Source organism: Rattus norvegicus, chromosome 7, assembly GCF_021556685.1.
Source record: "Rattus norvegicus strain SHRSP/BbbUtx chromosome 7, alternate assembly SHRSP_T2T, whole genome shotgun sequence".
NCBI lineage: Eukaryota > Metazoa > Chordata > Mammalia > Rodentia > Muridae > Rattus > Rattus norvegicus.
In genome coordinates this window covers 134,227,309-134,371,487 of record NC_141540.1, presented here as the reverse complement: position 1 = coordinate 134,371,487, position 144,179 = coordinate 134,227,309, and the positions used below count along the sequence as shown (strand labels likewise).

The 144,179-nt window shown below is 45.5% G+C and overlaps 1 protein-coding gene and 1 long non-coding RNA gene across 8 annotated transcripts; both read left to right on the top strand.

Annotated features, from left to right (window-relative positions):
- The first annotated feature begins 19,252 nt into the window (after positions 1-19,252).
- Positions 19,253-26,129, top strand: LOC148004942 (uncharacterized). The gene is made up of 3 exons (XR_015626177.1): positions 19,253-19,346; positions 22,863-22,981; positions 24,998-26,129. It is a non-coding gene; the product is annotated as an uncharacterized LOC148004942 (long non-coding RNA).
- A 14,279-nt stretch (positions 26,130-40,408) lies between these two features.
- Prickle1 (prickle planar cell polarity protein 1) lies at positions 40,409-136,595 on the top strand. Of its 7 annotated transcripts, none has more exons than XM_087557542.1 (10): positions 40,409-40,616; positions 52,252-52,379; positions 73,506-73,753; positions 125,037-125,223; positions 126,987-127,100; positions 127,844-127,981; positions 128,481-128,684; positions 130,621-130,807; positions 131,984-132,847; positions 134,377-136,580. In XM_087557542.1, the coding sequence occupies exons 4-10, from the start codon at positions 125,092-125,094 to the stop codon at positions 135,231-135,233; spliced, it is 2,496 nt and encodes an 831-aa protein (XP_087413668.1). In that variant the 5' UTR covers positions 40,409-40,616; positions 52,252-52,379; positions 73,506-73,753; positions 125,037-125,091; the 3' UTR covers positions 135,234-136,580.
- The last annotated feature ends 7,584 nt before the right edge of the window (positions 136,596-144,179 follow it).

Genomic DNA, 144,179 nt, shown 5'->3' with positions numbered 1-144,179 from the left:
ACTCAGCCCCAAGATCAGATGCGTCTGCAGAGCTAGGGGCATGCCACTCTGAAGGCTCCTAGTTCTGCCCACCAGCTACCCAGTGGCCTTGAGAAAGTCACCGTCCTTTCTTTGTCCCTCCCCCTTTCATAAACCCGGCCTCATCTACTTCACAGGGAAACCAGAAGGATTAATTAGTGTTTGTAAAGCTTTGAGATTGCTTAGATGAAAGTGGTTATATGACTATAAGTGATTATTATTATCGGCAACATTATTATTACATGAAGTATGGATGGCAGGTTAAGCATGGGGTTACATGTCACCCTGCTGGGACCGATGGATTTCTGGATAAACAAAGAGAACGGTAGGCTGTTATTACCCACCTGCCTTCTGCCTTTCCCAAGTTACTCAGGAATGTATCATCAAGTTTGCCAGGCCGGTAATGCAAAAGGGAAAGAAAGGCCTCCTTGGTTCACTAGGGATGGATTCAGATGTCATGGTAATGACCTAAGACTCTAAATGTCTTCTGCTGTATGTCACCATGTTCAAGCCCTCCTGCTCTGCACCTGAACTCGGAAGGCACGGTTCTGAACCTAGCCTGCCACTTAACTTAATTACCAAGGCAGTGCAATTAGGAGCTTGCATTTTCTTTCCAGGCACATCGCAAATGAAATTATAAATAAATGCTAATGGAATGTTTTTTTTTTTAAATTTCCCCAGGGTGACCCCACTGCACGACAACATCAAAGACATCAGGAATGGGGAGAATTAAAGCCGCTCAATTCCGTCCACACGGAGTATGCTTGGGAGTGGCCTCACAGCTCACGGTTAGCCCTTCCATTCGCATGATGCCTGGTTCTATAGCGCGCGCGCGCTGGGAGAAGTCCCCAGGAGCCAATAAGGCAGAGTTGCTTTGGTGACAAAACCAGAAATCGTGAAAAGAGCCAATTAAAGGGCACCCTGTGGCTTCCAGGGACTGAACGTCTTGGGAGAGCCCGCAACACTTTACAGGTGCGTGAATTTCTCAAGGTCCGAAGCTCTCAGACTTCCTGTGACCCACAAGGATTAAGGTCCAAATGCGTTCCTGGCCTTGAGTTTCACTCTTTTGGACCTGTGAAGGTCAGTCTCTTCGTGGAACTGCTAACTGCATCTGATCATGCCTTGCCCCATAATTCCTCGCCTCTGACACGCTGTCATCCTTAGGAATGTTCAAGCCAGGACCAGCCACACAAGGCAAGCCTGTTTGTCATTAGGGACACTCCGTTGCTACAAATCTTTTTTTTTTTTTTCCATTTGGAACGTGTGTTTCACTCCAACTTCTTGGCTGCCCTGCTTCTCACACTGCTTGTGGAAGCGTCCTTTCAGCGTGTTAAGAAGACCCGGCTGCGGTTGAAATTTGGTAGAGGGAGCTCAGTCTGAGAAAGTATGAATCTTAATTTTATTTCGGATAAGGTCTTGGAAGACGTCCATGCTCCCCAAAGCCGTCGGTCGGAATTCACTTGGCAACTAAGCACTCCCGAGGGCCCCCCCTACTCCTTTCCTGTGTGATTTATGAGAACCCCTCTTTCCAATAAACTTGCAGGAACCTGGGAAGCAGTTTCTCACCCAACATTTTGCATCCTAAGCTCCCAAGCTGAGCCAAGCTTTTTACGAAAACATACGGTGAGAGGCAGAAAATTGGGGAGAGAAGGGCCACAGGACAAAATCTCCTTTAAACTACCTCCCTCCGATCACTTTCTGAATTAACAACTGGACTTCTCACTAATGCAAATATCGGTCCCAACGTCGGCTTGCAGCCTGTCTTAGAAGTGTCATGGCCGCACGGAGTAACATGGAATCGTCTTGTCATTATAAAACCACCAGAAGAACACCACATTGGGATCCCAGAGGCCCGAGTCCTAAACTACCACTTACATAATCTATAATTTCTTACAGCGACCCTTCTCCACGGTGGTTCCAAGAGCCCCAGCAAATACCTGAAACTGTCTAGTACCCAACCATATATATATATTGCAGCTTGGTATGCACACTTATCTCTGGTAAACATTGATCTGTTCACTAGTCACAGGGGAGGATTAACATAATGAAAGGGGCTTTATAAATTTATAAACTTCCCTGAAGATTCTCTTCTCCCTCTCTCAAAATACCCTTTCATGCTCTGCTCACTCTTCCTCCTGTGAGGATAGGGAAACAAATCATTGAAGAGAGACAGCGAGGGGGGGGGGGTGTGAAGCAGGCACGAGGTGGGATGTTAGACGTCTGCATAAAGGTTACTGGAACACACGCCTGCAAGACTGGAGCAGTCCGGTAACCAATCAGCTACTAAGTGACTATGGATAACAGCAGATGCAACATGGACATGCCGCACAGGGGCGTGGCCCGCAGCCCCGCAGCCCCGCAGCCCCGCAGCCCCGCAGCCCCGCAGCCCCGCAGCCCCGCAGCCCCGCAGCCCAGACGGGGTGGAGTGAGTTAACACAAGATTTTAAATCTGCGTATTGCCCGTTTCCAGAGAGTTCCCTGCTGGTGCGGGGCACATGTATTCAGGCAGTGGTTGAGTACATGGAGTTGAAACTGGAAAACGAAAACAGTGTTACAGGACGATGCTGCGTTTATAAATGAAGAGGGCAGAGGACACAGCCAACCGACAGCTCTGAACCTTTCTGCATCCATTGAGTGCCCCAAAGATTAGGGGACACACTGCTGAGGCGTTCGCAGACAGACATTTCTTGAAAAGGTGTTTTCGACTAGGAGCTGATATTCATTCAAGACAAGTAGACAGTGTCTTCGTCCCCAAGGATCTCCCAACTCACTACATAGTAGTAACGTACTCAAATGCTAACCGAGCAGAATTAGCAAATCTTGGCAAGAGAGGAGAAGGCGCGCAGGGAGGGAGGGGCGTGTCCAAGGAGTCCACATAAGCGAAGCTTCAGGGACGTGGACATCCTGTGGTAGCCCGGAAGGAGCCGGGCATGCCTCCACTGAGCTGACTCAGCCCTGAGATCCGGAAGGAAACGCAGAGGTCACCCTCCCTGCTCCTTCCCACTAATCTGAGCCCACTTCCTTCATCCAGACCATCTTTGCCCCTCCAGGCGCCAGCTCTAGAGCCAAACTAAAGACTGGGAGAGGGAACTGCTGAAGACGCCAAGGTTCAAGGTCCTCACATACAGGTGCCTGACTCCCTCCACATTCCTGACTGTGTCCTGCGTGCCTAATAGAAGGGAGGGTGGGAGGAGATGAAAACAGGGCGGGGCTGCCCTCCACTCTCTCTTCTGCAGTGAAGAAATATTTCACCCCAGCCAAGTTCCTGTACAAATGTGCTGGCTTCCTTTCCTATTCTTCAACGTGAAGAGCTCCCTGCCCGTGTCTCCTGCCCACTGTGAGATGGGGCTGGGGAAGTGAGGAGGCCAACAAGCAAATGCCGTGTCATAGGGAGCAAACTGCCGTGTCATAGGTACCAGACTGCTGTGTCATAGGTATCAGAGTGCTGTGTCATAGGTATCAGACTGCTGTGTCATAGGGAGCAAACTGCCGTGTCATGGGTATCAGACTGCTGTGTCATAGGGAGCAAACTGCCGTGTCATTATCCATACATTGCTCTTCCTGAAGGATGAATGTCTACAATCCTTATTACTTTGGTGACTTTTCTAGCTGTAGTTCCAGCTCTGAGTTGTTCTTAACTCCCTCTTTCCTTTCTCCTTTGAGATTTAAGGGTTCCCATGTGACCACGAGGATCTGAAGGAACATAACCCAGGTCCTCAGCAGATTCTCCTGCCGTCCGTACCATGAAACTGCATCTGACTCACTGCCGTGCAACTAGCAAGCAAACTGCAGTCCCTTCAATGCCGGAAAGCAAACACGGAAAGCAAACACGGTGGGGTTTGAGTCTTTGGAATCCACAGCCAGCAAAACAGGTCACGGGTCAGCAAAGAGCAGTAAGCACAGACTTGAGCAGTGTCAGATTGGAGAATACTGCATTGTCTCCATTGGACCTGTTCTGGGTCTACTCACTAGTTAAAAACAGCACCTCAAGGGGTTGGGGATTTAGTTCAATGGTAGAGCGCTTGCCTAGGAAGCGCAAGGCCCTGGGTTCGGTCCCCAGCTCCGAAAAAAAGAAAAAAAAAAAAAAAAACAGCACCTCAGGGCCCACACGGTAGATTTTGCTGGTAAATGAAATTACTATTTCAAGGGCAAGAGTATGGTATTCTTTCAAGCAAAGCAACTCGGGGAATGGGGGTTGGGGGGAGACTGTGTATATGGAATGGTCCTCGTGTGTGTGTGTGTGTGTGTGTGTGTGTGTGTGTGTGTGTGCGTGTGTGTGCACGCGCGCACGTGCTTTACCTGGGGTGTGGAGGATTTCTGGGGGCGGGGCACACAGGACACGCTGTGTTCCTGCGTGTGTACTGTGTATCCATATGAACCCCAGAGGTTGACATCTGGCATCTCCTTCCGTCGTCGCTCTCCACCTATTTTAAGACAAGGTTTCTCTCTGACTTTGTAGTATTTGCAGTTTCTGAGGTAATGGAGCAAGTTTACGGGTTGGCCAGCCCCCAGGATCTGCCTGTCTTCAAGCCTAGCTGTTGGATTGCAAGTACACCACGAAACCCACCTCCATGTAGCTGCTGGGGATTTGAATTCATGTCCTAATGGGCACAGAGCAATAATCTACTCACAAACAGTCAGCATCGTAACAGGGTGCTGCGCTATGGCTGTTCGCTCTGTGTCCCTGAGCATAATCAAAAGGAGGTCGGTCAGTTGTTTAAAGTGGCTTTTTAAAAGTCTTTTATAAAATCAACTTAAATACAAGGTGAGGTGGGAACAGGACCCAGGATTGGGGGGGGGGGGGTGGGCAGTGAGAGGTGATGGAGTCACGTGACGAATCCTGGGAATCAGACTCCAGAGACCAGCACCGGGGTGCAGAGCTGAGGTTTGTTGCACAGTGAATAAGCTTACATGCAGTGTTTGAGCCAATCCCAAGCCCCCAAATCCTCAGCCAATCGTATCTCACCACACCATCACAGTATCCAATGAAAGCCCTGCCTGATGAGGTTACTCAAAAGGATCGGTGAAGAGGGTGGCACATCCTCACTTGTGAGGACTTCTGTAGACAGAGGAGGCAGCCACCCTGGCCTCCATTCCTTTCCGATATCTTACAGTGTTCCGGGAGCCATCTTAGATCTAATGTCCTGTACCGGACTCTTCCAGGAGTCGAAGGAGACCGTGTCACCTCACTCCCCATCCCACTTTTTCCTTCACAAGGTTACCTCAGGACCCCACTACATGGTGACATTTAAGGAAGAAGAGGAAAGGTCTTATAAGACAGAATTTGAATTATTAACAAGCTTACTTCACCTGTCTTACTGTTCGGTACAATTATAAGGGCTCTAGTGCTTACATTATACATATTAGAGGAGCAACGCAATTAAACGCAGCTCATTCCTGGCACTGGAGGTCTCACCTGGTGACAGACGGTGGGTGGAGCATCGTCTCACCCTGTTGTTTGGTGGCTCCATTTAGATTCCCTTTGTATACATATATGTCTTTAGGAAGCTTCTGCAACAGTTCGTTTCATATGACCCCCCCTCCGTAGCCTTTACTGTTAGCTGTCCCTCCCGTGCTGCCTCCCTCACACTCTCTTGTGTCCTCCTCCGTTTTATCCTCCCTCTCCAGCAGAGCTCTCCTGTATGTCTATAACTATATATTCTATTTCCCCTTCCATATCCTCCATGCTGCCCTAGTCCCTTAATACCTCACCTCTGCAGTTACAGGACTTGTAGAATGCTTATCGAAGGCTTGAAAGTTGACATCCACACACGAGAAAATGCATACAGTATTTGTCTTTTGGAGTCTGGGTTACCTCAGTTAGGACGACGTTTTTTCTAGCTCTATCCATTTACCTGAAATTGTCGTACTTTTGGTTTTTAACAGTTGGATAACATCGTACTGTGTGAATGTACCCTTACCATTTCACCAGGTGATGGACATGTAGGCTGTTTCCAGTTTCTGTTGATTTTGAGTAGAGCAGCAATGAATGCAGATGAACAAACATCTCTGTAGTAGAGCGTAGTCCTTTGGACATATGCTCAAGAGATGTGGCTGGATCTCTGTTTTTATGACAATGCCATGCTTTATTAATATAGCCTTATAGTACAAATTGAAATCTGGGATGATGCCGCCAGAAGTTCTCTTTCATTCGTGATTGGTTTAGCTGTTCTGGATGTGTGTCTGTGTGTGTGTATGTGTCTGTCTGTGTGTGTGTTTGTGTCTCTGTGTATGTTTGTGTCTCTGTGTGTGTATGTGTCTGTCTGTGTGTGCGTTGGTGTCTATGTGTGTGTGTTTGTGTCTCAGTGTGTGTGTGCATGTGTGTGTGCATGTGTGTGTGTCTGTGTGTGTGTATGTGTCTGTCTGTGTGTGTGTTGGTGTCTGTCTGTGTGTGCGTTGGTGTCTATGTGTATGTGTTTGTGTCTCAGTGTGTGTGTGCATGTGTGTGTGCATGTGTGTGTGTCTGTGTGTGTGTATGTGTCTGTCTGTGTGTGTGTTGGTGTCTATGTGTGTGTCTGTATGTGTATCTGTGTGTGTGTGTGTCCTTATAATACTGAAAATGTTTTTTTCAATTTCTGTGAAGAACTATGTTGGATATTTTATGGATATTTTATTGAATCTGTAGATTATTTTGCTAGGATGGCCATTTTCACAATATTAATCCTACTGTTCCATAAGCATGGGAGACCTTTCTGTCTTCTTGTGTCTTTGACAACTTTTTACAATAAATTATATTACATATTTAAAATAATATGTTTATATTGTTAATATATTAATAATCTTTATTATTAATTATTTAATATGTAAGTCTTCCATTTGCTTTGTTTCTTATTCCAAGATAGTTGGTTTCTTTTGTTTTGTTTTGCTGTCAGAGACTAATGTGGAAAGTATTGTTTCCCTGGTTTCTTTCTCGGTCTGCTCTATTATTTGTTTATAAAACGGCAATTGATTTTTGCACATTAATTCTTTATCCTTCCACTTTGCTGAAAGTGTTTATCAGCTGTAGAAATTCCCTGGTAGAGTTCTTCCTTCAGTTCTTTATGTATAAAATCTTATAATTGGCAAATAAAGATACTTTGACTTCTTCCATTCTCATTTGATGTGCCTTGATCCCGTGTCTTATTGCTCTAGCTAAGACTCCAAGTACTATAATGAATGAGTATGGAGAGTGTGGGCATCCCTGACTTCTTGACTTAAGCAGACATACTTTGAGTTCCTTTCCAGGTTGATAGTGGTTGTAGATTTGCTATAAAATTGCCCTTTTTGTATGGAGGTATGTCTCCTGTAATCCTTGTCTGTCCAGGACATTTCTCATGAAGGATGTTGGATTTTTATCAGAGGACATTTCTGCACCTAATGATATGATCATGTGGTTTTTGTCCTTCAGTCTGTTTATGTGTCAGACTGCATTTATCTATTCACATACACTGAATCATCCATGCTTCCCTGGGGTAAAGCCTACGTGATCGTGGTGGGTAGTCCTCTCACTGTGGTGTTGAATTTGGTCTTTGTGTGATTTAGCTATCAGGGTAATCGGGGACTCATTTTTTAAAAGTTGGAAATGTTCCTGTTTTGTGGAATAATTTGGTAAATATTGGCATTAAATTTTTCTGGAGTGTCTGGTAGAATTCTACAGTGAATCCTCCTGGCCCTGAGCTTTTGGAGGTTGGAGACTTAATTTTTGCTTCTATTTCCTTGGGGGTCATAAGTCAATTTCAATTGCTTATCTGATCTTGATTTAACTTTAGTAGGTCTTATCTATCAAGCAATCTATCCATTTCTTATAGGTTTTCTAGTTTGGTGTAGTACAGACTTTACTGAGTCCTCATGAGTTTCTGAATGTCCGTGGTGTCTGCTTTCTCCAATTTTTTTTAAAGATTTATTTATTTTTATTTGATGTGCACTGGTATTTTGCCTGCCTTGTGTCACAAAGGTTTGGGTATGTGTATTTTTCTTTTCATTCAGTTATAAAAAGGTTTTTAATTTCCTTCTTGATTTCTGTCTTGACCCAATTTTTTACTCAGTATTGAGTTGTTCCATTTCCATGAGTTTATATAGTTTCTGTTGTTGATCCAGCCTTAATCTATGCTGGTCAGTAGGACACACAGTATACTTCAATATTCTTTTATCTGTTGAGACTTGCTTGTGTCCAAATATGTGGTCAATTTGGAGAAAGATTCATGAGCTACTGAGAAGAGTGTATGCACTTTTTTTTTAAGAAATATGTTCTACTCTCATATATTACATCCATATCACAGTTCCCCTCCCACCTGTCCTCCCAGCCACTCTTCCTACCTCCCCTCTACCCCAGATTCACTCCCCCTCCATTTCCCTTCAGAAAAAAGCAGACCTCTCAAGGATATCAACTGAATACACCATAACAAGTTACAATAATACTAGGCATGAAACTTCACATCGATACTGGATGAGGCAACTCAGTAGGAGGGAAAGGGTCCCAAGACCAGGTAAAAGTGTCAGAGACAACCCCCCACTCCCACTGTCAGGAGTTCTACAAGAACACCAAGCTACATAACCACAACATACATGCAAAGGACCTAGGTCAGACCATACAGGATCAGTGGTTGTCACTGTAGTCTCTGTGAGCCCTGCTTAGTTGGCTCTGTGGGTCATATTCTTGTGGTGCCCTTGACCCCTCTGCCTTTTACAATCGTTCCTCTCCCTCTTCTGAGGGGCTTCTCAAGCTATGCCTAATGTTTGGCTGTGGTTCTCTGCATCTGATCCCATCAGTTGCTGAATGAAGTTTCTTAAAGCTTGGAAGAAATGTTCTGTAGATGTATGCAGGTCCATTTGACTTCTGACAACAATTAACTCCAACATTTCTGCTGAGTTTTTGCCCCCATAACCTATCTATTGGTGAGAGTAAGGTATCGAAGTCACATCGCTACGTGAGGATACATTCATAGCAGTATTTCACTCATGGACGTGGGTACCCTTATGTTTAATGCATAAACATTTAGAATAATGATTTCCTCTTTGATTTTTCCTTGAATTAATATGTAGTGTTCTTACCTATCTCCCCTGGTTAGTTTTAGTTTGAAGTCTATTTTGTCAAATATCTATACCTACTTTCCTCTTGGGTCCTTTTGCTTAGAATATCTTTTTCCATCCTTTTACCCTCATGCGATATCTATCCTTGGTGGTGAGGTGTGTTTCTTAGATGCAGCAGAAACAGATGGATCCTGGTCTCTAATCCAATCTGTCAAATTGTGCCTTTTGATTGGGAAATTGAGATTATTAATATTGAGAATTATCAATGAAAAGTGTTCCTGTTTATTTTTTTATTATGGTATTGATTTCCCCTTCTTTTGATTAAATGTTGTGAACTTATTTATTCTTTGTGTCTTCTTGTGTTTGGTTAAGTACTCCAGACTGGAATTTTCTTTCTAGCACCTTCTGTAGATCTTGATTGGTAGATGGATGATTTCTTAAATTTAGTTTTATTGTGGAATTTCTTTTCTTTCTTTATCAGTTGTTATTGATAGTTTTGCTGGGTATACTAGCCTGGGTTGGCAACTGTGATATCTCAGAACTTGTAAAACATCTGTCCAGGAGCTTCTGGCTTTCAGAGTCTGCATGAAGATGTCAGGTGATATTTTAATAGGCCCACCTTTATATGTGACTTGGTCTTTTCTCCTTTACAGCTTTTATCCTTTCTCTGTTTTGTATATTTATCATCGTCGTCATTGTCATCACCATCATCATCATCAGTCATGAGAAATTTATTTTCTAGTCCTGCCTATTCGGAATTCTGTATGCACCTTATACCTTTATGAGCACCTCCTTTTTCAGGTTGGGGAAATTTTCTCTTATGGTTTTGTTGAAAATCTTTTCTGTGCCTTTTGACCTGAGTGTCTTCTTTTTCCTCCATCCCTATTCTTCATAGATTTAGTCTTTTCAGCATGTCCCAGATTTCCTGGGTTTTGGGGGTTCTTGGGGGGTTTTTGTTTTTTAGATTTAACATTTTCTTTAACTGAAATATTAATTTCTTCTAACCTTGTCTTCAACCCTGAGATTCTCTCTCCCAGGTCTTGCCATCTGTTGATGAGGCTTACCTGTGAGGGTTTGACATCTTAAGTTCTTCACTTCCAGTTTTAGTTTTCTTTAGTGAGACAATTTCTTTGCTAAATTCTTGCATATCTTGAACTGGTTATTTTTTAATTGTTTGTTTGTGCTTTCATGAGCTTCCTTAAAGGACTTAATTATGTCATTTTTGGGTGCTTGAGCATATTCGTGATTGCCATCTTGAAATCCTTAGCATATGCTTCAGCTAGACTGGCCTGCTGCAGTGGAGTTGCTGGCTTCTGGTGGAGACATGTTACCTCAGCTGTTCATTCTTGTATTTTTGCTCCAGGATCTAGGTCTCTGGAGCTATATATTGGGGTGAGGGGATGTGTTTCTTGGTGTCAGTATCTGAATTGGTTTTGGGAGGTGGATGTTTCATTCTTTGGTTTTGTTGCCTTCTCTGAATCCTAGGCAAGTGTGGTGGGTGTGGGGTCCCTGGTAGACATTGCTTCTAAGTCTTAGAGCAGTGCACCCACTGGGGGTCCTTAGCTGACGAGAAAAAATGGCGATGAGCTAGGAGAAAAGGTTGAGAATGTCACTAGAACCCACTAGCTAAGTGGGTTCCTTATCAAGATGTAGAATCCCCAGGAATCCGCTATAAAATACTTTTAGTTGCTGTCTCTTCAAATATATCACCTATGGGCATTTACATAGTTAGCTGAGGGCTTCCCTTCTTTTATATAGTTTTGTAATCCTGCATTATTAGAGCCATAAGAGGATCTTATGATCCTCTGATCATAGAACTCTTATTATAAAAGCTTTCATGCGCGGCTCATGGAAATCTAATGTGAGTTAAGCCAATGTCTCATCCAGCCAAATACCCAACGCTCACCTGACATTAAGAATCTAATTTCTGAGCTAACAACGTAGAATGCTTTCTCAGTATGTGGGAGGCTCTAAGTTCAATTCCCGGTAGCAAAATAAAATAATATAAGAAGAATCGGTCTTGGTTTTGTCAGTTGGGTCTTGATAAAGCTGTGTAGAGGAGGAGTCCAGAAAAAACAAGTCCCCAAAAGTCTAGACAGGAAAGGAGGCTTGGCTTTTCATGCCCTTGTCTCTGCTGTTTTCCAGTTCTTAGGGCTCTCTCCCCAGATGACCAGATTGGTTCTGCAGCGACTGCAAGATCACTCTGTAGTTACTAGAAGAGAGAAAACAAACCCTCTGTACTAACAAAGAGAACACAGATCCCCCTCTCAACAATTCCAGCTGCCACCGTGACCAAAATGGCTTCCAGGCAAAGAAGAGAGTCTGGAGAGTAGCATTTGCAATTCCCAAGGTCAATTCCAACCTCCCAAGATGAGATCATTAATGTGGCATTGAGAAGAAATACACCCCAGTCCATCTCACAACTTTCCCACCATAGAGGTGTAGGAGCCTGAAGAACAGAGTCATATAAAATACAGCACAATAACTAGGAGTGATGAGTTTTGAATTTTCACCTTCTTTGTCTTTATGTAACTTGATTACGAGTCTGTATGACTAGTAATGGCTGCATGTGACCAATTATTTACAAAGTTAGAAAGTTAATAATGTACATCCATGAGCTTTCCTTTAAGTGAAGGAAATTAATTTCCAGTATTAATTCCAGACCAGTATGAACCAGCACACCCCCAGTTCCAGGAAATGCAAAAGCATGGTTTTACCGGAGGTGGGGACACAGGGCATTTTCAGTTCTGTGTCTGTATCCAAAGGGATTCAATGCTCTGACTGGTCATGTGCTTCTGGAAGGAGTCAGGTAGCCAATGCACAGTCTGACACTGGGAAGCTAATGAGTGGTTCTGAGAGAGAAAATGAGAGAGCAAGGTGGTTGGGCCAGGGACGTTCTAATTCTCAAAACCTATGAAGGAGAGCTAAGTAGCACGGCCGTAGAGTTTATTGTACACTTGGAGAAGATGGTGCTCAATTATTTTCCCAGTATCACAGATACACAGAACTCTATCTATGAGAAATCAAAGGCCCGGGCATGGTAATTGGCTGGCTCAGAGTCCCACACATGCAGCAAGCGTCAGAGGCAGGAAACAGAGCAGATCTTTGCAATGAACTAGTCAGCCATATCTAATTAGGAGAAACACAGAATTCGGAGCATAATTTGAGAAGGCAAACAAACACCTCACTTTGCCGTGCATCTGAAGAATTTAAACCTTTGTGAGGTAGTTTCAGGAAATAATCACACATGTCCACAATAGTCTCCCGTTAGGAGTATTCATTCCAGAGTCGTCAACAGAAGCTTGGAGATAATTTAGATGTACACTGATAGACAAATAATTAAATAATATATTTCATTTATTCTGCCATGATATATAATTTGCCCTAATATACCTCCTGAAGAGAAAAAAAATTAAGTCTGAAATGAAGGGTTTTTTTTTAAATGTTCTTTAAATTATATAAACGGGTGTATTTTCTTTGTACATAGCTACGGGTTTCATGAAGATAATGTCTTTTAAACATACCAAGTACTTCGACTCTTCATCCCTTCTCCCTTAAGCCTCCCCCTAGCCTCCTCCTCCAAGGTCTTCCTTCTGCATTCATATGCATTGTGTATGAATAGACACATAAAATCTAGGATCCTATTTTTTATAGGGAAAAAGAAACGTATCTGCAAAGACAGAGCATAATAAAACATTAATTCGTTCATCTCTACAATGAACAAGAATTGACTTTGTGCCTTTTCACGATTATTATTTTTTGGTTTTTTTTTTAAGATTATTTAAATGTCCAATCTGCTAACTACAAGAACTGAGCTCTCCCTGCCGTTGGTGTTAGCATTCTTCTTGTCACCTGGGCAGTGCTCACCCTGTTTTAATCTGTGGAGAGCATTTATGCGGGGGATTGATCCACCTTGTGGCAATAGAAAAGGGGAGGTACTAGATCGGGAGAGGGGCGTGCCACGGTTATTAACTCCGAGTGGTGTTAACCCTTTCAAACTTGTTCTGTTTTGAAAAAGCTACCTGCTCCAGAAAACTGCTGTAAAACAGCAGAAATGGTTGTCAACTCCGACCTTCTCCAGGAATCCTCCGCTTTCACACAGCTAGAACAAATTCAGAGCCAGTGGCTTTTGAGTCTCACCCCGAACGCGGTGCTGAAAAGCCAGAAGACCCGGGTTTGAAATGTATGGGACTGGAGGAAATTGAGAAAACAAAATGATGTAAGGGGATATGGAACGGGGAGGGGAACTGTATAGGAAATCAATTTCTTTCGCTTAAAGGAAAGCTCACGGTTGTACGTCTTTAAATATACATCTTTTGCAAACCACAGTGGGCTTAGACGGTCCAGATTCGCCAAATTGAAGACAAACGATTACCAAATCAATGCGCATGTGCAAGAGCACCCCCAACCCCCTAACCAGGTAGAAATTGCCAACTCTAAAAAATGCTTTTATTAAGCAAGGAAAAGAGAAATAAGACATAACCATAGCCCTTTATAGATGTTGGATCCAAAGCCCGAGTGTCAATGTTAAAAGTACTGCTTTGGAAAGAAAGCTTAACTTAGAATCGGAAGGTGCAAACTTTGGCCCTGACTCTACCATCTACAGGCACTGGGGTGTGGTGGGGGTATGAGTTAATACCACTATGTCCAGTATTTCATTCTATAGATCCAAATAACATGCCCAACCAGCATAACTCAAATAAATGCAAACTTCCTGAATGAAGAAATGTTGTCTTTTGGCTGGTCATTGCTCTGTCTCCAGAGTCCAGGACAGTGCCTTGTCCGTAGCTGGCCCTTGCTCAATGTTTGTTAAATGAGTCTGTGAAAGCACCTCTCACAGGTTAAGCCCTTAATGACAAGCAATGTGTTACCACCCGCTTGTAAAACAGGGGTGAGTATTAAAGGCGCTGTGCTGTGTTCCCAGGAGTCGCTTCTATCCTACTTGCTTTGGCTTTAACCGTAGACTAACCCTTGCTCATGATCGACATAGATCCCAAGAAACAACATTGCTGGGAACCTCCTGAAGCCAACTTACATGAAGAGATTGTCTCAGAGAGAAGTCGCTTCCATAAGTCACCCTTGTTACTAGACTGTTGTCTCCTCCTTGAGTGGAAAGCAAGGGACTAGGGTAGGAAATGGCAAGCAGTGTCCCTTCTCAAATACTCCTGATCATCAGTCAGACAGCAGCATCTACAGTCCTAGGGGCTCTCAGCCCTCAGCTGCCATTGGCTTAGCATCCATCCTGAGGACCACATTCCTTGGCGAGAATCCTGCCTGTTTCCTGCATCAGTACCTAACTGTGGATATGATGATGAAGAAGACACTTCACATTTTACAGAGAGAACCAGACTCTCTGTCTGAAAAGCAGCTACTCCAGGATGCAGGGGATTGCCCGTGACTGGGTCACACAAAGCCTGTAACATAATCCTTCAGAAGCCGTGTGAAAAGAAATGTTTAGGAAAGACTTTCTTTTCTTTAATTAAATATGTTATTTAATACTCAAGCAGTTATATGGTGTTTTGGAGTCAAGCCCCACCCCCAACTTCTCCTCTACCCACACAACTTCAACTTAATACGATATCTCTCCCTCTCCCTCTCCCTCTTTCTTCCTCCCTCCCCCCCCTCTCCAATTTAATATCCACTGAGTCTACTTACTGCCACTTGTGTGTACTTCAGTGTGGGGCTATCTGCTAGAGTATGGGTAGCCTCTCAGAGCTCAAAACACTGAGAAGAGTCGCTCAACCTCTCCCAGTAGCCACCAACTGTCCTCGGGAGGTGAGATTTCACGAGCCCCTATGCAATCCATGCTAGGATTTTTTTTGTCTGACTTGATCTTATGCAAGTCCTGTGCATGTAGCCTCAGCCATTGTGAACTCGTATGAACAGCTGGCCTGTGGTGTCCTGAAAATGCTCTTTGGCTACAAGTATCCCCTCCCTCTGATTTGTATCCTCTTTCTGCATCCTCTTCCATGGTGACTCCTGGGCCTATTATGGGATGCAACTAGACATAGATGTCCCATATAGAGCTGAAGCAGTTCATGGTATCTAATTTTCTGCACACTGACCAGCTGCTGGCTTCCGTATTAATCACTCTCCACTGCAAAAAGAAGCTTCTCTGATAAGGATCGAAAGCTGCCCTGCTCCGTGGGTATAAATATAAGACCATAAGGGGCAGCTTTTGCTATGTCCATTTAGCAGAGTAATATTACTAGGTACTCTGGTAGGACTTGTGACATAGCCATCCGTGGGGTTTGGGACCCCGTGAATGATACCAGGCATGGGTTCCTTCTCATGAATGAGTTTTAGATCCAATCAGAAAGTGATCGGTTACTCCCGTAATGATTATGCCACTATCATGCCAGTGGCCATATAGGAGGCCAGTTGTTATTACAGCTCACAGGGTCTACAACTGGATAATACTGGTGATAATGTTTCTCCTGAGAACCTTACAGCACTGTGAAAGCTAACCAGTAAGAATGAATTTTCCAGGTCGGTAACCCCTTTACTTCTCCATTTAGGAATGTGGTATCTTCAAGAACAGGGCCTGTGGTGGTTTCAATGAGAGTGTTCCCATGAGCTCATACTTTAATACTTGGTTTCTAATTGGTGAAACAGTTTGAGAAGGATTAGGAGGTGTGGCCTTGTCGGAGGAGTTGTTGCTGAGGACTTTGGGATTTCAACAGGCTCGAGCCATTCCCAGTGTGCCTCTCTCTCTCTCTCTCTCTCTCTCTCTCTCTCTCTCTCTCTCTCTCTCTCTCTCTGATGTGAGCTCTTGGCTACTGCTCCAGCACCATGCCTGCCCCCTTCCATAATGGTCATGAACCCTAACACTCTGAAACCAATAAGCCCCAAATGGAACCGTTCTTCCATAAGGAGTCTTAGTCTTGGTGTCCAATCATAGCAATAGAAAAGTCACTAAGACAGGGTCTTACCATCAAGTCCTGGAGGGTAAGCAACAGCAAAGGCAGCAGCCTGCAGTGTTTGGAGATCTGTAGGGTATCACTGACCAACAACTCAAAAATATATAATTTATACCAACAGTCGGCTTTTCACTTAATAGCTAACGGTGTCTAGGGAAGGTGTTGCCTCCCCCCGCCTTTATAGGGTATCACAATTTAAATCTTGTAATAAGTGTATGGGTGTGTGTATATATGTTAGGAAGCCTCCCCAGTAGCAGAATGTTCAAAGGTGTGTCTTTAGCGTTGGTTACCTTCCAGAGAAATGCTTGCTATCTGGTTAGCATGAGGAACACAAAGCTGCCCTTCGACCGTGGGAAAGCAGATCTGTGCATGGAGGTGACAGCCCCAGAGATGGTCATCACAATACCAAGAAAGGTAGCGATGGGCTGGGTGCAGGAGAATGTCAGTGTGTAAGTACAGAAGAGTAGACAGAGTTGATGGCCGACCCTCCCTCCAAAGAGAGGCAGACCAGGCAGTCCTCTGCTGTATATGTGTCAGGGGAGTGTGTTTCTATTTTCAATCCTTGCCTTTCTACCTGGAGAGCCAACCAGCTCTGTCCAACTCATTGCTTTACTGGACAGAGATAGATGTTGCCTGATTCTAGGGTCGCTAACAAAAAAACATTATATTTTTACGTAAATGAAAGAAGGAGGGTGGGAAGAATGGAGAAGTGGGGAGGACGGTGAAGGAATTCTGAAGGAATTCTGAACCAAAGTGAGCAATCATAATAATGTCAGACAATAGGAGTTTTCGACTTCTGTGTTTTGAAAGGCAGTTACTAAAAATTGTCATGCTCTCTTCAGATAATTGGGTCTTTGTCACCTACAATGATTACGGCGGAGAAAGGGGGAAATGTTAAAATCAAATTCTCCCACTCTGTGTCCTGAAGAAACTTCATTTGTAACTGTTTCAGAGGCATTCAGAAAAAAAGGCATTCTTTTCCCTTCTGACACATACAACTGTCTTGTGCATCTTTCGCGTGTACCCTGACTTTGACGGATAATTAAGCACGAGCAGGGAGGGAACTCACCCAAGTGACAAGCTGCTTTTACAATACCTGGAAAGCTTCTCTCGTCTCAGAAGTTCCCTTCCTCAGTTTCCCTCCTTGTTGACACCTTCAGGTGCTAACTGGAGTTCCTGCCCAGGGCGCAGCTCTTAAGAGTCATGGTCTCAGATTTCCAAGCAGGAGGAGAACAAGTTGCACCCCCTTCTAAGCCCAGTGCAGCAGGCACCCAATAAAACCTCCTATAAAGTGGAGAGCCAGGAATGGCTGGGAGACCCAGCTGCGTGACAACCAGGAAGGAAAAGAAGGTCTGACTGGTCCGCCTTGCTGGCATGCTGTAATCTTTTATCAGCACTATGTTTCATTTATTCTTAACTTTCTGGAGATGACAGCCCAAATTTACTCAATATAGATGGAATGCATTTGGCAAGCCTTCTAGAGAAAAAAAAGAGAGAGAGAAAGAGAGAGAGGCCAGCTTCAGAATGAATTTACTTTATTTAATGGGAGCATTTGAAGGGGAAAATGGAAGCCCATTGGCTAAACTTCAGGCTGCCTTATTCCAATGTAGACCTGGGTTCCACAGGGGATGTCATTTCTAACCACCATTGGCAGGAGGAAACAGCCAAGCAAGATGTGAAAATAACAAGTACTTACACTGATAGCTACAAGAAGAGAGCTGGAGAATGAACTAGGATCTCACCCAAAGCGATCTCCAATGAGGCACTCTGAGGCCGGCCTCACATTCCAAACTGGGATGGTTTTCAAGACTCAGCCAACCTTTTCAAGACATAGGTCTTGGAAGGCTTGGGGGATGGGGGGGATCATACTGTAAAACACAGAGCCTCACCTATCTTAACCAATGTGCTATGGATTAAATTTTCTCCCAGAAATGTCCTGTAACTAAGGAGTCTATGATGACTCATTCTACCTAAATGGACTGTGCACGGCCCAAAAGCACATAATGTCTGAGACACACTCTTGTCTTTGACAAGAGTCAAAGCTGCAGGAGAGACCACAGGTGACAGTGTCTGTTACCACTGCCTCAGGCATGAACTCTAGACAGGTAATGACATATGTATTACAGTGACCAAGGGCAGCCGTCAGTCTGTCCATACGTCCATTTCGGTGAGACTTGTTTTAAGTGGCTATAATTCGAGAAGGAACAACATGCCTGAAATCAGCAATCTTTACCTCCCGTTTTACCTCAGTCTCTCTATTGACCACTCTCTACCAGGTAGAAGGGTGAACTGCTATTTTCCTGCTCTTCAAAAACTGTCAGACGGAAACCCAGACACTGATTTAGTGGTTTTTATTTTCAATTTACATTTAAGTAAAAAATGATGGGAGTATTCTTCCCCACAAGAAGTTAAATAAATGAGCCTTGTTCAATGATGGGTAACAAAACACAAAAACTGTAGACGAATTCCAAATTATACCTCAGCTTTACTTTCACGGATGTGTGGAGACTTTAAGGAATGGCTAAGCAAAGGTATATAATGACAAGGAAAACTATATGCAAAGAAATAAGAATTCGACTAGAGAGAGGATTTCTATATTGGACCTAGCTAGTCCATTCCCAATTCTGAACTTTTGCTCAGAGCCAGTGCGGCCCTCTCCTCAGAAAGTCAAAATCTAGCCGTTGATTGCATGGGATCGAGTCACAGCCCCTGTAAACTCCACAATACTATGATGCGGATTCTATTCAAAGTCCCAAATGGAGTTTGAGAGACCCCTAGGTCATACCGGCCAGCGCCTCACCATCACGGCATAGTCTGAGTGGGCTCAGCTGCTCAGAGAAGCATGGAGCTCTGTGAGAAAAGGCGGAGAGATGGTCAGTGTCCCAGGGTTGTCTTATGAAGCGAAAATCGAATTACTATTTGGTATGCATTTTAAGCAGCATTTTGCATATATTAGCTTATAGGCATGGGTGCTGTCGGGATCATTCTCCTTTCATGTAGTTGAGAAACTTAAAGAGAAAAAAAAACCCAGACCACATAAGGTCAATGGATTAGGTAGACGCAGAAATCAAACACTCGGAAGCTCAAAGCCCCGCTTGCTAACGCCTTTCATTCTCCCATCGCCCGCTGTGGAACAAAGCCTCAAAGGCTCTGTGCCTATGAAAACCTGGGCAGTCCCAGGAGACCTGGCAGGGTTGGGGGATGTGGCATCTGAACACATTGTCCCTGGCTGGAGCTTGGGGGCAGAGCTGGGAAGCAGGGGCGGTGATAAGGACTTTAAATATCAGGGTGATATAGTTGGAACCAACCTTAGTGCAGAAGAGGAAGGCAGAGTCGAGGCACGAAGTTAGCAGATGCTATCTCAAGACGGAGGCTGGTACGAAGGGAAGGACGCGGATGGTAAGACCTTTCACGGGGACCAAGTGCTGACTCTGTTGGGAAAAGGAGGGGGTCAAGGAAGCCTGGAGATTAATCTGTGCAAGGGCTGAAAAACAAATGGGCCACTGGCATTTGCCCACTTGTTGTTCTGCTGCCTCAGTTTTCACAGTGCCTAAGAGACTTCACGCACGGTCACCCAGACTTCCATTCAAGACCCGGGCCTCAGCACGACCACTGCTGTTTCTGTGCTCTTGTCTGCAGTAATAATGCCAATCACTCTGAGGACGCCGATGGCACCCTTTAGTGTTGTGCTGACTACTTTTATGTCAACCTGACACCAGCTAGAGTCATGTGAAAGGAGAGAATCTCACTTGAGGAAATGCCTCTGTGAGATCCAGCTGCAGAGCAGTTTCTCAATCAGTGATCAATGGGGGAGGGCCCCGCCCATTGTGGGTGGTGCCATCCCTGGGCTGGTGGTTCTGGGTTCTATTAAGAGAGCAAGCTGAGGGGCTGGGGATTTAGCTCAGTGGTAGAGCACTTACCTAGGAAGCGCAAGGCCCTGGGTTCGGGGGGAAAAAAAAGAACCAAAAAAAAAAAAGAGAGAGAGCAAGCTGAGCAAGTCAGGGGAAGCAAGCCAGTAAATAACGTCCCTCCATGGCCTCTGCATCAGCTCCTGCCTCCAGGATCCTGCTCTGATTAAGTTCCTGGACTGTTACTTAGAAGTGTGAGTGAAATAAACCCTTTCCTCTCCAAGTTGCTTTTGTTTATGGAGTTTCATGACAGCAATAGAAACCCGAGTTATGACTGGCTTCTATCCCGCAACCAGTCAGATTCTCTGTGAGAAGGGCTTTGTCTCCTACTGCCTGATTCTATACAGGATGACTAGATCCAGGACACAGTGGATGCTCAGTAAACATCTGACTGACTCCACAGTGTGGTTAAGCCCAATGTGCACACGTTGCAGGTAATAGAACCAGAGGGGAGTTTAAGAGTGCAGTGCAGTGGCTGCTGCAAAGCTTCTTCCCCTCTAACTAGCAGAAGGCAACCATGTCTAAAGAGCGGTGTAAGAGGAAGAGTCCGGCCAGCTCTGCTCACACACTGGAGTAAATGGGGACATTTTCTAGGAAGGATTTTTAGAGAGCATTTGGAGACCACATACCCAGCCCGACTGCTTCATTTTTCAATCGAGGAGATCAAGGCCCACAGGGGTTCCATAATTTCTCCAAACTCACTATCCAAAACCGCTTTCCCATGAACGCCGCTCCATATGAATGTCATGTCTGCACATTATCTGTCCGCTACCTGTCAGGGTGAAGCTTCTGCTTCTCGAAGGAAGAGTTTTGTTTGCGTTGCACTGACTCCAGACTCTAGGCGAATGGAGTGTCTTGCATATTACAAATTGTGTCTCTTGGTGAGGAATTCCACTTCTTACCGTTCAGTTCTAATAAATAAACCTTGGCACACTATGAGTTTCCTGCCTTCTCTATGCATGTCCACCCCAAGCTTTCAATGTTAGCCTCCTCATCTCTTCCTGAAGCGCAGTGCTTTCTTCCCCTCCCCCGACTCCCACCCCATCTCCAGTCCTCCCTCCTCTACCCCAGTTGTGCTCCACATGCTCCACGTCTGTTAAAAATGCCCTGCCACCCACCACAGGCTCTAAATACATAACACAGCTCTGAGTGTGTACATGGAGCCACACACACACACACACACACACACACACACACACACTCACCCAGGCCTCATTGCAATAGGATTTTCTATGAAAACTTGGCAATCCAAGCCATTCACTTGGCATTCCTCCTCCTCTTCCTCCTCCTCCCCTTCCTCCTCCTCTTTTTCTTCCTTTTCCTCCTCTTCCTCCTCTTCCTCCTCCTTTTCCTTCTCTTCCTCCTCCCCCTCCTCCTCCTCCTCTCCCTCCTCCTCTTCTTCCTTCTCTTCTTTCATTTCTGAGCTCTGCTGCCAGGTGTGACTAATTTGACACTTCACTCTTTTCCCTGGTTCCTGCGGATGACAGAGTGGGTGGGATCATAGAAAACAGTGGTATGTTATTATGAAAAATTCCCCACTCGAAACCTAGCCATCTGGCAAAATGTGTAACAAGGGGAAACCAATGCAGGAAGGGAAAGCCCATGAGACCTTCAGTAGTTTCAGGTAGAGAAAGAAGATGAAAACCAGGAAGGGATCTGTTTGAGCCAGTGGCCAGTTAACGCAGAACGTACGTGAAATGGAGCAGTTGAGATTGGGAAAAGAAACCTGTATCCAGGCTCTGTGCAGAACTCTGAGAGTCCAGGCCTCCAGGAAAAAAAAAAAAAAAACAGTGCCAAGGAAAACTTGAAGGAGGAAAGCTTTTTAATAGTATCTATTGAGGATACAGTTTGTGCCTCTGTCTGATAAGTATGAATAATATGTAACTACCTTGTTCTTCTTAGGTAGAGTTGCCATGTGAAAGATGTGCAAGGTAGAAATAAGGATACATGGGCAAAACACCATAAGACAAGGGCTGGAGGGATGGCTCAGAGGTTAAGAGCACTGGCTGCTCATCCAGAGGTCCCTGGTTCAATACCCAGTACCCACATGGCTGCTCACAACTGTCTGCAACTCCAGTTTCAGGGGATCCGACGCCTTCACACAGACGCACATGCAGTGAAACACCGACACACATGAAAATAAAATGAAATAAATAAATAAAAGAAATCATTTAAAAAGCACCTTATGGTAATAAGTAAAATACTAGAGTCATCTCCTGTTACACTTGTGTGCCCAAGAGGGATTCTCTCCTCGTGCAGCCTGGCATCCAACACCGAGTCAAGATATGCTTTATGAGAAGCAGACATGGCCGGCTCCCCCCAACCCCCCGCCCCCCGCCAAACTTGGCTCGGACAAACTGCAAGTTGTTTTGTAATAATGAAAATACAAGAATATTTGTGTTTGAAACATAATGGTGTCTGAGCAAGTCGCACCATAAGTGGCATATAAATTATCTGTGTCAGAACAGGGAAGGGAAATGGTGATTTTCGGAGCAACTTTTAAAGTCCCCCCTTCTGTCTTTGGTATGCAAAACAATGGTGATATACACACTTCAAAACACCCCAAGTCCTATATCAGAGATAAATGATCTCTGGCTCCCACCAAGAGTCCATGTCCTGGGAAAGGATCTGATTTCATCTGCCCGAGAGGACCAGGCTCTAAGTGAAACTTCCAGTGCGACTCATGATCTCTTAAAAGCTGATTCTAGGAGACAGTGACAGCATCAGCAAGCAGGAAGGTCAGAAACAGAAGGTTATCTTCAGCTGCATAGCAAGTCCAAGGCTAGCCCAGGACTACAAGAGACACTGTCTCAAAACACTCACATAGCTCATGACTTTCCCGGCTGTGGCCATAACATGTTCACCATCTGTTAGGCTCAGCTCTGAACTCTGTTTGTCTCGTACACCATAAACATCCCAGAAATGAAAAAGAAAAGCTCCAGTTTCCCAACATGATGAACCGTTTGTATACACTGTCTCCTCTTCTGTATGTTTTCCCCACTTGCAGCCACATCTGGAGATACGAAGCTGGAAGTGGTCTTTCCATTAAAAGCCACTGACTTGCTCTGGTAACGAAGACGGGAAGATGGACGACTTTATCACAAAGCCAGGATGGGAACATAGAGGGTGAGGGTCTGTTCATTACAACTCTCCCACCTCCTTAGCACAGTGCTGTTTGGTCCATACATGAGTATAAAAAGGCTACCCCAGGGCTCCTAAGTTCGAATATTATGTTTTTTAAAGAGATACAGAATCCCCTTCCAAACCTAAGGAGAGAATTCTAATGGGCCCAAATGCACCTCCTTAATGTACAGGGAGTATAGGGTCCTCCTATTCCTTCTGAGCTGCTGGGAGCCAACCATGATAAGCAAAGCATTCTGGGTGATGAGTGGCTGGTGACCCACTGGGAAGACAGGTTAATAGTGACTCCTCTGTGACTGAACCAGAAACTCTAAGTGGGAGTAGGTGGGATCACAAGCAAAACGCTAGCATCATGTTAGCCTAGAGAGGGAGAGGGAGAGAGAGAGAGAGAGAGAGAGAGAGAGAGAGAGAGAGAGAGAGCGCAGCGTGACAGCGTGACCTTGGAAACTGCTCTTTCTACCTGTTTTGGAAGCCAACCCTGCCGAATTACATCTCTTAAAGTAAGGGCCCTTAAGCTCTTGTTCTCTGTCCATTTTCTTTGCAAACTTTCTGGGGCTTTGGATTGTGTAGTGGGAAGAGGAGGCTCGGCTGACCAGGCTGCAGGAAAGCCTGTGTCATCGGCGGAATCAGCGTCACCACAATCTGCTTCCTTGGCTGTTGCTCTTTCTGCCTAAAGCAAGGAACGGTTTAAGCCCAGGCTCTCAGGGGAAAGACAGATCCTCTCCTTAACAGCTCCCAGACTTGGAGTCCAGCGCCCTGGGTGTTGTAAAGTTCCCGTGTGTCTGTTACATATCATCACAGCCACCGTGTCTCCTAAATATAAACGGTATGTTTGAGAAAATGAAGCGTCGTTGCAGAAGTGAACCGAGCATGATGAACCGCTCAAAGCAGGAAGCCCGTATTAGCAGGGCTGGGAGAGCATCCCAGCCTTGGGCCCAAGGGCCAGAGCTCAGCTGGAAAGCAGTGAAACCGGAGTAGAACGCTGTTTTGAAGAATGAGAGGCCTCGGGGTGTCTCTAGGCACCAACACAAAGGCTCTGAGCACGCATTTAACATACATGAAACATAGTTCCGTCCTAGAATATTCCTAATCTAAAATTAGAGCCCCAAACACAGAAAAGTCAGCAGCCAGCAAGAAACGTTTGGATTTAGCTCTGAACGAGTTTGCCAGGTCTCCCACATAAACCACAGCCCACTCCCGGGACTCTGGAACACGGATGTGTCACTTTCTCCCCATCTGTCCCAGAACACTCGTCCTCTATGAAAACAGGGCAATAGGAACACAGTCCCTCCCTCTCTTCTCCGCCTCCAGTCTCCACTTACAGGCAACCGGAGAGAAGAGAGGGATTATGGGAATGGGATAAGCATGAGCTCACTGTACGCATGATATGCGTGGTGTTACTGACTTCAACACCAGAGCAGAAGCGTACAAATGACAAGCTAGGTCATCCGGTAATGCAAAACACACATTCAGTGTGTGCACTCCCTGTGGAGGGAGATGAGCTTCATGAGTTGACTGGAATTCTTGCCAAAGAATTTTCCAAAGACCATTTATCTCCAAACCTTTGAGCTCTTAGCGGTTGTCATCCTCATCCTCCTTGGTAGAGTTTATGGCCATGAAATTTAAGACTGCTCTTTAAGAACCACCCTTCCTTCCATCAGTCGCCCATTCATTTATCAATACTTTGGGTAATTCAGGTCCCCAGCACTATAAATGTAGAAGGTAAAGTGACTGCTAACACAATCTCAAGTCTTATACAATGGCATAACTTAAGATTGTATCATATACCTCTCAGTGAATCTGTTATGTGGTTGATTTTAATCTAAGAAAAATATCAAATTGCTTTCTGTAAAGAACAAAAGATCCGCAGTTACCTAGATAATTTCATTCACAACGATAATATTTATGGCACGAGTGTTTTTTTTTTTTAAAAAGGAACTTGGTGATTGTCTGGTAACTTACGCTGCTTACGTAAGCCAATGATCAAATTTCTTTACTCAGGGAAAGTCTTCTGAGGTATCAGCAGGAATCCATGGAGCCAATGTATCCCTGCCCTGTGGACCCTGCAGGGTGGCGGGAAAGACGGACAGTAGTGGTGAGTGTAAATGGTGGTAAAGGTTATGATGCCCCCAGAGTGAAATGTCGGCTGTGATTCTCCTCTTGAAGAGTAGTCCTGAGGCCAAAAGGAGACTGAAACGGTTTACCTCTAAGCTAAACACCTCATTTGAGTTTCCGGGTGGAGGAATTGAAGAATGGTAACGCAGAAGAGAGCTAAGAAGTTGGTCGCTGCCTTGCAACACTGTTGCTATGTGTAAATTACTTCTCATATCTGAGAGACTGATGGGATTAAAGGAAGGAACTATGCTAAGAGGGCAGATACTCCTGCGGCTGTTTGAATATGCTTGGACTAAGGAGTGGCACTATTAGGAGGTATGGTATTGTTGGAGCAGATGTGCTCTTGCTGGAGTAGCTGTGGCCATGTAGGAAGTATGTCACTGCAGGGGTAGACTTTCAGACCCTCCTCTTAACCACAAGGGAGATAGTCTTCTAGGGGCCTTCAGATGAAGATGTAGAACTCTCAGTTCCTCCTGACCATGCCTGCCTAGTCACTGACATGTTCCTGCCTTGATGATAATGAATTGAACCTCTGAACCTATAAGCCAGCCCCAATTAAATGTTGTCCTTATAAGAGTTGCCTTGGTCATGGTGTCTGCTCACAGCAGTAAAACAACTAAGACAACTTGTTACTGTATAAAGTCTAGCAGCTACAGAACACAGCGCTCTACTACAATCACCAAATCCTTGGAGGGTCTTGATTGACAGTTGCTGGATCCCAGCATCTGCTACAGTGCTGGGAACCAAGTAGACTGTGAAGGTTTGTATATGCTTGGCCCAGGGAGTGGCACTATTAAGAGGCATGGCCTTGTTGGAGTATGTGTGTGTGAGTGTGAGCTTAAGACCCTCATCGTAGCTGCCTGGAAGTCATTATTCTGCTAGCAGCCTTCAGGTGAAGATGTAGAACTCTCAGCTCCTCCTGAACATGCCTGCCTAGATTCTGCCATGTTTCTACCTTGATGATAATGGATTGAACCTCTGAACCTGTAAGCCAGCCCCAATTAAATGTTGTCCTTATAAGACTTGCCTTGGTCATGGTGTCTGCTCACAGCAGTAAAACCCTAACTAAGACATAGACCGTCCAAAAGTATTTGATAAATGAATGAAAGACTAAAGGAAAGGAGAATGGGAGTTCTTAGATAAAGAGCACATTTGAATTTCAGGAACTCAGACTAGTAATGTGCTGCTCCACCTCCTGCCTTGAGATTTTGACACCCAGAGCTGCACTGAATACACAATCAGGGCTCTGTCACATTTCCCTCCCTGGTAAAACCAGCGTCAGAATCCGACATCTTTTTCCAAAATACTCTGAGAAAATACTGGAAAAGCATCAAGAATTAGATGATCAGTGTTTATCACTATGCAAGTGTATTACAAAAAAAGAATAATAATTAACATTAAATGAGTGTTTTTAGGCTAAGTGAAGAACAAATTTCATTTGCCCGGTATAATCATTTTGTGAAAATCCAAAGCACAATTTCTTTGTGCTTTTTAAATATTTCTTCAAAATTCTTATAATTAAAGGGCCAGGAGGGGGCTCACATGAAGTAAAAGTAGTTGCTGAACAAGCCTGACATCCCAGGTTCAATCCCTGGGACCTAAGTAGTTGGGTGTGGGGTTCTTCTTCTGTAATTCCCGCACCCCTATGGTGAGAAAGGAGATAGAGATAAAATTAGTCACGAGCTTCTGGGCCAGCTAGCCTGGCTCAGACTTCCTAGAAACAAGAGAGTCATTGCCTCAAAGTGGAAGGCAAGAACTAACTCCTGGAAACACACACACACACACACACAAACACACACAGACACACACACACACACACACACACACACACACACACACACACACAGAGTAAAGTAAAAATGTTTGAACTCTTAGAGGTTGCAGAGAAGAATCAGCAGCCCTTTCTGGGGATCAGATTTCCATTCTCAGCTGTCTGCAACTCGAGCTCCAGAGAGATTCAAGGCTACTGGCCTCTAGTGCACCTTTAGCCATGAGCGCATACACACACATAGGTAAATAAATAACTTTTCTTAAATAAGAAAAGTTCAATGGGAATGGTTGCTATCGATACTCTGCTCCTTTAAGAGCGGCCTGCTCTCTTTCCATTTCTCTATGCGATAATTTTTTTCCCTTGTGAAATAAATACTTCTACAGCAAAGCTCTCAGCCACACACTGCAGCCATACCTACTACTTTTGGCCTTCTTGCCTGACTGCTAAAGACCCCGGTGCCCAGCTCCCATTCAGAACCTTAGCCACATCTCAACAGAGTCACAAAAGGGAAGGCCAAATGGTTGCTTCCCCAGCAGCCAGGAGAACATTTGGCTCCTTACTACCTAAAGCACAGAAGATGCTGTTCGACTCAGGGAGCAGAGGCAAGAAGAAGGAATCGCTTAGAATGGGATGCTTGAGTTTAATGGTTGCCCTGAGGAAATTCGAGCCCATTTCATTTGAACTTAACTGGGAATCCCATCAGCGTTCTGTGTGACTCTGGCCACAAACTGCCTTACGGCACACAGACACTGACTTAGTAACCATATAACAACCTGAGTGCCTCTCCGTCACACCAAAGATGCTTCACCTTAGAGAAAGCTTCCTTCCGGTGTGGGAAAAGAAGGCCCAGGGAGACCAATTCGCTCACAGGCAATTAGCTATCTCGCTGAAAGAGGAGTGGACAGGGAGCCAGGCCAGTATGCACTAGAGATCAATTCTGCATGAAGACAGTTTCTCGCACAGAATCCCACCTTTCTTTTCTGCCTAGTATCTACCACTACTCCATCGGCAAGAACACACAGGCAGAGGGGCAAGGAGGAAGTCCTCCTGTACTTCTGAGAAAGGACAACGGGGTCACGTGTAAGAGTGCACAAAAGAAGGGTATGAGTAGAGCGCTTACCTAGGAAGCGCAAGGCCCTGGGTTCGGTCCCCAGCTCTGAAAAAAAGAACCAAAAAAAAAAAAAGAAGGGTATGAGTGGGACACCTCTGCCTTAGACTTAACAGAGCTGAACTTCGATGTAGAACAGGGAATAAGGGGACCTTGTCAGGTTTGTCTCTGCTATTGCAACTCCAGACACAGGCCCTGGTTTACAGATTCCAGAATATCCTATAAGAGATGTCATTAAGTGAAAGACTCCAAGGAAGCCCGGGTCTCTTTAACCTCCACCATTAACAAGCCTTCTTTTTTGTAGAATATGCACGTACCATTAACTGCATGGACCCAAAGACTTAAAAACAGTGAGAAGAGGCCAAGGACTCTTAAGAGTTACAGCCTACCAAGTTCGAATGTGTTCTGTAGCATCAAAAGGAAAGAAAGGGGGAAAAGAAGGGAGGAGGGAAGGAAGGAAAGAAGGAAGGGAGGGAGGGGGCAAGGGAGGGAGGGAAAAGACCTACAAAATGTAATGTCTCTCATTCATTTCAAGATTTATTGGGGGTGGGGTCTTGGTCCACTGCCCTCCCCGAAGAGTAGGCTGATTTTCAGCTTAATTGCTCAACATTGCCTTTCGGTTTCACTAAATGAAATTTTTAATTTTTCTGGCAATTATCGATCCAACGTCAGCTCTTCATTTTGCGGGCAATGATTTATGGCCAGGTTGCATGTTGTACATTGATCCAAGCCTCTTCAGACTTCTCCTAGATTGGCTTTCTGCCAGGCTGAGCCTCACAGCCAGAGGGATGGACTGTGTACCTCTGCCACAACATTGCTTTTAACGACACATATGGAAGCCAACCGCAGCCGCCTTTCGGTTTTAACTTGTACCTGGACCATTTGGTACGAACCCCAAGTCCAAGGTGCCAAGTTCGGCCAAGGAAACAGAAGGTCCTTCCTGTACAATTATATGACAGGTTATATCTTCCAGGAGTGACTTCTAAAAGCAGTTGGACTGGTTGACCAATTACTGTTTACAACAACATCTACATAGTCATTTTGTCAAGCTTAGCTCTATCCTGTGTCCGACACGTATGACATACACAAGAGTAACGCTATAGGAAACCTTGATCAAATGTCTACTGTTTGACCTGGGCACAACTATGTCAAGGACTCTGTAGCCTCAGATCCATGGAGGAAAACCCATGCCTCCCACCCAGGAGGAGGCTCAGAACAATACCAAAGCTTTTCTCAGGAGTTGAGAACATATTGCCAAAAATGTCCACCACATCTCCTCTCCTCCAGACATTTACAGCCTGGGGACTGCTCCCCTACAGAGACTACTCCTATACCAAGATTAGCTGAGTGCGTCTCCTTGCCCCAGCTGTATACCATAAACCCTGCCTCTTTACCTGTATGTGATAACCTCTCTCCTAGTTCAACTGTGTTCAATAACCCCACCTCTAGAATGAGCATGCTGAGTTTCTGTGGTACTGGAGTTTTTCCATCAGAGAGCCTAGTCGGCCTGATTCCAGCTTTTCCTTTTGTCTGTGAGTCTGTGTGTCTGTGTGTCTGTGCATCTGTGTGTTTCTTGTCTCCTCACCTCTCTAGTCAGGTCCCTCCCTGGAGTCACGGTTCAATGCTAACAAATGTATCTAAAATACTTCCCCATTCAGGAGCACATGACCTCGTTCTGAGCCTAAATAAATGATCTTGGAAGGCAAATCGGATGGCGTTCTTATTCAAAATCAAACAGGATTTAGAGGTTAAATGAAGATTCCTATTGAGCAGAAAGTAAATGAGGATTTGAGGGATTTCTTCTTGAAAAATACTTTCGACCGGAGTCTGTCTTACGCTTAGCGAATTTGGAGAATTAAGCTAAGCATTTCCTTAAATTCTTAAATAGATGGAGCGCTCAAAAATAATAAAATCTTCTACATCGCTCCCAGTTACTCCTGAGTTGGCTACTCGTTCCTTTACTCAGCAGCCACCGCGTAGGTGTCACCTGACAAATCCCTTGGGACCTTAAGAGTCTGCCCTTTAAAGTTTAAAGTCCTGTGATACACCTTAATTGCCGAAAGATTTGAACCTGCCATTTTTCTTGCCTTATCTTGCCAGCTACAAAGTATGGTTCTAAGGGAGAAAGACAGGGGGCCAGGAGTAGGAGAGAGACTTTCAGGTATTACTTATTTTATCTATAGAGACTTACCCATGCTGGTAATTCAGGAGACTGAGGGAGTAACCCATCCCTTCCTGATTGAAGTGAGAATTAATGGACTACACGGCTTTGTCCTGGTTACAATCTTATAATCTCCTCTCTATGCATTGCCTTCTCATTGCAGTTCACCTACACCTAAGCACTCAAATGTGTGCACATGCAGACACACGCTACCTCCAACACGCAAGATCAAATATCCAATCTCTGTGCTGGAATTTTTCTGGGTAATTCCCATTGTCATCATCCCACATGACCTGCAAATGGGGCATCTGGACCCAGAATCTGGGTCTCCATAATTTTCAGTTGTTTGCTCTTTCTCTTCACCGTGAAGGGGCAAACAAGTCAGCCAGCTGTGCTGTTTTGCGCCAAAAATCACAATCAGATGCTCCTTATATAAACCTAAGGACTGCAACCCAAAAGGCGCTGTCTAGAGCTAGTCTCCCTATTACAGGAAAATGAGTTAAGTGGTTCTATTTCCAGTCAGAAGAGGCTTGCCTTGAGGAAGTCGCCATTTGCATAGTCTGTTTCTGCTCTGCCGATGCCTTTCTCCGTGCCATTACGGAAGATCAGGTGATATGAACGCTTTCGTCCACCATCTTGAGGTTTCAACCTTCCTTGTTTACTCCCACACTAAACCACTTCCGGTTCCGAGGCATCCCTCATGCTGTCTCCCCTCCATCATAGCCTTCTTCCACCGAACCCCCCTCCCTCAAACAAGATCCTTAGTTAACCCTTTCTTTGCTGGCCCCGTTAACAGAGAGGAGCCGTCTCTCATTAAAAGGAGAAAAATTATATTTATCTCTCTAATAAAACTCTGAGCTCACCCCAAAGTAGAGGAAGATGCCAGGACTCCTAGCACTTCAGAGGTGGAGGAAGAGGGCCAGATCTCCAGGATCATCCTTGGCTACACAGAGACTTCAAGGCTAGCCTGGGCTCCAATAAATTCTGTCTAAAATAAAAACACAGACACGAACTATGATTCTGCATGAGAACATAGCTTAGCATGTGAGATTACACACTGGGTAAGTGCAACAGCAACAATTCAATATTTATTGAATTCATGTTAACTGCAGGTGTAAGGCCAAGCTATGAGACATCTCTGATGCCTAAGAAATTATCTGTGTCCTTCAAAAGCTAAGGTAGAGGTTAATCAGAACCTAACCTCATGGGACAGGTGAGGGGTCGACATGATAAAACATAGATACCGTCGGCTTCCCCATCCACATCATCCTCATAAATCAGCAAAGAAAATCTACTGTGGTTTTCTGCTTAGATGTTGTAAACCAATGTGTGCCTTTAATTTAAAACATGAGAAGAAAATGCAACGTGTGTTCGGCTATTAACAGTAGCTCTAGTAAAAAATAACTATCTTAAGATAATGAAACAATTGTCATTTCACTTCGTCAGTGGACAGGTGCACTCTGGGAAACTTAAGTCACTTATATCTGTTTCAACACCTCTGCTCCACTGGCAAACACCCGCTGACAGCCACACCCCCCTTGATGGTCAGGTTAAATTAGCATCAGCACCTTCTGTTCTAGTCCTTCTCTTGGGCTGTATTTTGAAAAGCACTCCTTTTGCTTGTCCTCAAGCCCTCATCACCCCCAACAGCTCTCCTGATCTCTGGATCAATGAGCAAGGACAGAAGCCTACCAAGGTATCCCCATTTCTTTCCATAAGCATCCCACTGTATCCCCATTTCTTTCTGCCCAGCCAGCAGGCTTGCCAACTGATTTACTCCCATTTGAGAAATTAGGAAGAGACCAGGTCTGCAACTGTCAAAGGACAGATTCCACATTCTGTTGAAACAAGACTTCATGCAACTTGCAAAGGCAGAAAACCAATTGGCAGGCAGGGTCTGGTCGGCCATTTTCCCAGTCCAAGCCATTCACTTAAAGGAAATATATTGCTCCTTTAGCGTCTTTGTGGACTTTTTGCTTTTCTTCCTCATATTGAATTATTCTGCTTTTAGGCGAAATAGGATTTTTTTTTTTAAGCAAGAAAAGAGTGGGTTTGAACTCCATAGAAAGGATTCTAAAGAGTTCTATAGAAAGGATTGTGTTGATTGGTATGGCATGAGGATTTCCTCATTTTTCTTTAAGCTTCCTCAGACTTCGTTACTTTGCCATGTAGAAAGTAAATTAAAAGAGAAAGTCGCTGTCAGAGAGCTAAGTCTATGAATTAAATATTACCCTTTGATTACTGTTCCCATCTCTTTGCCTTTTAGCCTAATAGGGTTAGTAAACCGATTTCCTTTGTGCATTTTGGTCAACCGCATCATGAGTGACAGATCACTTTGCTAATGTCACACAGGGTCGCATGGCTAGCACCCCAACATAAAAGGGTAATTTCCAGGCCATCAGTGCCTCTCACCTATGAGGAAACCACATCCTTCCTGGATGGGGCTGGCGTGGGAGCCAATTCCCAGGTTCCTCCCAGCCCCTTGCTACCACTGCCTTATCTGAATTCTCCCTCACAGTTGTTTTGCAAAACCCTGAAGTGGAGCCACAAACCAATGTCCTCTTTGAGGTAAAGTTTGGGGGGGGGGGGTAGAAGCGCAAAGCTGGCAGTCCCCACTTAAAAGCTGTTCCTTTTTGTACTCACAGCCCATAATACTATTGAGCGCGTAATAATCTTTTTTTTTTTCTTACACTTTAAATTTTAGTGCCCCACAAGTCCTGCGCTCAGGTGGAAGTTGGTGTAGGAAGAGGAAATAGGATTAGCCTGACCAGAAATCTAGGGGCCTCAGACCCAAGTTACACAACAGCATTCTGGGGGGAGCTGGGGGGGGGAGCTGTGGCGAACAGCACAAGTTACACTGGAAGATATCTGTGCACTACCACGTGCTATCTAGAAAGGCTCTATGGGCCTGGGTCCAAACATAGCAGAAGGGGCAGGAGTCTGTAGCAGGAATTGCCGTGGTTTGTTTTTGTTGTTTTGTTTCCTTTTTCTTTTTTCCTAGAAGGGCAAATACACACAGAACACCTAAGAGCTAACCTTTCTGAGATCAAGAAGAGCTTTACCTTCCCATCCACTCCACATTCCAGAGTTTTCCTTAGGCGAAAAAGACCAGAAGTAGCGCTCTTAGCCCAGGGTTATCTCCAGCAAGAATGCTTGAAGCCCCCATGGCACTCTCTGAAGTTTTCGGTCCTCACCATTGTGAGCCTGGAAGTCTTGTATGACCGAATTGGACATAGAAAAGATGGTGCCCAACAGATAGAACTGTAATACCGATAAGCAAAGGGGACATTCACTTCTATCATTTCTTGCGTTCTCAAACCGGCAGGCGTGTGAAGCTTATTCTTCTGGAGTATAAATAAGAAAACCAGAATCAGGAAACAAAATGAATATACTGGATGCAGTGTTACGTGCCTTCAATCCCAACACTCTAGGGCACAGGTAGGTGGGTCTCTGAGTTTGAGGCAAACATGGTCTATATTCTGAATGCCAGGACAGCCTGGGCTATGCAGAGAGACCCTGTCTCAAGATGACGACAAAAATAATAATAATAAAAAACACCAATAAATTCTCCATTTTCGGGCATCTCCATTTTTGGTAGTAAAATGCTAGAATTTGGGGCTAGAAAGGTTGTATCATCAGTCAAGTGCTCACCATGTAAGCAAGGATACGCGTTGGTAGACTACCAAGAAGTAGGCGTTTAAGCAAAAGTTTTAAGGACAGAATGAACTTGATAATAAAGAAGAGAGTGATAAGCGGGTGACTTTCTAGGTACCATCAAAGCACAGAGGTCTCAGATAGTGCGATGCTTTTGAAGAACTGTAAATAGTTTGGTACGATTAGTGCAAACACAGGTGAAGGCAGAAAGGTGCAAATAGGAGAGCCTTCTCCTTATTCTGAGGACAGTGGACTTGGACCCAAAAAGCGTAGGAAGTCCACCATGGCCTGGCAACCCAGGAGCATGTCTTCCAAGCTCACTAAAGGCTCAAGATCCTGCACCTTGCAATCTCTATGTCAGGCTGAGTCAGCAGGTTGGAAATCTGGGGTATGAGGCACAGGGAACAAAATCCAAACAAAAGGTGAAGAACCCACCAGACCCAGATGGCAGGTCAGGCTTCTCAGCACTCCTGAGTTCTTGCTTAACCCTCCATTTTGTCTGAACTGCTGTGAATTCTTCACCTGGGGTGAGCTAAGAGCATTCATTAGCATGGCATGAGTCATTGGGTACCACATTTGGTGACTGGCACCTCCAGAGAAAGCATCGTACGTGGGCTAGCTGAGACAACACAAAGACATTGCCTCACAGGTGAAAAATGGAGTAGTGTGGGATCACGTTAGAGCTGGAGTTTGTGCCTTCAGAGAGCTGTCCCTCGCTCAACTGGCTCCGGATAATTCACTGCATTCTGTTATGTTCCTTGGCCTGTGAATTATTGCCACCATCCCCATGTTCATGTCTGTGGCATCCTCCCTGAACACAGGTCTGTCTCCAAATTTCCTTCTTATACAAGGCACAAGTATGGGGGATGAAGGCAAGAGAATTAGAAATTGTGGGTCTTCCTCAACTGCACAGCAATCTCAAGGATAGCTTGGGTTTCGTAAGACCCTAGTCTCAAACAAAGAAAGAAAGGAAGGAAAAACTCAACCATACAGGATTAAGGCTCAGTCTAGGCCTTGCCCTTGGTGTCATTTGATTTATGTCTGTAAAAAACAGTTTTCAAATGAGGTTACACGCAGGCCCTGGAGATAATAACTCAACATATGAGAATTGGACCTACAGCTCAGTACACGTGGGTACAATATCTATAAAAATTAGTATCGTTGCTTTAAAGAGGTTCAGAATTGATTTGCATGTAAAAGGTACAATATCCTATCTATGTGACAAGACAAGGAAGAGAGAGCCCCATTAAAAGGAGACCCAGAACAGCCAGGAAGTTCACAATAGAGACTACGTTTGGGCCATTAAACTTTATTTTCTACGATATATATATTGGAAGTCACGAGCATGTTTTATATTCTTATTTAAGTGGTGGGGAAAGGGGGGGGGGGTTCAGTTACCAAAACTTTTCAGTTGATTAGATTTCATATAGTTAAGATCTGCGCGTTTCAGTGTTAGTAACTTTTTTTTTTTTTTTTGGTTCTTTTTTTCGGAGCTGGGGACCGAACCCAGGGCCTTGCGCTTCCTAGGTAAGCGCTCTACCACTGAGCTAAATCCCCAGCCCCGTAACTTTTTAATTAAAGATTTATTTAGTTCTTTTTTTTATGTGTATGAGTATTTCTTTGCATGTATGTGTGTGCACAGTGTGTGTGCAGTGCCTACGAGGGCCAGAAGAGGGTATCATATCCACGGGAATGGAGTTACAAATGGTCGTGACAGGGGTGCTGGGATCTAAACCCAGGTCCTTTGCAGGAACAGCAAGTGTTCTTAACTGCTGAGCCATCTCTCCAGTCCATACTGGTGTATATTTTTTTTTAATGAGAAAAATAATCTCAAATGTTCTAAAAAAAATGTGTAAATTATAGGACTCACACAATGCTTCTTTGGTAAAATAACAACAACAATAATAAATTATTGCTAACACACACAACGCCACTTTGAAGAATTTGTGTACATTAAACTCATTTAATCTGCACAGTAACTGCTTTAGGGTGTTAGCAGTAGCCATATCTGTTACAATGTACGGCAAACTGAAGCAGAGAAAATAACTCACCAAGCTGGCATAGCAGGCAGCAGCAGAGCTGGGACCTGAAGCCAGGCCGTCTCCGGTACTTTGCCTAGTTATGCTGAGCTTTCTGACAAAACAGAACACCAAGGCCATGCCTGTCTCCTGTCTGTAGGGGACTCACAACAAATGACCTCGGGGGCTTTTACAAGCCACGGAGGTGCTCAGCATGAACTAATAACCCCCAGGAACAATCGGGGGCAAGATTACCGTCAACATGACCATCCACAAGGGAACTTCAGAGGAAAGTTGGGCTCGCTCTGAACTGCCCGTACTCCCCAATAGCAAAGACATCCAGCGCTTTTCTGAAACGCGAACAGAACTGAGGGAAGCATGGGCAGTCGCATGATGTCACTCGTGAGAACTTGATTTTTTTTTTTCCAGTTCCTCTCTCACACTGAGCTTAGAGGGTAAAGACGGTTGCTTTGCACTTCGTGGGGCTCTGCATCAAAGCCAGGGCCCTACCCATACTAACGGGGGTTCCATCTCTGCCTTGCACTTCTCGCTGCTTCGACGGGGTACCCAGCCAATGTTGGGAGGTTTACTTATGGCTCACAGTTTGAGGGGTACAGTCCATCACGATGAGGAAGTCACGGGGACAGGAACGTGGAACAACTGCCCCCTACTGTATCTCCAGTCAGGCAGTGGAGAGGAGAGACGAACACTGGTGCTCAGCTCCCTTCGTCCTTTTCGTTCATTTGCTGACCCCAGTTAAGGGAACGGCACTGCCAACATTTAGGGTGGATCCTCCTACCTCAACTAACTCAATCCAGAAACTCTCACCACTCGCCACCACCAGACTCTTGTCTTCCAGGTGATTCTAGATCCAATCAAGTTGACAACCAGGACTGAGCACCACAGTCCCTGAGCTGCCTTTCCAGCCTTGTTGAAGAGTTTCTCACCTTCTGTGAGCAGGCGGCCTGGGTATGTCTTCCAGAAGCTTCTTTGCCCCTACATTGGCAGTCTCCTTCTTTGTAGGGTAAGCTTCTACCCATCCTGAAAGAGCCAGTTCAGAGCAAAGCCCTGTCTTTAAAAAATATGAGTAGACAAGAAAAGAAGCACAAATCCCCAAACAGAAGTAACAGGGACTTTGAAAACCAAGCAGCCTATTAAGAAGACAGTAAACAGGGGTTGGGGATTTAGCTCAGTGGTAGAGCGCTTGCCTAGCAAGCACAAGGCCCTGGGTTCAGTCCCCAGCTCCGAAAAAGAGAAAAGAGAAAAAAAAAGTAAACACACAAGAAAGGCAGTGAGGGTGAAGATGTAGAGGTCAGAACCCTCACGTGTTGCTGCTAGGGTAAAATGTAAAGGTGGGGTATAAATGGTGTGCTGGCAGTGGAGATGGTTGGCAGCATATCTAAAAGCGAACCTCAGAAGTCTGAACTACCTGCTCCGTGGTAGGTGTGTGCCAAAGGAACTGCGCTGCAGGATGTTTTGTACATTAAGGTCCACGGCAATATTCACGAGGACCATCAAATGTATGTTGTGTTTTTCTAAAACGCTGAGGATATGTCTTACAGAGTACAGTACGGTGAAGTGAGAGGGGTGCCTCGGTGGGCCCATGTTGAGGCATCCCTTCCCCCTGAGGTATCAGCCACAGGATGGGGTCTAATATAGAATGGAGCTAATTTAGGGCATGGGAAGGGGAGTTGAGAAGGGAGTAGAGGCAGAGAGAGGGGACAGAGAGGGACAGAGAGAGGGAGAGGGAGAGAAAGAGAAGAGGAAAGGCCTTCCAGGAACATGTGGAGAGAGGGAGGAGAGGAAGAAAGGGGTCAGGAGAGAAGAGAGTCAGAGAGAGAGAGAGAAGGGGCAGAGAGCTAAGATGTATTTTATTTATTTATTCTTTTATTTATTTATTTATTTATTTATTTATTTATGTGTGTTTCTATGTCTATAGGAGTGAATATGATATGGGTATGGGTGCCCATGAAGGCCAGAAGAGGGCAGACATTGGACCTCCTACATTTGGAGATAGAGGTGGTTGTGAGTCACCCGATGTAGATACTGGGTACCGAACTCCAATTACTGAAAGAGCAATAAACACTCTTGACTGCAGAGCCATCTGTACAGTCCTAATACACTAAACTTCAAATGCTCTCCCACTTTTCCGATGCCAGGCATGGTGGCGTGTGCCTGTACCCATAGTAACTCAGGAGGCTGAGAGATGAACTCAAATTCTTCAAAGCCAGCCTGTGCAACCTTGTAAGATGCTGACACAAAAGTTTTGCTCAGTAGTATAGCCCTTGCCTAGAAAGCATGAGGCCCTATGTTCAATCCCTAATACTGACAGGAGGGTGCCTTTTTCCTAATTTGTGGGGTTTTACATGGAGGTGGAGTAAGGGAAGGTGGGTGAGTAAAGATGTCGTCCATAAAATCTTCAGGCTAGTAGCCCAGGAATCCAATAGTTCTCTGTCTTGGGTATCAACCTCATTACCAAGGAGGAACTGAGGGTGAGCGATGCTAATGACACCACTTTAAGCTCCATTCGGTAAATGATAGGGCTTGGGATGTAAAAATCAGTTCACTCTAATCTCAGACCATCCCTTGAACTGCCGGAGTAATTTCTTGAGCATCTTGGTGTGAAAAGAAAGTATTTGCTACAAAGATGTTCGTTTCTAGTACATTGTTTCTAGTACATTTGTTTCCAGCACAGAGGTCACGCTTCTTGAGGGGAAAGTGCTCACTTTGTTTGCACCACATATAATAAATGCTCAGCTTTAAGGAAAGTTTCTGTGACATAACTGTAAACCCTCTGCTACCATATTCATGTCATACTATAACATATTAACTCTCTCTCCATTTAATAGGGGGGTCCGAGGGCAAGCTATACAGTATACCCTTTTCTCTAGCTTCTCCCATTCAACTCTGCTGCAGAAGGGAAGAGCTTGGAGGACCAGCCCAGAGGAAATAACTGACACCATCCTCCAACCCATCCTCCCCTGATACATCCACTACGTTGCTCAATTTTTAATTTTTGAAACCCCAATTTACTTTGAAGCTTTAAGGGAGAAAATAGATAGAAATACAAGACAGTATATTGGCCCTTAAAAAGTACTCATTTTCCACTATGTCTAGACATGAAATGAGTCATTTTTTGAGGGTTTTCTTGGGCAGAAAGGTTAGTTAGTAGCGCCGTGCTTACAGCTTAAAAGAAGTATGTGTTCGAGATGAAGAGATACAACTTTAAAGGCCGCCGCCAAGGAAGTGCTGAGGAGCGAGAAGGCTTGGGTCACAAGGGAAAGGATTTCAATAGCAGCAGCCTATGTCTATCAGTAGCATCCAGAGTGTTAACAGACTGAGGAGTTCTGAACCCCAGGAAGAGATGAGGAAAACAGGCCCTAGCTCTGGAGCTACCACTCTTCCTTCGCCTTTAGTTATTATCGCTTCACAGCTTCGTAATCATTGGCTCCATTTTTAGCAAGGCTCCCTTTGCTTCGCCACCAAAGAAATGGAACATACTTGCTACCAGAGAAAGTCCTAAAGTGGTCGGTCAGTTTTGGTTATCCTCAAAGAGACACAAATCTATCAATCAACCTCACAACTCGGAACACTCAAAGCCTTCTCTTCCTGGAGGACGCTACTCTCGGCATCTTGGAAGGTTTAGAAGGCATGGAGAGGTCCACAAAGGTCCAGCTTTGTAGGCAGAGCTGTCTCGTTGGCATTACCAGCTGCAGTGGGCTCTGCCCTCTGAGATCTGGGATCATAGTGCCCATAATGTGAGTCCACAGATCCGGGAGTAAAGAAGGTAAGGGGCTCTGAGATTTAAGGGGCCCCGCAAATGTCAGGGCAGAACTTTCAAACAGGCAGAGTCCCTGTTGAACGTGGGCGACTGAGCCTGACAGCCCAGCCCAACCCTGGGAACCGGGCACAGAGAAAACGCGGAGAGTGGCTTGGTCAATGAAAAAATTATCTCCGTGATGGAATGAAGGCTTTGGAGCCTGCATCTGGTGCTCCCTGCTAACTCGGTCCTGGCCCCAAACACCGCGTTCCCCTGGGGTCCTCGGTTGTAGCACTCAGGCTTTTTCCTTGAGACGATCAGTTTGGCCTTCCTGATCTGAATTCTCATCCTCTTGTCTGTGGAGCGTTACACAAGCAAGATAGGATCGAGTCCAGGTGGGTTTACCAGGGGCGAGAGCTCCGGAAGGAATCAGGAGTTTAATTAACTAGTGCCCTCTGTACACGCCCCCGAAGGAAAGAGAACCCTAATAGGGACCCCGTCAAACTGTTTGATCAGAGGAAATTGGGTTCGCCTTTTCCTCCCCTTCACTCTTCCTATCTCGCAATCAGTCCATCTGAATTATTGGCTGAACCTGGGCAACAGCATTAAAAAGGGCACAGAATCGGGGGCGGGGCGGGGCGGAGACTCGGGGGCCTGCAGATCCCAGCGGGAGGGATCTGCCTCGCGGGAGGGATCGCGGCCCCGCACTGTGAGCGTGGGCGCGCAGAGCAGCCTGGATCCCCGGCGTCCGCGCTCCGGGATTTCGCTGGCGCCCGCGCGGCGGCCGGGGGCGGGTGCTCTGCAGCGGCCCGGACTGGAGCGCGCACTCCGCCTGCAGCCGAGCAGCGGCCGGGGAGCCGCCACCACCATGCCAGCCCCGCGCCGCCTGCGCTGACCTGGACCGCGCGGCCGCAGCGCTACGGGCCGGGCTGCGACGCTCCCGGGGCTGCGCACGCGGGAGCGCGCCTGACGCGGAGGACCGCAGCTCTCAGCGCCGCCGACGAGGACCGCGCGGCCGCTGCTCGCGCGTGGGGTGAGTGGCTCGGGGTGAGGGGCGCCGCGGCTCCGGCCGCGTTGTCACGGCGCGGGGTGGGACGTCCGGTGGTTTGGGAGCGCGGGGACCGCACGGGAAGGGTTGCTGGGCTGTGGCTGCGCAGAGGCTGGGCGCACGGCCCCCTCGTGCTGCGTGGCAGCCAGGTCGCGCCGGCTCCCCCCTGCGCCGAGGCCAGCTGCCTGGCCTGGAGCCCCGCCACGAGAGATCCGGGAGGCGAGGGTGAGTGGCTGAGGATCGCCTGTCACCTACTGGCGTCGGCGGGGAGGCTCGGCCCTTAGAGCGCCCGAGAAGGGCCGCCTGCCCAGGCGAGGCAGCCGCAGCCTGCCCTCGGTGGAGACCCTTGCTCTGCACGCAGCTCGCCCGTGGGAGAGAAGGGGAGCCGCGGCGTCCTCCCTTCTGGCAGAAAAAGTTGAAGAAACTAGGTCTGTTAATAATTAGCAGGAGCGGGATTCGGGATGCAGCAGAAAGCTGTTGAGTTTTCATTGCCCTCTAAGAAAAACAAACGGCATCGCCAACGACTATTGGCAGGGCCGTGTTATTTTTGGGACTTTGGGAAAATTGTCCACAGATTGCGTTCAGGAGACTGAAGACTGGGGGGTGTACCCGGGAGGTCGCGGGGACGGCTGGCACCGCTTTGAGTTCCAGCCCGCCCCTGGAGGACTCAGATTCTTAAGCCTGACGCACTTGGTTCCTGGTTTTAAAACGTGTCAGCGGCAGAACTGCAGCCAGGATCAAGGAGAAGAACGCACCGCGAACCGGCCTAGAGGAGCATATGTAAAAATCGCTGGTGGAACCCAAGTGCACTTGTGCTGTTAAAAAAAAAAAAAAAAAAAAGCTGCATTTGTGGCTTTTAGGGTAGGTTTTATGAGTGACAAATTATACTTGATGAAATTGTATCTCCTATCTGTCCCTGAACTGTTCTGTCTGCCGCCTGGTTTTAATCAGCGCTTTGGGAAGGCAGTGTCTGCGCTGATGTTATATAATTAACATGGTTCACCATCAGATATTTTTAATGTACTTCTGGAGTAAAGAAACTTCATCTTGTCTTTTCAGACAGTCCCAAGGTGTAGACAGAGTGAGGGCTGCTAAGGTTTGCCCTCCTCTAGCTCCAGATGTGTGAGCTCAGCTGTTGCCTGTCACTTAGGTGACAACTGGCCTTTTTCTGACTAAGCCTTTGCAGTCGCCATTATCCTCAGTAAAGTGTCAGTGTTCAGAGGCCTTCTATTACCAAGAGTGGGACCGAGCCCCTTGAGAGGGAGGTGTCAGCCCTGTTTGACCATCCCCAACAATATGTCCGTGTTTTTAGAGTGGAAAAGGGGGTTGGGGGTGGGGCAAAAACCCTGACAGCAAGATAGATACACATTTAGATTAGGACCAACCTAATCTAAAAATTCTGTTTTAATCAAGACAGCTCCGTGAGGATGACGCAATGTTTGTCAAGCCTTTTCCCCTAGAACAATATTTACTCCCACCAGGGGATTTAAAACTTAAAACAGCAGCCATTTATCTTGCTGTCTGTTGGAGCTGGGTTCATTTTTGCTCCAATGTGGTCCTAGCCTAGGTGGCTGGGACAAGAATCTATCATTGTAACCAGCTGGAGTCTGAAGAAAGCAAAATACAACACCTGCTGGTACCAGAGGGTCCTAAATGCCATCAACTGGGGAGTCGGGAAACACAGAAGGAGGTATTTTATAAGCGCTTCCAGAAATGTTTAAACAAAACATTTAAAGGTTAAGGATGCAAGGGCTACAGAAAAGGCACTAGAAATAAGTGGACATTCCCCTCAGTTAAGAGGTAGTCCACGTACTGATAAGTCAAAATAATGATTATGGCCCGAGACTGAATCTCCATGCTTCTAAACAAAGCCCTAGAAAGGAAGGGGGGGCGGGGTGCAGAATGATGTCCAAAGATGGACGGCCTGGTGTGAGTGAATGAGGTTAGTAATTTAATTTTTTTTCTTTATTCTTAGTTTGGTACTAGTTAGAGGGTTACACTGAGTGAGCCTGTTGATTCATAAACTCTTTTGAAGAGAAAACTGCTATGTGACAGATTCAATCAGTTCTGCTGGTAACGCCCAATGAAGCATGAAAGGTTGACTATTATATATATATATGTATATATATAAATACATATATATACATATATACATATATGTGTATGTATATGTTTATGTATGTATGTATATGTATGCATATGTATATGTATGCATATGTATGTGTATGTGTATGTGTATGTGTATGTGTATGTATATGTATATGTATATGTATATGTATATGTATATATATCAAAGCCCATGGGTCCATTTTTTGTTGTAATGAGTCAGCTTGGGTTATGAAAGAAACACCTACTACAAGCTGGATGGCGGGGAGGAGGAAAGGTTGTTGTTGACAGCTGGGATATGATAGAGTTGACCTTAAAAAACGATGTTAACCTCATAGGTAGCAATGAATATCCTAGTAAGAGCACCAGTGGAAGGGGAAGCCCTGGGGCCTGCTAAGACTGAACCCCCAGTGAACTAGATTGTTGGGGGGAGGGCAGCAATGGGGGGAGGATGGGGAGGGGAACACTCATAAAGAAGGGGAGGGGGAGGGATTAGGGGGATGTTTGCCCAGAAACTGGGAAAGGGAATAACACTCGAAATGTATATAAGAAATACTCAAGTTAATAAAATAAAAATAAATAAATAAATAAATAAATGATGTTAAATTTTACAGTTTCCTTAGGGTTTCCAAAAGTAAGCTGGGACATAAGTTTCTGAAATATCATGATTAGATAATCTCTTTAAGGTCCACGGGAACTTGTCAGTAGAGCACAAAAAGGTTAAGTTCTGTAAAGTGATGTTTTTGCAGTACCAGTGAGCTAACCTGGGACACATGCTGGTCTCCATGGACGAGCCACGCCCCAGTGATATTCCTAATTCTAGAGAAATAGAAACTCTTTAAAAGACTATTTACCATCAAGCAGCTCTTAGAATCCCCTACCCTATGTTTTTGAATCATCTGATCAAGGTTATGTTTGCTGGTTTTTAAATTACAGCATTCAATTCCCTAAACAAAGTGGCTTATAGTGGATAAAGCTTCCATGTTAAATAAGTAGAATTTCAAAAGGCAAAATGGGGTTCTGGAGAGATGGCTCAGTTGGTAAAGTTCAGCAAGTATGAAGGCCTCAGTTCAGATCCCCAGGACCTGTGCACAAAGTTGGGCGTGGTTACCCGGGCTTATAATCAGCACCAGGAGAGCAGGGCAAGGAGGAACCTGGGCACTCCCAGCCAACCTAAACCATCAGCAAGTTCTAGGTTCAGTGAGAGACTTTGTCTAAACAAAAATAAGGTGGAGAGACATTGAGGAAAATGCTGGACATCAACCTCTGACCTCCATGCAAAGACCTGCACACACATACAACCCCCCCCCCCCCACACACACACACACAAACATACTCAAAATGGCTCTCATGGGTGTCTAGAAAACGTTTATGACATTTGACCAACATAGACTCCCCCCACCCCCAGGAAAACAGGTCTGTGTTTTCTCCATGTTATGTAAAGCAGTGTTCTTCATGCACCTCTTACTCCTGTGAGAATATTGAAACTGTATAAATCTAGGTATACAATGTTTACAGTGCGGAGGAATAAGGGAAAGGAACGAGGTGTTTCCTGGTGGGTAACCTGAGGGGCCCTTACTTAGTTTTCTCCTGACTATTGAGTAGAGAATTGTAGAGTTGCACAGTAATGCTTTTAGAAAATGGGTATGAACAAATGATTTGGGGAGGAAAGCCGAGTTATCTGGAGGTCAAGCCGAGCACTGCTTCAGTTCTGTGCCTACAAGCCTCAGCCGCAAATGGAACCAGCGCCTCCAACAGTGTGTCAGGGACCAGGATTGCCTGAGGGTAGCAGAGCAGCTCTGTCCTTCTAGACTCCTCCCTTTGGATATATGCGTAAGTCATCCCTCAGCACCCTAGTAACCAACAAACCTCCTTGTTTATAGTGGTGCTGAGCAGAAGCAGGGGCGTGGGGGTGGGGGCGTTGGAGGGGATCGGCCCCTGCTGTGGGCTGGTGAGTGAACATCCAGGAGCAGCGGAACTGGCTGACCAATAGCAACCAGGAACCCTTGCAAGCCTGTTTCCCCTGACCCTCTCTCCTGAAGAAGGCTGTGGAAAGAGACTTACTTTACAGCTCGGAGCATGCTGATGTCATGACGCTTCTGGCACAAAGATACGACAGAATAATCAGATCCCTCTCTCTGTGCCAAAATGACACGATTTTTCCACGAGCTATTCCTGAGCGGCTGGTCCACGGGCACGGGCTGTTTCCAGTTACGGGACGGAGGGTGGGATGCTGAGGGGGGTGGGGGTGGGGGTGGGATGCGGGGATTGAGGACAGGCTTCTTTCTCAGACGGTTCGATAATTCCTCCTGTGTCTGTCTGTTTAAACCACAAACTTATGGTCACATCTGAAGGGACTTCTTTGAGAACACAAAGACAGTACCACCTTCCGTGGCCATTTGCCTATAAATTAAAACACCAGATAGGCAGAAACCGGTGTAAACATTTGAAAAGGGAGAACGGCAAACGAGCCAACAGCTGCCAGTCACTTTTATTTAACTCCTCTCCCCAAGTTTTGTTCTAAAAAACAAAAAGATGTTAAATCAACTGGCTAGTTAAGCTGACGTTGCATTTTCCCCCCCAGGAGACTGGAATGATCGGTTCATTTCTAGCTCCACGTTACATACTCTTCAGAAAACAAGTTAGGGGGCTGGGGATTTAGCTCAGTGGTGGAGCGCTTACCTAGGAAGCGCAAGGCCCTGGGTTCGGTCCCCAGCTCCGGAAAAAAAAGAACCAAAAAAAAAAAAAAAAAGAAAGAAAACAAGTTAGGGCCGTGTTTTTTCATATGTCTTGGTGCCCCGTCCTGCTTGTGGATTTACAGTTTCTGCCAGCTTTGCTCTGATCTCCTGTTCTCAGTAGGCCTTTGGAAAGAGACATGTTGGTCAAGGGTGACATTCTACCTTGAGATGCTCCCCCACCCACCCAGTGCCTTGAGTCCTCCTCTTTTATGGAGGTACTGAGCCCACAGCTCACAATTAATGTGAGCTCTGTGACCTTAGTAACAATTCTGTTTGAAATGTTTCCAATTACACGTAAGATTGGCCCCGCGAAGCAGCTGCATGCCAAAAGCATTTCCTACTGTGCTCCAAGAATCAGGCTGTGGTTGCTTTTAATTTAAATAAAGGCTATTTGGTTTCCTGTGATGTTTTTTATAACCACCTTCTCCGCCATTTGTGTTGCCTTAAAAAATAAAAAGGGGCCAATATAGAGTAGCCACCACTTCGTGTGTTGTGACCCGAGTTTTCTAGGATACCATTTGCCCTGAGCAAACACTCTGAACTTAATAAAAGAGCCTTAAACATTGTGTGTCATTGGGTTTCCCCAAGGAAGGGGGAAAGGTTATCTGGCAAGACATTGTAAGTAGCTAATGTTTCAGGGTTTCTTCCCTTTTTTTTCCCTTTGGAGACCTATCATAATTATACATTCAGGCCATTGGATGTCTTTCTGACATGTCGCCGCCTTTTATGCAGATTACTCCACTCTACCTTTTGAAGGACCGTGAAGAGCGGTTTATAACAAAAACACTGAGACAGTAGCGAGAGGAGTTTAAAATATACTTAAGACAGAACAGGAGACAGCAAATAATTTCACCTCTTCTACCGGCACCAAACCTTCCTAATCGACTTCCTCTTTGGGCCTCCAACTTTAACACAGCGGTGGCTCTAATCCTGTAATAGCCAGCAGACATATTTGATATACTAAACTTGAAAATAAGAAAATATACAATCTTGGCACTTGGCACTTGTACAGACTGGGATCAGACTGGGGGGCTCTGTTTCCAGAAGGGTTTTCTTCCCCTCCCCTTGAAACACAACACCCACAGCCAGAGGGGATGCAAAGGGTGAGGTACTGAGAGGGTCCTGAGGAAGGCCTTCACACAGGCTCTTTCAGTGGCCCGAGAGCATCCTGGAGAACAGAACGCTTCTTTGGGTTCAACAGCCGTTGACTTGCATAAATGCCAACGTCTCCCCTGGCACTTTTGGAAATTTCCACCACAGAATAAATAGTTCTGTTTAGTCCAGATTTGTAAATGCCATATTTCACGGAACCCCTGCGGGAGCAGCACAAATGCACCCAGGGCCACTGAACCCTGGAGATTAGGTTACTGCCTAAACCCCAAATGTGACCAGTAACCAGCTCTACTGCGATCTTTCACCAAATTAGAAGGCGTTAGCTTAGTCTGGGCAGGACAGTGGCTCCTATACAGAGTCCTCCTTCTTTTCATCCGCCTTTATCCTTGGGCACTACCTGCCAATCAAACCCCCTTTGAGGTTCCTCAGTTCAGCGAGAGGTAAGTCGAGGTGTGTGCTACTGCATAGCAGAGCACTCAGGATGACAGACACACCCACTGCATATGGGCCCTTGGCTACAGAGACCAGCTCCTCAGTAGCTAACATTAAAATGCTACATCTGTTAGAAGCCTTTTCTATATTGGCAAGTCCTCTGCCTTTGCAAACACACGGTTGGGAGGAAGGGGACATATATGCCTACACATACACACCCAAAGAGAGACATCGATGCCCACAGAGAGAGACATGCATGTATCCACACACAGAGACATAGATGTATCCACACACAGGCATATACGCATACACGACAGCCTAACAGTAGTATATCAGACTGGTCCACTTTAGCAAAAGTTAACTGATAGGAGCTATGCTACGTCTTCAGTAGAAGCATTTGGGCTGTCATTATTATTATCATCTCGATGACAAGCAAATAGTGTGGTAATCTGGAGAAACCCATAACAGACCTCCCCCGCCCCAATCCCCACGTGATCCCAGTCCACACAAGCCAAGTCACAAGTCCCTGAGTCCATAGGTGTAATTCATATTCTCAACTAGACAATTTACATGCTCGAACAATCTTAAGTTCCTCGTTGCAAAGCTAAAAGGAAACTAACTGTATGGCCCTTTGCTTGGATTTAAAGGACCTGTGCCAGACCATGTTAGGCTTCCCATAAGATCTCCCAGAGCACACACACTGGAGCACTTGTACAACCTCTGTCAAGAGAAAAGACATTCTCAATTCTTCTGTGTCTGTGTAATTAGCCAGTACGAGCGGCGCTTGGAGTTTATACATGTTACATAATTTTTTTATTTTATTTTAATTTTTTTTTGTTGAAAAAGATAAAGTGAGCTCCAAAGTCAATGGAGCTGCAGATGTTTCTTATAGAAAGTGCAGATGTGCTGTGGGAATTCTGCACCACATTCTCAGCTTAGCTTTGTTCGTTTCCAGGATCCTGTGAGTAATTCCTCTGAGCTGCCCCAGCCCTCATTCGCACACAAGTCTCTTGAGCAAGGGACTGAGACGATAACTTGACCCTCACTTTGTTCTGACATGCTTTGGCCTCCTATGTTTCTGTGAGAATGGAGGGAGGGAAGGAGATATACATAGATGCTTAACTGACTTAACCACGTATGTTTCCGTGGTGGGGCTGCCTATAAACGTAACCAGCTAAGCAGGCTAATAGCCAAAAACACGGCCTTCAGCCCTGCCAAGTATGAAAGAAGCAGGCCAGCTTTCTCCATTTTGAGGGATTGGAAAATGTACTTTCTTAACCTTCTTTTGAATGTTAAAGAGTAAGCCAAGAAAAATCAATTTTTTCCCCCTCTTCTTCCCGACCCATGGAAACCAAACAGCAGTGTTTTGCAATGCCAGTGCCTTGGGAAGGACTTGGCTCCATCAAGAGATGACCAGGTCCCTGGGATGGGAAGAGCCTACTGTTTTTTGGGTTTGTTTTTTGGGTTTGTTTTTTTTTGTTTTGTTTGTTTGTTTGTTTGTTTGTTTGTTTGTTTGTTTGTTTGTACCACCTGGCTTTTTAACATCGGTGCAGTAATTTTTGACAGACTCTGCCGACCAGTTGTCCTCTTTGTTCTTGAGCAGGCGCTCTAAGACAGACAGCTGTGAGCTCACAAGTAACCAGCACACAGAGGAAGACAGTTTGGTTCTTACTGAAAGTCACACAAGTGGGACTGTAGCCCAGTAGCTGTGTGGTTTCTCCGTGTCTCTGGGCTTCAGTTTCCTTGTATACAGAGTGGAAAAATTAGATCAATATGTAGTTATTAAAGAATCTAGTTGTAAACACCTGTATAACTTTGTCAAGGGACAAACAATGTAGAGAGATTTTAAGGGATTGGGGGCTATTTCTCAGTACTGAGCGTTGAACCCAAGAAAGACCCATGTGGGTTCAACACTTACTCCACCTCTGAGCCACGCCCCGTTGGGCGGACTCTCACACACGTGGTCTGAATCAGCCATTCAGGTGATCCCAGTACACAGCTGCGGTAGAGCCACTGAATTAGACGGTGTCAGAGCTTCTCTGCCCCACAGAGGCTGACCTCAATGCTGTCTGACTTTTCTCTTCCCTTCCCACTCACTCCTTCGGGGTCCCGCCTCCCTCCCTACCTCCCTCCTTCCTCTCTAGTTCATGGCCGTTGCAATGTCACAGAGCCTAGTGCTACCAAGATCTCTGCTCTGTTGATGGTTCTTGGTGATTCGTGTCAGAGAGAAACCAGATGCCTACCTCCGCCTGACACTCACTGCCCCCCCAAACAAGTGCAGATGCCTGAAGTCAAAGAGCTCTGTGAAAATATTATTTGAAAACATAATTCATATTTTATTTTTGTCACTCTGTCACAACTAACATCATTCACTAAACTGAAAAAGAACTTAATAAACCTATTGTGTTCCTGTACACTTACCATAATCTTAAGCATATTTAATGTAATTTCTTCCAGATTAGCAATCGGCCTATTTTTAACTTGGAAGTACTCTACTTGGAAAGGTATTGGCAGACTAGAGGAAAATTACATCTTATTCCAAAGTAAAAGGTTTTTAAGAAAGGGCAATTTGCGTACAGTTGAAAAATAACTGTATCCTACATCTCCTTACATTTTGAGTTCATATAGCTTTTAATAAATAAATTTCATGTTTCGTGATCATGAAAAATATATCTGTTGAAGAACTATCACCCACCTGTAGCACAATAAAAAAATTTAAGACTTATCTGACAAATTATGAGTCTACTATGGTTTTATTTACCATTGAACATCCTACTTTTAAGAATTTTGAATCCTAAGATCAGACATTTTTAAATAGAATTTCATTAGTATGACTCCTTACTTAACTATATATACATAGATATAGATACAGGTCTGTTCTTCAACAATGGGAATGCTGATTACTATTTCTAGGGTTTTTTTTTTAATTTGAGGAACAGGGATATGTACACATAAGTAGTCACAGAGACAGGAAGAAAGAATCAGGTTCCCCCTGGAGCTATTGTCAGGTGATGGGAACTGAACCCAAGTCCTCTGGGAGAGTGGTTCCTCTTAACTATCCCTCTAGCCTAGGGGTTCTCGGCCTATGAGTTGCTACTCCTATGGGGCTGATAGGAGGGGACCCCATTTCACATGGGTCACAGATCATTCTGCGTATCAGATATTTACATTAAAATTCATAACCATAGCAAAAAGTAGCAATGAAATAATCTTATGGTTGGGGGTCACCACAATGTGAGGAACCATATTAAAGGGTCTCAGCATTAGGAAGGTGGAGAACCACTGCTCTAGCCTACTTCCTATCTCTTTGGACTAATGAAGCATCTAAACTAGCTAATCCTAGCCGTTTCTATAGCGGGCAATACTTTTGTTCTTTCACAGACATAGTTCCACTTGTCTCTCTGTAACATGAAGTTCTTTTAAATTGTATCCACATTGTGCCTAGAGGTTCCTATCAAAGAATCTCGATGCAATGTTGCACAGTGTTTCTCTTAGTTAGGATACTATATCTGAAGTTTTTCCTGTCAAGCTTGGGAAAATGAGTGATTACACAGTTCTGTAGACATTGATTAAAGAGTTTGTTGCCCATCTGAGTTCTTTGCCTGTTTTAGACGTCTTTGAAAATTTGCGTGCTTCTTGTCACTATCCAGTATGGCCATTGTCACAGACATGCACAGACTACATGGAACTTTAAAAGTCCACTCAGGTTGTGGCAGAGCATGTGTCTAGCAAGTGTAAGGCCCTGGGTCCCTTCACCAACACAGTGATTGAAAAATACATAGTCAGCATAACTAGTGTGTGTCTGCTTAGCAAAAATCAAGAGGCCATTGGATGCTTCTCTAGCTTTCTGGATTTTTGTTTGCTACTTTGTTGTTGTGGTGGTGGTAGTGGTGGTGGTGGTGGTGGTGGTGGTGGTGGTGGTGGTGGTGGTGGTGGTGTGTTTTAGCGTCTGCCTTTTCAAAACAGGGTTTCTCTGTGTAACCTTGGCAGTCTTGGAACTTGCTCTGCAGACCAGGCTGGCCTTGACCTCTTAGAGATCCTCTGCCTCCCAAGTTCTGGGATCAGAAGCATGGGCCACCACTGCCTGGCCCTGCAATTGTGTTTTTAATTCAATTTAATTTTTTTAAAGGCTTTTAGATTCACTATTCTAATACCTGACTAACTTCCCACCATCCCTTGGTCTTGCTGTGTAGGTCTAACCAGTCACAAAAATCAACTCTCCTGTGCCTCTTTCCCTATCCAATGCTAAGTCAAGTATCTTGACCTCCAAGTGGACGTTTTCTGCCTGAATTCTCTGCTTCGGTTGTTGGCCCAGTATAAGAGAAAACCCTCACTTTCAGTCATTCCGTGAACGCTGCAGGGCACCGTACTCGGGAAGAATTAAGCCATAGCTAACAGAGTTGGAGGCTTGTGGGAGATCAAGGGAGGGCTGCCTCCCATTTGTATGTGAGGATTTAAGACTCCTCAAGTTTCGCAGCTAATCCCATGTTTGTGCTGGATTCCAGACTCCTAGAAAAGGGCGCATGTACCATTCACGTCTCTGCGCAAGTCACCTGGGATCGGAAAGTAAGGAATCGCTGGCCTGGCTTCTGTGGCCCAGCCGCAGCATTCTCACATTCTCTAGTGCCGCCTACCATCCCCACCTGTCACTCTTCTTCAGGGGCGTGTAGACCCATCTCTCTGCTTTCTCCTCTGCAGCCCTGTCCTCAGCTCTAGAGCCCCTCAGGGAACAGGGTAGGTGCTTAATAGTTGTGAGCAGACTGAATCCTTACTGCAGTACAATAGCATGTAGTGCTCAGGGAAAACGAAAGGCTTTGCTGTTGTGGCATTCTGATACTAAGGCCATAAAGGTAGCAAATGGCCTCCTTTCTCTACAGAGCTGCTGCTTAGGGACCATTTTGTAGATAATGCTGAGACAAAAGTAGCCAAGATTTTTTTTTCAACTGAGTCTTTCTTATTCGGTACTTAGGGGGGGCGGTCTTTCTTTTTGTTGGTGGTTTAGTTTCTTTGTGTAGCCCTAACTGTCCTGGAACTCAACTCTATAGACCTGGCTGTCCTTGACCTCAGAGATTTCCCTGCCTCTGCTTCCCAAATGCTGGGACTAAAGATGTGTGCTACCACCGCCTGGCTAGCATGTTTGCTGAGAAAATTCCCTCTCGTTTGAATAAAGCTAGAGAAAGGTGAAAGTCGAGGACAGGCCTGACCACCCCTCCTTCCTTCCTTTCCTCCAGTCCACAGTGATAGATGAACCAGGAGTGCCCAACAGAGAGGGGTTTGGTCGGAATAGATGGAAATCTACAGCAGGAAGCTCCATAGCCTTCCTCTTCATCATGAGCCACAATGTCTACTTAAAAGACAGGTAGGAGAAGCATCTTCAGACAGGCTTCAGGGCCTCCTGATGATGACAGACTGTCATTTACTCTTGAAGTAAATGCCAGGGCCGCCCATCTAATCCTCTAAGTGATTTCAACCAGCTTGCTAGGAACCCTGTTTGCTTGAGTTATTACATTAATGTCTCAAGTCCCAGGGACTAATTGGCAGGGGATCAACTTTCTAAGAAGCCTAGCCAACCAATTTGTCCAGAAATGATCATGTTTTAATTTGATGCCTCTTTTTTTTTTTTTAAACTGTAGTACAGCAAATGCCTCCCAAGTGCGAAATGCCTTTTGATATACTTCATGGGTCTTTACTCTGGCTTTGTGGAGCGTCACTACCCAAGGTTAATCCAGTGTACTGATGAGGAATCCTCTCGTTAGTTTGAGACTCCAGTTGCTAGGCAGCTGTGGCTTGGCAGCTCCTGAATAAAGCATGTCTACAGGTGAGGGTTTCAAAAGAAAGAAAAGCAGGAAAGAACATAAGTGTTGGTTTATCCAACGTGGTTGATGTCCATGGTCTCCCACACAGCACTGTTCTTACATATATATGTATATATGTATGTATTCCGAGTAGCAAATAACTGTTGAGTCTTACTAACTTGCTGGAGTTGAGTGAGCCACTTAATAAATCTCTAGCCTTTTTACTCTACTGTGCCTTGATCTCGTCAGTCAGAATGTGAAGGTCATGGTGACATTTTTAGTTCAGACTTTAATTCTAAAATATAAGAGTTGGAGGCACTCTCCTCCGGGGGCTGGATGATAACTAGCAGATTCACTGTGGCATCTAGTAATCTCATCACTACTTGAATGGATGGCTAGAATTATTTAACAATCCACTCGAAAACACTCCTGTTAGCCAGGTTCAACTTACACTTTCATTCATGCTTCCCCGTGGCCAATTCAAAACACAGAAATTGCTACATTTGAACAGCTCCGGGAATCTATACTTCCCAGGCCCGACAGTTGGTTTAAATAGGTTATTTACAGTACAGCACGATAGCTAAAGTAAAAGTAAAATAATAAAATAAAGCCAGGAGGTGGTGGTGCACACATTGAATCCCAGCACTTGGAAGGCAGAGGAAGGTGGATCTCTTATGTGTTCGAGGCCAGCCTGGTCTGCAGAGTGAGTTCCGAGACAGCCAGGGCTAAACCGAGAAACCCTGCCTTGAAAAACCTAGACTAAAACCAACAGAAAAAACAGGGTTATTAAGTAGAAAGCTACCAGTGTGACATAGGCACAACAATGGCTGCCTTGTCTCTGGTAAGAGGTGATAGCCGTAAGCAGCATGTTCATCATGGGAAACACGGAGGGTTTAAAGCATGGCCCTCTGAGTGCCAGGCTCACTTAGATTTGTAAAGTCACATAGTAATAACAACTGTGTTTAAAATGTCCTTGCCATGACAGGGTTTGCTAGAAGACAGGCCCACTTGAGTTGATTTCCTAATATTTTAAAGAACTGGGTTCACATTCTCGTGCCTTTCTATAAATCAGGCAGCTGTATGGCACACAGGAAAGTCCCTTCTGTGTCGTGTGAGGCCCTGCTGGTACAGGTTGCACATGTACCCAGACCCAGCTGAGAGCACCTTCTAGTGCACTGTAATTAGTTGAGCCATTTACTTCCCAGCAGATCCTTGGACCTCAAACGTCCGTCACCTTCTAATGAGGCCAGACTCAATCAGGAGCCCACACTGGGAAGCGTGAGGCCACCGGTAGCATATTCTACGTATCAATCAGCATAGCAACACACACACACACACACACACACACCTCCCAACAGCCTAGCCGCACCTCCCAGCGGGCTCCCGAGTGACTCCGAAGTGCTGTGAAAGAGGAAGAGCTCCATAATGTGACATTAATAATCACCAGTTTGAATCTGGGTCACCTCAGCCCGTGACTCAAAGATCAAACGCCACCCAATGGTAATGGGAGTGTGAGAAAGTGCAGCAGAGACACACGGTGCTTCTTAATGACACCTTTGTGCCTCTTCAGCTCTGTTAAGGGCAGAACGGAAATCAGCCGCCCGAGCCCTTGGTCTGGAGGCTAGCTCTTCAGCGTATAGCTGGCACACTTTGATGGAGACTCCTGGGGGATTTCACAGCAGCCTCTGTTGATCTAGCTCCTTAGGTGAAGAGCCAGGCCCTTTATTCTTTTCCTGACCAGGCGATCCCTTCAGAGCACCGGCACCCATTCTGCATATTCTCTTGTCTTTTTCCTGAGAAAGGAGAAAAAAGGCACTATACTCGCATATGCATATCAGCCTTCAACAGTCAGCTTTGTCGTGCTCATTTCAATTTGGGGACACGGTTTCCTTGCAAGATGATTATTGGGTGACTGTGTTGGGCCAGACATGGGGTAAGGCTCTAAGAACACAAACTCTAGGCCAGAAGAGTCCAATTGTGATAGAATTGACTGTTAGTAGAGGGGAAAAAAGGCACTAGAAATGAAAAACGCATGCGTATATGTAGTTATATAAATGTATATGTTTACACGTTTACAGCGTATATAGTATAATATATATCAGACTGGCACAAAGGTGAAGACACACGGGCTGTTTGTCCCGTGTGGGTTGTGATAGAAAGCATCAGGTTCTGGGCCTGAAGGATGAAGAATTGGCCAAGCCATTGGGATTGAAGTCCGAGTCGTTCTAGACACAAGGCCGAGTGTACAGAAAACAGGAGAGAAGTGTGAAGACACTGAGTTGCAAGTGTCCATGACCAAGCATTGGCTTTGCTGCTCATTAGGGGTTCGTTTCCCCCTTGACAAACGCTCCGTTCTGATCAGCAGTAAGGTTGTGTTGGACAACCTTCCCTCTGAACATGGCTTCCTCACAAGTGGTGACTCCTCTTCCAGGCTGGGAGCAGCTGACCCTATCTGCCTCCAGGTATGCACGCCCTTGTCCTTTCCTTATTGCATCCAGACCCTTCAGGCTCACTGACAGACTCCAGTGTCCATTTGGACAGCACCAAGGGATGCAGGCTGTACTTCTGGGATGCTTGTGTTGGCTTCTAGTGGAGATCCTGTGGGCAGAATAGCATGGAGTAACCTCGGAGTGTGACTTACTATGATGCTTCCTCTGTTTTGTTTCACAAAACCTTTTTTAATGATAAAATAAAAAGCTTACGGAGTAGCAATAGTAAACAGTAGCCTCATAGGAGATTACTAGACTCACTGCTCTCTGCTTCGCTTCCTCCTTTTCCTCATTTTTGAGGCAGTGTCTCACTGTGTAGCCCTGTCTAGCCTGGAACTCACTAAATAGATCAGGTCAACTTTGGACTCCCAGAAATCCACCTGCCTCTGCCTCCTGAGTAGCGGGATTAAAGGGTTCTCTGCCATGCCCAGGTCTTCTTCATTTGTTGATATTTCTTGAACTCCTTTTTTTTTTTTAAAATTGTAATTTAGATAAACAAAACTAAAAAAAAAAAAAAACACTGTAATTCAGCTTTTAGAATAACAACATAAGCTACTATACTTTCATTTGAAAGTCAGTCCGATTCATCTGTCCTGTTTGGAGAGGTAAACCCTCTTCTTAAAGCTATGGTCCTCTAAGGTGGAAAGATTATAATTTTTGACTCAACATTTTAGGATCTCTTGTCTTCTAGTGGCTACTGATGGTGTTTCCAGGCAGCCTGGCATGTGATAAATATTTTATAGCATATGTGGTTGAACATGCCAATTTCAAAAGGGCTTTACAAACTTTAATTAAATTTCTCGACATCCAGATGCTCTGGGTTTATTGATGGGAAATCCTCAGACGGCGGGGCTCAGACTCCTTGCTTGAATTCATCGAGTAAAGATATTTTCAAACATTGGCAGCGCTGTAGGGGGAGCCTACACCTGATGCTAACACGCCTGGAGCCCAGTGTGGAGCGTTAGGTTGCCACGTTGGGAGGCAGGAAGGTTGTTCTGCCTCGGGCTACCTGTGAACCCAAAAGAAGCCCTCTCGTGTGATGGTAGTCAAATTTGCCTTTCGGATAACAACACGTTTTTAGTACAAACGTGCCCTAATGGTCGAGTGTTCCCTAAAACTCGCTCACTGTTTATGTCACGTTTACTTACACATCCTGTGTTTCATGTGGCAACCCCAAGATGATGGCTGCAGTCACTCTCCCAGCTCCCTTGTCTCCTAGACAGTGGAGGTTCCTGGCTCCTTAAACCTATTTGAAGGCCACAGACAGCAGCTGTCTGGACAAATACTGCACCGCCATGCTGGTTCCTGAGGCTCTTCCCGGCAATGCTCCTGTAACTGCACATAACTGCACGTGATAGTTTTAGGCTTACTGCTTTCCCTTCCTTCCTTTCTTCTTTGATCAAACCCATCAGTCCCCATCAGTCTTTGTCAGCAAGGCTTGCCGTCACCCTCATGTGGAAACTGACTCCCTGGAGGAGGGAGAGCTGGCGCTATAACCGCGGTTGGGAGTTGTGTGCCCCAAGCAAATAAAGAGAGACATGAATAGGAGCTCTGGGAAGGAATGGTCCTACAGTGGCTGTGACTGGAGCCAGAGGTGGGATTGGCAGCCAGGGCGTCACCCTCTTCCTTTGCTCTAGAAGGCCCTGGCTTGCTCTCGAAGTTCAGTGAAGCATGCCTGTTTCCTCCGCCTCACCTAAAAGCAGATTTGGGAAGTTGTTCTCATTTTTTTTCCTAGCCAGCTACTCCACGGAGTATTTTTATTTATTCAGCCATTCCGCTCCTCAGTGCTAGTGAGTACGGAGTGATTATCAGTCAGATGTTTGTTTTAGGGGAAATAACTCCTCAGCACCAAAGGGACTCCCTGATTAGCTGATGATAAAAAATATTTTTGAAAATAAAGAAGAAACTGAAGTCCTTCTCCCAGGATGAAGTCGACCTAAGTGCTTTAGGTTTAGGACAGATTCTGTGTTTGTAAAATGTGAGTCTTGTTTAATCCTTGATGGATACGTTGATAGGGTGCAATTTAATTTTTTAGGTTTTTTGAAGTGCTATGAGCATGTTACTGTAAAACATGCAAAGGAAATACTTAAGATTTATTTCTATCTGCTTTCAGTGTATTATGTATTAGCAGTGCTGGGAATCAAACCCAGGGCCTTGTGCTTGCTATGCAAGGTCTCTCACCCAGAGGCCATATGCCCCAGCAATAGAGCTTCAGCAGTTGTGGACAGCAGTGTCGTAAGTAGAGATCTTCGAGGGAGAGCTTTTGGTTTGATGTTTTCGAGACAGGGTCTTCCTGTGTAGCCCTGGCTGGCCTGGAGCTTACTAGGTAGAGCAATCTGGCTTCAAACTTGCAGAAATCCTCCTGCCTCTGCCTTCTGAAAGATTCTTAAAGGCGTGCACCACCATGTCCTGTGAGGTCATTTTTTTGTTTTCAGTTTGTAAATGTTTATGCGCCTTCCTAACTTAGTTTTTATGTGACATCTGCTCAGGTCGTTCAAAGTTAAAACATATATCTCGTTCTTGATTTATCTACCACAAAGTTGGCGAAATAGTCCTTCATGTCATATGACCAGGTCATGGGTAGGCGGAACAGGAAAAGAAAGGTGAAATCCTTCCTTCAGGGCTTGGCTGTGTGGTGGGACAGTGCTTACCTCCCAGCCCCTCTTGGGAGAGGAATAATGGGCCTCCCTTTGCCTGTGAGTGTTCTGTTGTCCAAGGAGGACTGAGATCCACCAAGCTGAATGTTTCCTAAGGGCTCACGATGCCTGAGGTCCTGGTGGGATTCACAATGTGATTCTATGAAAAGCAAACACAAGCAGGCTCTCATCCTGTGATGTGAATCTTGAAGCCCTTGATCCCAAAGCTTTTAACCAGTGACCTCACGTGCTGCTTCCCAGGAGTCAGTGCCAGGACTGGCTGCAGACCCCTGCCAGTGTCTGGCCAGTGTTTGGTTTCCTACGATCAAGCGTAGACTCTGACAACTGTTTAACAAGTGTGCAATGCTTCCTTTCTGGTTTCAAGGAGTTTATTTTTAATCAACTATATAATATAAGCTATGTGGGCATTTTTCTTTTTCCTCCTTCTGTTGTCTTTTAGCTTTTATGTATTCTCTCAGAGGAGAAAATAACCTGTAATTTTATTCCTCAAATACCTTCTTCAGAAAATAGCTTTTATCATGCTTGGAATGCTACTTAGTGGGAGAGTGCTTCCTGGTTTTGCTTTTGTTTTAGTTTGAGAATCATCCCAATCCTTAATACAATGTGGAGGAGGTCAAAATACATGAACTTTCTTCTCGCCCTGATATTATATCAGAATGCTGCAGAAGGGACCATATGTCGCTCTGTCAATGGCTAAATGAAAGACTTTGGGGGGGCAATTTGGGAGAGGAGAATCTGTGTGATAAAGCCTAGGATTCTAAAAGGCCTCATATTTGCTAAGTCAATGTCAAGGTCAAAGGTAAATTCATCCAAACTATATCAATTCAAATTTAACTGCAGATGAGGGCTAGGGAAATGGCTCAGAGGTTAAGAGCACTGACTGCTCTTCCAGAGGTCCTGAGTTCAATTCCCAGCAACCACCTGGTGGCTCACAACCATCTGTAGTGGGATCTGATGCCCTCTTCTGGTACATCTGAGGACAGCGACAATGAACTCACATACATAAAATAAATAAATAAATATTTTTTAAAAATTAAACTTCATTATTGATGTTGACATATAAGCACTGGTGAAAATAATATCCTAGATAAAAAATAATAATAATACTTTGAACACTGAATGAGCATAAAAGAACTTTTCTCGAGGATTTCCATAATTATGAATGAACCAGATGGTTTAGAGAGATAGGAGAGCCGCACAGGGTCAGCAAATCACAGTCCACAAGCGGTGGAAGTCAGAGGTGCGTCCTGTCTGCTGAGCGCCATATGGGATTTGTTGAAAACCGAGGCCAGAGCTCCTTAATTCCCTAGGACTCCTGTGAATTTTATCAGGAAGTCACTTCATGACCCGTTTGGAAGACAGTCATTTGAGCACGGACTCCGACTGCCATTTAACAATGCGTAGTGAAACATAGGTCATGTGCGATTCCAAATGGGGAGTGGACTATGGGAACCGGCAGGGTTAGTCAGGTGGGCGGACACTGCCACCCAGGTGTCTCCACACCGGGCCAGTGCTCAGGAGCTCAGTGAGGCTGAGACCAACTTTACTGCACTTCCCATTTGCACGGTGCTACCAAACGCCACGCTGGGAGACTGATTCACTGAAGGAATGCCTTGGACACACAATGCCCGCGAGGCCCTCCACAGATCTCTGGTTTGAGAATCTGCCCTTTAGCTTCCAGGCATACGGGGCCAGCAGCCTTCGCAAATATCACATCACTCAGCTTCAACACGAAGAGCTTGTGTCCCCGTGATTGATCCATCTATTCCAGGGGACTATGTCACCACAAAGGAGTTAATTTGTCTTGTTTGAAGGGTCAGGTTTAATTGCACAGGTCAGTTTAAAGAGAGAGGAAAAAAAAGGTAAATGACTGCTTTTGATTTTTAGTCTGTGCCTTGCTTTTTCTGCAAGATCACAGATCAGAGCAATCAATTTCTTTAATCAGCATAGCTGGGCCATGAGTGTGCTATGTACTGTGATCTAAAACCTGAGATAATGAATCCAGTGACAGACTTAAAGCGACTGCTTTGCAGAACTCCTCCCTCAGCCAACAGGAGGAAAAGAAGCACTAGAGGGCACTGTTGAGCTAGAAATGACCATGCACACCCAGCAGAGCCCGCTTTATACCAAGGAACTTGGCCTTATTTAAAACTGCAAATCTAGGAGCAATATGAGGTTTGGAATTTTTTTTTTAATTAAGAATGATCCTTATTAACTCTATATTCGGTCTCTTGCTTATCTCACTTTGCATCTGAATTGTTTTAATGTTTCACTTAATGTTACTTTTGAAAAAGCTAGCAGATAGCTCTTTTAGACTTTAGAAACTAAGACAAAATGGTGGTATGTTCATAAAGTAGAAAAAGTTTGCAATTCCTAAGAAGCAAAAATATACAGGATATATTCAAGTGGAAGGAGAAGGTCCCAAAAGTGGTTATTCTTTGGGGGAAAGTGGTACATGGGTATCTACTACTGTGTTTATGTGTTTGTCTATGGCAGTGTCAGGGCAAACAGGATTAAGGATTTATTTATTTTTCTTTCTTATTTTATTTATTGTTAATATACTCGGGGGGGATGCTGGGCATATAATCACACGCTTGGGAGTTTGAAATGAGGAGTTCAATGTCATCCTTAATTCTATAGCAAGTTTAAGCTAGCCTGGGCTACACAAAACAAAAAAATATGTCTGGGGAGATGGTTCATTTGGTAAAATGCAAGCACAAGGACCTGATTTGGTCCCCAAAACCCATGCTTTAAAAAAAATGAGTTGGTGACAAAAACCTGTAGTCCCAGTGGATACAGTCAGAATCTCTGGGACTTGTGAACTTCCCAGCCTCATCTACCTGGAGAGCTCTTGGCCAGTGAATGACACTGTCAGAAAGCAAGAGACATGGTCCCTGAGGAAAATCGCTCAGGCCCATGCAGTGTGTGTATGTGTATGTGTGTACACACATACTCGAACGTACATATACACATGCATATGCACACACACGCACATGCACAGATGCATACACACATGTACACACACCCATACACATACATATACTCTTTTTTTTTTTTTTTCTATTTTTCGGAGCTGGGGACCGAACCCAGGGCCTTGCGCTTGCTAGGCAAGCGCTCTACCACTGAGCTAAATCCCCAACCCCTTACATATACTCTTATAGACTTGCACACACATGCATACACACATGCATAAACACATACACATACACACACTCACACACAGATTCATACATACATGCACATACACATGCATATACACAGACACACATGCACACACACTTTCTCACACACTAGCATCATATACACACACGTGTACACATACATTATATACACACGCTCACACACACTTGCACACACACACATTTGTGCACATACACACTCATACACCAGGACTCACATAAATCACACACACACACACATACACACACACCTGAAGTGGAGTGGTTGCTTCCCATGGTCTTTCCTTACTGCCCCATCCCCAAAACTACCTACTCTAGAGAAGCACTCAGAGCAGACAGTCCCTGGAGTCATGTGACCCCTGCCCCAGACCTTGCCTTCCCAACAGTCACACCTTTGCATTGCTCCAAGGTGGGATTAACTAGTTTAAGGAAGGGCTGTGCTTCCAGAGCCACAAACCTGTGTCCAGGCTCAGGGCTCTCTCTACAAGAGAGCTGATCCACAAAAGGCACACTGGGGGATCCCCAATTGACATGTAATGGTATTAGTGAATAAAGATTAGTTAGTTAGTTAGTTAGTTAGTTAGTTAGTTAGTTAGTTAGTTAGTTTTTTAGACAGGGTTTCTCAATGTAGCTGTGATTGTCCTGGAACTCACTCTGTAGACCAGACTAGCCTCGAACTCAGATCTTCCTGCCTTTGCCTCCTAAGTGCTGGGATTTAAGGTGTGCATCACCATGGCCCAGTAGTGGTTAATGATTTTTGTTTGGGTTTGTTTTTTTTTTTAAGATTTATTTATTTATATATAAGTATACTCTAACTGTCTTCAGACACTCCAGAAGAGGGCATCACATCCCATTACAGGTGGTTGTGAGCCACCATGTGGCTGCTAGGGATTTGAACTCAGGACCTCTGAAAGAGCAGTCAGTGCTCCTAACCGCTGAGCCATCTCTCCAGCCCGAAAATGGTTTTAAATGTAGGTATCTGTTAACTCTTTTATAGTCTTTGTGTACTTCCAATCATCTAGAGCTAATATTCTTGCCCAATTATTAATATAAGTGAACATGCAAGTTAAATATAAGTAATCTTCTGTGTGATAATTGAATTATTGCTGTCTATTATAGCGCAGTTGAGCCCTACGCATCCTTGCACAATAGTAAACGTATCCTTTCCATTTTGTTTATGTCCCACTAGAAACTTTGGAAAACAAATAATTGAGACACCCTCCCCTTGTCCTTCAAAAATATCCCCAAACCTAAGTCCTTCTCCAAGCCCCCCAAAGACACATGCGTATAATGGTAAGTAAGATCTACTTGAGGCTTGGGAGCTAGAAGCATTTGTAGATTTTAAAATAGGACCTCTAAGAGAGATTTAATCATGGAAAAGATATGACTTATGGGTCAATTTTTCTTAATATTATTTCACTTTAGACATTGCTAGACCACATTTAGTGGGGCGCATCTTTCTCTTGGCTTTCAGGAGGCAGAGGTAGGTGGATCTCTGTGAATGTGAGGCCAGCCTGGTCTATCTATGGAATCCCTGGCGAGCGGGGGTTACATAGAGAGACCCTGTCTATCAAAAAATGGCTCGGTGGTTAAGAGCACTGACTGCTCTTCCAGAGGTCCTGAGTTCAATTCCCAGCAACCACACGGTGGCTCACAACATCTGAAATGGGGGTCTGATGCCCTCTTCTGGTGTGTCTGAAGACAGCAACAGTGTACTCACATGCACGAAATAAATAAATCTTTAAAAAAAAAAAAAAAGGAGGAGGAGGAGAAGGAGATTGCTACTTGTTTGAGGTGACCAACTTCAAACATTTGTGTCACCCCAAATAATAATCACTATTACCACCCCTTAAATCCTAAAAATGCCGTGGCTCACATAACATTTACGTTCTTCCCAGTCCGTTTTAATATCAAGCAGTTGTCCAGCTTTCTCTGTGTCCATTTATCTTGCAAACAAATGTGAAAGCAAATTGGACTTAAAAACAAAATCCAAGCCACCTGCAGCCCTTACAGAGCCGGAGAAGAACCTCCCCATGCTCTTCCTGCCTGAGGCAAGTTTCTGTTGTGGCTGCAGTTAGCTGCAGTTTCGAGAGTCACGGAATTGTCCTGGTTGTAGTTTAAATATTTGTATTGAGTCTGCTAAGACTTTAGTACAAGCCGTCTCTGTCGGCCATCCAGCGTTCTGGACAGTGATTTCTCTCAAGTGATGTTGCCAAGTTTCTTCCACCTTTATACAATTTTCTCTCTTCTTACTGTAATTAAGATATTAAGGCCAGTCTTCATAACATCTTCCCTATATTAGAAAGTTATAGTTACTTCTGCTACAGTTAAGAGCACTGACTGCTCTTCCAGAGGTCCTGAGTTCAATTCCCAGCAACCACATGGTGGCTCACAATCATCTGTAATGGGATCTGATGCCCTATTCTGGTGTGTCTGAAGAGAGTGGCAGTGTACTCACATATGCGAAATAAGTAAATCTGGTGTCCACTGAGGTCAAAAGAGGGCATTGGATCCACTGGTACTGGAGTTACAGATGGTTGTGAGCCACCATGTGGTTGCTGGGAACCAAACACAGGTCCTCTGGAAGAGCAGCCAGTGCTCTTAACCACTGAACCAACTCTCCAGCCCCTGACTCTTGGTTTGTTTATGTTGTGGTTTCTTTGTTTTATTTTTGAGACAGGGACTCAGTGGATAGCCCTGGCTGACCCAGAAGTCTATGTAGACCAAGCTGGCCTTGTTACCCACAGAGAAACACCTGCCTCTTCCTTCTGGAGCTTGGCATTAAAAATGAATACCACCAAGCTACACTCCATAATTCTAGTGTGTAAGTTCTTTTCCAGAATTGCTTTCTTTCAGAATTCATCATTCTTAATGCTCTATCAGTCAATTTCAAGTACATTCCAATCTTTTAAAAACTTTCTGTAATACACACACACACACACACACACACACACACACACTCTCTCTCTTCTTTTTTTTTTTTCTTTTTTCTTTCTTTTTTTTTTTTTTTTTTTTGGAGCTGGGGACTGAACCCAGGGCCTTGTGCTTGCTAGGCAAGTGCTCTACCATTGAGCTAAATCCCCAACCCCTACACACACTCTTCTTAAACATTGACATTTTATTGGCCTCAAATTGAATTCTTTGTCTCTTCACATGGTCCCTAGTAATTTTCCCTCCCCATCTTAATCTTTCCCTCTTTAATATTACCATATTAATATATGCATGTGCCTTAATTTTTTCTTAACCTTTTGATTTGCAAATGAGTTCTATTTTCCCAGTATATCTTTAAAGACTACCTTGACCATGAATCACTGTGGTTTGATTTTTTTTTTTTTTTTAAAGACAGGTTATCATTCAGTAGTCCCAAGTTGTCCTAAAACTTGAGATTCCCCTGCCTCAGGTTCTGAAGTGTGGGATTACGGGTAGGTGGTTTGCAATTAACAACGCCTTATGACTGAGTAATATCACGGCTTTTGATCGACATGGCCTTTCGTCAGTTCCATACACAAGCGCATCACAGACATGGTACTCAAGAACTGAGTCATTAGTACCCAAAGCGTTCTGAATGGGAAGCCATACAAACCTCATTTACACTGATAGATTTCACACGAGAATTTGCGGCATGTATTTTTACCCTACAATTAAACACGTGTTACCTTCTCAACCTGGGGTTTAGAAGTTTAAAACAAAATGCATCATTAATTCTTAGGCAGAGTAGGGGCTGGGGATTTAGCTCAGTGGTAGAGCGCTTACCTAGGAAGCGCAAGGCCCTGGGTTCGGTCCCCAGCTCCGACAAAAAAGAACCAGAAAAAAAAAATTCTTAGGCAGAGTAGAGTAAACCTCCTATGGACTGGCCATTCTATGCCTTCTACAGAAGTGAGTTAAGTAAAATAGGAGGGAAAGCAATGAGGAGAAAACCTTTGGTGGGGTAACGGGAATGTTCGTTGGGACAAAGGTCAGAGTAGTGACGGGTGGGAAGGTCGGTTCTTAAGGGAAGTGCCCAGCCACTGTATTGTGGGTACTTTTAATGGATCTGTTCCTAACAATACTTACGACATGAGGGAAAGGGGAAATGGCTTCTGCCGGGTGTGTAGTGCCACCAGTCTCGAGGCAGGTGACAGTCGGTTATTAACGAGCTTCGGAAGGATGTTTGATAGTCTAACTCTAGGCTCTTCCCTAACATCATCTTTCTAATAGCTTCAAAGACATTCTGGGGCTTATCTCATTTTGATCTTGTCATGGAGGTGACAAATGCCTCCAGGAAGTAGGACAGATAGAACCAGTCTTCAGAGATTTATGATTTCAGGCATCACAAACCCTGGACTGCTTCTTTGTTCTCTGTCAGGACCGGAGTTCTACGACTATTTTTATCTTACTAGTCAATGCTAGCGGGGCGTTAACTATTGTCAGGGCCTCTTGCATGGAGATAGGGCTGACCTGCACAATGGGGGCATTTTTCTTGACTCAGATAGGAATCTACGCTTGTATGGGCTTCCTTACGTGGTACCCATGTGTGAGATGACCTTCAGACTTAGAGATACTGGCTTCAGCCATGATAAGGTGTGAGACTACCTACAGCCTAGCCCGAGTAACATTCAGAAGTTCTGAATGCTGGCCTTTAATAGGACTTGACCCCGCCCCCTGCTTTGCTCTTTTCTGTTCGGGCCTCCTTTGCCCTTTGTTTCCACTCAAACAAACAACCTCGAACAATAGAAAGAGTATAAATTTGAATGCACAGTTCCGTTCGTACCCAAAAGTCGAAAGACAGTCTGTTTAACTGGATTTGGAATTTTAATTCTCCGCTTTGATTTTGAAGAGCTGCTCTCCAGTTCCTTCTTTTCTGTTATTTTAATAATTGTTGGGGGGCAGGGGGTCTGGAGAGATAGCTGCTCTTCCAGAGGACAATTTCCAGCATCCACACGGCAGCTCACAACCGTGAGTAACTCCAGCTCCAAAGGATCTCACACCTTCATGTAGAGACATAAAAGGGCAGGCAAACACAAGAAACAAAAAATAAAAAACTAAAAATGGAATTGTTGGTTAGACACTATTTTGTGAGATGATGTTGCTTATGATTGTGTATGGCACAAAGAGAGAGAAGCCCTTCAGCCCGGGCAACAAGCTTCTCCCATCCGTCTAACGTGATGGGCCCTGCTGTGGAACCTGTCGTGTTGGGTAGAATCCATTACCAGAGCCAACAAGTCAGTCAGTTACCCGTGTTTAACGATGAGGCCAAGATGGCTCCCTTGGCTTGGAGAAGCTTGAGTGGCTTTTATTTGGTCCGTGTTAATTACAAAAGTGCAGTTAAATCTTCACAATGAAGACACTCTTCAGATCTCATGGCCTCTCACAGTTCAAACGGACATGGACATGTCGCTACTTCCAAAAACCCACCAGGAAACAGTTTGAAAGGAAGTGGGAGAGGGAAGAGTGATTTCCTTGTGGCTAGCACACCACAGGGCCCAAGTTCTTTGTCCTTTGGTTTTTTTAAGCTTGTTTGTTTTTTTTTGGGGGGGTGGCTTGGGGGGATTGGAGTTTTTGTTTTTGTTTTGTTTTTTGCCCCAGCCCTTTTGCAAATTCTTTAGTACTCCCAAATTCTTATTTTTCTACAGAAATTTCAACTCGAAACTGCAAGCTCAAAGCTCAAACTTCTTGATGAAAATAGTCAATAGCCAATCATGCAACGGCGACATTGGGTTGTCCTTTTTAAAAAAAAAAAAAATGTCCGTTGCTAGCTGTCTGATTGACTATAAACCAACTAATTCAATATATCCACCATCCCAACAATGTCTTTGCCTTCTCAATCAAGCAACCCTGGACTGACGTTTTTACTGTTATCCGCCATATATTTCAGCTCTTTGGAGGAGCATGAAGCTATTTAAAAGAAAATAAGATCATAAAAGCCCGAGAAAGAGCACTTTATTACTTTCTGTGAGCAGACTTTTACAACAGTATGGCTTTGTAGTTTAGTTACCCGAAGGCAACAAGCAGGCCGGTTCTGGTGAGGCTGTGGTCTCTCCAGCACCCACTTAGGGCTGGCATCTGCTGGCCCAGGGTAAAGCCAGCCAGGGACCCAGGCAAGCAGAGTCCTGTCGGAGACCTTAACTGCTCTTTCCACTCCAACCTCGGAATTTTCCTAAGGCGGTTTCACAGCTGGAATTTTAAAGAAGGTTTGTCCTCCAATAAACTGGCAGTAAATCTTAGGAAACATTGTGCCTTTTTCATTGTTGTTGTTGTTTTAATTAACCTGGCATTTTTTTTTGTACCGAGCCATTAACAAATTATTGGACGTTTTCTCCCTTAATGGCAGTATTGGACAAAAATAATAATAGCAGTAATTACAAAGCCCTTTTGGCATATTACAAGTTATGGTGATGTAAATACGTCGCAGAATATCTTGTAGGTTTTATTTTTTTCCCATGAAAGTATGCATAATTCATCTAAGGTACAGCTCGGCTATGGACAGATAGCACTGTTTTGTTATGAAGCTGGGCAGGTGTGCTCTCAAACACCGCTCACACACATTTGTTCCAGGCAGTGTGCACACGGCGCTCCTCTCCCCGGCTTCAGGGACACCATCGGGCTCAGAAACCTCCTTTGGAAGCTGTCACCCTCCAAAAGGCCATTTGCTGAGCACATAGGGTTTCCCTTGAAAAGCTGGTTTTAATGGTTCCAGCCTGCTATTGGAACCGTCTAATCAAATCCTGAATGTGACAGTTTTAAAGCTGGGTTTTGGGGTTTTGTTTGTTTGTTTGTTTGTTTTTCTTGATTGAAAGGAAAAACTGTGGTGTTTTTGGAGCAGGCGGCTTAGTGTGTGTTTGAGAAACTTCCCCATACAGAGAGAAGTTTGGCGTGGTTTCCATAAAGCAACCATGAAACCTAAAATTTGGATTTCCATAACTCCCACAGAACCCTTGGTGTCGTAATAATTCATGGTTCCCTGAATTGTGCACTGGCAGGTGAACGGAAGGTGTAGCTGGCTCTCCTGCCTCCAAAAGAATCTTTTAAGCGGATGCTTTTGCCATGGAGCATTGGTAGAAGGAAGGGGGAGGGGAGGGGGCGGTACCGAGCTACCTGCTGCTCCAGCACAGATCAGAAGCGGAATTGTCTGATTTACAAAGAATTACAGAGAATTTTCAGTGGATTCTCCCAGTTGACTGGAGCAGTTCAGTTAGCCTGACTCCTTCATATGATCCATCATCCATCTAATCAGTAGCCCTCCCTCACCAGAGCTGTCCGCAGCCAGCCTACAGAAAGCTCAACCCAAAATATGCATCCGTCAAATAAACCACATTTAAAAGCAGCTGCCTTCAGGAAGAGTTTATCTCAACCCCTCCCCAGAGCTTGGTAGAGGCCGGTGTCTTCTTGTTGTTGAGTAGCTCCTGGCCAGTCTCTGTGGTAGAAATACAGCAGCAAACCGTAAGCTCTCTGAAGGCAGAGTATGTCCCATTCTAGACAGGGCATCTGGCGTATAGTAGATTCTTGGATCTGTGACCTTAGAGTCAGGACATTTGTGAAGGGCATTCAAGTTTGTAAAATGAAACTTTCTATGTTGTGCATTTTAATCCTCCTTTAAAGCCCAATAAGGTAGGCCTATTTATAATGAAAAATGAAGACCACATCTTGGTCAGCTATAGCACTCAGTTATCCAGTCGCTTGATGAAGTTTTCCCAAGACAGTCCTCCACACTGGGTTGCCTCTCTGAGTCAGGGCACAGAACTTATGCCACTCCGGCTAGCTAAGCAATCACAGACAGACCAGGGGAGCTGCTCCTTTAAAGTGGGAATAGTAACAGTAGCTTCTTACAGAGGTGCCATGGAGATGGTAAGAACTGTCATATGTGTAGAGCTGAGCCCCATAGGGATATTAGTTATTATTGGCACAGTAGCTGTGAGGCGTGTTTTTGTTGGTTGGGGGGTTTTGTTTTGTTTTCAAAAACAGCAAAGCCAAGCATAACTGTGATATAGCTGGGGAGAGGGAAGGAACCAGATCTTTCCAGGGTCTTTACTGCCTTACAAGACTCCATCCTGGGCAAGGCCTGGGGAGGGATGTCATGAGGTCTGTAGGTTTTGTCTCTGCCTAGGTTAGAAAAACCTCAGTTGGTGATTTCTGCAAGCAGTTGCTTAAGGCAGCCCTGTAAGTGGCCACTTGAACATAACCAATAGGTACTTTATGTGCAAACCACAGAAAGGAATATTATTGTATTCAGCCACCGAGTGGGGTGGTAAATGTTTGCTTACCTTGAAGTGGAATTTAGAGACACTGTAATATTGCAGACCTAACCCCAGGCTGTTTATAAAGAAATCAGATTTGGTGATTAAATCGTGAAAGGTGTAATTCTTTTTACTCTCCGGGTCCTTAGAATAATAGAAGGGTTCTATGTGCTGGCTGCCGTTAGGAGGGAGGCTCCGGTAATGCTAAGCAGCCAGGTAGCACAGGAAGAAAAGGCTGCAGAGAAATAATTACCGTTCCAGGGGGGATCTGGAGGGTAGCTCTTAAGAGCCGTTCCCTAATGCTACCTTTATTTCTTATTGCTAGAACGTTTAGAATGTATCAGAGCTCACAAATACCCATCTGTTACATTTTAAGCTTCTGTAGTAAGTGGTGAAAAGTTGTAAGGAAAACATTTTCAGTCCTGGGCTCTCTTCTCCTTTGAAACATGAAGGGACATCCGAATAACGACCTTTGTGCCACTTATAAGAAAATTCCGTGTGGGACAGGGACACGTGAAAGATTTTAAACTTTAAAGATAGGAATAAGAAACGCCATGGTGTGTTTGGGTGACTCATCTTTCACCCCTGCCCTCAGAAAGCAGAGGCAGGGGAAGCTCTGTGAGTTCAAAACCAGCCTGGTCTATATGGTGAGGGGTGTGAAATGATATAAACAATGTTAGGACCATCTGGCTTGCCCCCTTTCAGCCCATTGGTCACCAGGGTTGATGTGGCTGATGTAGATACAGTCTCTTCCACCTCCCTCTCCTTCCCAGGAGGGTCCTCCCTCCCAGCGTCCCCTGCTGGATTGAAGGTGAGCTATAGAATAGGACCAGTCTTTGGTCAAGACTTTAATCTGTTAACACAGATTAATCTGTTTCACCCCCTTTATTCCTTTGCCTTTGCGACAAGTCTCTCAAGTGCAAAACCTCTTCATTAGAACCTGCCCCTTCTCCTCATGGAAGCTTTTCCATCCCTGAGGGTTTCTGGTTCTCATTTTGTGTGGCTTATGAACTGTGAGGGGTGGGGGTGGGGGTGGGGGTGGAGCCATCTCCCACCTTTGGAACTCATGAGTCTCCTTCCCTTTTACAAGATAATTTGGAAAACTTCTTTAGTTCTCTTCAAAATAGTCTCTGGTTACTATTTTGGACATTTTTGTTGCTGTTATTGTTATAAGATTTCCCTTAATTCTGAAAGTTTCCACTTACTTTTTAAAAGTTTGCCGCTTACTTTTTCTCCTTCCCCTTTTCTGCTCAGAAGCTTTTCCGGTGAGAACAGTGAGGCAGCATCCTGAGCCCTTGACTTGCCAACGAGACCACCTTAAAATTTGACAGTAATCAAAGTAAATGCCAACCCCATGACCCTATCCTGGGGGCCAGTAAGATGGATCCACAGGCGAAAGCGCTTGCCTCCAGGCCTGATCAATGCTTGGGCCCCACATGGTGGAAAAACAGCTCCCGTGAACTATCCTCTGACCCCTGCACCCACGACACTGCACGCACACGCACACGCACACGCACACGCACACGCACACGCACACGCACACACACACAAAATAAGTAAATAAATATTTAAGAAAGACTGAGGTGAAATAAAAATACTTGTACTGGAGGAGACCATTCCCCTGTTTCTCAGGAAAGTGTTTGCTGAAACTGAAGACAGGGTCTTTGTGTACATTCCCCATGCAGGTGCTACTTGCTCCTGCTGCTCTCAGCTTCCTGAGGCTGACTCCTAACCCCCCCACACCCCAGTCCTTCTCAAACAAGAGAGATGAAGGGCTGGAGAGATGGCTCAGTGTCGAAGAGCACCTGGCTGCTCTTCCAGAGGTCCCGAGTTCAATTCCCAGCAACCACATGGTGGCTCACAACCATCTGTAATGCTGTAATGCTGCCCTCTTCTGGTGTGCAGGCATACGTGCAGGCAGAATACTGTATAGATAATAAATTTTAAATATATATAAAGAGTACTACTGTTCTTTCGGAGAACCTAGGTTCAATTTCCAGTACCCTCCAGAGGATCGACACCCCCATATAAACATACATGCAGGCAGAATACCAATGTGTTAAAAAAAAAATTAAGGAAATGATGCCTTCTCCCAGGTGGGGCCCCCTACTGGTGACTGTTGGATCTGACGGGCAGGGAGGGAGAGTGAAAGGAACAAGCCAGCTCACCTTTGCTGACTAGCACTGAGGCAGGCTCTGTTTTCAGTGCTCCCATAGATTATCTTGACTTTTTCCCCCCACATTACAAAAGCAGACAAGAGCATAATGACGTTAAGTCACTTTCTTGAAAATACAATTGCACGTGAACAGCTAATGGGGGTGTGGCTTCCTTTGTATGCTTGTTTCTTGTGGTTGGTGTGTGGTTTAAGGATTTCTGAGTTGGCGTGGGGGGGCAGTTTTAGTTTGTATGTGTGTATGACATGGGGAGACAGAGAGAGATGACTGGCTTAGTATGGGTCTGCCACCAGTTGATTTATGAATTCAAAAATCTTTCTTGCAGTTGGCTGGTAAGTACATGCATGGCTCTGCTTATGAAACCAGTTGGCTGGAGCACAGGACCCATGTGAAAGCAGACAGTCCACTGGCTCCTTTTCAGAAGAGAGATGGCCAGATTGAACATCTGCCCCTCCCTTGGGCCACACACAAAGGAGAGCCCACTCCAGCCACTAGCTCACGCATGTGTGCCACTCTCTGGTAGGGTCTCCTCTCCCTGCAATTATTCCCCGTCGTACAGAGAGGAGACCTCCATTCTTCGCAGGTGGATCAATATTTACAACTGTTCAGAGAAGTCGTTGGCTCCTTGCTCTTCAGGCTGCTGTGTAACAAAAGATGCCTGTTTTCCTCGGCCTCTCTCCCCTTCTGCTAGCAGAGCTGTGGTAAGCATCACCCGGAGCCTGAGACAAGGCCAGTTCCAAGGAGGTCTATGTGCAGCATTATAACCGCTTCCTGTTTGCTAAGGAAGGAGAATAACTCTATTCCACGTAGACCCAGAGGTAGCCGTGTCCTTCAGAGGGGACATCCCTTTTTCTTTTTCTTCTCACCTCAGCATCCTGGTGTGTGATTGCAGCCGCTGTGCAATTACAGCTGTTTAAGGCTCTGCACGTAAAGTCGATGGTTAGACACATGCGCGTTAGCAGGGTGGTGCCGATAAGTAAAGAAACGGAGACGTGATCACGCAGCGTTTTTACATTAATGTGTGATTGGGTTTAATTATTATTTTTTTAAAAAAGATGTAGGTCTCCCAGGCTTCCTTGATCTGACTTTTTTTTTAACGCTGACGGCAGCACATGTTTTTTTCCTCAAACAACTGCAGACTCAGCTTTATCATTAAGCAGATGGTTCCTGTTCATTCTCAGGGAAAGTAAGTGATTACAATTAAGCCAGATATTCAAAATCTGAAGATTCTGGGGTTCCGCTTTGTTATTTCAGGCAGGAGTCCGTGCGTCACCCGTGTGTCTCTCAAGGAATGCCTAAGAAGAAAGCTACTTCTGGTAGTCACATCCTGTCTTGGAGTCCTCTAAGTTCCATTAGGTGAATCCCTGCTGCCTTTGCTGGCTCTAAACATTTGTCGGTTTCTTTGCTCCTTGTTTTGGAAGTTCAAGGAGAGTGGAAATAATCTAGATAAAATTGAGTCCCAACTGAAGATAGTTCAAAACCTGTAAATCCAGGTAATATCAGAGGAGATGAGCAAAGACAGTATCCCATGCCTCAGGAGTCTAAGTCAGAAAGATCACCCCAGATTCAAGGCCTGGACCAGATAATGAGTTCAAAGCCAGCCCAGGTTACTTGTGAGTTTAGCAATAGCCCAGGTTATAAAGCAAGAGCCTGTCACAGAAATGAGATGAAACAAAACAATGGCACACAACGCTTTTCTTCCTTGTCCCATTACAACATAACATGAGTGAGAACAAATGTTCCAGCAGAGTCAAAGGATGGGTGGAGGGAGGGAGGACACCTCCGACACGCATGTCCTCCCCACCGCTTTAAACTGATGTTTGTAGGAGACTTCTCCCAACTTGCCGGCCTTAACCAAATGATTCTGCTTTCATTTTGACCTGTAGTCATGCTTAACAGAGTGTGTACGTCCTCTACACACATACGTGATTGAAAAAGCAAGCGTATGCTTCTGCATGTGTTCTCCATGTGCTTACAGAGAAGACGCCGAGTTAAACACTTCCACTTGTTGGTGGCATCTGAGGCACAGAGACCGGAGAGAGTCTCAGCACGCAGGGCGGTATGAAGAGTGACTTGGAGATAGTCACCTGCGCTTACGTTAGAAGATGTGAACACTTTATCAGTTGTCAGCACAGTAGCCCCAAAGCAGGGGAGGAGTGTCGAGGACTGCTCCAGAAATTAGACGGTGCCAACTGCGCATCTCAAGGCAGAGTAATAGCAGCTCAGGTAAGCTGGAGGGCTGGGGCCCGATAATAATGGTGCTGAGTGAAAGGAGTTTCAGATTTTATCTGATGGGGATTTTCTTTGTGGTGGCAGTCTGGGGGATGGCGAGATTAGAGGAGGTGAGACCAGACCGGGAAACAAATGAGCAGTCTCCTACAGAAATAAAGAGTGGGGTCCGACAAACGTTTGTGGGCTTCTGGTTTAGACAGCCGTGCATCCCACGAGACAGGAAGGAGCATTATGACAGTGTGACAGTACCCTTGAGTCACCCAGGCGGACATATCCATGCGCCATGACAGTCATATGGGCCTGGAGTCCCAAGTATTCTTGTCCCCAGAACTCTCCACACAGCTCAGGAGACCATCATGCTACATGAGCTGTGTAGCAGATGACCTCAGCCACTGTCCTCTGTGGGGTTAACTTTGTTTCCCACCGGTGTGGAATCTCCTGGATCTTGTTCGGAACAAACATCGTGGCTTCGTACCATACATAGCCAGAAAATAAGGTTTTGGTTTTTTTTCACCACTGAGATGGAGGGAAAAAAACAAAACAACGGATTTCTGTTACCGGCAATGCTCTTCTTCCGGCTTCCTGGGAGGTCTTGAGTCTAGAAATCTCGGAGTCATTCCCTTGCCAAGACCAAAGGTAGTGTCTTCAGACACCCAGTAAACGTCTTTGCTGCCAAGTGGGGTAGACAGGGCAGAGCCTTCCTACCCTCAGTAATGATGACTTCCAGTTTGCTCCCCTCCCAACCCTGCCCTCTAAGGACCGGCTCGGAATCCACCCTTGCCTTTGAACTTACCTCCCACAAGCCAGCCAGCCTCTGCTCCTCAGAACCCCAGTAGAGCTTACTGGTTTGCCTCTCTTTTGACACTTAGCTGTCATGCCTCTGTGGTTAGTTCTGGTATATGTGGACGCCTGTTGTCCTTGCAGGTGGAAATCTCTACCGAGTCCCCCGTTCTATTTTCCTGCATTGTTTTATGCCTAGAAGCGTGTACCGATTTGGTGTTACCATCCTAGGGTGACTTGAGCTGTGTGGTTTTTTTTTTTTATACTACCTACTGTTAATGTCTTATAACCTCGATCTTCTCGTAAATAAACATTTTAAGTTGTAAGCAGATAGCTGCCTTCATCATATATATAAATTTCACCTGAGAACTTAGAAAGAGGGCCTAATGCCTAGCTTTTAGTGGAATGGATCTTATAATAGCAGTCCATATTACTTGAACACGGTGTGTATTTATCCCATGCAGTGTTTTAAAATAATGTCAGGACTACGGGCATGGCTCAGCCTTAAGACACTTCCCCGGCCATCCTGAAAGATTAACAACTGAAAAATCAAATCAGAAATAAGAGTAACATTACCAAGTTACTCTTGTTACATTTTCTCAGCTTCAAAGATAAGAGAGCTGGGCCTTGAAGAAACTGAGTAGCCTGTCAAGAGGGTCATAGGTAGGAGGAGGCGAGCTAGAATGTGGGACCAATAAGGTTCAGCTACACCTCTAAATTGTGGGGTTCAGCCACACACAACACAGCTGGCGCAATGCGTCTGTTCTTTTACCCATCTTTTACCCAAGGATCTTACGAATATCTGTTGTTGGTATCCTTTGCAGAGGAATACGCTAAAATTTCAAAACTGGGTGTAACACACCGCTATGTTACTAACTGCGTCCCAATCCTTTCCTCTCCCTGCTGGGAACCACTACAGGCTGTGTCACAGGGAAGGATATCAGGAAGGCAGCAGCAGATGGGGGCAGCTCAGTGGTGGGATGGGTGCTTAGCCTCTGCTGGGTTTGATTGCCAACAACCAGATAAGAAATTGCATGGAAAATCTGATGGCAGTTTTCTGCTTTTGTTGTTTTTTTTTTTTTTAAGATTTATTTATTTATTTACTATATATAAATACACTGTAGCTGTCTTCAGGAACACCAGAAGAGGGTATCAGATCTCATTACAGATGGTTGTGAGCCCCCATGTGGTTGCTAGGATTTGAACTCAGGACCTCTGCAAGAGCAGTCAGTGCCCTTAACCACTGAGCCATCTCTCCAGCCCTGTTGTTGTTTTCTGAATCATTCAAATCATTTCAGGACAATGACCTTTAAAATGGCTAGTGCCTTAAGTGTTAATGTTTCCCAGGAACATATCAAAGTCAGATACAAATAATCAATTCAATGCGTACGGCTTTAGGATTGTACCTCTGCCACAGAGACCTTCAGATTATAACTGGGTTTGTCCATTTGGAGCATCCAGTGTGATGTTCAGCAAGTGTCTGATGACCAATTGCTGTCTGGGGCTAGTTGCAGACAGAATTCAGTAACATAGCCCGGGCGTCTTCCCAAGGGGAAGGGAACTAGTTCTTCTCATATCAGAAGTAGCTACAAGACTTACACCACCCAAGCCTTCAGCACTGGCTGTTTAGCTCTTAAACGTGTGTGCATATGTATGGCTCTGATAAAGAGATTGGAGCATAAGCTAATCAACACAGAGAAATGGTTAGCATTGCTGCTACCCCCTACAGTATCTCTTAACACCTTGTTGCTCTGGGCCTGAAGCTTTAGTGTAACTTCTGGGGATTCAAGTGCCCCACCAAATCCTCAGGTCACCTTCTGAATGGTGCAGGGGCATTTTAGCCGGTACTGATATTGGATAACAAGCAGGACAACATTTAGCTACACAACTCAGAGGCTAGTGCCAAAGCATTGCAGAGCAGGCGATGGAAAGGTCGTGGAGAAGAATATAAAAGAATGCCCCCAAATTATGTACACAAATTATATACTCCACGCACACTGCCGGCCTTTCCCTTTTTGCCTCTACCATAGAGAAAGCTGGCGGTCACCAACGTTATCAAGTAAGCTTTCCCGTTATGGTCACTGGTTCGGGTTCATACCCAGGGCCTCATGTGTGTCATGTATAATGTGTGTCATGTATGTATCATTAAGCTTCAGCCACACCCCCAATCAAATTCAGCAACAATGAGGCACCCTGGTATGCTTACTGGTGTGATGCAATGTGGGGTGCACAAGGACTTCCAGTGAGACCATTCTAGGAACATTTGCCCAAGTCTCGGGGACCTCTACACAGTTTATGGGGAAGTGGGGAGTGTCTTGGTAGTTTGGACTGCTGTAGGAAAATACTGTAGGCGAGTGGCCAGTTAAAAGCATCAGTTAATTTTCTTTGTTTTGAGAAGATCAAGGTGCTGGAAGATTCTGTGACTGATAAGGATCTTTCTCTTTGGTCCGTTGACTCCCCTTTTCCTAAGTCCTCAGATAGAGAAAGAGCAAAAACAGTGTCTCCCTGAGACACAGTTCTCAGAGGTTCTCTGAAGACACCAATTCCAGCTCCATGAAAGCGTCAGCCACATAACCAAGTCATCTTCCACTTCCTAATACCATCGATTTCACTGACAAGGTTCCAGCAGGAAACACTGGCCACAGTGAGGGGCTGGCAGAGTATGTTGAAGACACCATAAACCACTACACCCAGAATGTAGGACAAATCTAGATCTTTTCAATGGTCAGTAGCATTAAAAGGAAAATGGAAAAACTACTCTGGGTTACAAAGACTGGGATGTACTGGCCAAATCATGCTGAATTTAGAAGGTGAGTAAACACCTCTATTAAAACATTTTTAAGGGCTGGAGAGATGGCTCAGTGGTTAAGAACACCCGACTGTTCTTCCAGAGGTCCTGAGTTCAATTCCCAGCAACCACATGGTGGCTCACAACCATCTGTAAAGAGATCCGATGCCCTCTTCTGGTGTATCTGAAGACAGCTACAGTGTACTTATATATAATAAATAAAATAAATCTTTAAAAAAAAACATTTTTAAAGCAATGTTCAATGGCTAATACCTGGAAACACAGCATTTGCAAGCCTGAGGCAGGGGGATTGGAGGCATGGCGGCTAAAGGTCAGCCTCATGCAGGGTTGGACACGTTTGATACTTGGCTGTGCCACCAACACACACCGTCTGTCTGACAGCTCTGTTTGCCAGCTCTCAAGACTGTTGCTGTGACCGCTTTCTCAATGGACAAGGAAATGAATGGTTCTCCCTGTCCCAGGGCCAGTTCTGCACTCCACAGGAGAAAACTCACATCAACACATTCCAGAATTAGATAATTAAGGGTAAAAAAGACTCCTCTCCCTGGCTTGAATAAACTATTTTCCTATGCAACATAAATTCTCATTACCGATCTCTGTTGTAATGAGCTCTCTAAACTCCATTTCAACAATCCTAGGTCTGACGTCCCTGCTGAGGCGTGCATTTTGTATCACAGACTCTGTTTGCACAGTAACATCGCTTGTCACTTTGCTACAGTGTCTTTTGAATAGTTTTGTTTTGAAAAGTGGGCTATTTAGAAAGTTAGGGCACTTTCTGGTGAGCAGATGCTATAGTCTGAGTCTTTTGTTATTACTTTGTTTCTCTGCATAGCCCTGGCTGTCTTAGAACTGGTTCTGTAAACAAGGATAACCCCAAATCCAGAGACCCTCTGGTTTCTGCCTCCTGAGTGCTGAAATTAAAGGCATGAGCAGCCACTGCCCAAGTATAGCTTGAGTCATAGGTGCCCCCCTGCTACTCACTTGTTAAAGAAGTCAGTTTCATAGGGTTTGTCTGGGTATATGCCCTACAGGGGGACCTGTCCTCCTCTTTACTATCCTGTGGTTTGTAGCCACAAAATGAGCTTCTCCACTGCCACCTTGTCACCTTCATCAGGAGCCCCCAAGCAGAAGGTACCCTCTCTGCCTCATGGACTGGGATGGCCAAAATCGTGAGCTGAAACAGACATTCTAGTCTATCAAAGTATTTATCACAGTGTCGGAGCACTGACACAGCACACAACATACCTTCTTTTTCTTCTTTTTCCTTTTTTAGATTGATTGATTGAGTGACAGGTCTCACTGGCTTGGCACTTGCTGTGTAGACCAGGCTAGCCTCTGCCTCCAGAGGGCTGGGATCAAAGCTGTGCAGCGCCACCCTCAGCCCACGTTCTTCATTTTTATAAAACCGGAAATCCATATATCTTACTTCATAAACATTTTGTTTGACCTAAGAAAAGAATTCTAGGCATAAATACAAAGGGTTTAAAGTAAAGGTGGCAAAGAACGTTTCATGCATACCGAGCCACGATCAACTTCTTGCCTGATCTTAAAACACAGCATTTGCTGCTGGGGTATGGTGGTGCATGCCTTTCTTTCCAGCAGAGATGTATGGAACTCTGAGGCCAGCCTGGGCTACACAGCAAGTCCAAGGACAGCCAAAGAACCCTGTCTTGAAAAAAAAAAAAAACCAAATTAATAACAGCATTTGCTTCAAAACTAGCGTGTCTTAACTGCTTCCTCGCTGAGTGTGTGCAGTGCATGGTCAGCATAGTATTGAGTGCTCCCAGCTGCCCTGTTCTTGTACCCATTTCACAGATGAAAACTGTGTGTCTTACGGACAGTGGATCTAAGGCTGAGATGACGGAGTAGAGAATTTGAATTCAGGAGGCAACTGCAGTCCAGGCTCTCAGCTGTCTGTCACGTCGCTGCCACAGGGTTCTCTCTGGGGTGAGGTTCTGGCTGCTATCAGTGCTTCCCAGGGTGAAGCAGGGACGTGGAGAATCTTAGCACGGGCTTCCATTTGTAGGATAAACACAACCGTGGCTTTAGCATTTGAAATACTCCCGTGTTTTAATGTGCCAGACACCATCTTCAACGGAACCAGAGAGGTACACGGAACGTGCAGAGCGTAAACCCGGCTTAGCTGGGGGTGGGGGTTTTCTCCTCACACCAACCGGAATGCCCGCTGGACTGTAATTAAAGGGCTGGGCTCCTCTGTCGCTTCAACTTCCTCTGGAGCCCAAGATCAAAACCAGAGCCAGAGCATCCTTGACGCTTCCTTCCGTCCCGCGCAGTCATAAAACTCGTTTCTTGCTGCTTTGTAAGGAATACATTGAAGAAGGCACAGAGGACTAGGGTTTTTGTTGTTTTGTTTTGTTTTTGCTTGTGACTTTTAGCTTAATGTGTAGAAATGTACCTCTGGAAAATATAAAAACAGCCGGCTTTCTAAACTTAGTCACGGAATTCTCCATTCGTAACTGACTCTAAAAGCAGGCGCTGTGGTTTATTGAGAAGTAAGGGCTCGCTGTCGGGTAGCTGCTGGGAGGACTGGAGGGGTGGGTGTCTGCTCGCGTCAAGACTTCCGCCACCTTCAGAAAAGTCTCTCTCACTTTCCAGGACAGCATGTACGGGTTAGGAAGACAAACAGAGAGATTCTGGGTACCTTCTTTTGGACAGCCTTTAAGTAAGCATTTCCTAACTCTAAGGCCGATCTTAGCTGTACATGCTTCAGGACGCAGCAGCTGTAATGCATGTGTACTCTTTTCTCAGCTATCAAGTTATATTAACTGTGCTCTAATATCATGTTAGACGTGTTTTTACTCATCGGGCCACTACAGTAGCCAACGGACTCCAAGGAAGGAAGGACCATGCTGGTTATCATTTCCAGCCTGACTCACCCTAGGCAGCCAACATCTAGGGACTGCTGGGTATTTGGGCCTACGTTTCCCAGCTGCATCCCCCACTTTGTCAGCTGCTGTCCCAAAGGACGAGGGACATGGTCACCCTAGTTGTTTGAAGCCTCGGTGGTCATACCATGCAGGTCATTCTGACGACCTTTCTACTCATCTCTAGCCAGTCTGCTCTGACTCAGAGCCAAATCAGATCTCTCAAACACCACTTCTGAAGAAAGGGAACTTGTTGGTTTGTTCAGATGTGAAGCCCGGGAGAAAATCTGCTTCACGCACCATCTACTTGATAATCTACCAAGAACCCAGCCTCTGTCTCGAAGGCTTCCTCCTGCCACGTGGGCCTCCCCCTCAGGTGGATCATCCAACATGGAGGCAACAGAAATTTGCCTCTTCTACAGTTGTTCTGGAAAGTTCCAGGGTGGAACTCAGATACATCAGCCACACGCCTTCTCCAAGCTAATTTCTGGTAAAGGACGTGGGATTCTAATTGCTTTAAGTCTGAAGAGTCTCTGTGATCAACCTCAAAAACAGGCCGCCAGAGGGGTATAAGAGGTGGTTTCTGACTTGGTTACTTTTTGATTACTGTGATAAAGACCATGATCCAGAGCGACTTGGAGAAGAGACTGTGTATTTGGGAACCCCAGTCACTGAGTGACAGTGTGTAGGAAGCCAAGCCGGGCAGGAACTTGGAGGTAGGAACTGAAGCAGAGACCACAGAGGAATGCTGCTTACTGGCTTGCTCCTCCTGGCTGGTTCAGTTAGCATTTTTGTTTACCTGGAGACCATACCATAAGGGGCTGGATGCTTCTGTCAATCATACATGGAGTAAACACCCCATAGGTTTACCTACAGGCTAATCTTACGGAGACAGTTGTGTCGTTGTTTGTTTGTTTTTGCTTTGGTTTGTTTTTGTGTTTCAATTGACATCCCCTCTTTCTAAATGACTCTGGTTTGTATCAAGTTGACAAAAAAACAAAAAAAAAAAAACTATCCAGCACAACTTTCCAAAGACAAATTATCTTCACACAAGAGTAAGGAAAATGGGTATTAGGAAAACAAAGATCATAGACAGGTATCTGCTATGGCACCCTATTCTATTTTATATTTGGGGTTGTTTTTTTATCCCCCTACTAACTCCTTTAAAAAACTGTCCATTTCCCGTAGCTCCAGGAACCATAGGCATCAGGGTAAAATAAATTAGGAGAGGCAGTCCACCAATCAGGGTCAGAATTCTGACTCCAGCGTCGGGCCAATCCCTGCCCTGACTTCACAAACCATGCCACCTTAGACAAGACAGCCACTTCACGGGTGGTTAGTAATGCCTGCCTCTGCCGTTCCCACAAGCCCACTATCATGTGGGAAGCTCTTGCTGTGTGTCTGCCTCGACAAACATGCTAAGCGCTTGACCGTGCACAGTGCTGGCTCATCTGGGGGACTGTTAGAGCTGGTGTGGCTTTCTTACTCTTCAGCCTTTCCCAAACACCACTGAGCAGCCCCCATCTTACCTCCACGAGCACACCCTTTTCATTCCGGTCTGTCTGTCCTGAACCCACCAGGTCCCACCGTCAATGAAGGAGACTTCCCAGACCTTACTTGACCTATGATTTTCTTCCACAGAAACCTTCTTTTCCATTGTTGCCTCTCCCTGCTCGGCAACAATTTAGAGATTTTGTGTGCTTTTCCTAACCATAACCCCCCGCCCTATATTAGGAGTGGGACTTCAGCAAACATTTCTTAGCAAGGCAGATTACTATAATGTCAGCTATTTTCTGGACCTGTCTAAGGGTGTTGGGAACTCGGTTGAAGCTGCTCTGAAGGCTGTCTCAACAGCTGAGTGAGAGGATATCGCAAGAGGGTTGAAAAGCAAAGGCAGACTGGCCTTCACCTCAGGGCCTTGTGGTCAGAGGGGAGGGAGTGCTGTGTGTATCACATGACCCGATGCCAGGCATGTGGTGTTCATGCAGTTCATTCTCACCATTCAATTTCAAAGTAGATCATCATCTACAGGTAGCATTTTTGTGGTCCCCCTCCCCCTCCCCTTCACCTCTCCCTCTCGTCCCCTCTCTCTCTTCTTCTCCCTTTCCTCCCTCCTCTTCTCTCTCCCTCTCTCCCCCTTCCTCTCTCTCCTCCCTCCCCCTGCCAGCCCTGTCTCTGAGAAGGGGGTCCAGGGGGTATTGGTCATATTACCTGTTTATTATACAATTCCCCCAAGTACTCTGAATGGCCGCATTATAAATAATGGAGATTTATTATTGCTGTCTAGACTTAACAAATGGCTATTTAACAGGCAATGAAATAATTTATCCATGGTTTCTTATACTATAATTACACACACACACACACACATTTAGGGGCAAATGTTAGGGCTAACGTTCAAAATACAAGTCTTGTCCACAGTGGCGAATTATTCTCTGCAGACAGTGAATGCCAGTATGAAATACAGAACAAGCACGCCTCAGTTATTCAAGGATCAGGCTTGGGCTATCGTAATTCCAACGGATGCTGATTGGAAGCTATTAAGTAACATGTCTGTTCATTAACTTCAAATTATTATAGGTTTATTAGAAAACCCTGAACATTTTGACATATATCCCTCAGGTTATCTTCTTCTATTACAAGTTTTTTTTTTTCTCTCTTCTTTTTTCGGAGCTGGGGACCGAACCCAGGGCCTTGTGCTTGCTAGGCAAGCGCTCTACCACTGAGCTAAATCCCCAACCCCCTATTACAAGTTTTTAAAGCGTGGCATTAAAATCACTGTACATATGTAAGCTGTTCTTAAATTTTAAAAATACTGAGTGTGTGTGTATGTGTGTGTGTGTGGTATGTGCTTGTGTGTCTAGTGTATGTGTCTTGTGTGTGAGTTTGCACATGCATGTCTAGTGTGGGTATGTTGTCTGATGTGTGTGTCTAGTGTGTTATATGGTGTGTGGTGTGTTTGTGTGTATGATGTGTGTGTGTGTATATGTCTGGTATGTGTGTGTTATATGTGTCTGGTGTGTGTGTTTGTGTGTGTGTATATGTCTGGTGTGTGTGTCTTGTATGTGTCTGTTGTGTATGTTGTGTATGAGTGTATGTGTGTGGTCTGCTGTGGTTGTGTGTCTGTTGTTTATGGGTCTTGTCAGTGTGTATGCGTGTGTCTGGTGTATATGTGTCTTGTGTGAGTGTGTGTGTGTGGTGTATGAGTGTGTATGGTGTGTGGGTGTGTATGGTGTGTGGGTGTGTATGGTGTGTGGGTGTGTATGGTGGGTGGGTGTGTATGATGGGTGGGTGTGTATGGTGTGTGGGTGTGTATGGTGTGTGGGTGTGTATGGTGTGTGGGTGTGTATGGTGTGTGGGTGTGTATGGTGTGTGGGTGTGTATGGTGTGTGGGTGTGTATGGTGTGTGGGTGTGTATGGTGTGTGGGTGTGCGGGGTGTGTGTGTGTGTTCAGAACCCATACAAGTGGAAGGATAGAACTGACTCCTCATAGTCAACCTCTACACATGCACCCCTGTTAAAAATATGTAAACAAATAAAAACAAATGTTTTGCCTTTTCATTAGTTCTCTTTCTCCCTTTTCAGAAAGATATCATTCCAGTGATTATCCATTGTTCATTTGACTTTGATCCAAAAAGCATCATATCAGTTATGTTCAAATAAATTACAACTGGCCTCCGCTAGGCTGGTTTTGTAAAGTTACACCAAGATTTTCTGCTTCACATGACTGAGTCCAAGCTTCCCAGAAGCCTTTTAATTAAGGATTGATTAAGGGGCTGGAGAGATGGCTCAGCGGTTAAGAGCACTGACTGCTCTTCCAGAGGTCCTGAGTTCAAATCCTAGCAACCACATGGTGGCTCACAACCATCTCTTCTGGTGTGTATGAAGACAGCTATAGTGTACCCATATACATAAAAATAAAAATATATTTAAAAAATAGGATTGGTTAAGTTGGTTGGAATAGTTGATCAAATGTAGAAAATACTAATAATGTATGACTTCGGCTTTTCCGATTTGTATGGTGGGATGTGAGTTTACACAATAACTTATCAGAGGCCTATAGTGTTTGGTCTGTCTGTGTAAAGGCACAAGCCAACACTCTTAGCTTTGTTTAGTATTGTGCAATTTAAAAATGAAAGCCTGAGGCCATGCAGCAGCCACTCATGTGTGCTTTTCTTGTAGTATTAAGTGGATAGAATACACTGCACTTTCTGTTTTGGGGTCCTGCAGCGCCTCTGTTAAAGGGCTGCCCTGGCTCCCTCACAGGTTTGGTTTTGTTCTCCTCTTGACGGGCAGTTGCTGGTCTCTTTCACGCCCCCTGGGTGGTATCGAAGAATTGCTGATTCAGGAAGTAGAGCTTATGCTTGACTGGGAGGTGTGCTATGAGGAAGGATTTATTGCGCCAAACAGAAAGTTGAGTGTAATTTAAAGGTTTGTTGCCTTTCAGAAGCACAAAAAGACGAAGTGTCTGGCTCACTGCCTGTGTTTCCTTTGAAATAATTAGTTACATTGTCTAATCGTGGAGGACAGAAGAATAAAAACCTACATGAGTCTGACCTGGCAAGTGCCTGCTTTGCCTCTGGTTTTCGGTCCAAAGAGTTTGAATAATCAACTCAGCCCTTAGGAAACACAAAACCTGAGCTGGTGTTTTCGTCAGAGAGATGAGGAAAACTGATTCCAGAAGAATAATACTGAAAACCACGGGCGTTTCCCAGGGCTCTGCTGTGTCACTGTGTAGCTGGAGATGCTCACATATGCCTGCTCTTGTTGCCCTCTCGAGCCCTCGGCCCCCTGTAGAAAATCCTGCCATCTGACTGCAACGGAGGGTTTCCCGGTTCACTAATTTGAAAACGTGCGGTTTGGGGCTTTGCTGGCATGGTTTGGTCTTTTTTTTTTTTTTTTTTTTTTGCTACATAGTTCCAGCTGGCCTCAAACTTGTAGCAACCTCCGCTAGGACTACAGGTGTGTGCCACCTTCCCAGCTGACAGATGTGCCTCTGTGAGTCACATCTTCTCTATACGATACACGGTGACTTTCCAATAGCATACAGAGGCATGCAGCATGCCCTACCAGCCTGTGATGTTTTCAGTTTCAGATCAGAGACCGTAGCCGTAGATCTGAAATGGCACGTGTTCTCCTAAGAACCACTTTATCTTTCAGTAGCATTTTAAATCCTTAGCAACGAGAAAACTAAATAAAATGCACCCGCCTTTAGTCCGAGGACTAAGGAGGCAGGGGCTGGAGGATCCCTGGGAGTTCCAAGCCAGCCAGGGCTACACAGTAAAAGCGCACGCACGCACGCAGTTTTTAAATGTCACAGTGCTGCAGATTGAGCTCAAGGCCTGCACACACACTAGGTTGATCAGTGTTTTATACAGAATAACAGCCCAGCCTCCTCTGATGGCGTTGAAAGGTGGGAGCTGATAGGGTCACATAAGTGAGAAGCAAGTGCAGATCCTTCACCCTGACTCTCACTCGGCCTGGTGCAGCCTATTTCTCAGCAGTAAGCAGGCAGGCGGCGGCCTCTTAGCTAGTTAGAAACGTAAAACCCTTTTCTAAAGACTTCATTTAGGTGCTTTTGAAAACCCGTGTATGCAATAAATAGTCTAACTCCGTATTAAACATTTGCTGTCACCAGGTCTGTCACACATCAGTGACATAAAGCCCCAGAGGACCATGTCTATTTGAGGAATGAAGACTACAGAAAAAGCTTCCAAAGCAGAATTTTGATTACAAATAAAATTCAAAGTGAGGCATCTAGTTTCAAGGACTAGGCATTTTTTCCTAATTAAAAAGAGAGATGGGAAGCCTGTCCTTTATTCTAGCATGATTCTGTAAATGTTTCCATGCACAAGGTCAGAAAGGGTAAAGCCGGAGCCCAATGTGTTTATTAAAAAAAGGGGAGAAGGGTGGAAGGAAGGAGGCCCCCTCATGCCAGAGCTCTGAGGGGCACAGTCACGGCGGGTTCTTCCCTACAGGAGAACTCTTCTCTAGTGATCACGATTAGTTCCACCTGAACTAATTTTTTTTTCCTCCAATGACTCAGATATTTAATGGAAATATTTGATCTTTTAACTATTTATTTATTTTGTTTTCTATAAAATAAATTGAAATTTTCACACGTGTATACAATGTATATGATCATTGCCAGTCCCCTTTTCTGCACTCTAGCTCCCCGCAAACCTTTCTGGAACATGCTTAACTCTTCTGTTAACGCAGAAAACTTGATAGGGTAAGGGGTTTTTAAAACAATAATGTCTTATGAGATGACATTCCGACAGATATAAAGGCAGATTCTGTTTCCTGGGTTTGTCTTTCTGTCCATTCTTCGCTTGTGTTTTCTGCTGGCGCTCAGAGTAGAACTTGGCTACAATGTGTGTGGAGCACACTCTACCATTGAACCAGGACCCCAGTTCCTGAGCTGAGCTCTGTACACGAAAAGGCCATTGGTGGTGGTGGTGGTGGTGTTGTTTCTCAAACCGAAAAGCTCTCTTCAAACCACACAAACTTAACTGTCCTGTGTGAATCTTTACGTCTCGTTTTATTTCTCTAATCGCCTTATTACGATAAGAATTTGGAATTTGGGTTAAAGTAGTCTAAAGAATTGTACAGGGGCTGGAGAGATGGCTCGGTGGTTAAGAGCACTGGCCCGTTTCTCCAGAGGTCCTGAGTTCAATTTCCATCAACCACATGGTGGCTCACGACCATCTGTAATGGAATTTGATTCAAGAACACTTTTTCTTGCAGAGGACCTAGGTTTGGTTCCCAGCGCCTCCACGGTGGCTCGAAACCATTCATGACTGCAGTTCCAGGGGTTCCAGCGTGATCTTCCACCTCTGTGGGCATCAGGAACACGCATGATACACACACATAATACATACATACATACATACATACATACATACATACATACATGCAAGCAAAACACTCATAACTGAATGTTTAGTGAAATGCCTCTCTATATGTGTCTGTAGATATGTAGTGTCTTGCCAGTATCCCCTATGTTCGATGTACTGCATACTTTTAGACACACACTAACCATAAAGAGATCTCACGAACCTGCTTATTCTCCGAACTAGCAATACGGTTTTGTGGTTTTAGTTTTAGTTTTTATCCTGGGTCTCACATATCCCAAGCCAGCCTCAAACTCTCTATGCATGTAATAAAGGCCATTGTTGTGTTCCTGACCCTCCTACCCAAGCCTCCCACGCTGGTGTGTGCCGCCACGCTCAGTTCTGTCGATACTTTTAAAAAAGTAGCTTTCAAAGTCAGTTTCCCTGTGGTATTTCCATACATGGTTTTGGTTGACCTGTGTCTCCTACCCCCATCTACCTGTTTCCCATCCCTATTTAAACCTTTCCACCCAGTACTTGTTGATCATGTCTTCTAAGAATATCTTCCCTTTGATTCCTATCAGTTTGCCTCCATTTTGTAAATGAAGAAGTCAGAACGCTTTACTCCCAGCTAAACCAAGTCAAGCCCAGAGAATTTGCTGAGCACAGAGAGCCTGGCAGGCCCTCCCTGGTCTTCAAAGACCTCGTAGACAGCCAGGAGAGTCGCAGGAGTCCCACTCTTGTCTCGGAATGACTGTGGCAAAGCTTCCTGCAGCTTAAGAGGTGGGCCTTGGCTTGACTTCCCCTGAGGGAGGAGGGAGGACAGAGGGAAAGAGTTTACCTGTAGGACATACCCTTCTCTTCTCTCTCCCTGATCCCTCCCATCCCAGCTGACCCCACTTCTCCTGTTAGTAACTGTGTTACCTACACTTGTGCTGTTTCAAATCACCTGTGCTGCACAGGACATCTGAGTGGAAATAAAATTAGCTTAAAGATAGGAGGTACCTCTGATTAGCTCGACAAGGCCATGGTCAACTCCATCAAAGAGTTAAGATACATTTCAGAAGAAAGAACGTTTAAGATCATGAACTAATTCCGCACAGTTGTTCTGAGCACTCACTGGCTTCCTGGGACTGTACGCTGTGCACCATGCTTTGAAGATAACTACTATTTTTTTCTAAATGCCTGTTTAATAAAAACTGTGTTTCAGGATCCTGTATTTAACATCAAAGATCATTACCGTGAACCTGTGGTTGGCAGTTTCACTTCACATAAGTATGGGATGGGCGAGTCTCACGGGTGAGCTTGCAGATGGATAAAAATTTCGAGCATCTAAATCATGTTATGACTGTGTTTCTAGGCGATTTCCATCTGTTCTACAGAGAGTCTCCCTAAATCTTCCCATGGTTCCTCTTTGTTCCCAGGCATCCTTTAGACCACAGGAACCACACCAAGCAAGCAGGTAGCTGGAAATTCACTGCCCCCACCAATCTTCTTTCTGGGTTGTAGGAAGGCTCGATCGAAGAAGTTAACACCAGGCAATCATTTCAGAAACAAGACCGAGGAAGTCATGCACTTCGTGAAGCTGTCAAGAGCACACCAGTTCCCTGTGCCTTGTTCAGACTGGAAGTGTAGCCCTGTAGAAACTGCGCTGAAGGGAATCCGGAAAACACCTTGGTTGGCCTTTGAATACTTTTTTAAGGGACATATTTTTTTTAAGTCTCTCAGAGTCACTTTTCAGTTAAAACTGCTTTGGGAATGGGTAGGCTTTAGCATTGAAAGTGACCGAAGATAAAACAGAATGGAGCAAAGTTTGTTCTCCTCTAGAAATGGCCACCAAAAAGTCCAGGGTCCCCTTAAGATGGAGTTTAGATAGTACCTACTTTTAAAATAACTTTACCAATTTCTTAATTGAAAAAAAAAAAAAAGATTCCACAACTGCCCATGGTGATGTGCATCTGTGAATCCTGGCATTCAAGTCTGAAGCCAGCCAGGGAGGTCTGTGTGTAAGCACAGGTACACGCCTATGACCATATGTGGATTAAGCACAGGTACACACCTGTAACTGTATGTGGATTAAGCACAGGTACATGCCTGTGACCATATGTGTGTGTATTGAGCACAGGTACATGCCTGTAACTGTATGTGTATGGAGTAGAGGTACACGCCTGTGACCTTATGTGTGCATATTGAGCACAGGTACATGCCTGTAATTGTATGTGTATGGAGTAGAGGTACACGCCTGTGACCTTATGTGTGCATATTGAGCACAGGTACACGCCTGTAACTGTATGTGTATGGAGTAGAGGTACACGCCTGTGACCTTATGTGTGCGTATTGAGCACAGGTACATGCCTGTAATTGTATGTGTATGGAGTAGAGGTACACGCCTGTGACCTTATGTGTGTGTATTGAGCACAGGTACATGCCTGTAATTGTATGTGTATGGAGTAGAGGTACACGCCTGTGACCTTATGTGTATGTATTGGGCACAGGTACACACCTGTAATGAAAGGCACCTAGGATCCCAAAAGCATTAACCTGACCAAGATCCAAATGTAGTTTTTGGACGCCAACCTCCCCTCCCCATTTTCAGAACTCGTATTTATTAAAAACAAGCTACATTTTCAGATGCATCTGCCTTCTCTCTTGGCACGTTAGGCAGTAATCCTGCTGGCTGTGGTTTGAATCTTTCGAAGCAGAATTTATATCAAACACAAAGCCCAAGGCAGAAATGTATATATACCTTCAGTTATTGGAGGGGAAGTCAAGAAAGGTGCTGTGCTTTGACAGGTGCTGCCAGAGATGCGTGTGTCTGTCACCCAGGGATGCGGGCATCTGTTTACCTCTGTGCTGAGCAGGTGAAAATAGAAGGCTGGGAGACCTTGACTTTGGTTGAAATATTAACAGAATAAAGCAGGTAAAGTTGTTTTGAGAGTCACGGCCCCACTCTTCACTGCTAGTTTATGTAGACGGACACCACGTGTGAGCATTCAATGCTGCGGGAGGCAGAGGCAGGCAGATCTCTGAGTCTGAGGCCACCCTAATCTACAGAGTGCAGAGTGAGATTCAGGACAGCCAGGGCTCCAGAAAAACCGTCTCAGACAAACAAACAAACCTGTGTAACAACAACAACAAAGGCGCTGACTCTGGGATTTAAGTGCTTGGTTGATTTTTACTGTTATGGCTTCTAAAAGATATCTTGTTCATGACGACTTTAAAACCGAGCTACAAGAGAGGAGGCCCAATAGTTAAGAGCACTGGCTGCTCTTGCAAAAGAACCTGGCTCAGTTCCCAGCACCAACAGTAGTTCTCAACTGTCTGTAACTCCAGTCTACAGATCTGATGCCCTTTTCTGGCCCCTTCAGACACTAGGCACGCAAGTGTGCACAGACATACATGCAGATAAACACCGATACACATGAATAATAAAGTAAAAGCTAAAAGAACGAGTTAAATTTTTATGTCAAAGTTATTTCCTTTCTAAATATTATTGTTCGAATCATCCAGCAAAACAATACTATAAAGGTTTTTTTCCCCTTTGTTCTTTGGATTTTCAAATAGATAACCAAATTTATATTGATGCAGTATAGTGTATCTAGATAAACTACAATTATATCTAAGTCCTTTGTCCCTCTGCTGGCGCATAAAGAAGCACGCTTTACCACATTGCCACCTCATATGTATCTTAGTCACTGGCTCTCCGCTGTATTGTCAACCACGTTCGGTTATTCGACTTTCCACATAAACTGAAGAACTTTTTAAAAGCTAAGAACCCTTTGAGTTGCCAGGCTCAGTAGTATAATCCTAGCACCTGGGAGGTGGAACCTGGGATTGAAGGCTTCAAGACCAGCCCCCTACACTCCACCCCACCCCACCCCATCTAAAGACAAAAAACCATAAACACTTTTATTTTTTTTTTAAGATGTATTTATTTTATGTATGTGAGTACACTGCAGCTGTCTTCAGACACACCAGAAGAGGGCATCAGATCCCATGACAGATGGTTGTGAGCCACCATGTGGTTGCTGGGATTTGAACTCAGGACCTCTGGAAGAGCAGAGAGTGCTCTTAGCCACTGAGCCATCTCTCCAGCCCAATAAACCCTTTTAAATCAATAGGCTGTTTTGAGGTTACTGTAGATAATACATGAAGTGGAACCTCGGTCAAATTAAAATAATAACTTGGCAACAGACCTCACAATAGCTTCCCACTGTGTAAAACCCAACTGTGTGATACAGGCTATGGCTTCATATTCCCCAGAATGGTGGCAGGAGAGGAAGCCAGAAGAAGATGAAGGTGCTTGCCCCAGTCACAGGCGGTAGAAAGGGAGCGGCAGTTCTAGCCCCGAGCTGCCTGACTCCACAGCCGGCTGTCTGTTCACATTCCCCTCATACACAACTGCTAGAGAGTGGGCTTTGCCTTCTTGGCATTTCTAGATTATCCTGAAGATTAAAGCCAGAATTTACTTCAGATTCCTGAGGGGCACAGCCGTCTTCTGTGGAGGTCCTTTATGACTCTCTGGTGCCATTGACTCTAGAACCACCCTCAGTCTGGTGGCCCCTGGAAAGGGCGGTTTTATTTATCCTCCAAGATATAGAGGGAGCTTCATTCACTTCGGCTGGGAAAGAAACACAAAATCAGCCTTTTCCAGAGTATCATGGGGCACCTGGGTACCATGCACAATTGCAGTCTCTGTGGTAGTGCGGCAGTTGCCATGTTCAAATATATGCCCATGGCTACTGGGACTCATTGACAAGGGGAAGGGAGCCTGAGAAATTCTGGCTGAGGGTGAATTTCTTTTAAAGTCCGTGACTATGTGTGCTTGGCTCACAGATCTTTAACCTTAGTTGAGTTACTAAGGCAAGTAAACATCGGGTTAAAACACTCCTGTCTAAGGGCTAGATGTGTGCTTGGTTTTCAAGGTACACAGCTGCACCTTACCTTCTCCCTGTAGGGTGTTTCCTTGCCCTCACACTGGTTTAGAGATCTCTTGAAGGAAATGTTCATCTACAGGCTAAGCAAAGGCATTCAGGGCCCGGAGAGATGGCTCAGCAGCTAGGAACACTAGGAGATCTTCCGGAGGACCCAGGATTGGTTCCCAGCAGCCATCTGGGGTGACTCATAACCAAATGTCTCCTCAGCTGTGATGTGCTGTCCTCTGTCCATGCACATTGTGTGTGCTCACAGACCCACACACGTAAACATACAGTGGGGGCTAGGGGGCAAAGCACCTCCCAGGATGCACAAAGTCTACCTCAGTCCCCAGCAATGGGAAAAGAAGTCTATCAGAAAATGAGGGCACGGTTGCAAGCGTCGTGAGGTCTCTGAGGCACGGTACTCCTATTTCAGTCCTCTAGGACCGCCAGAAGCGTCTCGAGGTCACAGCGTGAATTGAACAAGTTTTATCTTAAATAAATTGATGCTGAATTTCATCTTGTAGTTTCTGTTTAGGTGGCATTAGTGTATGTGAGTGTGTGCATGAGTGTGCGTGTATATGTGTGTGTGAGAATGTGTATGAGTTGTATGTGTGCATGTGTGTATGTGTATATGACTGTGTATATGTGTGGGGTGTGTGTGTAAGGGTTGTGTGTGTGTTTGTGTGTGAGAGTTTGTAAGTTGTGAGTGTGTGTATATGTGTGTGAAAGAGTATGTGTGAGGTATGTGAGGGTTGTGTGTGTGAGTTTTGTGTGTGTTTGTGTTGGAGCATTTGTGAGGTGTGTGTGTATGTGTATGTGTGTGAGAGTGTATGTGTGAGTTGTGTGTGTGTATGTGTGAATGACGTGTGTGAGGGTTGTGTGTATGAGTTGTGTGTGTGTGAGAGTTTGTGAGTTGTGTGTATGTATGTGTGTGAAAGAATGTGTGAAGGTGTGTTTATATGTGTTGTGTGAGGGAGTGTGGGTGAGTTGCGTGTGTGTGAGTTGTGTATGTGTGCATATATGTGATTTTTTTTTAAGTTGTAAAATTGGCCAACAGATGCAGGGGACAAATATAGGAAGTTAAGGACAAGGACCACTGAGCTATTTTTGACAGTTTCAAATTAAGTCTGCAGCTGTTGTTAGTGTCAGAACTTAAATAACTTTGCTGTGTTAAAAAAAATAAATCCAAAACATATGGATTTCAGCAAATTCTATGTTTATTGTTGGTGCTTATTAAAGAAGGGCACTTTGGACAAAAAAATGGAGACGTTCTCTAGGCTGTGAACCCAATCTCCCTTGTCAGCAGGCAACTATTGACAGTGTCATCCTGGTGTCTGACCTTCTGATGCCTTTAATAGTGATCAACTGTGGCCTCCTTGCTAATGGAGCAAAGCAGTTTTGAGACCAGGTTTTAATTACATTTATCTGTTTTATCTTATTATTGCATGTGTGTCCTCACATGTCCTTGCATGTGTGCAGAGGTCAGAGGACAAGTGGGGACTACCGTAGCTTCTCTATCAAGCAGGCTCCAACTCAAGGCATCAGGCTTGGCAGCAAACACCTTTCTCCTCCTTGCCAGTAAAGTATGTTACGTCTAGAGACAGAAACTCAAGTCTACAAAGGCATTCTGAGTATAATTCCTCTTTCAAGCTTTTGAAATGTATGCCTGTCTGATATACAGGAGGATTTCCCATCTCTGATGAGGAAATCACCTTCCAGACTCCCTGTCTTCTCCCTGTCTGGAACGGAGTATACCTTCCACCAGCTGAGATTCCTCCTTACCCTTACACTCATAATCAGTGTCCTGGAGCCAGGAGAAGGCAGTGGGACGGAAGTTTGGGGGTGGCCTTAAAAGCTACCCTGTAACTAATCATGGCACACAGAGGCTGGAGAGAAGGCTCAGCAGTTAACAGCACTTGCTCTTACAGAGGACCCAGGTTTGGTTCCCAGCGTCTCTATGGTGGTTTACAACCATCTTTGACCAATTCCCAGAGATATGACACCAAGGTCATCTGACCTCCAAGGTCACCAAACACACACTTGGAGTACAGGTATACATATAGATGGTACACTCACATGCATCAAATAAAATAAATCTTAAAACAAACAAACAAAAAAACGAATCTTAGATAAGGCCAATGGAATATTTACACATTTAACTCTATTCTTTTTCTTTTTTTAAAGACTTATTTACTTATTTTTTTATTTATTTAATGTATATGCATACACTGTCACTCTTCAGACACACCAGAAGAGGGCACTGGATCCCATGACAGATGGTCATGAGCCACCATGTGGTTGCTGGGAATTGAACTCAGGACCTCTGGAAAGGTAGTCAGTGCTCTTAACCGCTGAGCCATCTCTCCAGCCCAAGTCTGTTCCTTTTCATATATTTCACTAAATGAACAATTAAAAAGAAATAACGTGTATAGAGTAGGATAAAAGAAAATAAAAATGAATTTTGGAATTTGGAAAGCTAGCACTCAACTTAGATGACCACAGGAAGAGGACGGCCCTCATTTGGATGGTGGAAGGAGACACAGCTAAGTGTCTCTCACACGGGAACGTTATCCTTTCTGCAAGGCTAGAACAAAGGCTCTCTGGGGTAGGATCAAATCCAACCCTCGGTCCTTTGGGTCCAGAGGAACCACCGAATTGAAAGGCTCCTTCCCTGCCCCATCCTTCTAAGCAGACAGCTTCTAACCAGCCTTTGAGGACATGGCCAAGAGCACCAGAAAAGAGGCTGAGAGAATAATAATGTCTAACATGCTGTCGTGTATATGAGAAAGGAGTAATGACAAACAAGAACGGGGCTACAAAAGAGGAGCTGTCCTAAAAGCAGAAGGACTTTCAGACATAAAAAAATACGAATTACTCTGTCATTAAAACTCCAAAGGTTGGGGCTGGGGACATGGCTCAGTGGTTAAGAGCACTGACTGCTCTTCCAGAGGTCCTGAGTTCAATTCCCAGCAGCCACATGGTGGCTCGCAACCATCTGTAATGGGATCCTATGCCCTCTTCTGGTGTGCATGAAGACAGTGACAGTGTACTCACGTACGTAAAATAAATAAATCTTGGGGGAAACGACCTGAAAGTTTAATTTAGGAATTTCGTGATTTCGTTTAATAAATCACGTCTTCAAATTGAGAAGAAATGCATGAGAGAAGAAATGGAAGGCTTCACGGGGAGGAAGGTGTGGCACAGAAAATCTCTTAGCAAAATAAAAGCACCAACGATGTAAGTACTAAGAGTGTAATGAGGAAACTGAGGTCTGGTCCCAAGATCCTGTGTAAGTGAAAGAAAGCAGAAGAACGAAGATTATCAACAAAATAATTCCAGAGACATCTGAATGGGAGGATATGAGCTCACAGGTTAAAAAGCCCGCAAGGTATTATGTACAGTGCATAGAAAGGGTCTCAACTCAGCACATATCAGGAAGGACTAAAATACCAGGAACATGGAGTACCCTCCAGACTTCCCAAGATTGGAAGAAGATGTTTCCCGCGGAGAACTAAAGATCAGAATAACACCACAGGACTCCAGGAGACACTGGGACACCTTCGGAATTCTAAGGACCAATCAGTTTGGGCATAGCAGCAAATGCCTCACCGAAGTACAATTCGAGGCTCAAGACAAAGGGGATCGATCAGTTTGATGGCTCAAGGTGCCCACTGCCAAACCTGAAGACCTGAGTTCGATCCTGAGCTGGGACCCATGTGGTGGGAGGAAGATTGTCCTTAGACCCCCATACATGTGTCATGGCATATGTCAGCGCATAACCCATTAATGGTTCACATGAGTCTTAGCTCATTGGTCTTAGAGCTTCCCCAGGAGTTTGTGTTGGTTCGAGTGCCACGGTGGAATCTTTCTTTTGTAACAGTAATTAAGCTATATTTGGACAACTGCTTATTCTTTGACAGGGGAGTCCACACATTTACAAAAATGGTAATGTTTTTCCCGTCACCAAAGAAGTGCGGTATAGGTGACAGCAGGGGCTGGGGACAGGGCTCAGCATAAAGTACCAGGCACAACAGGACCCGCCTAAAAGGTGGGCACACTGCTGTGCACCTCTAACTCCAGCGCTGAATTCAGTGGGCGTCGGGACACAGGTAGACACCCGGAATCATTGGCCAGACAGCCTAGGTGAGCCAGATTCCCTCCCAGACCTTGTCTCAAAACTAGAGCGGGAAAGGAGGAAGACTGGCCATCCCTGCCCCCCATACACACACAGCTTCCCAACATACACATAGACCACACACTGGTGCACATGTACACTAAGGAGAAGAGGCTGGGAGAAACAATGGATATGAATGGGGATACTAAGTTGCGGAGAATTTAAGAGTTTCTTAGCACACAGGCATACACGCAGGAAGATATAAATAGAAGATGTTTTAAGCCCCAGAATAGAAAATGAAGTTTCAGTTGCAAGAACCTGAACTCATTGTTTTTTATGAGATCATAAATGTGTCCTGATTTGGGGGGGGGGGGGGTGGAACGGTGTGCTGGTGAACCACTCTATTGTGATGGTGCTTCCTCAGGGAATGTGGAAAACACTGGATGAGGCTTCAGTGTTTCAGTCTTGGGGCTAGAGTGCACGCTTCATTGAGTAGCTCCCAGTGCACAGTGAGGTTGTACCCATGTCTCACTTTATAATAACATTTGAGGGAGACGCACTGAAGCTTTGAAGAGAGAGAACAACCCAGAAATGAAGAAAGCATTGAACATATATAAAAGAACCAGGGAGTAAATTACCTACAGACAAGAGCATCGCTAACCCGTCTACACACTCACCAGCCCAACGATCCTTTGTAGCCATAAAGCTAAAGACTACTGAGTGACCGCTGTGTGCTGGAATTCTCCATTGCATCAGCGAGAGCCTCAAATGGAAGTCTTACCTTGTGAGCTTATCCAGCATAGGAGCAGACCCTAAACAAGAACGCTTTGCAACACGCCTCCTGTGTCATATATAGTTAGGGACTGTGTAGGCCAGTAACCCCAGAAAGGTGCAGAACAGAGGTCACGGAAAACAGATGATGCTGTCCTTGATGAGAGCCAGGCAGAGTACACAGATGACAACCTCGTCATTTGTTTTAGTGCAGGGCATTAAAAAAACTGACTTTGCTCACATTCGCCACAGATTCTATACTCAGATGTGCCCCCCCAAACCCCTAAAATTACTTCTTGACAAAAAAAAATCTGTCAGTCTCTCTGGGAGGTTTTATATATATAAAATAATATATATAACAATATATATGTAACAATATATATATATGACTATATATATATATAATAACAGATAGATAGATAGATAGATAGATAGATAGATAGATAGATAGATAGATAGATAGATAGATAGATAGATAGAAAGTAGCTGTCTTCCAACACCCCAGAAGAGGGCACCCAATCCCATGACAGATGGTTGTGAGCCACCATGTGGTTGCTGGGATTTGAACTCAGGACCTCTGGAAGAGCAGTCAGTGCTCTTAACCCCTGAGCCATCTCTCCAGTCCACTCTGGTAGGTTTTGCTTGTTTGTTTTTGGTTTGGTTTGGTTTGGTTTTTCCTGAATCTTTTATTTGGTTTAGCACTAGAGCCATCCCTTCAGGCCTGGGAGCACAGACCTTAGGAAGGAAGGGAGGAATTCGGGTGTGATTGGTTAGCCAGCACTAGGATGGATGGAGTGGAGGTGGGAACAGGGATCAGGACAGGTCAGAGCCCCGCACCTGATCCTGTCTTTAACAAAGGAGGGTGTTTGCTTGCTTTTAGAAATCCTTGGCATCCAAGAATGTACAGGTTCTGCCTCTGAAGGAAAAACAAACACCTTGTAAGTAAACTTTGGTCCTAAACAAATGGAGCTCTCCCCCGGCTCCCCCTTTCCCCCGCCCCCTGCTTGCAGAACCATTGTCTGGGCATCCTGTGGTTGCTGTAGACACATAGAGTTCTCCAAGTGCTGGGGAGCCCTAAGGGTAAACCTGTCAGTGGGTATTGAACCTCCACATCTCTTCTCCCATGGACTAGGTATGATTTGACCAAATAAGGTTTGGGTATTTATTTGGTTGGTTGGTTTGGGGCTTTACTTTTTTGAAACAGGGTTTCGCTATGTACTCCTGGCTGTCCTGGAACTCACTGTGTAGACCAGGCTGGCCTCAAACTCACAGAGATTCTGCCTCTGCCTCCTGAGTGCTGGGATTAAAGGTGTTTGCCACCACTGCCCTCCCTGGCTGGAGGTTGATTTCCAAGGAATTGAAATAAGGCTGGCTGAGCACAGCACTAACGAAAACCAGAACCTCCCAGGGCACCCTGTAGGTGCTGCTGTCTCCAAGATTCACCCTCTAGAATTTCCTGTTGCATCTCGCAGGCCAGGGTACTTCTTTAACCCTATTTCCATCCACATCTGCAAAAGTCACCTGGATACCTAAAGAGTAGGGTTTTATAGACGTAACTTGCTGCCCACCCAGGCCTACTGCGTGCTAAAGATTCCGTCTCCAAAGCCAGCTCGCATTCCTCCTGGCAGCAAGAGCAAGGATCAAGAACCAACAATTGGAGAGGACACTCTTGGGAGTAAGTGGTGGTTAGACAGATATCACCCCATGTTTAGGAAGAACAGAATCCAGTGCCCTTGACTGCTCTTTGTCCAAGGCAGGATGAGCTCTTAGAAGCTATGGGGGCACCACAGCAAGGGGTGAACAGCCCTGTCCTCTAGGCTGGGCCACTGCTTTTGAAGTGTGGTGATCCAGGGCTGGTGCCAAGTAGAGAAGTCCTTTGTTTTACAACAGTGAGACCCGAGGAGGCAGCTGATAAGACCTGGGGCCCTGGTGTGAAAATGACCCTTTGACCTGGGAAGAGTCCTCAGATAAGCCAGCCCCTGCATTGTACCCAGCCACATTTTATTGGGCTCTTTACAGACCAAGGCATGCAGATAATGACATTCCAGGCCAGTCTGCACAGACTTATTTTAAGATTGCCCAACTCCAAAAAAGGTCTTTGAGAAAATAGTCCCACATTAGAGGAGTCAACCTATAGTTATTTAATAAAAAAAAAAAATGCCAGGAAGAAAAAAATATAAATGAAACCCAATTGTACCCTCTCTTTTACCCAAGGAAAAGTTAAGATTTCTGCTTTAAAATTATCTTGATCACCTCCCACAGCAAACCGAATGGATGCCTCGTTAGTAAGAGCCATCGGGAGAAAGGGAAGTGCAGAAACAAGAAATGGCAATCTTCGGGGTTGGGGATTTAGCTCAGTGGCAGAGCGCTTGCCTAGGAAGCGCAAGGCCCTGGGTTTGGTCCCCAGCTCCGAAAAAAAGAACCAAAAAAAAAAAAAAAAAGAAAGAAATGGCAATCTTTTTTAAGGTGGTGTTTCAGTTGGAAGTGTCCTGTATCTGGACGGTTCATTCATTACTCAGCCACTCAACAAACCTTTGTCTGATGCCTGCCGGGCTCGAGCTGCCCAACTAGTGTTGACTTCAGGCACAGAGCACAGCGTTCTGGTAACGTGTCCTTGGAGTCAGTCTCCTACCCAGCCCAGTACAGGCACAGACCCAAACACTTGACCGTGAAGGATGAGCAGAAGGCAGAGGGGTCAGGACGGGCTGCTGGTCCCTCCTGCTCCATGCTGGAGTTTTCTGGAACTGCATTCTGAAGTGTGTTTTAAATTAAGGGTTTCATTTTCCCCTTTCCAGCAGCTCTTTGGATATTTGTGTCCAAGGGTGCTTTCCAGCTTTCCCTCGTGTGAGCCTAAATGCATCTCTAGACAGTCTCCCAAAATAGAATTTTCCACTCCAGAACGGGAAGCTATAGCTGAGACGGAGAATTTAGGGTAAATGCCATGCAACCTTCATTTGAAGTTGGAAACTCTCGCCTCGCAGGCCTTCAGGCCCCTCAGTGACTGCACCGGAACTAGGGACAGCCTCCTCCAGGAGTCTCCGCTCCAAGGGAGTGAATGGAGTTGCCTCTATGTGACAGTTAGCTTCAGCCAGTTCCCAAATGTACACCCCTGTCTCTCCTTCCCCCCACACACCTGCCCTCCACTGCTCCATCCCCCACCACACACACACACACACACACACACACACACACACACACACACACACACACCTGTCCTCTGATCCTAGCAATGGCACATTGGCTTAAACCATCTCCTGCATCCTCCTGGTGTCCACTGCCCTGCATGCAGTCCCAGCTTTCGTAAAGAATTCAGAAAATTCCAGGACTCCCCAGCCTGGAGAACTAAGCAAACACGTATCATTCTGTGGATTACAAACACGAGTCCAAAGGACAGAGATCTTCTGGCCACTCAGTGGCAGAGGCAGAACCTTAAGCCAAAGCCAGACCTCCCCCTCTACCAGAGAAATAGGACCACGGACTTCAGCTCCCCAAGAATTGGAAGCTGCCACTGTCTGACAGGGTCCCCTTCTCCTGCATCACTCTGATACCTCTCTTCCCCTCTGTGTTTGAAACCAGGCAACTCTGGGATGTTTCCTGAATGCTTCTCCTAAAGCAAGTTTCTCTCCAGATCACTGAGCTCTAAATCAGCAGATCTCAACCTTGCTGACGCCGAGACCCTTTAATAGAGTTTCTCGTGTTGTGATGACCCCCAACCATAAAATTATTTGGTTGCTATTTCATAATTGTAAATTTGCTACTGTTATGAATCGTAATGTAAATCTCTCATACTCAGGATATCTTTTTTTTTATCAGTTACTACTGTACTTTATTGTGTTCAACCAAATCACCATGTTACAAAAATAGCAAGCTGCCATAATAAAAAATAAGGCTCCTCTATCCAGCACCAGATAGCATCATTTTACTTTCAAGCCTAGAAATTGCACACTTGTATATAAACCAATCGAAGATGAGGATTGAGAGTTCATCTTGGTGGATTTTTCCTTTGATGAATATGAAGTGTCCTTCCTTATCTTTTTTGATGACTTTTAATTGAAAATTGATTTTATTTGATATTAGAATGGCTACTCCAGCTTGCTTCTTCTGACCATTTGCTTGGAAAGTTGTTTTCCAGCCTTTCACTCTGAGGTAGTGTCTGTCTTTGTCTCTGAGGTGTGTTTCCTGTAGGCAGCAGAATGCAGGGTCCTCGTTGCGTATCCAGTTTGTTAATCTATGTCTTTTTATTGGGGAGTTGAGGCCATTGATGTTGAGAGATATTAAGGAATAGTGATTATTGCTTCCCGTTATATTCATATTTGGATGTGAGGTTATGTTTGTGTGCTTTCATTCTCTTTGTTTTGTTGCCAAGACGATTAGTTTCTTGCTTCTTCTAGGGTATAGCTTGCCTCCTTATGTTGGGCTTTACCATTTATTATCCTTTGTAGTGCTGGATTTGTAGAAAGATATTGTGTAAATTTGGTTTTGTCATGGAATACCTTGGTTTCTCCATCAATGTTAATTGAGAGTTTTGCAGGATACAGTAACCTGGGCTGGCATTTGTGTTCTCTTAGGGTCTGTGTGACATCTGTCCAGGATCTTCTGGCCTTCATCATACTCAGGATATCTAACAAGTGACCCCCACAGGTTGAGAACAGCTGCTCTAGAGGAATGCTCTGTATGAAGTAATCCTTTATCCCTAGTCCTGTGGACCAGAACATGCTGTATCCCAATGTATAAAACTCGGGCCCAGACCAATAAAGGTTAGCGCTGCAGGAGAGATTTACAGCTTTGCCTTTTCTTTTCCCCACAAACAAGAGTTTGTTTGTGGGAATCACCGAATTCGTGATATTCAGACTCACTTGAACTTTAGGCTAAAATGTCCAAGAAGTTCGGGGTATTCTCACAGGGAGGTATGCTGGACTGAGTTGTTACTGTGTTACGAGATACAGTATCGGAGGATCCTTTACAAAGATACATAGTGTCGGGCCAACACTCTACCCCTCTCCCCTTCCTGTTCCCTCTTTCCTCCTCAGAGCCAGAGTCTCTGTACTCTTCAATTTCCACTGTAACCATTATAAAAGGTAATTTTCACGAATTCTTATTTCTTATTCTTAATAACTGGTCGCTCATACCTTTAAGCAATCCCAGCATTCACCTAGGCAGAGGCAGGTGGATCTCTGTGAATTTGAGCCTGGTTTACATAGTGAGTTCCATGACAGCCAAAAAAGGAAAGAAGAATGTAATAACTGGGGGTTGGAGAGATGGCTCAGTGGTTAAGAGCACTGACTGTTCTTCCAGAGGTCCTGAGTTCAAATCCCAGCAACCACATGGTGGATGCCCTCTTCTGGTTGTGTGTGTGTGTGTGTATGTGTGTGTGTGTGTGTGTGTGTGTAGACAGAGCACTCACAAACATAAGATACATGAATATATCTTTTAAAAGGAGAAAAAAATAAATGTAATAACTGTTTCAATCATATTAAAATGACTTTTCACTGTCATCTGATTTCCAGAGCTAACTTGCAAAGATTCATGAATAGCCAACCTGATAGATTGATTCAAATGAGGCCGAAATCATCATAGCTTATATATATATATATATATATATATATATATATATATATATATATATGAGTCTATGCCTTCACAGGCCCTTTTTTTAAATTGGATATTTCTTTATTTACATTTCAAATGTTATTCCCTTTCTCAATTTCCAGTCTATAAGCCTCCTATCCCCTCCCGCTCCCCTTCTTCTATAAGGGTGTTCCCCTCCCCATCCATCTGCCCTTACCACCCCCCTCAACATTCGCTTACACTGGGGGTCCAACCTTGGCAAGGGCTTCTCCTTCCATTGGTCATAGCTTATATATTGATAAAAACCGTAGGAATGGGTACTCTTAGCCTGTAGTGTATCCTCAGATAGGTATTTATCTTGCTCTGTGGCTAATGAGCAAACGCTCATACTGTCAGTCTAGTGACTGAAGCCAGCTATAAGCTTATGTGTAGTCTGGCACATGACTGACAGTAGCCATCTTCTGTTTCTGTGCATTAACCCAACGCAGATGCTGTGGCTTTGAGGATGTCCATCAACATCATTTAGGCTGTGCAGTTGACTCCACGCAGTGCTGTCTTCAAAGATGGCGCGATGAGGATTTGAGGTTAGTTCTTCCAGGAGCTTCTTCCTTACGGTAATAGGATAATAACAGCTCAAAAAAATTATTACATGCAGTAAAACAAACCAGAAGGCTGAGCAAGAAAAGAGCCGCTGACTAGTATCAGAAGAAAAGCAAAGGAGATCGTAACAGTTAGAGGAAGAAGTGGAATCATTACCAGATGGACCCATTTGTCAGTGGTCAAATTGAAAGGCACAGCAGCTTATGGGAGCAAGAGATGGGAAACTGCCCCAATCCCAGTGAATGGGCATACCTCCATGTATAGAACGTTCCAAGTCTCCTTCCAGCTTTTGTCTATAAGGGTCCTGTGTTTTCTTTGCTTTTGGCTTTGTGTATATAACTTGATCTGCTTAGTGTTTTCCCCAAATATTCCCTGACCCCCAAATGGCAGGTGATCTGCCTGTTGTGTGTCACATGTTAACATTAATGAAGACGCTGAAGTCAGAGAGGCAGCCTTCTTGATCATCAGCCTTCCTCTGCAGGACCGCACTAACCTCAAAATGGAGTTCATGCAGAGTTATGGGATCTGCCTATAGTCACAGCCACTCGGGAGGTTAAAGTGGCAAGATTGTGTCCCCGTAGAAGCTGGAGTCCAGACTGTGTAGAAGGGAGGGAGGGAGGCGCTAATAACTCTTCCTTTGCCTGTGGAAACATAAACCAAGATACTTTAAACATTTTTTAATCCAACTGAACTTTTTAAAACCAAAGGTTTTATAGCAATCAAAAATAAAAGTTTTGATATAGACAAAAAAAAAATGGCGCTAAGTGGAAACTTCAACAGAGCTTAGCTTTGCATGATGGCTGCGTTTCTAGAAAAAAAAAAGGAGTAAAAATAAAATTGAGAATGCTGTCAAAAATGGAGCCTTATGCATAAGAAATATGTTGAAAACGCAGAAACTGCCTAAGTAAAGTTAACCATTGCCTGTGTCCAAAATGGTAGGCTTGGATAGTAGATGACGGAATGGCTCTGATTTCTAAATTTCTTAGCTCATGGTTTTTTTTTTAAATCCCATTTAGCAAACATTTTTGGGAGGCTATGTATGGTTTTTAAAGGTTCTATGCATTAAAACCAGTACCGCGAGCCACTTCAAAATACTAGTCCTCCTAACCCACTTTAAGGACAGACTGACTTCCACTGGAGAAAGACATTTTGACAAAGATGAGTGAGAGTTCTCAAATCAGTTATGCTTGCCCATTGTTTCAGGGGAGGGATGAGATTCACTCACCCATGTGCGGGCTCTGTGGGGAAACAGGAAGGCATGGTGGGGTCCTGGAAGAATTTTGCAGTAACTGGCTAGTGATTGTGATTTTGAAGGGGCTCTCGGCTTTTATTGCACGAACGTGCCACACTTACTTAGAGCTGGTAAATTAAGGTCGATATCTGTAGATAGATCCGTAGTTCCTAAGCCAGTCACAAGCTGCAGTTACCTAGGGAGGATATTTGCCATATGATCATGTACCTCACGATTCTGATTTACTGAACACGTGGGATAGGCTGGAGACTCCTCTGTCGTATGAGAGGCTTCCCACGTGATATTCCCACAGCTAGCTCAGGGAGCCCGTACTGCTGTCTGATACCTGGTAATCTAGGCAACTTACTTCCCAGCTGCAATGCCCATATAATCAGCAGAAAATTCCTCAGAGAGATGGTTGTGTTATTTTTGCCCACGTTGGCTCTGAGCTCCTCGGGATCAGGCAATCGGCCTGCTTCCGCTCCCTAAGTAGCTGGGACTGCAAGTATTAGGTAGACACAAATAAAAACATGTAATCCATTTTATGGATTCTTTTGGAATAGTCGTCATGGCAAAATAATTTCATCTTTCCCCGAATCACTGGCCTCCGGCCCACATTACACATGTGGGTTCACACAGACACACCACACGCACACACAAACACACAAACACATCTCCAAATCCAGCAGGAAACATGGAAGAGTAGTGGTCGATGGCCCATTGGATCATGACCAAGGAGCTATGAAGTGGCCACAGAAGCTGAGCCGCCATCTTGGAGTCCTGCTTGCACAAAGAGAAAGGTGAAGTGTTGACCAGAAAAGAAAGCAAAGAGCGTTCGACGATGCACACCGTCTAGATTGCTGGGGGACTTCCTTTAACGAGTGGCTGTCACTTCTGCTATTCATTTACATTCTTGCTACATGGGAGAGACCTGTACCATGCCTGCAAATCTTCCACCTCTTCCTCGGGGCATTTAACACACACTGCAGACATCCTTACCAGCTCTGACACCCCTTCCCTAACTGGGAGGCAGCCCCCGTGTACTGCTTAGCTCAGATCCTCTGCTAGCCAGATATGGTTGTTAGAGGCAGGGACTACTTGGTTCCCAGCTGGGACATTTTCCTTAGAGTCATGTGAATGATAGTTAAATGGTCTCCTTGTTCCCAACCCATGCCATTTCCTCTCTGGCCCAAGGGGACAAGTTCAGGAGCTTGCCTGCCTCTAAGGACTGTGCTCTGGGCTCCCAGACCCCTTAGCTCTCTAAGTGTCCTCCTAGTTTAGGACATTTTCCCTCAAACCCTAGCATTTCTTCATACCTTGTTTCCTCTCTGTTTAAGAAAACTGATATTCCACCGCCATCTAACGTTTAGAACTTCTAAAATCCACACTTGACTTTTTTTGTATAAGAAGAAATGTTTTGGGGTTTTTTGTTGGTTTTTTTTTTGTTTGTTTTTTGTTTTGTTTTGTTTTGTTTTGGATTTAATTTTTTTCTTTCTTTTTTTGACACAGAATCTCACTCTGTAGCCCAGACTAGTCTGGAACTTGCCATGTAGCCAAGATTGGGCTGGAACGCACAATAATCCTCCTGCCTCAGCCTCCTGAGCGTTGAGATTACACTCCAGCTCAGCGTCCCTCACTGACGGACACGTCTAGTCTAGGTAGACCTTCTCTTCTGAGGTGCGGTGACCTGTCTTTGAGCTGCATTGTGGCATTCGGTTTTGTGGGGAATTCCGGGGATTTTTTTTTTTAAATGCATATCTTAATGTTGTCACTACTCAAAACTCCAAAGAACCTGTTCTCTTGTGTAAACCAGTGTGAGGGAAGTCTGAACACGCTCATTCCAGATGGTAGACACTGAACCTCGCCTCACTGGATAAGTAACAGGTGTGAGGCCTCTGACAGCTGAATTGAGCCAAAAAAGTCCTGAATAATTTATGCAGGTCTGCGGTCTGTGGGGCAGTCCAGGTAGAGGTTGTTAATCCCAGATTTAGAATGTGCCGATTTCAGGAAGGGATGCTTAAAATGAATTTTCATGTGTGGCCCTTATCTTTGGCCTAGGTGAAAAAGTCAAAATTAACTCGGTTTACCATTATCCATGGGTTTAACATCTTCTGTTGGCTTCTAAGCAGAATCGGAGCTCGCCGTGATCATATGTTTCGATTTATGCTTTAAAATATTACAAGATGGCCAATACCGGGGGATAAGAACCTTTTAAACCGTCTTTAATTTCAGTGTAACTGCGAAGTCTGCGTAGTCTTCTTATAAACTGAATTTTGCTTCAGAGAAGCAAAGAGAAGCAGCATGTGGTTTGTGTGTCTGTGGCTCTTCTCCACCTGGTTTGCGTTAGGAAGCCATGGAAGCTAAGTCGGGAAGCTCTCTAGAGAAAGCCTCCCAGCAAGGAACAGACACAGGAGAGAGACATCTGAACGCCCCGAGCCCCTCCCCCAAAAAAAGCACATTCCAGTGAAAAGAGTGGGTCCTTGGTAGTTGAGATTAGAGAACAGAAAAATAAATGGTTTTTAAAAATCGTAACTAAGGAGGACCCCAGTTAAGTAGTTCCCATATTTCCCTTTGAGAACCATCCCCCCCCCCCAAAAAAATAGATCTTAAAAAGAAAAACAAACCTTGGATATCCATCGTTCCCAGGCCATATTCTACATCAACAGCTGCTGGTTCCTTAACTCCTTGGAAGAGAGGAAGAAAGGAAGAAGCTAGTGGGGATGCTCAAGGCATCCTCAGGGGTCAGGAGTGTGTCATTTTGAAAACTCCTGGCACAGCATGAAGATGCTTGGTGCTGCTTATACCACTGTTTGGCCTCTTTAAAGAAAGAAAAATTTATATATATACATATATGTCTATATATGTATGTATAGATGTATGTATATATAGTATATATATTTTTTTACTTTGCACATGATATGTGTGTATATGCATATTCATGTGCATACAGATGCACATAGAAGTGGGTATATATGCACATATGTCCACATGTGTAGCGGTCAGAGGTCAAACAGGTATGATTCAGTTGCTGTGCTGAAATAAGGTCTCTGGCTGCTTGCCAAGTCACTGTCACACTGCCTAGCCAGCGAGCCTCAGGAAGCATTTTATTTCATTATCTTAGCCACGGGTGCCCTCATGTTGCTTTTCAAACGTGGACTCTGGGGACCTCACACAGGTCCTCAAGCTTGCAAGACCTTAGTGGTCCAGCTACTCTCCAGCCCTGGGTCTTAATCTTTGGAGTGGTGGCTCCTTCCCAAGAGGTTCTTTAACCAAATTGTCAGATCTTTCAAAAACAAAAGTATGTGTCGATTCACACCCTCAAATACAGTCTGACACAGGACACAAAAGCCTCCTATATGCTGCTTCCCATCACTCTTCAGGAAATTGCTCCGTCCTCCTTAGACACACTCTCCCCAAAAGCAGGAGGATGGTGAAGTATCCCAGTGGGTAGGACTCTTGCCTAGCACACGTGACACTCGGATCTGAGCCCCACAGAACCTCCTGCACCCTCATCCAAAGTGTTGCAGAGGTTCCTGGGATCCCATTAGATCATACTGTAGAAAGATTAGCAAAAGCCACTGGTCAAAGAAATGTGGCTTCCTCCGTCCGTTCTGCCAGCGACTAGGGAATCAGTCTTCAGCTGCCACTAGAGTTTGTTTATATGGAAGGAAGTGGATTCTCCACTAGCCTCGTTCCGAGCCCTCGCAGGCTCCCATTATTTAAGCTGGTCTGCAGAAAATCTTTGTTGGGCAAGCTTGTCAGCAGAACTGCCTGCAGGCGCTGCCAGACACTTAAGGATTCTATGGCTGCTTTCTTCCCTCCCCTTCTTTATTGTCACAACTGAAGAACGTTAGTTGACTTTTTTTTTTTTTTTAAAGCATGATGGTCCTATGACTTGAGCTGTAATCAATTTATCTGACAAGTTTATAATGGTTGCATTATTCCAGGGTCTTTGGCTTTGGGGGTGTCATGTGAGGTAGCAGAATGGGTTACACAGAGCCTCATTGGAGCAGATCTTGAGGTCTGTCCTTTGCTCCACATAAGGTCTTCTAGTTGAGGGGGTGATGGGCAAGCCACTGATGAGGTGCAAGAGTGATATCCTAGTGAGAGCGCAGGACACACTGACGTGGCTGTGACAGCCAGGCCACCAAACATCCGTCGTGCAGAGATCTCAATAAGCTGGTTGTGTTGTGTTGGGACAATCGGAGGTGTGTCTGCGAGATTGGAATGGCACAGTCAACTTCAACAATTCGAGGAATCTCCAGACTCAGGGAGACGTTCCTAGCGTATTTGCCTTTGAGCTACGCAAATGTTTGGTTCTGCAGGTCAGCAAAGTAATATATTACCTGAGAGCCGCCCTAAAAGAGGCTGACAGCCATTCAGCCATTACTTCATTATTGGCTAGAACAACCTGGCGTTCAGATTTCTAGCATAGTTTTCTATGTTCTAGTGCTGCCTCTAAGGGAAAAGTCAGGGAAAGCAAAACGCTTTATTTAGCTATTCACCCCCTCTGCTATGCCGGGCATGGTGACTTTTCCCGGGACTCTGGAGGCAGAGCTCTGTGAGTTTGAGGCCAGTCCGGTCCCCATAATGAATTCTGGGCCATCCAGAGCTATGCAATAGATTGTCTTTTAAAACAAAACAACACGGGGTTGGGGATTTAGCTCAGTGGTAGAGCGCTTGCCTAGCAAGCGCAAGGCCCTGGGTTCAGTCCCCAGCTCTGAAAAATAGAAAACAAAACAAAACAAAACAACACAACTCTGCTTTAGAAACAAATGATACAGTAGCTCAAAAGGATAAGCTGTGATGTGAGACTCAGACTTGAACCCAGGCTTCTCTGCTAACTAAAAACTTATATTGTTAGAGGAACTTAAAAATATACATACGGAACTGACTGAGTGCCTACAATACAGCTTCTCCGTCAGGCGAAGCCCTAGTATCAGTAACGAAGAGTCCATCAGACATCCTTGCGTTCTTGCCTAATATATATCCAAGATAGTGACACCACATAATATGTCCCAGATTACTCCAGTTCTAATACACGTTTGATGCCCGACTATATATGGATTCTACCACCGCCTCTAAGTCACAAACTGTTTCCCGGAAGGAAATCACTGTGCCATGTCCTCAAGGGACACCACAAGGAAAAACTCTTCCTCTCTGAAGGGTGTGACTGATGTCTGAAGTTCCAGGTCAACCCAGACCCCACGTGTACACCCAACAAACAATGTCAGCACACCAAGCATCGTGAGGAAGGCACAGCCACCGTTTGCTTTCAAACTCCCCTCTCTGCAGACACCTTCCACCCTCAGCCTACTGAGCCTGCGCAGGACTCTGCGCATGCGCAGGCTCACTTCAGTTTCTCTGTGGGACGTCCTGTGAGAGGGTTACTAATCTCCTGTGGCTTCACATTTTACTTTTGTATCTGGAAAAACTTCAGTTTTACTTTCAGTGTAGTGTATAACTAACTGGCTGTTAATGGCCTGCATCCATCTGAAAGTCCCGCGTCTGAGGCTGAGTCAAAGGATGCTGACTTGGACAGTTTTTTCTGGAAGATCATTTAACCCTCTGTCTCAGGATGTTGTACTCTTGCAGCCTTCTGAAAGGCTTCCTGGCTTCTACGCCTCACATAAACTAGTCATGTTAGCCAGTCTCCACCATTCAATTTTCACCGTGCACCGCACCGCACCGCACCGCACACCACATGGTGAGCACTCGGAAAGCATTCAGGTTAGAGAGGAGATAGATGGCTATAGCCCAAATTATAAGATGACTAATCAGGGTGGAATGTGATTTGCTGTGATCTGTGTTAATTCTGCAATTCAGCGTAGGAGTCTCCATTAAGAATATTAGCTGGACACTGAACCACTTGGGATAGAATGGTAAGGGGGACTGGGACCCTTCGGGAATATTGATGGAGCTAGAAAACACAGCTTTTTTTTTTTTTTTTTTTTTTTTTTTTTAATTTCATGTATATGAGTATACTGTAGCTGTCTTCAGATACCAGAAGAGGGCATCAGATCCCATTACAGATGGCTATGAGCCATCACGTGGTAGCTGGGAGTTGAACTCAGCACCTCCGGAAGAGCAGTCAGTGCTCTTAACCACTGAGCTATCTCTCTAGGCCAGAGTTTCTGACAGGAAAAAAATAAACAAACAAAAATTTGGAGGGCCTGGTCTGACTAAGACAGCAATCCTGAAGCCTGTGGGTTGTGTGGAGCAGTGTGGACATAACATGGCAGCCTCCTGGACTGGTTTTTTTTGTTTGTTTGTTTGTTTTGTTTTTTGTTTTCTTTTCTTTTTTTTTGGAGCTGGGGACTGAACCCAGGGCCTTAGCGCTCTACCACTGAGCTAAATCCCCAACCCCTCCTGGACTGTTCTGAATTCAGACTTGACATAGGACTTAACCAGGCTACACGGTAGCTAACATCTCCAAGTCTTCTAAGACATGTCAGGGTTGGGCACAGGGTCATGAAACAGCCTTGAAGGGGTGCAAACCAGCCATTGTAGAGGCAAAGACGAGATAGAATTTGGGACAGGCGACTGAGGGATGCTGGGGACTGCAAATGGAAAGACTTCTTTCGTGCCCCAGAAGTGTGAGAAAAAAAAATCTGAGGAAGAGACTGTAAAGTAAGAATGTGCTGTCTCATGAGGGAGAATGAACGCAGGACCTCAAAGCAGACAGCAGACTTAGAGCTTCACTGTGTGCACAGGCTTGCCAGCAGTCCCTCTGCTCAAAGCTGTGCTCTTGCCTAAAACAACAGAAACGAGAGCGATCTTGGGAGTACCCGGACGTGTGTAGCCTAGGAGGATGCAGCCAGAGCTCAGGAGGCTCCAGTCTACCATGACTGGATCTTGCTCTTCCTCAGAGTGCCATGCCCTCACCAGGATTTAAGGGACCAAGGAGGGTATTGCTTTAGGCATTATGGCTTAAAAATCAGGACTAGCCTATTAGTTTAGTTTATGTGGGATCCCATAAGCCAACACAAAAATTAAATTCCTTTAAATATTAAAGCTAGAACATTGAAGCCTGGTATGACATATCACCTCTGTGATCTGAGTACTAGGGGAACTCAGAAAGGATTGCTGCAAGTTTGAGGTCATCCTGTGCTCAACAGCTCTACAGGAAGTCTACAGGAAGTTCCAGGTACCTGAGCTACATAGTGAGACACACACACACACACACACACACACACACACACACACACACAGAACCTCAAATTAATCGACAAAATTATTTTTTGATGTATTTACTTTTGGTGTCTGTGACGGCCAAAGGACAGCTCTTCTTGCTAGAACTCCATCTTTCTTGTCACCATATGGGACCCAAGGATGGCTCTTTTTCCTCTCCCTCTTCTTCTTCCCTCTTTTCCTTCTTCCTCCCCCTCTCTTCCTGCTCCTCTACCCTCTTCCTCTTCCTCCTCTTCCTCCTCCCCTTTCCGTTCTAGGGATAAAACAAAGACTCACACATAACAAGCAGTAACGTCAGTGAGCCGTACCCCAGCACTCACTTTTCGTAAACATCCCAAGTAAAGAATAGCAGATTTACGAAGGAATATACGAATACTTAGTGGACAAGGTCCCAAGTCATTCTATGGAGGCTCACACAGGAGCAAGCAAAGTATTCGCACTCATCAGGAGCTACTGTGTGCCAGGCAGCTTATCTGAAGGACCAGGCCAGAGATCATCAAACAGAAACAACAGGACTTTGCAGACTTTTAATGCAAACTCAGTGCTGGAGAAACTGAAGGTCCAGATGAACACAGGCAGAAAGGAAATGCCAAAGTAACTTGGTCAAAGACAGTTACTTATCTAGAACTAAGTGCGATCTGAGAGCATCAGGCCAGCCACAGCTCTTAAACCAGTCTCCCATGCGAGATCACCCTTTCTGTTCCCACTGTTGCAGAAAGGGGGGCGGGATCTCAGATAAGATAAAGAAACACTGTAGCATGCTCAGCTGAACCTTTCTTCTTGGCAAGAGGCTTTGGGCTGCCTGAAATAATTCTTTGTTGGTGCCCCTCTGAAAATAACTTGGTTACTTATGGCATCCAGTTAAAACGTTCAAAGCTGGCCGGCCTGCACTTTCAACTCTCTTAGCTGGTGCAGAGTTTAAGAGGCAGACAGAAACAGAGGATACACAAAACTGATTTGAACAAGTAGCACATAAACCAAACATTCTATAATCTAAAATTTGCCACGAAACACTATGCCTTTGGTATTTCATTTGAACACAGCTGCACTGCAGACCATACCAACCACCACCACTACTTCACCATTTGGACCGCTGCCCTGGTACTCAGTAGGGTAGGTTGTGTTCACGGACTCTCCTAATTGGAAGATTATGGGCATCTATTTTGTGGGGATCTATTTCACAGTGATGGACTTGAGCTCTTTTCTTTGTGTAGTGTAAGCATTATAATTCATTTTATGTATATATATGTATATAACATTTACATATATTTTATATATATATGGATATTTTACCTCATGTATGTAAAGCATGTACACATATGCACCACTCACAGGTCCAGTGTCCTCCAAGGTTAGAAGAGGTGGTAAGAAACCCTAGGTCCAAAATTACCAATGGTTGGGAGCTGCCCCATGGGTGCTGGGACTAGAACCTGGGTCCTCTTGCAAGGGTAGCCAATGCTCTTAACCACTGAGCCATCTCTCCAGCACCTAGGTATCATTATATTTTGAAGGTGATCAAACATGAGAGCATTTCAGTTTAGAAATGTAAATCCTCTGGTCGCCTTGTGTTCTCTGACTTTCCTGTTGTCGTTTGAAGTGAAGAATTTATGTCAGGGTCAGCTTCCGTTCCCTCTCAAACAAGCCACCCGGAGTGCACTGACTCACTTGGGCCACCCCTCATCCCTGTGTCCTGTCCAGCCCCCATAAAACTTCCTCAGATGAGGGAGGCCCTGCCACCCCTGTCTTGACTGCTGTGGGCCTTTCTGACTCTTCCCACCTGCTGTTCTGGGTTCCTGGCCCTGTTTCTTTCACCCCCATGTCTAACCAGAACACATAGATGGCTTTGCCAGTTTCTGGAAGGATCTGTGGCTCCCCACTGACCTGGAGTATCTTGTGTCTCTGTGGTGGCTGCACAGCCATTCACACCCTGGGTGTGCATTTGGTCACACTTCCAGGTGCCTCCCCCTTCCCCGGGGTGTCTTTGTTCCCCAGCCTGAGGTGGCTCAGCCTGGTCTAAAGCTATTCCTCCTTCAGTGCCCCTCAACTGACTGTCCTGATTGACAGCACTGGGGCGACACAGGCCACCAGCGCTCTTCTTGCTCCACTCTGGACAGCTTACTTATGTTATAAATAGAATCTGAACGTGGTAGTTTGAAATGGCTCTACCCTCCCCCTAAAAAGAGCATTTTGTTCATTACATGCTGTCAATATTTTGCTGTGCGTGTACTGTAAGTTTTCAGTTAAACACTGTAGCCCTGACACCTGAATGTATTTTAAATATGGTGCCATGGTACAGCCCTTTCAATGCCTTTCAGAAGGTTCAATTCCTTTTAGAAGGTTCCTCCTTGATGTTTTCCCATGTTGGTAGTTTTCCAGTAGTGGAGTTGAAAGATGTTTGTATTAAACCCCAGACCTGAAGAAGCTGAGAAGGTTGAAGGTCAGACTCTGAGGCAACCTTCTCATATATATACTGGACACAAGTTTGTTTATCCAACATAGCTCCGGGTATGAGAGTGCCTGAGAGTAGTTGGGAGTGAAGGGAAGAGCAGGCAGAGGCTGCTCCTGCTAGCCTAACTAGCTGCTTCCTGAGCAAACATCCCCTAAGTACCGCAGATCTCAATTCGTCACCAGGCTTGGGCTGAGGTCCCCAGACAGTACAGCTGCAAGCAGCTATCTGGTGTTGGCGTCATGACCAGCCTTCAGCCTCCTGGATAAAAACACAGGAGAGCTGATAGAGTGTTGGAACAGGCAGCAGCTTGATGTGGAAGACCGGGCATGTGGGCTGGGACTTGCTCAGAGCTACGGCACTCTTATCTGGATCTGCGTCAAAAGATCTGTTTTATTTAAAACAAATGGCTGTGTCCCACCTCCCCTCCCTGCCCAGAGGCTTTAAAATTGACCTTCCCCAGACACAGGCATTTTAGAGATGGGAAGCTCACCGTCAATAAAAGCTAGCCTTAGAGACTGGGATCTATCCCAGTGTTGGCCAAGTACCTGCTGAGAGAACAGGCCAGGGTACTTTGAAGTGAAGATGGCCCCACTGGTTGAGGTGGGGATGAGGGTGGGGGATGGGTGGCTGAGAGGTTTGGAGTCGTAAATACAATGGGACGGAGTGTAGAAACTGTTGGAGAACCAGTGCTCTCTAATCATGATGCTTTAAATATAATCAAAGGGTAAAGAAAGTAATTGGAGACCTCGTGAAGCTGAAACTTATCATAAACCCCCATAATGCCCCTCACTCCAGAAGGACCTTGCCACCTGCCTTCCAGCCCTTCCCTATCGAGGAGGAGGCTCGCTAATGGGAATAAGAACTTCCAATGCTCAGCGGTCTACCAAGCCACAACGGAAGCATTTGGTACCAACTTGCAAAGATAAGACAGATCGAGAGCTGCAGTCACTCCTCCAGCACTTGGCTCCTTGATCGGAACAAGAATTGGGACTCATTCTACAAACGTACGGTTCGGGGATTCCGTACATTGTGAAAACCAAATTGCTGTCCTGTATCACGACCTCGCTGAAGACCACAGCCATACTTGCTTGTCAGCTGCCCCCCACAGTTAGGTGAACGGATGAGAAGGTATAATGAAACCGTTACCCCAGTTTCAGAAATGTATTCATCCCGATCACTGATAGTTCATTACCGGTGCTTTTAAAATGTTCAAAAATCAAAAGCAATACGGTCTAGGAGGAAGTCTGTATTTTGCTTCTCTTTGTATGTGCGTTTGTGTTATGTATGCACACATGCAAGTGTGTGTGTATGTGTAGGTCCCCTCACCTATGTATGACCACGTACAGGCCAAAAGCTGACACTGGTTGTCTTCCTTTATTGCTGTCTTCCTTAGTTCTGAGACAGGGTCGCCCACTGGACCTAGAGCTTGTGGTCTCCACCAGACTGGCTGGTTAGTGAACGCCTAGGGCCCTCAGTCTCTCTTACAGATTCAGCAGATGTTACAGATGTGCACAGCCACACTTAGCTTCCTGCACCGATGGTAGGAACGCTAGGATGTTTGTGCTTGCGCAACAAGGAAGTTATCCAGCGAGCCACCTTCCCAGCCCAGGGAAATGTGTTACAAAAGAAACCAAGGTCACCATTGGGAACTAGCACCACGACCTGCTTCCTTTATCGCTTTCTACCAGACAAGATAAGGCTAGCTGGCTTTTGACAAAATAGTGGCTCTTTGTTTCCCTGCCCTTGGTACATTTGTTTTCCTAAAACAACCCCACCCTTAGGACAACTGCTTAAGTTTAGAAATGAAGTTACTTGAATAAGATATGGACCAGAGAAGACCGTTTGAGAATCATACATTGACTTCACTGGGGCTCAGTGCACCGTACCGCTATGCACTAGGCACAATTAACCAGAACAGGGGAGTGAACACCGGAAGTCCCCGAAGAGCAGAACACAATAAGACAATGACTAAATAGGCACACAGTGCCAGGCAGTGCTAAGTATTGTGAGGCCAAAGGAGAGGGCGAGGCTTTTGAGGAGTAGGTGGGGGAGGGGACCCTCTCTTTGGAAATGACTATGGAATAGAGACCGGGATGGAGGAAGCTAAGCCCTGAGAATTTCTGAGCTTCCTTTCTCAGCCCCCTAAAGTGTGATCTTCAAATAACTGAATATTCTACCTAGCTGAAACAAAAGGACACCAGCTGGGGGCTATTGCTCCCATCTGCCTAAGTTCACTGTTGACAACCGCAGTGCCTTGCAGACCAGAATGAAAGTCCGCTTCATTCACATTGAAAGCTAGTAGGAAGTTTCTAAGTGTCCCCAAACTGCTTCCCTGGCAGGAACACAATAGAGAAGTTGATCTTACCTGTTGGGAATGTAGCAAACGGTATTTACAAGTAGTTACCTTGTAACACCACCACAGTGGCTACATTTAATACAGATAAGCCTCGCCACAGGATGTGGTGGGAGTATTTGTGCCTCCAAACATTCAGTGTGAAGTTAACTCTCCCCTAAGAGCCCTTGTTAAAAAGGGTCAGCCTGGCCCTATAGTCTGTATCTTACTGGCGTGCCAGTTTAGAGGGTGATGTCAAAGTCTGTTGACTGGTTGCGCATTTGTTCTAAGGATGCCTTTAGCTGATGTGTTCTCTGAGAAGGTCAAACAGAACGAAGTAGGAAAAGGGAAAATTGAGACAGGTGTGGTGGTTTGCACTTGGGAGGCCCGGCTAGGGTACACAGCAAGTCTGAAGTCAGCCTAGACAGTATGGAAAACTCTGTCCAAAAATAAAATAGTAAAATTTGACAAAAGCCACGAGTTAAAGAGCAGTCTGACTCAGATACAACTCTCACTGGTGAGTTTCACAGATCCACAGGGAAATGGGCCCATTAGACGTTTTCCCACAAACTCCCATGTCCTCGGGCCAGAGGGACCTCTTGTTCTCTGGGATTCTTCTGGAAAATTTGAATCCACTTGAATCGCAAAATAACGGTTTGTGATGTCTGTAGCAGTAGTGTTTCTAACCTACTCTAACAGAGCCAGGACCCTTTGGTCGCTATCACTTAAAAACAAACAAACAAAAACAAAAACTGGCAACTTAAAAAACCCAGCTTGTCCTCGCTGCCTCACAGTGCATCAGAGATGACAGGGTTTGGCCGCGCAGCTATTTATTTGAGGGATCTATTTATGGCAACCTGCGTATTTTTAAATCAGTTACAATAGGCTATTGTTCTCTTATATAAATAAATATATGGTGAAAAAATCACTGTACGGCTTTAGAAGTAGAAACTGGTGGCATTCGAGGAGCGATTATGCAATAGCATTTTACGGAGGCTGGAGCACCTAGGTTTAGGCTTGTTCTTTACCCTTCTCTTGGCATTCCCTCACCCCTCAGCTGTTACCCCAACTAAAGCTTGTAGCTTAGAATGTGGATTCTCCTGATTCCTAATTCCTAATGATCATTACTAATTGTCGTTGCTTCCTGGGCTCGCTTTGAGGTCCAGTTTTTGCTTCTCTGAGCCCTTTCTGCCGACAGCTGAAGTCAAATTCCTCTCTGAGAGCCCCTATAAATAGCACAGAAACAAGATTAGCAGGGACGTGCGGTGGGGCGTTTTCTTGTGTTTCTAGGATGGGAGTTAAAAACTCTTCCTAGTTCCCTAAGTGCACCGTGTGCCTGACTGCTTTGCTTTTGCCCCCGTTTACTGATAAAAACAAATCTCCGGCTCTAAGCCGCAGGAATTGCTTTTAAATGCGAGAAAGTCTTAAGGGGGAGAATTCGTATGCTAATGAGCCTTTCCAAGTGAGAACTGGGTGGAACGCGCCATTTGCTGGCATTGTTATGGACAGCCTAGAGATGATTCGTGTATTGCTGTAGCCCTGTGGGGCTGGGGGTGTAAAGCCCAGCCTAGCTCCTCCCCAGCCCAGCGTGTGGGGCCGTGAGTTCGAGGCTCAGCACCGCCCCCTCGCACACTCGCGTGCACCTGCGGGCGGGGGAAGTTTACAGAAGCTTCCAGGGGCGTCTGCAGCGCGCTGGCCACAGTTCTGTGCCACCGGGGATGGAGTGCGGCGGGCGGCGGAGCTCCGGCGTCTGGGTAACTTTTCTAGGAATGCCGTGCTCGGGCGGGCCCGGGTGGACACCTGCCAGAGGACGGTCAGCGTGACAGTTCCTGGAAAGCTAGCGGAGCGACCGCAACCGGCGGCCCCGAGCCGGAGCCGAGCTGGAGGTGGAGCACGGAGCGGAGGCGAACACAAACGGTCTGTGCGCCCGGGGGACCAGGTCCGGGTCGGGGTCTGGGTCGCTGGGTGGACAGGCGCGCAGTGCTTGCTGGATGCGGGCACGGGGCAGGGACTGTCGCCCGGTGGAAGGGACTGTCGCCCGGTGGAAGGGACCGGATCGCGGGGACAGGAGCGCGGGGTGGGCGCTGGCCTCCGCAGTGCTGCCGGGGCGTCCGGCAGACTGGGACGAGGCGCCCCCTTGCGGCGGGAGAGGCCGCCGCCTCCCTGGCGCAGGACCGAGGTTGCTTGCCCAAGGGTCTGGGTGGCCCAGCGGTGCTCACTGCCGCTGTGTCCCTGAAACCGGTGACATCCTTCCTCCTAGCCGGGTCTTTAAAGCTCGGGCTAAGCCGTGTGCAGATAAAGTGGGCGGTGTGTAGAGTTTCTTTCACAACTCGAGTCTTGTCGCATACTTTATGGAAGTGTTTTCTCGGCAAGCGCGGCCGGTGAGAGCTGTAAGTTTCACAAAGGGGATGTTGTTCTGGAGCCAACAGGTGACGGGGGTGAAACCCGAGTCTCTGTGTACATTGGAGTCAGGTCTGGCCGACGTTTCCTTGGGCCGCTGCCGAAAATAGAAATTCGGGAAAAAAAAAAAAAGAATCAGTAAGAGATTGACGGGAACACAGTTTTGAGAAAATGTGTCTCCCACTGGAAATTGATGGTGTTGGTAGACATGGCTTTGCGTGATTTGTCACAGGCCACAGTACGCAGGCTTAGATCTCCCCAGAAGTGTGTCTCTGGCAAAGCACCATGCCTTGTCATGGAATTTCCTCCTTTTGTTAAGCAGTCTGCCCCGGAATGTACTCGAGTGAAGTTAGAATGCTGTCGAAGAGTTACACATTCCCTCTTAGAAAAACTGCATAGTATTTTGGCAACTGGTGGCCCATAACAGCTGGGGAAATGGGCGAGTTTGGGTGGAGGTTTACCTGGAAAATACCCAGTGGCAAATGTCCAAATGCCACCGATTGCTGGCGTGAAGTAGTGCTTTAAATAGGGAAGTTAGTTTGCATTAGCAACCTTCCGATGGGTTGGTTACGCGTGGTCTTCCACTACAAATAACGCCGACTTGGGTTATGTTAGCAGTGCCTTTTGTCTCTGTGGGCAACAGGCACTGACTGTTCTTTGCATGTGTTTGAAAACATTAATCATCACGTTGTGTGTGTTTGCTGGGACCTTCAAATCTTGACTCCAACTTTTGCTCACTCTGGGTTCATTTTTAAAGTAAGGGTCTAAGCAAGGAGACGTGTATATTTTGAGGACAGAAGTATGCAGACTTGCATGCTACCACATTTGTCCTCAGTTACCCTTATTTGACCTGTGTGTTTAGCTTGAAAGAATAAGGAACGTGGGGTGACATCCTCAGTGCGCCAGGGTCTTGTTAACAAGCAGATTAACAAAGAGGTCTGTTCATGTTTGAGGCTCAAAGGGTGGCACTTAGCAGCAGGGGGCACCTAAGGAATTTCAGCCCAGTGATTTCACAGATCCATTATCTGTTCAGGTAATTAAAGAGCCTCATAAGGATCCTATACTATTAACAGCCATCTTCACACAGCAGCCAGTGTGGAGATCGATTGGGAGGATTGACAATCAGTGATACGATCTTAGACTGCAAGGTCATGAAAACATCGACAGATGCTGGAAAGATTTAGGTGTGTGGGTACTTTGCCTGCATGCACATGTATGTGTACCACAGGCATGCCCAGTGCCATGGGTTCTCAGGAACTGGAGTTACAGACAGTTGTGACGTGCCACATGGGGTGCTGGGAATTGAACCTAGATCCTCTAGAGAAGAGCAGCCCATGCTCTTAACTGCCGAGCCACCCCTCCTGCCCCCTGACAGTTGTTTGATATTTGCATACTGTGTTAAATTTGCATAACTTGATGGGGTTTGGTAGGTTGGTCCAAGAGAATGGTGACTACTAGAAACCACAGCAAAGCTCACACAATTATAACCTTCTGAGGCTCCTGACTCCCTCCAGTCCTCCCTCCGCTTCTGAGTTGCCCTCCCACTGTTGAACTTTACAATCTCAACATGGGACTCATTTCCCCCTTTCCGGCTACTTTGGTTCGCTTTCCTTTCCTGTGCTGGTTTCCTTAGGAGCTAGGTGCCCTCCCAGACTTCTTTCTCTTTCCTGGTCATGATTTTTAATACCACTCTTCTTGGACAGCCAGGATCACTCTGTGGCTCTTTTCTCCTTCCCTACTGCCCTGCCCTGCCCATGGTGTCACGAGTAAAGTGTCCTGCCTGGATGTGCAGTTCTTGGCAGTCTGAGCAGTACCATTCTTGGGGAGAATCTGTTTTCTAGGGATGCCACCTTCTACACCACTGGTTCTGGAACTTTTGAATGTTGCCGACTTAGAAAAGGCTCTAGAACAGCTGTCCTCACCTGTGGGTCACAACCCCCACAGGGGTCTCAGGTCACACATCTTGCATATCAGATGTTGACATTGCAATTCATAACATCAGTAAAATCTCAGTTATGAAGTATCAACAAAATAATTTCATGGTATCAGGAACTGTATTAAAGAGTACAGTATTAGAAAGGCTGAGAAGCACTGCTCTAGAGGAACAAAGGCAAAAGGCCGAGTTAGTTAGACATCAGAACACGGCCCCCTTAGCTGTCCCAAGTGGAGTAGAAAGGAAAATGATGGCCAGTGACCAAACTTAGCAGAGAAAAACAAGAGTAAAGCTGCCCTCTGGGTTGACTGACACCTTCGAGTCCTGAATGCCTTCAGTGACTCCCGCACCAACAGAGGGACACAGGCCCTCCCTGTAACACCCAGGTCCTCCCTGTAACACCCAGGTCCTCACTGTAACACAGCTTGCACTTTCAAGCTGTGCCTGACGTACAGAATACTGGAAGCGAAAGACTTTAAAGATTTCAAAGTCATTGGTCATGGACTAAAGGGTAAGGCCTCATACTGGCAGACAACCATAATGGGAAGCAAAGCATGACCACACCCAGCCCAGGATGGTGGCACACACCTCTGATCCCAATCCTCGGGATGCTGAGGCAGGTGGATCTGTGTGAGTTTGAGTGTGATCTACAGGGCAAATTTCAGGACAGCTGCAGCTATCTAGCGAGACCCTGTTTTGAAAATAACAGAAAAGAAACAAAAACCATGGCAACCAGGAGAAAAGCACCTGCAGGAAACTTGAAAGGCACTAACACATCAGAGGTCCAAAGACCGGACCCTGGACTACAGCTCCTACACAGGGATGACCCCAGTCTACCCTCGTTCCTGGTGAACAGCGGGTTTCTAGGTCACCCAGCTGGATTCTACCCGCTGTTTCTGGAATTCCGAAGCATGAGAACTTTTTTCACTGTGCTCAAAATGAAAACCGCTCACCAGCCACAGGATCAATCCCATGAATTTACCCACAGGCTGCCGAGAAAGAATGAGAAAGAATCAAGGGACATACACAATAGAATTTGGATCCATTCCTATCTATCACATTGGCTACATTTACTTAACATCCGGGCTCCTAAGGGGTTGTCACTTACCTCCTTAGTTTTGTTTTGTTTTGTTTTTTCTTTTTCTTGTTAAATTTTATGCCATCTGGTGTTTTGCCTGCTTGTCTGCCTGTCTGTCTGTCCTTGTGTCTCCACCTAGTTCCCAAGAAGAAAGCCTCTTGGGTCAGATGTCCTCCTGACAGTTATACGATGATGGGGAAGCCTCATACAGCTGCAGGATGGTGGGGGGGGGGTGTCTTTTTTAAGTGGTGAAAGTAACCAGCTAGTTTTCAAGAGAGTGGGGTGAGAAAAAACAAAGGAGGGGCGGGGAAGTGTTACCATTTCCTGTGGCTTGGGCTGCTGGGATCACTCCCATGATAATCCCTGAAAAAGTACACCAACTCTGCCAAACTCCAGCTTGCTTCTCACCCAGATGGTGAGAGCCTGGCTCTAAGGCTCCTCAATCTCATGCCTCTAGACAATTGGCCCTACGGCTCAGTATGCGTTGAGACACCTCCCAGGTCACCCTGCTTCAGACTGCATTTAAATAGTGTAATGCTAAGGGTAGCAGGGACGGTGGCCACACCACCAGTAAATCTGGAGCTATCGTTGGGATGGAAGTGACTCTCTTGTTTTCCTACAATTGCGGTACCATTTGTGTTGTCAAAAAAAAAAAAAAAAAAAAAAAAAGAAGCCTCCAGGGTAGTTTGTTGAAAGGCCGGAATGCACCTGTGAGAGTTTGAGGTTTAAAATGAGGCCACTGCATCCAAGTGACTAGTTGGGGAGGATGGTGGCCATATCACATGGTCCACCTCCATCAGGGTAGGGACGCACCCCACATTCTCCTAGAGTACAGCTGTAAAAAGAGATTCAGGGTCTTTGGTTTAGGGGAACACACATAGTCCGTCATAATTTCTTTTTTTTTTAACATTTATTCATTTATTATATATAAGTACACTGTAGCTGTCTTCAGACACACCAGAAGAGGGCATCGGATCTCTTTACAGATGGTTGTGAGCCACCATGTGGTTGCTGGGAATTGAACTCAGGACCTCTGGAAGAGCAGTCAGTGCTCGTAACCGCTGAGCCATCATCCCTCCAGCCCCCGTCATAATTTCTTGAGCTTTTACTTTTCTAGTTTTGAAAACAGAGTAACATTTAATTTTTGGGTTCTTTTTTAATATTTATATTGTTATTTTCCTCCTACCCCACACCCCCAGCTAGGTTTGGTAACAGACAAATGCTCCCATTTCAAAATGCTGGTTAAACGGCATTGAAAGTACCAGTTCTCCTGGTGAGAGAGCCCATGAGTTACTAATTAAAGTCTTAATCTCTAGTCCTCTTCCTTGGACACACACGGGGGTGGGGGTGGGGGTAGGGGAGGGGCGGATCTTTCGGGGCAAAAGGGAAAGACCCAAGCTGTCTTCTGACTTTCATTAACACATCCCCTTTTATTGAGGGGGTGGAGGAATGCACCTCTGTTTAGCGTCTTTCCTAAGACGTGAATGGTCTGCACCTGTGTGCCGTGACTGGGTCAGAAGGTGATAGCCTCGCCACAGTGGACTCGGAAATGAGGCCGCCTCCCATTCTGTCGGTGGATGAAAGCCTGGTTTACCGGTGGAGGCGGTAACTCGCTGAGTCACCGTTTCTCCCGCAGGAATAGCTGCAGCCACGAGGCGGGTGCTTTAGAGCTCTAACCCTGTGTGAGCCGTTCTAAAGTCTGAAGTTTAAAATGTCCTCGGGTATTTCAGTAGCCATGTATTTATTTTAATAAGAGACCTCCCCGCCCCCCCTCGCCCCCAACCCCCAACATTGTTTAGTGCTGCACTGAGAATTGCTGACACATCATTTTACCTCGGGCTGGGATTGGTTAGGATTTCAAGTCAGAGGGATTAGGCTTTAACTCTTGAACAAGAGTCGTTTGCCATCTTTGAGCCCTCTCTGTAACGTGACTGGATTGTACCCATTCCATTTTTTAAAAAGGACTTAATTAATTTTTACTTTATGTGCATTGGTGCTCTGCCTGCATGTGTGTTTGAAGGTGCCAGATCCCTAGACGGTTATGCTCTAGACGGTTATGCTGCCATGTGGGTGCTGGGACTCGAACCCAGGTCTTCTAGAAGAGCAGCCAGAGCTCTTAACTGCTGAGCCATCTCTCCCACCCCCCAACACACAAACTTCTTTATACTAAACTGTATCGAGATCCAAACGTTTAAAGAAAACTGGAGTCGTGAAGGCTCTTGTTTCCCTAGTGCCTCATGAGTGAGGGATGATTTTTAAGAACCAGAAAGGAAAGGGGATAACACACACGGTGCTAAGCAAGCCGACACCTCAGCCTCAGGACCACTCTTCGACACCTTCAGTGCCCTATTTCTGAGACAGCTTTCCTATTCAGAGATTCTTTTTTACCTTCCCATCTTTATTAAACTGGGTATTTTTTATTTACATTTCAAATGTTATTCCCTTTCCCGGTTTCCATTTCAACATCCCCCTAACTCCTCCCCCTCCCATTCAATATGGGTGTTCCCCTCCCCACCCTCCCCCCATTACCACCCTCCCCCCAACAATCCCGTTCACTGGGGGTTCAGTCTTAGCAGGACCAAGGGCTTCCCCTTCCACTGGTGCTCTTACTAGGCTGTTCATTGCTACCTATGAGGTTGGAGCCCAGGGTCAGTCCATGAATAGTCTTTGGGTAGGGGCTTAGTCCCTGGAAGCTCTCTATTCAGAGATTTAATGCTGAACCAATGACCACTTTGACCAGTGGTGGGGCTGGTTCCACTTCGCGCTCAACAAGCATTGCTAAACGTTGGTTATAATGAGATTAAACTCTCAAGTCACCAAGCTGGACCTGCGAGCGAACTCCGTACTCCTTCACTGTTTGTTGAGGGGATTGCCTGCCTGCCTGCCTGCCCTTTCCAGTCTGTGGGTCAGGTTTGATGTCAAGGATTAGAAGTTTAAACTGTGCCGTTTTCGTCAGGGCCACGCGCTCAGCTGTCTCTGCTGCCCTGATTGGAAAACTTGCTTAGGAAATGGGGGGAACTCAGCAAGGTCTCTGCAGCCTGGTGAGGCAGAGAGAGCCCAGTTCCCAGCACTTCTAAATTCCTAACACCTCGAAGGATCTCCTCTGTAGGTAAATTAGTCAAGCAGAGCAGTTTCCTTACCAGGTAAATCATAAGCAAGAAGCATGTTTTGTAGGCAACTGAGAACGCTAGCTTGGTGGCCCGTTTTCTTTGGTACTGAGCTGATGGAGGTGGCCACTTCCTAATTGTTTGAAGTTAGCAACTCCAGGTGTTTGGTCACTTTCTCTGAGCAGCCCATAGATGTGTAAACCCTACTAACTAGAAGCTCTTGGTAGAGAAGGATTTTTTTTTTTTAACACTTTGTGTCTCCTTGTGTCACCCACAGCCACTGTCTTTGGATGTCCTGTGACTGAGAAGCCAGAGTTTTGAACCTCATTATTATGCCTTTGGAGATGGAGCCCAAAATGAGCAAACTGGCCTTTGGGTGCCAGAGAAGTTCCACATCAGACGACGATTCCGGGTGCGCCCTGGAAGAGTATGCCTGGGTCCCACCGGGCCTCAGGCCTGAGCAGGTAGGAAGCAAACTGCCTTCTTCGATTGGCTTTCCAGGGAAGTGTGGAACCTCTCTTCTCCCTGGCTGGCTTTGCTTTCTAAGGTCTGGTTTGGTTTCAGTAGAAGCTTCCTGTCTTCCTGGATCTGCTGCCCCGAGCAATGCCCTGTTTCTGCCATCGTGATTAATGGGAATGCAGGACACCACAGGCGTTCCTGATGGAACTTTCACGAGTCACTCTATGGGGAAGAGAAATGTTCCTGGTTAGGATATTTTGATGGTCAGGGGTGGGGGAGGGGTGTTGGTCCTTTGAAATGGGGTCTCACTGTGTCCTGGCTTGCCTCCAACGCAAAGAACTCAGAGGTCTGCCTTCCTCTGCCTCCCAAGGGCTGAAATTAAAGGTGTGCACCACGAGTACCTGTTTCAAAGCTTCAGTAGAACCGAAGGAAATAAAAGGCCACCTCCAGGCCAGTGCTCCACAACGCTCCTTATGGAAGAGGGGTGCAGTGTGGCCAATAAACATGGCCTTTGATAAGTACAGTGGAGATTAGAGAAGCAACATTGTGCTGCTCCCTTTGTTTCCATTTGCGTGCCTATTTTTATCTCCCAATGTCCTTATGGTGAGGTTATCAAAACCCGTTGGTCGATCCTGTACAGGCAAAGTTATCCTTCAAAATAGAAGATGCCACCCATTCCGTGCCTGACTGGGAGTTACCATTCTTGGGAGGTGGAAAGGAATCCCTTTTGAGATAGCGTATCTTGGGCTGGAGAGATGGCTCAGTGGTTAAGAGCACTGACTGCTCTTCCTGAGTTCAAGTTCCAGCAACCACACGGTGGCTCACAATGATCTGTAATGGGATCTGGTGCCCTCTTCTGGTGTGTCTACATTGTATTCATATATATATATAATAAGTCAGTCTTAGAGACAGAGACAGAGACAGAGACAGAGACAGAGAGAGAGAGAGAGAGAGAGAGAGAGAGAGAGAGAGAGAGAGAGAGACCGACCGACCTTTATACATTCAAGATCCAGTGTGTAATTGGCTGGTAACAGTAAGGTAACAGAAAAGCCTCTAGAACTGCAGGAAGGAAAGGTATGCTGGTGTAGCAGTCAGGGAAGTGGCATTTTGTGGAGAGGATCCCTTGTATCCTTGGATGGTGTGTGTTTGCAGACCTGCTGCTAGTAGACAAGTCCCAGATCCCTAATCTTTTTTTTTTTTCTACTTGAATGCCTTTGGTTCCATCTCAGCAGTGCAGGGGATGGTCCTAAAAGACAACAAAGTAGCTAAGGTTAGCCCAGCATCTCCCTTCTCCTGCTTCCTTGGGGATGCTGTAAATACCACAGCCATTCACACTGATACTGGAGAGAACCGTAGACTGCAGAGAGAAAAAAAAAAACATTGAGTCTGTCTGTTTAGAGGCTGGGTGTTGGATCTTGTCACACAGCCTGTGCGGCCATTTACAGAATTCACCCCGGTGCTATCCCTTGATCCCCCAGCTGACCTCTGCAAGGCTGGGGATGAGTAACCATAAATGTACACATTTGATGGCGCATAATTTACGGCGCCCTTAATTGTCACTACAAATTGCATTCCTGAGGAGCAGTTTAGCAGCTGGGTGCTAGAGGATGCTAGCAGATGCAGGTTTGCACGCTGCTGAGTTAGCTCAGCTGGTCCCCTCATTAACTGCAGGAGGCCCAAGCCCAGGAAGGAGGGAAGGGTAAAGACAGGCGGTTCAGCCCTTCCTTCTGTGCACCGAAGGCCTCATGGGCTGCTTCTGCTTCCCCAGATCCAGCTCTATTTCGCATGCTTGCCAGAGGAAAAGGTTCCTTACGTTAACAGCCCTGGAGAGAAACACCGGATTAAACAGCTTTTGTACCAGTTGCCACCACACGATAACGAGGTAAAGTAGCAGGAGGGAAGCTAATTAGTAAAAGAGAAAATAAACAGTCAAGCATCAAGGGGCCTTTCCGAAATCCCAGCTCTTCATTGACTGAACCTCTCCGAAAAACACACCCTAAGAATACAGCTTTGCTTCTCTCTTTCTCTCCTCTTTCTTTCTTTCTTTCTTTCTTTCTTTCTTTCTTTCTTTCTTTCTTTCTTTCTTTCTTTAAGAGAGAGAAGAGCCTCACAATGGGAAGCTCCCCACAAGTTGTCTCTGATAGTGTTTTCAGCTCCCCACCGATTATCAGGAGCCTTCCTTACCTTGTGCAGGATGGGGGCACCTCAGTGTGTTTCAGGATTGAAGACCTGTGGGCCTGTAGAATGTGAGAACAGCCAGTTTCAGCCTTCTGAGGAAGGTGGTGTCTGTCTGTCTTGCAATCAGTTCACACTTAGAAAATGTAAGCCACACCTGCTTTATCCGATAGTGTGCCTTTTCTAAAGATGGAGGTCCATTTTGTTTATTTATTTATTTTCTTTTCGGGACAGGGTTTAGATCTGGATCTATAGACCAGGCTGGCTTCGAACTTGTAAAGATCTACAGGTTTACAGGTCAGGGACGCTGGGATGAAAAGCGTGTGTCACTATGCCCAGTCGTGCCATGTTATAACTGAGGGTTGGAATCAGGGCAGCTAGGCTCCCTGTTTGACTCCTTGAAAGTCTGGGAGGGCCCTCCATGACACACTTCCGCTCTCTCCTGTGAAGGTGAGGTACTGCCAGTCTTTAAGCGAAGAGGAGAAGAAGGAATTGCAGGTGTTCAGTGCTCAGAGGAAGAAAGAAGCTCTCGGAAGAGGAACCATTAAACTCTTGTCCAGAGCAATGATGCACGCAGTGTGTGAGCAGGTAGGCCCCTTCTAGGTGGGCAAAAGGTTGGTGGAAGTGGTGGAGGGTGATGGCTGGTGTGGATGTGCACCCTACAGACTTCTTACTCACCGTCTGCCTGTGTGACCACAGGAGCCAGTCTCTTTGAATGAAACTGTGTCTTTTGTGTGTGTGTGTGTGTGTGTGTGTGTGTGTGTGTGTGTGTTGGAGTGGGGGGCAGCTTTAATTTCTGTCTACTCCTGCTGGTGATTAAATGGCTATCCAACCGTGGATCTACCTTACTTGATCACTCTTCCTAGCTCTGTCCAGTGTGTCTGAGCCAATCCCTATTCATGGAGGCTTTCCTATGGGATGTGTTTCCTACTGAGAACCTTTAGTAAGGGGTCAAAATGTCTTCATTTTATCGCTGTGTTTTAACTACCCTGTCCTAACAAACCCGTGGGTTATTTTCAAGTGGGAAAGGCTGAAAGTCTGGTCATTTAGGTGAAGGGCCATTTTAACTTCAAGTCTTTGTTTCTAGTGTGGGTTGCAGATGAACGGAGGGGAGGTCGCAGTGTTTGCCTCCCGTGCGGGTCCTGGAGTGTGCTGGCATCCATCCTGCTTTGTCTGCTTCACGTGTAATGAACTACTGGTCGACCTCATCTATTTCTATCAGGATGGAAAAATCCACTGTGGCAGGCACCATGCCGAACTGCTCAAACCTCGGTGCTCAGCCTGTGACGAGGTAAAAAAAAAAAAACAAAAAAAAAGCTCATCCCCTTAATGATGGAAAAATAAGCCAATGGCCAATATTCCACTGTTCCCAACTAAGCAAAATATGTGGCTCTCCTGCTTTTGTTCTGTATGGATATTTTTAAGATAAAGCCGCCCATCCTCACTGGAATTCTATGTAGCTAATACATAGAGGGCAGTGGGGTGCTTTTGCTTGCCCGTGATACTGTCTCTGAAATGCAGGGAAGAGAAAAACACCACACAGTAATATGCAGGATGTGATCTTTTGTTTCTCAAACACAGGAAGGAAAGAACTCTGTGTAGTAGACATGTTGCACACAGTCAGCAAAGATACAGACGGACTGGGTCAGTAGAGGGCATAGCAGAAGACGAATGACTGTGTAAAAGGCATTTCTTCCTCTTACATTATTGTTATTTATAAGGTTTTTGGTACTTTTGAAATGGTCCCGTGAGACTAGGCAGGTCTCAAACTTCAATTCCTTACCCTCCTACCTCCACCTTCCTAGAGTTGGGATAATAGAAACATACAGTGATGTCTACTGAGCTTCTTATTTTAAAGTAACTAAGTTATGGATAAGTTGACAAGATACTGTAGAGAGCCCCTTAAACACCTTTCTTCCTGGTGCTGGCATCTTCTGTCACCTTGGGGTGGATAGAAAGATCAAGAGCCACCATTCATATAAGAGCAGCGCTTATATCAATGGACTCTATTTAGATTTCCACGTTTGGAGGCATCGGAGAGTTGATTTTTGTCATAGTGCTGAGGGAATATGATACAAGGATTAGAGATGAAGTAAGGCGTAAAATTGAGTTTAGAAGTTAAGAATATATGAGCCTTAAAAAAAGGCAGGAGCCTCCTGTAGCCCAAGTTGGAGGCAGGAGCCCTCTGTAGCCCAGGTTGGCTTCAGACTCTTGTAGGGAATGACCTTGACCCTCTAGCCCTCCTGCTTTAACTTCCCAGTTCATCATCTGGGTCCTTCTGGTATCCCAAGATGCAGTCCAGGGTTCCTCACCGTCTCTTCTTCGTCTTCTTCAGCCTGACACAGAAAGCTTATCACTCATGCATGTACTCCTTCAATGCAGTAGAGCAATTTTAAAATCCTTAGTGTGCAGGTTGACCCGTGGTGTCGGATTACTGCACAGTTGCTCATACACTCACAACACCACTGTAGCTCTGTGCTCAGCCCACAGACACTTTACTTCAGTTAAAAGAGACCAAAATTTACCTGACCGTCAACATGTGGGTGGCCAGCTGATACTGCCAAAATCTTCCCCAGAAACAAAAGAATGACAAGTGAATTCTTCCTCCATGAAGAAATGGTTCTTTCATGTTTATCTAGCTTACCTTTTCAACAGTGGCAGTTTATATTCTTGTAGACTAATCTCTGTCAGTGAAATGAAAATCAAATGAAGCCCATACCAATCGGTAGCTGTCTATGAAAGACAAACATAGACATTGTATAGCAGAGGTAACTGTTTCTTTCTTAGATGTATAATGAACACTAAGAGTGAAACAATATAACTAAGTCAGTGGGTCAGGCCATTTATATGCTCGCCAGATGGTGGTGGTGCACACTTTCAACCCTAGCACTCAGGAGGCAGAGGCAGGTGGATCTCAGAATTCCAGGACAGCCTGGTCTACAAAGGGATTTCTGGACAGCCAGGGCTATATAGGGAAGCGCTGTCTTGAAAAACCAAATAAAGCAATACAGTCTTCAGACCAGCACAAACCAAACAGGTAGGAAAGTATCACTCTTTAGAAGCCATCAATCTGCTAAGGATTGACAAGGGAAGGGAAGTTGGGCAGAGATGTGTGTGCCTTGTCCGACTACTAGGACACACACACACACACCATGCAGGGTGGAGCTTTGTCATTGAGGTGGTTCGCACTGATCCTCCATTCTGCGCTCCTGTGTTTCTTTTCAAAGATCATTTTTGCGGACGAGTGCACAGAGGCCGAGGGCCGCCACTGGCACATGAAGCATTTCTGCTGCCTAGAATGTGAAACGGTCCTGGGAGGGCAGAGATATATCATGAAGGATGGCCGCCCCTTCTGCTGCGGCTGCTTCGAGTCTCTCTACGCGGAGTACTGCGAAACCTGTGGCGAGCATATTGGTAAGTTGCCTCTGCCCTGTCACACGGCCGTGGCCATCAGTGATTACCCACAGCCTCGCTTCCTTAACGTTTATGAAAAGTGTTTACACATATTAGAATACATGGGCCCTTCAGTGATTGTCAGATGACTACTGCATTCTGACTATCACAGAGCCAGTGAATGGGGGCTATGATCTGAGGAAGTTCCCATGAACCTTTGAGGCAGGTTTTTTTTTTTTGTTTTGTTTTGTTTTGTTTTTGGTGTTGGGGATGAAATCCAGGGCATATATTAGGAAGACACTTGTCATGCCATTTTTGCCAGTCTGTTAACATATCTGTTTCCGGTGTGCTTGGAACACTTCACTGAAAATAAGGAAGTCAATGCTGAGCTCTTAGCCAACAGCAGGCTGCCCATGGTTAGAACTTAGGTAATGTTTGGATGTGCACGTATATAGGAGTGCTTGACAATGCTTCAAGATTAGGCCCAGGCTGGAGAGACAGCTCAGCAGTTAAGAGCACCGATTGCTCTTCCAGAGGTCCTGAGTTCAAATCCCAGCAGCCACATGGCGACTCACAACCATCCATAATGGGATCCGATGCCCTCTTCTGGTGTGTCTGAAGACAGCGACAGTGTACTCATATAGATAAAATAATAATAATAATAATAATAATAATAATAATAATAATAATAATAATAATAAAAACCATTATGCCCCAAGCCATCTTCAGTAGCGAAAGTATCAACAAAAAAGGCACAGGAATACAAAAGCCACAGCGCTGAACACATTAAGTATGAGACACCAGATTACTCTGAGTGTGGTAAAATCTAAGGGTGCCTCAGTGAGGAACATTGTTGGTCAATTTAAGTCTCCTCTGCTCTGTATCGATGGCCATGTTATGGCTACCAATATGGATATTAGAGATAATTTTTTAAATAAATTGAAAAACACTATAAGGAAATAAGGGAGGTTAACTGAGCCTATGTAACCCACACCTGACCAGGGCAGCACAGAACCAGATGTGTGGTGCACACCTGCAGCCCCGGCGCTCACAGCCAACTTGGGTTCATGGCTGGCTTGGACCACACAGCGAGACCTCGCCTTAAAACAAAGCCTGGAACATTTCCATCACCCACAGTCCCCTCCTGGCCACACCTTTGCACAGCCCCTAACTGTTTTCCTGCCCTTTTAAAAACAGGTGTGGACCATGCCCAGATGACCTATGACGGACAACATTGGCATGCCACCGAGGCCTGCTTTTCCTGTGCTCAATGTAAGGCCTCTTTGCTGGGATGCCCCTTCCTCCCAAAACAAGGTCAGATCTACTGCTCCAAGACCTGCAGCCTTGGGGAAGACATCCACGCCTCCGATTCCTCTGACTCTGCCTTCCAGTCAGCCCGATCGAGAGACTCCCGGAGAAGTGTGAGGATGGGCAGAAGCAGCCGCTCTGCTGACCAGTGCAGGCAGTCTCTCCTTCTGTCTCCCGCTCTGAACTACAAGTTCCCGGGTCTTTCTGGCAGTGCTGACGACACTCTCTCTCGGAAGCTGGACGACGTGAGCCTCTCCGGGCAGGGAGCGGGCTTTGCTCATGAGGAATTCTGGAAAGCCAGAGTGGATCAGGAAGCCTCTGAAGACCCTGAAGAATGGGCTGAGCACGAAGATTATATGACACAGCTCCTCCTCAAGTTTGGTGATAAAAACCTCTTCCAGCAGCCGCCCAGCGAGGTGGACATGAGAGCCAGTGAGCACTGGATACCCGACAACATGGTTACGAATAAGCCGGAGGCAAAGCAGAATCACCAGAGCCTTGCGAGTAAAAAGTATCAGTCGGATATGTACTGGGCCCAGTCCCAAGACGGGCTGGGTGACTCCGCCTACGGCAGCCACCCAGGCCCTGCCAGCAGCCGAAGGCTGCAAGAGCTAGATCTGGACCATGGTGCTGCGGGGTATAACCATGACCAAACCCAGTGGTATGAAGACTCCCTGGAGTGCCTGTCTGACTTGAAACCAGAGCAGAGTGTCCGGGATTCTATGGATTCTCTGGCGTTGTCCAACATCACAGGTAGGCCATGCAAGGGTTGTGGGGTGTTAAAGAGGCTGATATGCCAGTTACAACTGAGTGCCAGTAGGGGGCGTATTATTATTTAAAACTGGGCTAATGAAGGTGTTTCCTTTGCATGCCACGAGATAGTAAAACAGATGTGTCTTGTAGCTGAATACATATGTGTAACGTTCTGAACACAAGCCTGAAGACCAATATGGGTAAGGGAGTCTGTGTCTGTATTATTGGTTAGATAGTCCAAACTTCGATTATACCAGATGTATCTTAAGATACTAAGAGTAGCCCGAGTGTGTTATAAGATTTTTGACTCTTAAAAATAAAAATTTCTGGATTGCCCTGTGGCAGAACATAGTCAAATTATTATTGTTGTTGTTGTTAATAATAATAATAATAATACCACCCAAGGTTTTTTTCCCCACATTGTAACTTGTACTTTAAGCCAGGCAGTGGTGGTGCAGGCCTTTTAATCACAGCCTTTGGGAGGCAGAGGCAGGTGGAACTCTTGAGTTTGAGCCCAGCCTGGTCTGCAGAATGAGTTCCAGGACAGCCAGGGCTACACAGAGAAACCCTGTCTTAAAAAAAAACCAGACAGACAGAAGTAGTGCCAGCCTGTTATATTGGTATAATATAGCCAGGAGAAGGCCACATGCTGCCTGCTGCCGCAGAGTGGTTTGTCTAGAAGGAAGAGACACTGCTCCATTCTAACTCCCAGCCCATCAGACCTGAGACTTAAGGGGAGTCTAGGAAGCATGGTGGGTGAGACTGCCTTCGCGGCCCCATAGAATTGGATGGAAGTGTGAAAGGCAGGGGCGGGCTGGAGGTGAAGCTTGGACGAACAGCGGGCACGTTGTGTGTACAAGGCCCTTCATTTAACCCCCAGTGCTGAAAACTAAAACCTAAGAAGGTGAGAAGCTGACAGTCCCTGGGAATTATGGGCTGAAAAGCAGGCTGTCTTTAAAAAGCAGGGAGTTACACAGCCTTCCCAGCCCCCCTCTCTCCTGGCTTCATACATACTGTGTAACAGAGGTCCTGGATTTGGGTATGGAACTAGGCAATCTGGGAGTAGTGTGAGGACTGAAGGAGAAGAACTAACAAGATGATTCAGGCCTGGAGCTGGTGAGCCTTCTGCTCTCAAGGGCTTCATTGTACTCTTTTGGCCAGGCCATCTACTTTCTGTTCAAGCTACTGGGAGAAGCAGCCGCAGACAGCATCTGGGCAGATATGTACAGCTGGGTTCATAGCTTGTGGCTACATAGAGCAGGCTGCTGGCCCCAGTCTGAGATGAGGAAGACCACACACGCTGAAGGGGTTGACCCGTGCTGCAGATGAGAGCGCGGGGCTCTCTTAGCTTCTGTTGTGGCTAGGCGTTCATTTCTGCTGCTCCGTGCAACAATGTTTTGGTTGCCGTAGTAGCAGAAACAAGGTTTCTATTGTAACTTTTCCTTGAAATGTTCTCCTGGGTCACATTTAACAGCTTTGAGAATGTTAGGACAGGTGAGAATCACGTTGTGTTTTGGGTCCTGTTGCAGGGGCATCCGTGGACGGAGAAAGCAAGCCAAGGCCATCATTATACTCTCTCCAAAACTTCGAGGAGATAGAGGCAGAAGACTGTGAGAAAATGAGCAATATGGGAACTCTGAATTCTTCCATGCTGCACAGGAGCGCAGAGTCCTTAAAAAGTCTGAATTCAGAACTGTGCCCAGAAAAAATTATACCGGAGGAAAAACCAGTGCACCTGCCGGTGCTCAGAAGATCCAAGTCTCAGTCCCGACCACAGCAGGTCAAGTTTTCAGATGACGTCATCGACAACGGAAGCTACGACATCGAAATCCGGCAGCCTCCAATGAGTGAAAGGACTCGGAGACGAGTGTATCACTTTGAAGAGAGGGGATCCAGGCCTCACCACCATCGCCACCGGAGAAGCAGAAAGTCGCGGTCCGACAACGCCCTGAACCTGGTCACAGAAAGGAAGTACTCCGCCAAGGACAGACTTCGGCTGTACACCCCCGATAACTATGAGAAATTCATACAGAGTAAGGGCGCCCGGGAGCTCCAAGCATACATGCAGAATGCCAACCTCTACGGCCAGTATGCCCACACCACATCGGATTATGCCCTGCAGAACCCAGGAATGACCAGGTTCCTGGGGCTCTACGGGGACGACGATGACTCCTGGTGTTCGTCCTCCACTTCCTCCTCCGACTCAGAAGAAGAAGGCTATTTTCTTGGACAGCCAATCCCTCAGCCTCGGCCACAAAGATTCACCTACTATACGGATGACCTTTCTAGTCCGGCTTCTGCACTGCCCACCCCACAGTTTAATCAGAGGACAACTAAATCCAAGAAGAAAAAGGGACACAGGGGCAAAAACTGTATCATTTCTTAACCAAGTAGACAGGGAGATTGTCTAAAACTTAGTCATTTAGCCTGGACTTTGACCTTGTATTCGTCATAGGAAAGTCGCTAAAATAGTGTAAAGTGCTTTCTTGGCCTATATAAATGAGAGCCCCACTGTGTTTACAGCCAGGTTAACACACAAAAGGGGTGGTTTCTCCAGTCTCGGTGCCATAGTAACACAGTCTCGTGCCCCCATGGCAGGTCAATTACAGTCTCCAGTCCACAAGAGAATACTCCAGAAACTGCCGGCAGGTGATTGGACAGAGCGTGTGCTAGAAGATGGATAGCCACCTTTGTAAGCAATAGTGCTTGTCGTTAATTCAGTCAGGTTGGCTCAGGTCCTGACTGGTGTCTTGTGAGGCATGCACGTGTCACCATGACGACCTAGCTAACACTGTGTGCTCCATTGTGTAAGGCGAACTTGTTCTCCTTCAGCCCTTATTAGCCAGGTAAACATATTGTATCCCTCCCAGCTACAGACCGAAAGGACTTGCTATTTATATGTAGTGTTTCATAGACCTAAGTGTATTCCTAATTTAACGGTGCAAATATTGATGTATATACTGTACAGCTCAGATTTTAAAGCTGATATTTTTATATCCCTGAACTGCAAGGTGTTTGTTACACTGCCGTGCTCGATTTGCTAGGAAACCAGAAACAGCATCCATGGATGAGATGACTGCTTGTATTTTAGTCAGGGCTTAGAAGTTTAGACAGTCGATTTATATTGCTTAGTGATGGAAAGTTGGTTTTTTTTTTTTCCTTCCTTCAATATTAAAAAAAGGCTCTGTATGCATGGTGGGGCTATGTACATACTCGGTACTGAGCCCTGTTAATCTCACAAGTGTTATTTATGGTTCAAGCTTTGTAAACTGTATAAATGTAAAAAACAAACCCCACACATACCTCTGGAGTATATGGTAAAACCGAGGAGAAGCTATGAGGCGACCTTCCCCGTGCAGGGGGGAGCGGTCTCAGCAGGTGGTAACGTCCACACAAGGGGCTTTCTGTGGCAGTCTGTGTAGACTTACTATGTACAGAGAGGTTATTTCTTCTGCCCCTTTTCCTTCCAACTTGTTGTTGGCCTTTAAAAGCAATTTTGAAAACTGGGTTTCCAGTTGCGGTTTTCTTTTGAGATTTTTCAGGAAGAATGAGCCGGAGTACTCCCAAGTTCATGAGACTCTGGTTGAATGGAGAGCCATGTCAGATTTGAACTAACGAGCGGGTAGTTTGGTCTGTGCTGTCCTTGCATTTACATCTCGGTCCTAACTAAAGGTCCTGGTGTCATCCTGGGCCTTTCAGGGAGGTGTTTAATAAAGGCTTAATAAATGATAAACTACCTTTCCGAGTCTGAATCTTCCACTCTGCTCTGGTGCTCAGGCAAGGTTAAGTCCGAAGTCCTCCTGAAAGATCTCTGTTGAACCCCAGGCTTGAGGAACAGAAACTTTATCAAAAGCAAAGAAAAGCTGTCTGGCCTCAAAAGGGCCAGGTGTGAATCCAGCAGGTACCTATGGACAAGGACCTCCCAGCATCCGTCCCTAGAGGGCAAGGCCAGAAAGAGACCCTGTAGGAAGGCTGCAATGGGGAGAGGGCCTTTTGCTTTGCAGCTGCACTGGTATTTCCAGGGTCCTGTACACTTCAAGAACAGGTCACTATGAGAATGAACAGTCCTCAAGGCAGGAATTGTCCCCCAAGAATCAAACACAAACACTAAAGTTCTTCCCGTTCCTCATCCCCGTAAGCAAACAGTATTTATCCAGTACCACTGAACCCTCCAGATATTCCAAACACAGTGTCTCTTGGGAATGCTCCTTGAGGACTGGGGCGGGGCTCAGTGCATACAAGGTCCTGAGATCCATTTCTAACAGAGAGGTGGTGAACTCTACCCCGTGACTTGTTCTTCAGCCCCTATGACTACAATCGGATGTTTCACCCCACAGCTTAATAGCTGTTCTGTTTGGGGGTGCTCCATTATTCAAAGAGGCCTTTGGTGGTTTCCTCATGCACCTATAACAGTGGCACATGTGACAACATGCCGAGCAGCAAAGTCACTGGGGGAAAAACAAGTTACACGTTGTTCGTTGATGGATGCCACCTGTTATCCCCGAGGAGACTCTCATGGGTCACACGAGGAGAATGCACGAGGGCAGCCTTCTTGGTGTTGTAGAACGTGACCCCCTACAGGGAGTGGTTGGTGTTCTTTCAGGAATGACTGCAGCGAAACAGACTTACTCAGGCCTAAGTGCATGTGCCGGCTATACGCTCTGCAAGTGTAGTCTCAAAAGATTATTCTGCCAGTCATCTGGCGGCCATCACGCATGTTGTTTCCTTACTTAATTACACAGACTGTAGATACTTCTGTTTCCTTATCTGTGGACAATGCTAATGTAACTTTGGGATTCTAAATCTACTCACCAGAGAAGTCTACAGGAGGAGAAAGGGAGGCAGTCGGAGATAATATTTTTTTTTTACCCCCCCTTCCCTCCTCAGTCGGAGATAATCTTAAATCAGGGTTTCTATTCCTGCACAAACATCATGACCAAGAAGCAAGCTGGGGAGGAAAGGGTTTATTCAGCTCACACTTCCACATTGCTGCTCATCACCTAAGGAAGTCAGGACTGGAACTCAAGCAGGTCAGGAAGCAGGAGCTGATGCAGAGGCCATGGAGGGATGTTACTTACTGGCTTGCTTCCCCTGGCTTGCTCAGCTTGCTCTCTTATAGAACCCAGAACCACCAGCCCAGGGATGGCACCACCCACAATGGACTGGGTCCTCCCCTCTTTATCTCTAGTTGAGAAAATGCCTCACAGCTGGGTCTCATGGAGGCATTTCCTCATAGGAGGCTCCTTTCTCTGTGATAATTTCAACTTGTGTCAAGTTAACATATAAAACCAGCCAGTACCCAGTCCTATAACGAAAGCACTAAACTTGCAGAAAACACCTGAATAGACCTGGTTAGAAAGTATAAAGCATGCTGCCAAGTCACTGAATTCCAAAGTTTGACCCTAGATAAATACCACTCAGGAGTGCATGCTTCTGACCATTCAGTGGAGGGACAGATGCTGAGGACTATATGGTCTTCCCTGGAGTCCTTAGAGTGCTCACTGACAAGAACTCTGTCTATCTGCTGTCCCTAGTCCTCGGTCTAATTCTTCACGGAAAGTCAGAAGTAGCAGAAGTAAAATGAGATGTCATCTGCTGTCCCTCCTAGGAGACGGGGAGCACATGACAAGAGCTGGAATGTGTACCCAGGACTGCTTGTTACAGCTCCACTGTGTTATGAGGTCCAAACCAGTGTTATCAGCTCCAAAGTATGACGAGAGAGGCTAGGAGTTGGCCTCTGTTCTGAAAAACAACTGTCCAGCCACATGTGACTGCTGCCAGCCAATTCCCGTCTCCAGCCCTTAAGTCAGGAGCCTTAATCAAGTTAGAGCTTCCTAAGGAAGGCCCAACACTAACACTGTTCATAGGAACATTTGCAGATGGGAAAAAAAAATTATCAGGAGTCTTCAAATCAGAATAAAAGTACAAAAAAATACACATACAGACACAAAACCAAAACCAAAAGCACAAAAACTGGAAAATAACATAGTAATAATAAAATAACATAAAAACAAAATACAAAACAAGAAGAGACACTGAAGAAACTAAGTTTTCGCTTTACAAGTAGATGTCAATTGGAGACAGCTTCTTCGTTAGGGAACCTGCATCCCCTAAGTACTGAGACCCCACTTGAACTTGTGCAGACCCCCGTGCACGCTGCCAGAGTTCCTATATGCGTCAGTCCTGCATGTTTGGAAGGGACTGTGTCCCTGGTGCTATCCATCTTCCTGGCTTTTACAGTCTGTCACCTCTTCCGCAGAGCTCACTAAGCCCTAAGTGGCCCTGAGTGGCATGAAGACATCCTGTATAGTACTCTCGGCTCTAGAACCTCTCACTCTCTGTGCGTTGTTCAGGATCTCTGTGTTGTTGCCCCTCCTGCAAGAGGAAGCTTCTCTGATATGGACGGGAAGGTGCTGATCTAAGGGTACAGCAGAATATTGTCAGGAGCCATTGTGGTTTCTTTAGCAGAAGAGGAAGCAGTGTTTGGTTTTCCCTGAGGCACAGAGCACTGTCAGGTATGGGTTCCATTTCATGGGGCAGGTGTTGAATCTAACCAGAGTGGTTGGTTGGTTCCACCTCTGCGGCCTATACACCGGCTTATCGCGCAGACAGGCAGGTCAACAGTTTAGCTCACAGGGTCTGCAGCTGGGTTGTGACTGCCTTTCTCTTCTGGTAGAGCGCAGAATACCATCCAGCATCACGAACACTAAGCAATAGGGATGAAGGCTCTAGTTAGGCACCAGCTCGACCTCTCCGAGTTCTATGGGATACGTAAGCTCTGCCTTCAGGAATAGGGTCTTAGCACAGACTGTGGACAGCAACCAATACACTGAGGGATAACCCTAGGTGTAATCATTCTTGGCACTGGTGGCAAAAGATGTTTAGTTGGGGTACTGTCTCCCCACTATTCTTAGGTTTCTTTCACACACACACACACACACACACACACACACACACACACACACACATATATATATATACACATATATGTGTGTGTATATGTGTACATATATATACCCTAGGAAGCTTCTACAGTAATAGGCCCTTAGTGTTGGCTGTCCCTCCTATATTCCTCCCCATCTCCCTGTTTAATCCTCCTACTCTCATCTTAATCCTGTCCCTCCAAAGCTATTACTCTATTTCTTTCTTTTTTTCTTTTTCTTCTTTTTAAAAAAGATTTATTTTATGTATATGAGTACACTGTAGCTGTCTTCAGACACACCAGAAGAGGGCATCAGATCCCATAACAGATGGTTATGAGCCACCATGTGGTTGCTGGGAATTGAACTCAGGACCTTGGGAAGAGCAGTCAGTGCTCTTAACCACTGAGCCATCTCTCCAGCCCCTATTTCTCCTTTCTTGGGATAGCCTTCCTTGCCCCTAGTTCCTTACTCTACACTCGATTATCTGTAGTTATATAAACTGTGACATGTCTACCAAAGGCTTAAAAGCTAATATCCATATATGAAAAAATACATACAATATTTATCTTTTGGTGGTACACCAGGCTTTTTTTTTCCTAGCTCCATTCATTTACTTGAGAATTTTATGATTTTCTTAATGGCTGAATAATATTCCACTGTGAAAATATATCAACAATTCTCTATTCATTCATCCAGTGGTGACATCGAGGCTGTTTCCAATCCCTGTCTATTGTGAGTAAACCAGCAATGACCATGGTTAAGTATCACTGTGGTAGGACGCAGCGTTCTTTGGGTATACGCATTCTGAGGTGTATCTTTTCTTCCCTTCCCGAGGAACCACCACACTGATTTTCAGTGTCTGCATAAGTTTGCAGTCCCTCCCTCATGCAGTGATGAGCGTTTACCCTTCCCCATGTCCTCACCAGCATCAATCACCATTGTTTTACCTTGGCCCCCTGACTGCTGTGAGCTGAAATCTGTCACCATGAGTTGTAGCTCCCTGACAACTAAGGAGGTGGCACTTTCCTTTGAGGATTTCCCAGCCATTGGTTGTTTCATCTGAGAACTCCGTTTGGATTGGTGCTTCATTTTTAAATTGGGTCGTTTGTTTTCTTGGTGTCCAGCATTTTTTGAGTTCTTTGCATGTTGGAGATGTTGGCCCTCCATCCGAGGTGTAACTGGTAAATATCTTTTCCCGTTCTGAAGCCTGGCATTTTGGCTGAATGACAGTGCCCTTTGCTATATAAAAGCTTTTCGGTTTCACAAGCAATTTATTGATAAGAGACTTCTCTTACGAGTCACTATGCATTCAGGGTGGTGGTGTTCTATGACGAACTTTAGAATGAACGTGAAACTTCTAGAATCATTTAACCCCCAATAACATACACGATATCTTTATCAAGATGAATATAGTTAGTTCCCTTAGTGCTAGACATCCTAGTAGTCCTACCTAACGAAATGAGGGGACCGTTGGAAGACAGTACACTCAGCACAAGCTGACCTCACAGAATGAGGCACAGCATGGCAGACTCCAGCAATCAGGAGATCTGGTTTGGGAAACCGGCTTTGCACTTTTCCTGTAAGAATACCAGACCTTCTCAGAGGCTTCCCAGCAGCTTCAGCATTCTGGGGAGAGGAGTCCCTCATTCAACATTCGGCTTTGCCTTGCAGATTTCTCAATTACCAACAGATCGGTCTGTCAGGACCAGTGGTCTTTTCTGAAGTAGCTGCAAAGAGGGAGTCACATGAATGAACATGACACAAGTACAGAGACAGAGATACACCAAAATCAGGTTTTTTGTTTCAAATGGCCTTACAATGTTACAATGTATTACATTGTTACAATGCAATGTAACAATACATATGTGTGCATATATACTACATTACACTTAAGTTGCATGTTAGCTACATGTAACCAAAGCTCCTGTGCTCAGGGTGCCAGGTTTGAGCCAGTTGTGAATGACAACCAACTCTTTCTATTCCTTCTAACGATTCTGATCACAGACTGAATGACTGGGTTAAAGTCCTGATCCTGACAGGCGCTAGCCATAGCAACTTTGGCTAAGTTGTGACTTCTCTTGTCACTGACAACAAAAATGAGAGTGAATTCCTCACTGGGCCAGGGTCTCACCCTCAGCACTGCAGGGAACAAGCAAGTCCATTGGCAAAGGATTACCTGAGAATAGGGGTTCACATGGAGAGAAACCACGTGGTCACCGAACCTGGATCACACACTGAAGTAGAGATAAGCTGCTCCTTAGAGTTTAACAAATATTGAACATAATAAACCTGAATGCATTCGAAGCTTTATTCAATAAGGTATGGTATAGTTTATTCTACACGAGTAGTGGAAAGGCCTTTTTTTTCTAATTAATGGAGAGAAAACCCTTTAAAGCCTTAGACAATTGTAATAACAACCTGGAGTTAGAACACGACCTTGTGGGTCAGATCTCAGAAGACAACATGCTGGGCTGCTGAGACAGTGTACACTAGGCTGCCCCATCTGTCACTGTGATGTCCATCATTGCCACATGCAGCTGGATGCACACTGATAATCTCAGGGCACTGGTGAAGCCTTTTATACCTTCAGATCCTTCCCCTTAACCCAAGGTCAGTGAGGACACTGGCAATGTAGGACAGGTGACACATTTACCCTAACCTCACCCCGCAGCACAACACAGGGACCGAGGTTCCTATCAGTGGCTATGCAGACACAGGAAGGCTGTGCTCTGCTTGAGAATGGATTCAAAGGCAGAGACTCTCACACTGCCCTCCCAACCAGGCCACAGCAGCACCTCCTTGGAGATTCCACAGCAAAGAACTTAGTTCATAAGCTTAACCATGAGCGTGGGGCAATGACAGCAGAGTTACTCAGTACCCGCTCAGCCTTGGAAAGGTGAGAGAGTATACGCTGGCAACTTGTTCTGCGCCTACCCTGGAGCCGTTCTTTCTTGCTTACTGAATAGGATGGGGTGACATCAGCGCTCTCAAGAGCTGGCAGTAAGGGCACGGAACCCATGCATCTATCCTCTGTGGTCCAGCCTTGGGGTGGCAAACAGCATGTGGTCTGTGCTCTCAACAGCTCTGAGGACAACCGGATGAATGGCTGCCTGTGACACAGATCGCCACCAACCACGAATTCCCCAAAGGAACAGCCAAAGAACTGTCAGGGCCTACCTTGGAGGTCAGGGTGTTTACAGCAAACCCTGGAGAGAAACGGTATCAACCCTGGCAAAGTAGCACAGTTCTTCCCGTTCTTCCCTAAGGATATCTGGTGTCAGCTCTGTGGGGTGCAGGATCTGTGAATGGCTCGGGGCTAGGAAGCAGTTGGCAGCTAAGAGGAATCAATGAATTGACGGCAGTGCCATTATTCCCATAATGTCACATTCAATCGTCAAGCAACGAGCTGTATGCACCATTCTTCATATCCTATGCTAACAACCTACCCTGTCCTGCAGAAGTGAGGAGATGCACTTGTTCTTCAATCCACAGTCGTTGGAGGGCCGGAGAGGAGACTCCGTGGTTAAGGAAGAGTATTCAGTTCTCTAGCAGAAGGCTAGAGTTTGGATCCCAGAACCTGCAATGGTCAGGTTAGGAGGAATACATGCTACCCTAGCCTCAAGGGAACTGACACTTCTGGGACTCAGTGGAAAGGTGTGCGCATGCACACACATATACAATCTCTCTCTCTCTCTCTCTCTCTCTCTCTCTCTCTCTCTCTCTCTCTCTCTCTCTCTTCCACACACAGACACACACACACACTTAAAAGAATAGTCTGTAATTGGGACAGACTCCTGTAACAGAGGAAAGATTAAGAAGAAAACATAAGCAAGTGTATTAACATGCATAGTGCTTTGTTGAGGAAAAGAGCAAGGGAATGGGTATGGCTTGAGGAGTGTTTCAACAAAAAAAAAAAAAAAAAGACACTGCAGAGTCAAGTTAAAAGTAAGCGATCGAAAACTTGAGAAGTGGAAAGTGTTGCGAACAACTTCAATGAAGACCCAAATCTGGAGCAAAGCTTACGTCTGGGGAGGTCACAGGCCCTGGTGGGAAGCTCGAGGTGCTGTTTTGCTGAATGGAAACGCTCAGTGGCGCCGTCTAAATAAGGGCCTGTACAGACTAGCACCAGTGCCAGATTTGATCAGTGCTGCTTTCTGCACGAGTCACCGGTAGCCGACGACACTCAACATCATGAGGTCATCCCACCCAAAGTTCACAGAGCATCACAGAACGGAGAACACAAGAACCTGAGAGCCAAAGGATCGGATTGCTGTGACCCTGTCCTCTAGGTATGCCAGGCCTCAAGCAGCTCTGAATACCCACCTAAGAGCAAGCACACCAGCGGTTAAGAGCACCGACTGCGCTTCCAGAGGTCCTGAGTTCAATTCCCAGCCACACAGTGGCTCACA

What these genes read in the sequence shown, in the direction of transcription:
- Prickle1 (XM_087557543.1), top strand. Translation starts at nt 125,092, where the DNA reads ATGCCTTTGGAGATGGAGCCCAAAATGAGCAAACTGGCCTTTGGGTGC. An exon ending in CGGGCCTCAGGCCTGAGCAG is followed by an intron (nt 125,224 to 126,986) that starts GTAGGAAGCAAA and finishes CTGCTTCCCCAG; the next exon opens with ATCCAGCTCTATTTCGCATG. An exon ending in TGCCACCACACGATAACGAG is followed by an intron (nt 127,101 to 127,843) that starts GTAAAGTAGCAG and finishes TCTCCTGTGAAG; the next exon opens with GTGAGGTACTGCCAGTCTTT.